The sequence below is a fragment of the Somniosus microcephalus genome, chromosome 9 (assembly GCF_052327205.1).
Source record: "Somniosus microcephalus isolate GS21.2 chromosome 9, FLI_Smic_1.0, whole genome shotgun sequence".
In the NCBI taxonomy this organism is placed as follows: domain Eukaryota; kingdom Metazoa; phylum Chordata; class Chondrichthyes; order Squaliformes; family Somniosidae; genus Somniosus; species Somniosus microcephalus.
In genome coordinates this window covers 4,358,282-4,502,460 of record NC_140995.1, presented here as the reverse complement: position 1 = coordinate 4,502,460, position 144,179 = coordinate 4,358,282, and positions in this window count along the sequence as shown.

The window sequence follows — 144,179 nt, the reverse complement described above, 5'->3', positions numbered from 1 at the left end:
GTGGGAACTTTTACTGTACATTTGAAGCTGTGAACTAATCAGCTGGAGCAATGGCCACTGAACTCCCGCCTCAGGTTGACAGTCGTGGTCACCGAACAGCGTGGTTCCCGTGGCCATGAAGCTAATGTTAAAAAGTAAGTTAAAAAAGCCTGTTAAGGGTCTGGTAAGTACATTATAATTAGTTTGATTGGGTTACCCACTGCTGCCTGTCTGGTCTGTTCAGCACTGACAGACCCGACATTGGGAAAGGTGCGTTGCGGCAGGTTGACAATGGATTCCCGACCCACTGTCAAATATAACCACTTTTCCACATGACCCGCTACTGATCCGACCCGCTGACATCCCGGAAAGTTCCGGCCATTGTATCTAACAATTTGGAGCCAAGAATTACCCTGGCCCCTATAGGTGTTGACATTGTAAATCTATTCAATAAGATTTCCTTGGTTTGTCACTTTGAATAAAATCATAACATACTTGCAATTTTACCAGAAATGTCAGAGAGAGAAAATCTGCACAAATGCACTTATGGTGTCACTGCACAAATGCATTTATAATGTCACTGCACAAATGCATTTATAATGTCACTGCACATAGTGATAGTGAAATCCTTCCCACACAGTAAGAAAACATTCCCATTGATTTTACATTTCTAATTGTTTTGCCTCTTGTTTTAAAACTGGATGACCTTGGCACCAGTTAAAATGAAAATGGGTACAGGTTGTGAATTTGAATGATGGAGTGAAGTTGTCTTTTATAGTTTTATGCGCTTATAACTTTTCTTTTACATTGCAATTGAGTGCCAGCCTGGTACTGTTGGTAGTACTCCTACTTCTGTTAGTTTTGGGTTTAAGCCTCATTTCGGGACTCGACTGCATAATCTGGAGGAATGAAACAGTGCCTCACTTGGGGCGTGCTATGCGTTTGAGGTGATATTATTATATAAATGTAATGATCAGTTGAGTTTCTTGCTGCCTTTTCTGGTGAGTCAAGGGGACACTAATGATCCCAGGGCACTATCAGCGAGGAACTCTCTCAGTGTTCAGCCTAACATTTCTCCCACCAGAAAAAAACCAAATTGACTGGAAAGTCATTTCATTGCTGCGTGCAAAATGGTCTGTCCATTTACTTACATAGGGGCAGGAGTAGGCCATTCAGCCTCTTGAGCTTGTCCACCATTCTATTAGATCTGTACCTCACCTCCATTTACCCACCTTTGCTCTATATCCCTTGATACACTTATCTAACAAAATTGATTGATCTCAGTTTTGAAAACCCCAACTGACCCCTAGCATCCACAGCTTTTTGGGGGCGAGATTTCCAGATTTTCACTCCCCTTTGTGTGAAAAATGCTTCCTGATTTCGCTCCTAAATGGCCTAGGTATAATTTTAAGATTACAGAACAAAAATCATAGCAGTTCAAAGAAACGCTTTTCTTTCAGACACTTATGAGAAGTGACACAGTGCTTTTTAAATGCAAGTCTTTCTTCAATGCTACATGTTAAAACAAATATAACTACTCATTTTGGAAATGATCTGTCAAACCTAAGCTTAAAATGCAAAGAAAAATATTAAAAATACAAGGCAAGATGAATACTATATAAACTAATCACTGAGTGGTGTCATTTTGAATTACAATATCGTGTTAACTGTACAGCAATCCTTGCATCGACTGTGAAAGAATATCTTAAAATATTTGGGCCTAGAAATTAGGTCATGTCTGAATTCGAGCGTGATGCAGCTGCAGTGGCCGCTGCTCCCGACTGAACCGGCTGGTGGCAGGACCATGGGAAATTGGTCCATCGGCTTCATTTATATATCACCGCGAGTTGTGGGTGCCGGTTGGGGCCCCAGAGCTAAATCGCAGGAGGGGCAACAAGATCAACCAGCTAGGACACCGGCCGAGGGCAGCAGGTAAGTCCGAGGGTGGGAGGGGCGTGAGGGGGCGAGTTAGGGTCAGTAACAGCCGCAGTTTTAATGTGGAGTCAGGAGGAGCACTCCTGCTCCTACTGCCTTCGTATTCAGGCAAGTATAAAAACTCTGACCTTACCTTTGCGGCGGCAGCCTCCAGCAGTTCCATTAAAGCTGCTACACACCCAAGAAAACAAATTGCAGCACGCCCGGCATGTGCTGCACTCAGTCCCGACCCAATTTGGCAAAGGGGCCTGAAACGGGCATTAGGGCACCCCCTCCCACCCACCCCTCCCCTCCATTTGCACAGGCAATGGGCTTAATGCCTGTTTCAGGCAGGCACCCTCCACAACTATAACCAATATGGCATGCGGCACACGTCCGGCACAGACTGAGTGGAATTTATTAGCAGGAGTAAAGTTGAGGATTCTCTGTATAATAATAACCTAGTAAACAGCAATCGGCAGGGCTTCGAAAGGGGAAAATTCCTGCCTGACCAAACTCCTCAACATCTGTGAGGAAGTGACAACCCAAGTGGACTGTAGTGCCTCTTGTAGAACACCAGAGGGCGATGCTTTTACCATACTGCATTGGCGGCCATGGTCAGTGGTTCATGGTCAGTGGTCCGTGGTCAGTGGTTCATAGTCAGTGGTTCATGGTCAGTGCCATGGTCAGTGGTTCATGGTCAGTGGTTCATGGTCAGTGTCCTGGTCAGTGGTCCATGGTCAGTGGTCCATGGTCAGTGGTCCATAGTCAGTGGTTCATGGTCCGTGGTTCGTGGTCAGTGGTCCATGGTCAGTGGTTCATGGTCAGTGGTTCATTGTCAGTGGTTCATGGTCAGTGGTCCATGGTCAGTGGCCCATGGTCAGTGGTTTATGGTCAGTGGTCCATGGTCAGTGGTTCATGGTCAGTGGTTCATGGTCAGTGGTTCATTGTCAGTGGTTCATTGTCAGTGGTCCATGGTCAGTGGTTCATGGTCAGTGGTTCATGGTCAGTGGTCCATGGTCAGTGGTTCATGGTCAGTGGTTCATGGTCAGTGATCCATGGTCAGTGGTCAATGGTCAGTGGTCAATGGTCAGTGGGCCATGGTCAGTGGTTCATGGTCAGTGATCCATGGTCAGTGGTTCATGGTCAGTGGTTCATGGTCAGTGGTCAATGGTCAGTGGTCAATGGTCAGTGGGCCATGGTCAGTGGTTCATGGTCAGTGATCCATGGTCAGTGGTCCATGGTCAGTGGTCAATGGTCAGTGGTCAATGGTCAGTGGGCCAAGGTCAGTGGTTCATGGTCAGTGATCCATGGTCAGTGGTCCATGGTCAGTGGCCCATGGTCAGTGGTCCATGGTCAGTGGTCCATGGTCAGTGGTCAATGGTCAGTGGTCCATGGTCAGTGGTCCGTGGCTCATGGTCAGTGGTCCATGGTCAGTGGCCCATGGTCAGTGGTCCATGGTCAGTGGACCATGGTCAGTGGTCCATGGTCAGTGATCCATGGTCAGTGGTCAATGGTCAGTGGTCATGGTCCATGTTCAGAAGTCATGTGACAATGCTTCTTAGGTGACCTTTTGAGGAGCACTTACGTTTTGTGTCCTAAATACTTTCACTGAAGTTAGTAAACACATTAAAAAGGCTTTTGCTTTCCAGAATGAAGAACATATTAATATGGTGAGACCATTCAGCCCACTCCTTCCACAGACCATTTACAATCCTGTCACGGACCCTACCCACCTCCTTTATTTTTTGAGGAATAGTTCTCAAAAGGTCTCCCTGATTTTAACGGTATCAATGACTATCTCCAACAAGCAAGAGTCTAACCACCTCCCCTTGACATTCAATGGCATTACCATCACCGAATCCCCCACTATCAATATCCTGGGGGTTACCATTGACCAGAAACTTAACTGGACCAGCCACATAAACACTGTGGCAACAAGAGCAGGTCAGAGGCTGGGTATTCTGCGGCAAGTGTCTCACCTCCTGACTCCCCAAAGCTTTTCCACCATCTACAAGGCACAAGTCAGGAGTGTGATGGAATACTCTCCACTTGCCTGGATGAGTACAGCTCCAACAACACTCAAGAAGCTTGATACAAAGCAGCCCGCGTGATTGGCACCCCATCCATCACCTTAAACATTCACTCTCTCCACCACCGGCGTACCGTGGCTGCAGTGTGTACCATCTACAAGATGCACTGCAGCAACTCGCCAAGGCTTCTTCGGCAGCACCTCCCAAACCCGCGACCTCTTCCACCTAGAAGGACAAGGGCAGCAGGCGCATGGGAACACCACCACCTCCAAGTTCCCTTCCAAGTCACACACCATCCTGACTTGGAAGTATATCGCCGATCCTTCATTGTCACTGGGTCAAAACCCTGGAACTCCCTCCCTAACAGCACTGTGGGAGTACCTTCAACACACGGACTGCAGCGGTTCAAAAAGGCAGCTCACCACCACCTTCTCAAGGGCAATTAGGGATGGGCAATAAATGCTGGGCCTTGCCAGCAACACCCACATCCCATAAGTGAATTTTAAAAAAAGCACAACTCTAGAACATCGATCCATGCATATATTATAATCGCAACTCTTAAAAACAATTGGCTGAGGGGAATGTGAGAAATGGTCACCTGACTGAGGGAGGGGCAGGTTCTGTATGTGCAGATGTGGATGCTGATGTACCGTAAGTGAAAAATAATATCAGAGTCACTAAATTTCTAATTAGCAGGTTATTTCTACATTACGAATTGGAATAAATATTTGAAGTAACATTATATGGCTCATAGTGTAAAATTCCTGAGGGTCTAGGCTTTGGGATCGTGGACTTAAGGCTCCTCCAAGCCCTGGGGAGGAGAAGGGGGAAGACTCGTAACTCCAGCTTTCCCGTGGCCTAGTCCCTCGGGGGTGTTTAAGTAGCTTGCATGCGGCTGGATGGCATAACTGCACTGTGTCCTGAACCATGTCGCTTTAAAGATAATTCTATTTAGTTCTCTCTGCTGGCTGTCGGTGATTCCAATATTCCCACAAAGAAGAAAAACCCACGTCAGGTGCAGAAGGGTTTCTGTCTTGTCAGCTTCTCTAGTGGCGATTATTGATGGGGATAACCATATTACAGAGAAACATAAATGGAGATAATCTCTAAGTAATACATTTTGTTGAATGGCCCAGTATCACGGTAAGAAAATGCTCAGCTAGTCTCCTTAAAACATGTGTTCATTGTGGTTTTCCTAATCAGTAAATGTATTTACGTGCTGTTTATTATAAATTACATATATGCCACCACATGGGACTTAAAGGTCGAGATGACACTAAGCCAGGGAGTTTACATTAATAAGATATTTCAAGAAATATAATATAATTAGATTATTTCCGTCAGATGCTTAGGGGTTTAAGATGAATTTTATTTTACTAGGATTCTATTTCCGACTGTTTTATTAGTTGCACATTAACGTTAATTGTACTGTGCAAAGAGGATGCTGGGTATCAGCTGGACGGACAGATTGACCAACATTGAAATTGAGAGGAATAGCCTGCGTGCAGTATAGTGAGAAGGTTGTGATAGCAGAGCACGTGTGGTTTGTGTATAAAGATTATTACCCTCAGAAAGTAATGGAATCCCAGCTGCGAAAAGACTGAGTGCAGGATGAAAACTGAGATAGTGGGGCTGTGTACTGAAAGACTAGAATGAACAAATGACAAAAGGTAGACAAGTTATGACAATCGGGTGAGCAGGACAGCAAAGCATGAGCGACAGCCTGCTTATGGCAGCTGACTAACCGAGTTTTAATTGAGAGACACTGGGCTGGATTTTGTCAATGGGGAGCCTTTGGAGGCGGGACTCCCACTACGGCCCAGAACTTTGGGTCCCCACGGGTGAATACGCGTTGGGTACTCACGCGTAGGCCCAACGAAAGTGCCGGTTTCGTGCATGCACTGCGCATGCGCGGGAAACCGGAACTTCCGTTCCCTTAAAGGAAAGAGTTCACAGGTGGAACGCGTGCGCTGGGGAGGCAGCGCGTACGCCTGGAACTTCCGTTTTTTTTGCAGGTTTCTCCGGGAGGGTAAGTCTCCAGGAGCTACGCTTGTAAAAAGCAGTCGCAAGGCCTGCTTTTAACAAGGTAAGTGGTGAATTAAGTAAAATTAAAACATTTTTTCCACAGGTTTATTATTTTTAAATACTTTAAAGAAAGGTAAGTTTATTTTTAGCCCCGTTAGAAACTGTAATTAATTTATTCAAAAATTAAATTATTGTTTAAAATCGTTATTTTATGTAATTTATAGTTATTTTAACAATGTGATTTTTTTAAAAAAATTATTGAAGTTTTAGTTATGTTTTGGGGCTTATAGTATTTATAGTTTTGACAGCTCTTCCTGTCAAATTTATGAATGGGCATTCCCTGCTACCATTGGCTCTCCATGGCCCACGTGATCCCAGGGGATGCTTCAAACTAACTGTGCCCCTGGGATACGCAAGCACTGCGCGCCGGCAGTTGGAGGAGACCCAGGATCGGAATCCCACGAGGGCCCACAGTACAACGGCCGGTGCACTAGGTAAGTGCAGGTCGGGGGCTTGCACCCATGGGAAGCCTCCGACCCGAATTTCTGGGCCATTGGGTTTTAGTCCCGCCTCCATCGACTTGTGGCCAATGTTAAATCCGTGAATCTTGATGTATGGTGTCCTTCAATAAATCGACAGAGGCTGCAGAGGAACAATCAACAGGTGTTTACTGGATGAGGGTTACTCTAAAACTAAAAGTACAGATCCCTACTCAGGGTTTATATACAGGTGTGGTCACTGCCGGTACTACAGTATACAGGAGCTGTAAAAAAGTAGTTCTCCCCTTAAAGGTACATACACTACAATTCCTCCCCTTTTAGATTAACAGTACCATAACATTCATTTAACAGTTAACACTTTTAACATGCAACATTAACTGAAAATAGTCCATTTATAAATTCAGTCTTTGGGGCGGCTTCCTGATCCTTTCTGGATAGCGCCTTTCCTGAGTGTCTTGCTCTTGGTGCGGAGGCGATTCTGGCCCCCTGTCGTCGGTTGGTTCATCAGCTTCCGATGCTACTGTTTCTGGGGTAGATGCTACCTGTATATCGGGTTCATCACCAGGTACGCGAGACATGGGGTTGACTCGTTCCTGTGATGCTAGGATCTGGTCGACATGGCTGTAGTGATCAATAGCATGTCATTCTATAGTGGACACTAGGTGGAGCTGTGCAGAGCTGTATATAGCTGTATGTATAAGACTACACTACCCAGCTGTATGATATTAAGACTACATTTCCCATGAGGCACTATGCTACCCACAAGGCAACAGTCAAGATGGCAGCCTACACACAGGAGCACACATGCAGCATCTCTACAGATACTGTACCTAGAGAACGTGTACTGAATAAATGACTAGCTAGAAGCTAGCTGTGTTCAATAAGAATGTCTAGTTATTAATGAACATAACATGGTACCAGGGTGGTGAAGATCTGCTGAAAATTGTGAAAAGCGACATGGAGAATTTGAAGCCACCAGAGCGTTTGAATCTCACAGAAAAAATCAACTACAATTGGCAGACTTTTAAACAGCAATTCGAACTCTACATTGCAGCCATCGGATTCGGTACGAAGCCAGACGCAAGGAAGATAGCGTTGCTGCTCACGGTTGCAGGCCCACAGGCGATAGAGGTATTTAATACATTTGTATTTAATCCAGTGGAGAACAGAGAAAAATTAGAAGATGTGCTAAAAAAATTGGATGCACATTGTTCTCCCAAAAAGAATGAGACGTATGAAAGATACATCTTCCGTTCTCGGACACAGCAACAAAATGAGACTTTTGATAGCTTTATAACTGATCTGAAACTGAAAGCACAGACATGTAATTTCTCTGAGCTCAAAGCATCCATGATTCGTGACCAGATTGTGTTTGGTATTCATGATAAAAAAAGTCAGGGAACATCTGTTGAGAGAAACCGAACTAAATTTGGAAAATGCGGTGAAAATATGCCAAGCCAGCGAGCTAGCTCGAAAGCACACGCAGACTTTCAGTGAAATCAATAATGATGCGATTGTAATGAGTGAAAATGCTGCTGTCGGTGCTGTGTCCTACAAGGGGAAGAAACGTGGGCAGAACAGAAATGAAAAGCAATCGGAGGATGAAATTTTTCATTGTAAACGCTGTGGTTACAAACACCAGTTAAGACAATGCCCAGCGTTTGGAAAAATGTGCACAAAGTGTAATGGAAAGAATCACTTTGCCAAACAATGCTTTTCAAAAGTAAAAACAACGAAAGGGCAACAAGTTAATGTGATTGAGGACACTGATTTAAGTGAGACATTTTTTGTAGGAATGGTGTCATGTGACGATATCAAAAAAGATACAGAAAATATGCAGCCCTCAGAAATAGGCAATGCTGAACATAAAGTTAATGCAGTAAAAGAGGACAAATGGATGATCCCACTGCAGATAAATGGAGTATTAGTTATATTGAAACTGGACACTGGCGCAAAAGCAAACTTAATCAGTATGAGTGACATAAAAAATATGAAAGAAAAGCCCAAAATACAGAAAAAGTCAGTACTACTGAAGAGCTATAATGGACAGAAAATAGATAGCTTAGGTGTATGCAGACTCAAAGTGACAGTCAAAGACAAAGTGCATCATCTCATGTTTTCTGTTGTGGCTGAAAGACTTGTTTTAATACTAGGTGACAAAGCTTGTGAAGACTTAGAACTGGTCAAGAGAGTCTACCGTAAAACTGTGCCATAAGCAGACCAGATGACTCAGGTGATGAAGCAGAGACCCCATCAAGGATGAAAAGGCCAAAGGGTATCCATGTCTTCAAAAAGCCTAGTTTCTCCAAGAGTAAAGAAAAAGACTTTAAGGTCAAAGAAAAGCACAAAGAGGAAAAACACAAGGAGAAAAAGTCCAAAGATATAACCGCAGCAGATGTTGTTAAGCAGTGGAAAGAGAAAAAGAAAAAGAAGAAGCCTGCACCAGAGCATAAAGCAGTTCCGGTGGATACTCCTTCTTCCCTCGGGCCAATCTTTGGTGTTCCATTAGCCGAGGCTGCTGAGAGGACTATGCTGTATGATGGGATCCAGCTGCCAGCAGTTTTTTGAGAGTGCATTGACTACATTGAGAGTTATGGCATGAAGAGTGAAGGAAACACTGAAACCCTCTCCAAGCAAAGATCGCAAGGAGACCTCGATCTATACAAGAGCAGATTGATGACAATGCCGCAACTGCATCTTGTCATTCACCGCCAGAACAATCTCATGAAGACACATCAGACATACCCGTGTTGAGAAGATCCACACGTGAAGTAAAAAACCCTGATGGACTTAATCTTTGAGTGCAATGTAAAGCTTTGAAAATGTGTTGACTGTTTTGAAAATGTTTATGTTTATAGAGCACTAACAAAAGTGTTATGATATTATCTTTATTGTTTTCTTGAAAGTTGATTGATATTGATTTTGTTAAACCTCAAAGAAAGGGGGATGTAGTGATCAATAGCATGTCATTCTATAGTGGACACTAGGTGGAGCTGTGTAGAGCTGTATATAGCTGTATGTATAAGACTACACTACCCAGCTGTATGATATTAAGACTACATTACCCATGAGGCATTGGCAACCCACAAGGCAACAGTCAAGATGGCAGCCTACACATAGGAGCACACATGCAGCATCTCTACAGGTAGTGTACCTAGAGAACGTGTACTGAATAAATGACTAGCTAGAAGCTAGCTGTGTTCATAATAAGAATGTCTAGTTATTAATGAACATAACAATGGTGTCTCACAATGTTCTCCCCAACATCCACTGTGTACATTAGTAGCCCCTGCCGTGTGCATATCATTCCTGGTTGCCATTTCTCTGTTTGGTAGTCACGGGCCAAGACTGGTTGCCCTACATTGAAGCTCCTTGTCGGCTTCTCATTGATGTGCTGGAATTCCTTATTCTCAACATTTCTTCGTACATTTGGTCTGAGCAAATCCAGACGAGATCTCAACCTTCGGTTAAAGAACATCATGGCCGGGGTCTGGTTGGTAACTGCATGTGTCGCATTTCTGTAGGCTAACAGGAAATTGTCCACCTTATGCTGCAGTGGAATGTCGTCATCGCACATGGCCCTTACTGCCTTTTTAAAGGTTTGTACGAACCTCTCAGCCAATCCATTTGTGGCTGGATGATACGGGGCGGATGTGTAATGCACTACCCCATCCCTTCTCATAAATTTCCGAAAATCTTCGGACACAAACTGTGGTCTGTTATCAGAGCAAATCTGCTCTGGCAAGCTGTTCCTGGCAAATATGGTCCGTAGGACTGCAATCGTTTTCTCCGTGGTGGTGGAGGACATTTTGATCACCTCAGGCCATTTCGAGTGCGCATCCACGGCTATTAAGAACATTGAGTCCATGAATGGACCAGCAAAATCAATATGCACCCGTTGCCATGGAGAGGAGGGCCACTCCCATGGGTGTAGAGGGGCATATGGTGGTGCATTTTGGACCTTCTGGCATCCTGAGCAGCTCTTTGTCAGGTCCTCGATTTGCTGATCGAACCCCGGCCACCACACATAAGCCCTAGCAAGGCTTTTCATTTTCACCCCTCCCAGATGGCCTTCGTGAAGCTCATTGAGCACTCTCTCCCTTAACTTGGGTGGAATTACCACTCGGGGTCCACACATCAAGGTCCCCTGGCATACTGACAGCTGTTCTCTTCTGGATGAGAATGCTGGCAACAGTGAGTCGCCATGTGTTGGCCATCCCTTCACCGTCAAATCATATACCCGAGACAGTGTCGGGTCATTTCGGGTCTCCTTCTCTATATCCGCGTTGGTTACTGGCAAGCGTTCAATTATAGTCAAATAAAATATTTCGACAGGGTCCACTGCTGGTGCTTCCTCCGCAGTAGGCAGTGGCAGGCATGATAGCCCATCAGCATTTCCATGCTGTTTCGTGCCCTTATAATCTATTTCATATTGGTTCGTCCCTAGAAAAAGGGACCATCTTTGTTGCCGTTGCGCAGTCATCACCGGAACGCCCTTCTTTGGATTAAAGATGGAGACAAGTGATTGGTGGTCAGTCAGCAAGGTGAACTTCTGCCCCTGCAGATAGTGGTTGAACTTTTTTACTCCCCACACTAGGCTGAGGGCCTCCCTGTCAATCTGGGCGTAGTTACGCTCGGCTGAGGTTAGTGACCGAGACGCAAAGGCTACTGGCCTCTCCAAGCCGTCCGGGAATTTGTGTGACAGCACCGCACCAATAGCATAGGGTGATGCATCACACGCCAACCGAATTGGTAGTGCTGGGTTGAAATGAGCCAACACCTCTTTTGATGTGATCAATTCTTTGCACTTCTGGAAAGCTCATTTACATTTGTCATTCCACTTCCATGGTACCCCCGTTTGCAGTAGGGTGTTCAGTGGGTGTAGTACTGTAGACAAATTCGGCAAGAACTTATGGTAGTAGTTCACCAGCCCGAGGAACGACCTCAGTTGTGACACATTTTCCGGTGCTGGAGCCTTGACTACTGCCTCAATCTTTTCAGGGGACTTATGTAACTCCTCTTCATCAATAACGTGGCCACAATACGAGATCTGCTTCTGGAAAAACTTGCATTTGTGGCGATTAGCTCGGAGCCCATATTCCTTCAATCTTGTGAGCACCTGCTCCAGGTTGGCGAGGTGATCACTGTCATTTTTGCCCGTGACCAGGATGTCGTCCAAATAACACTGGGTCCCTGGAATCCCTTGCAGGACTTGATCCATTGCCCTTTGCCAAATAGCCGGAGCTGATGCTACCCAGAACACCAGTCGATTGTATTGGTAGAGACCTTTGTGAGTGTTGATCGTGAGGTACTGCTGTTTCGAGGCTTCTTCTACCTGCATTTGCAGGTACGCCTGGGCCAGATCAATCTTAGTGAAGCGTTTTCCTCCAGATAGCGAGGCGAAAATATCTTCAATCCGCGGAAGTGGATATTGTACCATGTTAAGGACTGTGTTCACTGTCACCTTGAAGTCCCCACAGATGCGAACCTTCTTTGGTTCCCCAGGCGTGTTACTCAACGACCTCTTCATTACAGGAACGATGGGTGTAGCCCACTCACTCCAGTCCACTTTGGACAGTACTCCAGAACGTTCCAACCCTTCCAGCTCTGCTTCGACGGCTGGGCGGTGTAATGATATCAGCAAATAGTGATGGTATTTGCCTGTTTGATTATGATGCCTTACCAGCATGTTTGCATGTATTGATTACTTATGCCTGACCAGCAGAGGGCATGTGACAGAGACAAGCAGTTGAGTTCAGTTTCAGTTTCGCACTAGATGGATCACTAGCATGGTGTCTCCTGAAATGCTGTATAAAGAGTTGAACAGACTTTAGATTAAAAGACATTTTCTTTCATAAATGTCTCGTCATTGAACCCACAAAGAAATCAATACAGGCGGATCGCATAAGGCACCGGTCTGGCCTTAAAAAACTTTGGGCTTGCATTTTCCTCTATTTTGATCATCACTGTTATGCCTTTTATTGCTCTGAGTCCCTCCCGGAACACTTCTTGTGCATCAGTTAGCATTTTTGACAGTCGTCCAGGTGTGACGTCATCATCCTTTTTGGCATCTACAGTCAGTGCTTGTATGGAATGCCAATCTAGCTGTATCTTCCGGATCCATTCACGTCCTAGTAGTGGTGGTCCTCCAACTGGCAATACATATAGGTCCCTTTTTGGTGTTTCCTTGCCGTTATATATAACGTTCACCCTTATTTTTCCTTTGGGGTAGACTTTTTGCCCCGTGTACGTCTTCAAGACAATCTCCGTATCTCTCAAGGGTATATGTGAGAATAGCCGCTTGTAGTCCCTTCGGTTTATGACTGTTAGGGCTGATCCTGTGTCCAATTCCATTTTCACTTGGACTCCTGCTATCTTGAGCGTGACCCAGATAGTTTGGTGATCCTCTGTTTTGATCACATTATGTAGTTTCAGACAACCCAGCTCCTTGCTTCCAGAGTCTGTATCACCCTTAAGTTCGTCTGAACTACTCTCCGTCACCTTATGTACCTTCTTGTACTTCTCCTGTGGAGATTTCTTGCTGCTGGTTTTCTTTCCCGACCTGCAGACTCTTGCTATGTGTCCTACTTTTCCACACTGTCTGCACACTTTGTCCTTGAACCAGCAATCATTATGGTCGTGTGTTGTTCTGCCGCAGCGATAGCACTTCACTGTTCCGTATGACATTTCATTTGTGCCATATTCTTGCGGTCTCCATTGTATCTCTGCAGCGCCCCGTGCTGCTGCTTCATGTGATACTGCAATGCTGAAAGCCTTGTCCAGCGTAAGATCCTTTTCTGATAGAAGCCGTTTCTGGGTTCCTTCACTTTGAAGCCCACATGCAAACTTGTCCCTTAAAGTATCTGCTAGTCCCGTTCCAAACTGGCAGTGTTTTGATAGCTTGCGCAGTTCCGTTAAATACTCAGCATTACTTTCATCTTTATGCTGGTTCCTTTTGTGAAACTTAAATCTTTCTGCTATCAGCAGCGGTGTGGGGTTTAAGTGGTCCTGTAGGATTGACACTATGTTTTCAAAATCCTTTTCTACTGGCTTCTCTGGGGTTACCAGGTTTTGTAGTAAGCCATACGTTTTTGCACCCATTGAATTCAACAATACCAGCGCTTTCTTGTCACCTGGCACTTCATTCGCCTTGCAGTATACTTCTATGCGTTCGACATATGTCGTCCAATCTTCGACTTCATTGTCGAACGCTGTGATACTGCCACTCTTCGGCATTTTTGGGTGTGGTTAGACTGGCTTAAAATGGCGTTTCCCACGCTTTCCTTTCTTCCCCGCTGCGGCTTAAAATGGCGTCTCCCGCGCTTCCTTTCTTCCCCCCCCCCGGGGGCGCTGCTCAGCCCTTGAACATCGGCTGCGCTCTGCGCGTTTTCCTGTGCGCCTCTCTCATTGACGCCGCTTGGTCCTGAACCCCGGCTGCGCCCTGTGCGCTTTACCCTCTCTCGTTGACTCCGCTCGGTCTTCAACCCCGGCTGCACCCTGTGCGCTTTACCCTCTCTCTTACCCCGTCGATGCTGCTCGGCCTTTTCTGTGCCGTCGGTCAGCTCCAGCCGCCACCGTCCGGGAAGGGTCTGCGCCGTACCTGCTGCCAGCCCGCTGCGCTGGATCGTCGCGACGGGAGAACCAAGCCCAGCTCTCCACAGCCTCCTCTGCGATGCTCAAGTCCTCTCTGGATGGTCGACGCCCGCACTGGTGTAATCGGGCTTCTTCTGCAGAGTTGCAGGTAGGTTCGAATCGACTCGTCGCCAATGTTAAATCTGTGAATTTTGATGTATGGTGTCCTTTAATATATTAACAGAGACTGCAGAGGAACAATCAACAGGCGTTTACTGAATGAGGGTTACTCTAAAACTAAAAGTACAGATCTCTACTCAGGGTTTATATACAGGTGTGGTCACTGCCGGTACTACAGTATACAGGAGCTGTAAAAAAGTAGTTCTCCCCTTAAAGGTACATACACTACAGCCAACCTATGCTATTTTCCCTTGATTGACCTTGTTAAGCCTGCCCAGCGGGCTCAGCAGGCCAATTAAGGGACATCCGGTTACAGGTGACGTCAGCGAGTACCGTTTCATCTGTCAAGAGCTTTTGACAGATGAAATGTCATCGTTTGACTGCTCTGTGAAGCTGTCAAACACTGACAATCTGTCTTCTAAGTTGTGTCTTTACTCAAGACTCAATTAGAAAGCCTTCCTGACCAGAAAGCAGAAGGCTGCAGCTTTTGACAGTTCAGCGGCCATTTTGCTTTCTGTGCCGGTGAGCTGAGGGACTCCCGAGACCTGAAGGGAGGAAGCCTGCAGGAAGAAGTAAAGGTAAGTAAAACTTATTAAAACACTTTACACACACCTCACACACTTACCTCTGCACAAATGCACCCATTACACACCCGCACACCGGACATCTCGGCCCCTCCGACTCCCGCAGACTGATGGTCCGCCTCGCTGACCCTGGTGAGGTTCGGAGCCATCGGGAAGCCCACACTTCAGGGCTCAAAATAGGGATTATCCAAAAAACTGCCTGTTAACTACCAATTAACAGGCAGTTAATTGGCATTAATCCCCTTCTCACCTTGAGGAGGCGGGACCCGGCGCGGGTCGGCTACCCACCTTCTGGATGATTGTAAGGGGTTTTAGATTGCAAAGGTTTCTCTCCCTAGAGGCATCTCTCTCTTGCACAGTAAAACCGTGAGTGGTTCGACCCACTCGCCCCTTAGATTCTGTACTCTGGTCTTTGGGGCAGGAACTACAATGTAGAGAAAACTCTTATAGACCAAGTTTGATGAAACGAAATGGAATTTTATTGCATGATGTAAAACAAATCAAATGCAAGCAAATAAGAGGATACATGGGAGGGAAAACACAAACAAATCATAACGACACAGTACTAACTAAGGCAAATACAGGCATATTATACTCTACAAAGATTATCATGAAATGGGGAAAACACACGGAACATCGAGGGACAGCAACTCATGTTAATTATACCTTAAATGTCAACCCCCTTAAACCTATCTAGATCTGATTATGAAGGGCCAGAAACATGCTCACCAATCCAACTAGGAAGTGTAAGGTTTTGAAACAGGTCTGCGTTTGATCCTTTCAGGCATCCCGTCTCCACGTCATTGCTGGAGCCCCAGCGAACTGCGCTACACCTCTCTCCTGAGGTGGGGGTTGGGGACAGCTGGACACCGGCTGGTCTGGATGTCGGCGGGGTCGGGGCTCATTTGCTTGAACCCAGTCAGAGGAGCCTTGGGCTGGCCCCCATCATCTTTTCTGTAGTTTTTTAATTGTCTCTTCTCCCGAGCCGGAGTGGGTCGATGGCCTCTCGTTTCGTCAACGGCCCGGGGTTGGTCGATGATCTCCCGATGTTTTACCCCGGGGCGGGACGCCGGCTCGAACCGTCTTCTTCTCCTTCTTCTAGCGATGATGCTACCGATACGACGGCAGCACCACGATGACCGCTCCGTCTATGGCTTCCTCCCCTTTTCCACGATGAATTCTTTCTACCTCTGGGTTCCCAGTTATACTTCTCATCAGAAGCCCTTATCTCGCGCCAAATCAGGTTAGTCTTTTGTTTTAATTTTGGCTGGCTGGGAGCACAACGGGGTAGTTATTATATTTTAAACTGTTCTTGGATGGCCGGTAACGGGCCATCTCTGGTCCGGAATGACCTTCATTGTTTTTAATGTCCTGGTGATGTCCTTAATGGGTCCTTGACGCTCTTCTCATGAATATGAAACTGTTCTCTTTTGTCTGGTTAAACATTTTGATGGCCTTTATCTACAGGCCAATCTTGACTGGATCTGCATCCAATCTATATGTATATGTGGGTGTCTGGTTTCGTTCTCTCAGAAAGTGCTTCCAGAACTTATTGTGGGCTGAATCCACAAAGCTGTCTGAGGACTGCAGGAACCATTTTAAAGTGTCCCAATAAGTTGGTCACGGGGTCTGGTGGCCATTTTGAATGTCCCTTTTTCCTATGCTTCTTTTAAAACAGTCTTTAAAATCATGGCCTCTTCTGCCATTCGATCCTTTATAATATAAAGTTCAATTTTGTGAATCCTACACTCCCCCCTGATGATAATGTAACTTTCTTGAAGTATCATAATTCTGGGTGAGCAAAATTTTCTGACTTTCCATAATCAAACCATCCCCAGTATTTACCTATCTATGACCCCACGACACATGCATTTCCCATTTCAGAAAAACCTAGTGTACATTAAGCATCTATAGATGGCAATACTTCAGATGTGAAATTTGACATACTTAGTTCCAGGCATGGAGGGGGGCTTAATACCCCTACATCACCTGGTGCATACACACTATCTTTTAATAATAACAACACACCTAATAAACTTCAAGAATAAAAATAAAGTACACACACGAAAAATCAAATGCAGATGAATACATATCAAAATAATAGAGGAGGGAGGGAAAACTTTAACTTTATACAGAGCAGCAAAAATCTAAACGGGTGTCTCTTCTTTACCCGCACATAATGCTCCCTCCATTCCCCTCTGTTCTCATACTGCTGCGAATGTTTGACCCTTTTACAGTGTACAAACAGTAAATAAACTACAATGATAACCTGGCACACTACAAGAATGTGGGAGGCTATCCTAATCCAAGAAGGGACTTCTATATTAGTGAACAGGTCCCACCACGGTGGGGTCACTATATCAAATATGTCTGCCCCTATCTCCAAAGTCTTCTGCTCCAGTGTATAGAAATGTTTCTGTGAAACAACAACGGCTTTTAATATCTTGGTGAGGTGTTCAGGGAGAGGGGGAATTATATATCCAAAATGTGCAACGAATCGCTACAGATCGGTGAAATTCTCTTTAACAGTGATATGAACCGTGGAAGGTGCAGGAATGGGGACAATTCACTCTTGGGCCACTTGAACTTCTGCCCTGGGCTTGAAACAGAAGCTGCTGTCACTAACCGGACACCAACCATGCTGTCCATGTTGGTAGTGGGGCGCTGCAGTGGTGACACAGTATGTCCCACCTCCTATATATGCCACCTGCGGGGGCACATGGCCTTGTGCCATTGCTTCCATGGTGCAATTTATGGGCTCCGCGCCGGCAGTTCTGAATCCGCACTGTGGTTTTGAATGGGCATTCAAGTGCTGGGGACACAGGATGATGTGTGCTCCCCGGCTCTGGCACCCCGAGAGGTCGGTACCCATCATTGCATGCTCCCATCGAATGATGTAAGGTGGGACCCCTGTGTAGCGAATGTGCGCACCCCCCTTGAATGACTCCAATGTTCTCCACCCTGTATACCGGAGCGGGTTTAGCTGTCTTTCCCATCACCGGCATTCTTACCACTATACCCATAATGGTGTGATTAGACCGTCCAGAGTCCACTGGGACTGGGTAGGCTTCTGAAGCTAGTCTGAACTGGCATGGACTCAATGCATTCACAAAAGGGTGGAGGGCTGCGAGGTGCTTGTTGCTGATCCAGGAGGGGGCTAAACCTTGTTTCAAATCCTCCAAGTTACTTCGGCCCTCGCCCAGTAACCACGCCCCGTACAGTACACAAGCTTCGTTCTGCGCAGCCTGATCGGACGCATTCCGATCCTCCCTGATGAGAGCATTTACCATTCTGGCATGTTTTTCCAGCTCAGCTATAATTTCTTTTAGGTGTAGTGTCATGGCCTTGTCCTCATGTAACTCAGAACCCACTACCTTGTTCTCGTCAGTCAGTATCTTTCTTAACTGTGTTTTCAAACCATTGATCTGGGTTTGCAGCTCCCCGTCATCCAGTGTGTTGATGACGGAAGTTCCTGTATTAAAAGCTGTGAAAATATCATTTACTGCACCCCTTCTTTGCCTCCCTATCCTGTCCAAGACCTCATGTGGTGTGGTGTGGTGTACAATTCGGCTCTGTCGACATCGGCAAAGTCGAATTCGTAAAACTGTTCAAACCGTTTCCTTGGGGCACCACTCAGGCAAGCGCACCTCGGTGAGGTTTAAAATCACCGAAGCCACCGTGTAGTCTACCCCTTGGTACAGCACCTGACCTGTGGGTACTAATACCAATCCGTTCCCGGGTCCCTTGGTAGTGGTGGGGCACCCTTCCTTGTGGGCTTTGGCTACCGGAATCGTGGGCAAGGGCTTGCGGGGGCGGGCGATGAGCTCAGTGGCGTTTACTGGGATCTGAGAGTATGGGACTCCGCACGCCTGTGTGCTGACGTCCCACCTCATTCCTCTCCCAGCATCTTGCCACTGCCTTTGGAAAAAGATGGAGATGCCTGTGGGGCAAGCGCGTTCTGAACCCCACATACAGATGTAGATCCCCTCATCTGGTTCCCACCATTTGTCCCAACAGACACTCAACCCCCCATGAGTCCCCGTAATAGTCCGATGGGTGTTGTTACCTAATCTTTCTCACTCGACTGTGGAGTTCTTCATGGTGCTGCTCAACTTGCGCAACCGCCACCAGCGATTCAAAGGTACATGTCCCTTGCAGACCAGGCAAATCTTCTTCCCGACAGTAACGCTGACTCTGGGTGCTATGATCCGCACCCTGGGGCACATCAGAGATGTCTCTCTGTATGCAAACCCCATCTGGCTGGAGTGTTCAGTAGAGTTCAACCCCAGCCAGCCTGGCCATCTTCCTTCATGGAAGTAGGCGGCAGTTTCTTCAGCGTCCCGTGGGCCGGTTCCATCAATCGCGATGGGGCCTCTGTTGCCAGAGCACCCATACACCGTGGAGTCCTTAGTGCGGCCCCGATAGGCCACACTGTACCCGATCATCATGGCCATGACAAGGATCCTGCTCATCTTTCTCCTGGTTCCTGCAACAAAATTAAACAATGCCGCCAGGCTCCCGAGAGATTCTGGCTTAGGTGAAGGCATGATCAGGTCTTCTGACCTCGATCCAAACAAACACACGTACTGGGCAGATTCAAAACTACTTATAACTCTAATTACTTTAATATTTACACAACTTAACTTAAAACTTAAACTTATGTACAGCGCCGCCCGTCCCCGGGCGGCTTGCCTAATCCCTGATTGGACCGCAGCTTGCCGCTCCCTGTGGCAGGACTGCAGTGACCTGTGGCTTGGGTTCCTCGCAGCCTTTTGCTGTCAACTGGGGACTGCGTTCTGCCAGGGGTTTCCCAAGTCTGCGTTTACTGAAGGTGGGGGGATCAGGCCAGGGCTTCCTTGGCTGGGGCGCTCGAGGCGACCTGCGAGGGGGTGCCTTTGGTGAGGCTCCCGTAGCGAGTGGACCTTTGGGTGGGACCTTGGCTCTCACAGCCCGTGGCTCCTCCACGACTGCCGGCTTCGGCTCCCTTCCCTCAGGCTCCGCCCCTGTGGGATTTGGGTCTGTGGCGGACAACTCCTCCTCACCTGTCCCTACAGGTGGAGGATCTCCGCCCCCAATTTCTACCTCCCCCAAACTTGAGTCGAGGGCGGGATCTCCGTCCTCCGACTCCACCTCCTCCAGAATCGTATCAAAGGCGTGGCCCAGCTGTTTGGGCTCCTCGGCTCCGATAGCATTCAGATCAGGGGGAGGGCCTTGATCTTCGGGCTCCTCCTCGTCCGAGTCCCAGGCCATAGGGGAAACCTCCCAGGTGGGTGGGACAGTTTCTCCCTCCAAGCAGGCTACTGTTCCAGCTTGTGTGGTCTGTGACTCATCGCATGCCTCAGGCTGAGGATCTTTACCCTCAGACCTGGCTTCAGTTGCTGGTCCTCTTGCACCCGGCTTAAACAGTTTGCACTGATTGATGTGAAACCATTTACAAGCCCTTAGCTGACCCTCTAGACTGCCAGCCCTCGCTGCTAACCTGGCGTTCTCCTCCCTTAAAGCCTGCTCAACTAACTTAGCCTCCGCAACCTGGCACCGCAGGTATTCCTCCATTTTACAGGAGGTCTCTTCCTGTGTGTATCTTTCTAGAGGACACAGGTCAACAGGCTGCGCTGGCTCTAGTCATTGGGGCTCAGCGGTCGGGGTTTCGGGAACGACAAGACCAGTGGTGACAGCTATCTTCCCCTGCGAAATCATAAGTGACCGCATTGTCTCTAAAATTGATTCAATCGCAGCGGGGTTCATAGCTGCACCAACTCCTTGTGCTGGGGCAGGAGCTACGGCTTGGGTTTGGGCTGGTGCTGGGGCAGCGATCTGGGCTTGGGCTTGGGCTGCGGGAAACTTTCCCTTATTATCCTTCCACGGATTTCTACAGTCCTTGCGCCAATGTCCATCCTTCCCACACCCGTAGCAATTGAGCTTGGCTTGGGCAGGGCGATTCCCCTCCTGATGCCACTCCTTCTTGCTTGGGGCTGCGGGTTTTGCCTCATGCACCTTTCCCTTCTGGGGAGGTGTTTCCTGACCTCTACAATTCTTATCCGCAACGTTGAGCTGGTGGAGCACCATCTCCTCCGTGACACCGGGACCTTGGGGATCAAACCAAGATCTGGCTAGGGCCCGTATCTGCGGCAAGCTGTTGGTAACCAAGCAACGGAGCCAATGAACCCGCTGTTCGTCGTTCATTGCAGCCCGGTCAGGCATACCCGGACAGCTGCGTCGATACACTGGCCACAGCCTTTCTGCGAAAACCCGTGGGGGTTCTCCAGATAGCTACACAGTCCCTTCTACACGGTCGAACGGACTACCGTCGTCCACTCCCATTACTTCTAAAACTTCCTCCCTGAGATCCACATACCCTTTCCGTCCCCTCTTACTCTCATCTGAGAGGCACTGAAGGATTGTGCAATCCAGTGAGAAAAGCAACATTTTTGCCTGTTCCTGATCATCACAGTCATTAATGGCTGCTGTCTCCTCTATCTCCCTGAAATGAATCGAGGGATCTCCCTTTAATGTGAGTCTTGCGAGGTGGCTCACCATGGACCTTAATTGCTGGGTAGCGTAGGGCACCACGAGTTCTGGTGGGGTCCGGCATCGCCATTTGCGGCGTTGGGACCGAACCTCTGGTGCCGAGCAGGACACATCGGTGCTGGTCTCGGCTTTGCTACCAGTGGCTGTTCTTCCTCACATTCCACCTCGGCTGCCTCCTCTTTTACCACCCCCTGTTTTTCCGACCAAGCCTCACTATAGCTCAGCGGTGCTGAGGGCTCGGTGGCTGGTACCACAACTACTTCGGCTGGAATCGGCTGTTTCGATTCCTTTAAAAAGTCCATGTGACTGGCTTTCGGGCTGACGAGACACACCATGCCTTTTGCATTAACCAGGGCCGTTCTCAGGTCCTCCATGGTCTTCTGGCAGGGGCCATGGTCTGTGCTCTCAAACCCGTGCTCGAGAGCTAGCTTGTAAGCTGCCTTGACTTCCACTACTCTCTCCTCCTGCGCTCTTAGCTGTTGTGCGAGGCGGGCGTTTTTCTCCCGTATCCTCGTTTCATTGATCTTTGCCTCAGTAACCTGGCACTGCAGGTACTCTATTCTAGCCTGATGTTGACTAGCTACCACTTGGCGTTCCTGATTCAGCACGTGAAGCGCTGTGATGAGTTTTTCCCCACTCATGGCCTTTTCCTCTATTTCTGCTGCCTGGGCAGTGATCCTGGCTGCCTGTGCTGCAATGACTCGGTCCAAGATCTGGACTTGCTTCTTGTAACACATCAGCCACACTGCCTTCTCCACTGACTTCTTATGCTCTTTGCTCTCTGTCCACCTGATGGCTGCGTCCACCGGACGCCCATCCAGTAAGAGATCGGAAATCCACTGCTTAGTGAGATTTACCTTGCCAAAGACACAATCTGCTATCCTCTCATCCATTGCATTTCGGCCATTCAAACTTGGATCTACTGCATTGCAATCCTGCTGCCAGAGTCCTGCCGCGGTCGCCATTTTCTGTAAGGGGTTTTAGATCGCAGAGGTTTCACTCTCCAGAGGCCTCTCTCTCTTGCACAGTAAAACCGTAGGTGGTTATACCCACTCCCCCCCTTAGATTCAGTACTCTGGACTTTGGGGCAGGAACTACAATGTAGAGAAAACTCTTATAGACCAAGTTTGATGAAACGAAATGGAATTTTATTGCATGATGTAAAACAAATCAAATGCAAGCAAATAAGAGGATACATGGGAGGGGAAAACACAAACAAATCATAACGACACAGTAATAACTAAGGCAAATACAGGCATATTATACTCTACAAAGATTATCATGAAATGGGGAAAACACACGGAACATCGAGGGACAACAACTCATGGTAATTATACCCTTAAATGTCCACCCCCTTAAACCTACCTAGATCTGATTATGAAGGACCAGAAACACGCTCACCAATCCAACTAGGAAGTGTAAGGTTTTGAAACAGGTCTGCGTTTGATCCTTTCAGGTGTCCCGTCTCCACGTGGTTGTTGGAGCCCCAGCGAACTGTGCCACACCTCTCTCCTGAGGTGGGGGTCGGGGACGGCTGGACACCGGCTGGTTTGGATGTCGGCGGGGTCGGGGATCATTTGCTCGACCCCGGTCAGAGGAGCCTTGGGCTGGCCCCCATCATCTTTTCTGTAGTATTTTCATTGTCTCTTCTCCCGAGCCGGAGTGGGTCGATGGCCTCTCATTTCGTCAACGGCCCGGGGTTGGTCGATGATCTCCCGATGTTTTACCCCGGGGCGGGACGCCAGCTCCAACTGTCTTCTTCTCCTTCTTCTAGCGATGATGCTACCGATACGACGGCAGCACCACGATGACCGCTCCGTCTATGGTTTCCTCCCCTTTTCCACGACGAATTCTTTCTACCTCTGGGTTCCCAGATATACTTCTCATCAGAAGCCCTTATCTCGCAACAAATCAGGTTAGTCTTTTGTTTTAATTTTGGCTGGCTGGGAGCACAACGGGGTAGTTATTTTATTTTAAACTGTTCTTGGATGGCCGGTAATGGGCCATCTCTGGTCCGGAATGACCTTCATTGTTTTTAATGTCCTTAACGGGTCCTTGACGCTCTTCTCATGAATATGAAACTGTTCTCTTTTGTCTGGTTAAACATTTTGATGGCCTTTATCTACAGGCCGATCTTGACTGGATCTGCATCCAATCTATATGTATATGTGGGTGCCTGGTTTCGTTCTCTCAGAAAGGGCTTCCAGAACTTACTGTGGGCTGAATCCACAAAGCTGTCTGAGGACTGCAGGAACCATTTTAAAGTGTCCCAATAAGTTGGTCACGGGGTCTGGTGGCCATTTTGAATGCCCCTTTTTCCTATGCTTCTTTTAAAACAGTCTTTAAAATCATGTCCTCTTTTGCCATTCGACCCTTTATAATATAAAGTTCAATTTTGCGAATCCTACAAGATGGCATGGAGGTGGGTTGGGGGCGGTTTGGGCACCCGCCCCCAAATTCTGCCATGTTCCCGGCAGTCCCGCCTCCAAACCCGCCTCCCCAGGGCTGGCAAAATCCAGCCCACTGGGCGGGATCTTGCAGTAGAAATAACAGTGCGGCTAACAGCGCTCACCGTTATTTATGTGGAAATCAGGCAGCAGTCGGTGAGTATATTCAAGACAGAGATCAATAGATTTTTGAATATTAAGGGAATCAAGGGATATGGGGATTGGGCGGGAAAGTGGAGATGAGGTAGAAGATCAGCCATGATCTTATTGAATGGTGGAGCAGGCTCGAGGGGCCAAATGGCCGACTCCTGCTCCTATTTCTTAAGTTCTTATGTTAAATTGTGGACACCCACTGCATGAATACTTAGAAGAGAACAGCCAGGAGTCTATCAGCAGAGAAATGGACAGCATTAATGATAATACGGATTTACACTTGTGTCTCTAATCTCACAGAGCGACCTCAGAACCGACCAGAAACCACAGAGATTACAAAAATGTCATATTTCACTGTTAATGGGAGGGGTGACAGAAATAAACCTTGAATACATTAGAAAATGTTATGTTAAATATATCTGAATACCTCCCATGGAGTTATGCCAAATGCCAATATAGCTTTTACTTTTTATCTAATTTAAATATCATTAAATTACAAATAGATAATTTTTTACACATTAACATGAACTAATCTGTAAGATTAAGGACACCTTCTACTACTGTTCAATGTTTCCTCAAGTTATGTAATTATTTACGATAACTTTAAGCCTGCTCAATCCAAGAATAGGTTTTAATGAAAAGAGTACTTTTATCATTCATTTTGTAACCATATGTGGGGCAGGAATTTAACTTAGGAGTCGGGTGGGAGGCGGGACTACAACTTTCGGGGTTGTAGTCCCGCCTCCATCGAGGTGCGGCCAATCCACGCGGTTTTAACTTGATTGACCTTGTTGAGCCCGCCCAGCGGGCTCAGAAGGCTAATTAAGTGCCACCCGGCAACAGGTGATGTCACAGGCTGAAATTTCATCTGTCAAGAGCTTTTGACAGATGAAATATCAGTGTTTCACAGCTGTTTGAAGCTGTCAAACACTGACAGCCTTACTTCTAACCTGAGTCCTTCTCCACACACTCAGTTAGAAATCTCTCCTGCACAGAAAGTTGAATGCTGGAACATTTGACAGCTTGCAGCCATTCTGCTTTTTGCGCTGGTGAGATGAGGGACTCCCGGAACCTAAAGGAAGGAAGGCTGAAAAGGTAATAAAAGGTATGTAAAACTTATTTAATCACTTTAGACACACCAAACACAATTACCTTTGCACTCATGCACCCATCACTCACCTGAACACCGACATCTCGACCCCTCCAAGTCCTTCAGCCCGACGGCCCGCCTCCTCTAACTTGGCGTGGTTTGGAGCCATTGGGAATCCCACACTTCAACCTTAAAAATAGGGATTAGGCTAAAAACTGCCTGTTAACTACCTGTTAACAGGCAGTTAATTGTCACTAATCCCTTCCCGTCTCAGGGAGGTGGGTCCCAGTGCGGGTCGGGTACCCGCCTCCTTTGAAACTGGCATGGAGGCGGGTTTGGGTGCGGGATGGGGTCGGGACCCCTGATTTTGGGATTTTAACCCCCCCACACGCCTCCAATCCCGCCTCCATGGCCCAATGAAAATCCTGCCCGTGGTGTCAATGAACAGATTCATAATACATTATATGAAAATATTCAGTGAACAATATTAAAATGTGATTGTTCCGGACTGTTAGCTTTGGAGGGCTTAAACTAAATTATTTCAGTTTCATTGCGAGAAAATTAGAATAGTTCTTTGAATTTCCTTTACATTTCACAGAACTCAAAACATATTTTCATTAAATATGTCATGTATTGATCTAGCTGAATGTTCCAGAGAATGAGGAAATGGCTTTTGTAGAGATTTTCTTTGGATAGCTGAAGCCTGGTATCCTTTATTGTGCTAAAGTTTTAAGTAACTTTCGGTATTCATTTGTGCTCATCCAAATTGTGCTCACATTTAAAATCAGTTGATAACTGTAGTTCCCTTCTTAGCTCGGTTTCTTTCTGACACTCGCAAGAAACAGTGAAATGCCCATCATGTCCAGTCTGAGGTAACGCCTGGGAGATTAATCGGGCGAGGTGTAAAAAGGCAGCCATTCCGCAACCAGCAGTTTCTCACTCACGGCCCAAAGTGAAAATCACCCCCAGTGTTTCTGCTCTGAACACAGATTAAAATTGTTGAGGGGAAGTCTGAAAAATCACTGCAATGCAGTTTTTAGCTTGGCTTGATGGTGCTGTGTGCAATCTGCTTGAACATAATCCTATAGAATTGCTAATCAAAAATCTATCAACTTCCAATCCAATTCCAATTACGTGCAGTCGCAGCGCTAATTGAGCCCTGTAGCAGTCCGAAGAGGTTTTCATTATTCTATTATCAGCATAATGTATTTATTTTGGTATTGGTTGGTTCAAGTCAAATATAAGGGAAGTGAAAAAGTCATCAGGGGCGAATTGCCCCTCGTTTGCGCCTATGGTGGGAGGCACGAACGGGGAGCAAATGGCTTTTCGCCACCCCCACCCCGAGGCGATAACTGCGGGAGGGTAACCCTGATCTTCTGCACCCGGAGATCATGATGTCATCTCCGGGCGCTGCGCCCCGGTAACACCTCGGGAGAAAGATTCCCCCTCGCACGCCCACAGCAGCGCCGGGCAATGTTACCGACCACTGCGGGGGTCACGGACAGCGAGGCCGGCCGCACGTGGGGCGCAACTTAAAGGCGCGGTGGGCGGCCAACATGAAGAAAATCGCCAATTTAAAAAAGTAACGTTTCTGAGCACTGGACGCGAGCTGAGTGCCGCGATCGATCAGTCCAGCTCTGGGCTTGAGCGCTGGGCTGATCGCGAGGCCCTCTCACTCCTCGAGTGCTCCAGCAGATGCCAAAAAAAATGCAGAGTTTGCAGCGGGGAGCCCGCCCCTTTAATTGGGGGAAGATCCCCTGCAACGCGGCAGCGCCCGCTGACACCCCAGAAAACCCCGGCCCAGGTAAACTCCTCAGGTGAACTGGGGTTAAAGGGCAGTGGTTCATTGGACCAGGGTCTGCAGGTGCAATTCAGGCCCCTTTTGAAAATTGTACATTCTACCTTTATTTTTTATACAATTTTATACTCTGATTTAGAGTTACATACAAGGGGTTGAATTTCGTCAAAGGTTGTCCCAACATCACTAAAACAGATTATTTGGTCATTATCATATTGCTGTTTGTGGGACCTTGCTGTGCGCAATTTGGCTGCCGTGTTTCCTACATTGGCCGGAATCTTTACCTGAGAGTTGGGGCGGGTGCGTGCGGGCCATGTAGCGGGTTGCCATCCTGAAGTTTTGAACAGCGCGTTCTGCATTGCGCGTTTAACTCAATTACATCAGTTGAAACAGTTTCCCGGCCCAATTAAATGGAACGGGCCTGCTGACATCACCAATGACTCGTTTCTGGTTTTCAGCTCGCATATTTAAAGCAGCCTTGCACACATCCCAGGTGAAGGTTGTTGGAGGAGACATAAAGGTGGTTGGGAGAGGTGGCTGTTGCTGGATATCGCAGAGATTTGTGTGGGTCCAAACAGACATGGAGTCACAGCGACAGAAGGCTACGGCCAGGTTCGCTGATGCTTCCCTGGAAGTGCTGGTCCAGGGAATCCGAGCAAGCAGGGAGGTCCTGTTCCCTGGGGATGAGCGCCAAAGGGCAGCCAGAGACACCAAGAGGGCAGGGCGGGAGATCGCGGAGGAGGTCAGCACCAGGGATGTAGTAAGGTGCTGCTGGATCCAGTGCCGGAAAAGAATTAATGATCTCATGAGGTCAGGAAAGGTGAGTACAATGCCACATTTAACTACATCCTGATGTGTGTGTCACCCCAACCCCATCACTCTGCCTTCCCAAGCCTACTCCTGCATGTCAATCCTCACACAAACCTACCTTGCAGGTGCATCCATCCCTCTCTGTCTATGCACCTACTCACATCCACATCTGACTAACCACCACTGACACTCACCCTCATCCTAATGCAATCTTAGGAAGTAACACCACAGAAGGAGGCCATTTGGCAATGTCACGCCGCTCCCTCATAGTCACCCTCTACAGATGTAGCCCTTACATTCCTTATACTCATTCCATCACACTCACTCAAAGTTCTCTTCATTCTCTCCTTGCTGGAGGAGCGAGCCCAGAACAACAGGGAGAGGTGACGAACTGGAGGTGGCCCTCCAATGTTCACCAATTTAACTCCAGCAGAGGAGGAGGCACTGGAACTCTGGAGCTGCTGGCGGTGGGAGACAGAGGGAGGGGTGACCCTCCCAGCAACCTGGTGACAGAATTAAATATCATACAGCCACATGGCCTACAACAGTCACTCATATGGTGACTGATGTCAGCAGCCTGTGAAATATCATCATGTGCATAATGGTAATGTTACCCATTCTTGTTATAAGCCTTGTCTTTGCACTCACGTGCTGGGCTCCACCATCATTGAGGGTGGGGATATTCATGGAGCCTCCTCCTCCCGTTAGTTGTTTAATGGTCCACCACCATTCAGGGCTGGATGTGGCAGGACTGCAGAGCTTTGATCTGATCCGTTGATTGTGGAATCCTCCACCATCAACATCCTGGGGGTCACCATTGACCAGAAGCTTAACTGGACCAGCCACATAAATACAGTGGCAACAAGAGCAGGTCAGAGGCTGGGTATTCTGCGGCGAGTGTCTCTCCTCCTGACTCCCCAAAGCCCTGCCACCATCTACAGGGCACAAGTAAGGAGTGTGATGGAATACTCTCCACTGGCCTGGATGAGTGCAGCTCCAACAACACTCAAGAAGCTCAACACCATCCAAGACAAAGCAGCCCGCTTGATTGGCAACCCATCCACCACCGTAAACATTCCCTCCCTCCACCACCGGCGTACCGTGGCTGCAGTGTGTACCATCTAAAAGATGCACTGCAGCAACTCGTCAAGGCTTCTTCAGCAGCACCTCCCAAACCCACGACCTCTTCCACCTAGAAGGACAAGGGCAGCAGGCACACGTGAACATCATCACCTCCAAGTTCCCCTCCAAGTCACACACCATCCTGACTTAGAAGTATATCGCCGATCCTTCATCATCGCTGGGTCAAAATCCTGGACCTCCCTCCCTAACAGCACTGTGGGAGTACCTTCACCACATGGACTGCAGCAGTTCAAGAAGGCGGTTCACCACCACCTTCTCAAGGGCAACTAGGGATGGGCAATAAATGCTGGCCTTGACAGCGAAACCCACATCCCATAAACAGATTAAAAAACAAATTAATCTCTTTACTCTCCCAGAGGTCCATCAAGTGCCCCCCCACCACTGTCCAGCCGGAGGAGGAAGACAACTCCTCAGAGGAAGCTCCAGCCTCTGAGGGTGCAGAGTCAGCAGACCCATGCTCACCCAGCACCAGCGCAGATACACACACCTCGGTGGGTCCAGTGAGACAGCCTTCTCTTAGGCAGTCCCTTGGAACCGAGGATGACTTGCTTCCACATTAAACATGAGTTCTCAGGTGACTGATGAGTCCAATGCGAGACCTACAGTCTCTGTCACAGGTGGGGCAGACAGTGGTTGAAGGGGCGGGTGGGTGGGGTGCTTGGGTTGACGTGCGCTCCTTGCGCTGCCTGCGTTTGGCTTCCGCTTGCCCCCAACAAAGAGACTCGAGTTGTTCGGCGCCTTCCCGGATGCTTCTCCTCCATTTTGTGCATTCTTGGGCCAGGGATTCCCAGGTGTCAGTGGGGATGTTGCAATTTTTCAAGGAGGCTTTGAGGGTGTCCTTGAAGTGTTTCCTCTGCCCACCTGGGGCTCTCTTGCCGTGTCGGAGCTCCGAGTAGAGCGTTTGGTTTGGGAGTCTCGTATCAGGCATGCGGACAATGTGACCCGTCCATCGGAGCTGATTGAGCGTGATCAAAGCTTCGATGCTGGGGATGTTGGCCTGAGCAAGAACACTGACGTTGGTGCGCCTATCCTGCCAATGTATTTGCAGGATCTTGCGGAGGCAGCGTTGGTGGTACCTCTCCAGTGCTTTGAGGTGCCTGCTGTACATGGTCCATGTCTCTGAGGCATACAGCAGGGTGGGTATCACTGCTGCTCTGTAGACCATGAGCTTAGTGCCGGGTTTGAGGTCCTGGTCTTCAAACACTCTCTTCCTCAGGCGACCGAAGGCTGCACTGGCACACTGAAGGCGGTGTTGGACTTCGTCATCGATGTCTGCTCTTGTTGACAGTAGGCTCCCAAGGTATGGAAAGTGGTCCACGTTGTCCAAGGCCTTGTCGTGGATTTTGATAATCAGGGGGCAGTACTGTGTGGTGGGGGCAGGTTGGTAGAGGGCCTTTGTCTTACGGATGTTTAGTGTAAGGCCCATGCTCTCGTACACTTCGGTGAAGGTTTTGACGATGGTTTGGAGTTCGACCTCTGAGTGAGCGCAGGCGCAAGTGTCGTCTGCATACTGTAATTCAATGACAGAGGATGGGACGATCTTGGATCTGGACTGGAGGCGATGGAGGTTGAATAGTTTCCCGTTTGTTCTGTAAATTAGCTCCACTCCAGTGGGGAGCTTACTGAGGGTGAGATGGAGCATTGCAGCAAGGAAGATTGAGAAGAGCGTTGGTGCGATGACACAGCCTTGCTTGACCCCGGTCCGTCCGTGAATTGGGTCTGTGGTGGAACCGTTGGTCAGGATCACGGCTTGCATGTTGTCGTGAAGCAGGCAGAGGATGGTGACAAACTTTTGAGAGCAGCCGAATTTGAGGAGGACACTCCACAATCCCTCACGGTTGACAGTGTCGAAGGCCTTTGTGAGGTCAAAGAAGGCCATGTACAGCGGTTGGTGCTGTTCCCTGCATTTCCCTTGTAATTGAAACGCGGGGATCCATAAAGTAGTGTTGTCACCTGGTATCTCACACATCACAAGTGAGCAAGAGCAGATGCTGTTGACAGGGACAGTAGTGGAGACTCCTCGCCGGAGGGTGCAGGACACTCCCAGCTCAGCTCAGCTGCCTCCAGACACTGAACCTCGGGGGCCATCAAGAAAGAGGGTAATCTTGGAGGAGCAGCAACAAATGCACGAGGCTCTGGCAGCTTTTCCAGCCACGATGTGTGCGAGTGCGCAGAGAATGGAGGAGTCCATCTGCAACATGAGCATCACCATCTCGCAGGCGATGGCGATGATGTGCTGTTCCATGGAAAGGATGGCCACCTGCACGGAGCAACAAATGCGCCAGTCCAACAAGAACATGCTAGCTGTGGACAACAGATTGCAGACATTCATTGACCTCACCTCGAGGAGAGATATAAATGTAGACTTGGGCCTGCATCGCCCCACTGCTGTGCAGCAAGGTGCTCTCCAGCTCCTTGCCAGCAGGGACGTGCGGGTGGCCCATGAGAGGGATGATGGTGAGAGGGGACATGGGAGTAGGGGCTCTGCTCAAAGCACTATCACTTCTCCCCCGTTGCCTCCCCCTCAGTCAGAGCCCCACATGCTGCCTCAGGTCCCGATGGCCGAGTCTGCCCCTGCACAGTTGCAGGGGGAGCAATCGTTGTTGACTCCCCTCTCCTGTGGAGCATCAGGTCCTTGAGGAGAAGGTTGCTGTTGTGGTTGCTGCTGCTGCTGGTGTGGCTGGTGTTGGTGCTGGGGCTCATCTTGGTCCAATTCTGAGAGCTAAGGTGAGACAGTATAAGCGGCACCCATGCTGATCTAATACAGGAAACTCTCGTTTAAACGGCACCTAAATATCCGGAATTCTCTAGTAACCGGCAAAATCCTCACTCCGAAAACAACACCTCAATAACCGGCAATGTTGCCGAGTCCGAGTCCGAGTCTCCCGCGGTGGCCGAGTTAGTCAGTGGGGGTAGTTCTCCAAACTGCCACTACTCGGCTTCTTGGCGCTGTCAGAAGTCCGAACACCTCAATCCCCCTGTAACAGGAGTCTGACTCTCCCGCGCTGCCGGTAGTCTCTTCTGATCCACCATTTTACAGGGGTACTGTGTGTCTCCCACGCTGCTGGTAGTCATTGCATTGCATTACCCTCACCTGGCAGTACTGTACTTAATCAAGCATCTTCCACCATCCATTTAACACAACATTCTGTAGGTGAGTACCCAATTACTGTATACTGCACATTTCTTGATTTTTTTATTTATCTTTGTTAAAAATAGCATCGGTAGATAAGCCTCTCCGTCATCCGGAATTTTTGATCAACCGGCAACACGGCAGTCCCGTCGGTGCCGGATACCAAAGAGTTTCCTGTAGATAGCAGGTAAAGTGGAGATCAGAGGTCCAGTCCTTCAATGTACTGAGAGTGACTGGCAATGTGGTGAGAGTGATTTCCGAGGTTGCAGAAATGACCTGCAAACTCCTGAAAGCTAAAATTGGTGCACAAATTGGTGTCAGCCAGAGCCTTTCCCTTCGGCAAGGCAGCAGGTGAAAGGTGGGAGTATTTGTCTGTTTTTTTCAGCTGTCAATTAATGAACTCGCTCAATGGCCACTGAGCTCCCGCCTCCCCTTCACCGGCGAGGTTCCCAAGGTATGTGAATCCCGTCATTTTCTGTGCTTTTAATCGCCAGCCCGCCCCCAAACCCACACGCTCTCCAATGTGAAAATTCCAACCGTTACAGCAATGACTTCACTTCAAAAGTATTAATTGGCTGTAAAGCACTTTTGGATGTCCTTAGGTCATGAAAGGGGCTGTAGAAATGCAATTAGGCAACACGACCCCCGGCACTCCCCACCACCAAGAGCCGTGTAATCTCCTGGGAGAGGCAACAATAAAATTAAAATAACTTCAGGCCAATTCTGGGAAATTCCTCTCCAACACCTGAATGTGTTCCAAGCAATGTTCCCTTAAAGCTGCTCAGCTGATCATTGCTCCAGGGAACCTGCGGAGCCGATTTGCCAGCTTTTCAATGTAAAAACTGCGTACGCGCGGTATTGTGAATGGCACCGCGCAGCCCGTTAAAGGGGCCGCGCGGCGCCAAAAAAAATTAGAGGGAAGATTGGTTCCAAGTGACACCTTTTGTATGCAGCGATATTACCTGTTCCAATAGGCAGAGTCTCCCGAATAGTCACTGCATGCTGCAGACATAAGAGACTGTATTGGCAAGGGTATTAAGGGTTACTGAACCAAGGCGGGTAGATGGAGTTAAGATACAGATCAGCCATGATCTATTTTAATGATGGAACAGGCTTGAGCGGCTGAATGGCTTCCTATATTCCTACTTCACAACCTTGCATTACAAGGAGGACTGCCTTTGGAGGACCCAGACTAGTGGCAGCAGTCCTTGTCTGACGAGGATGACGAGGGGGCAGAGCAGGAAGTCGTAGAAGAAGGAGGGCCACCTCAATGCCTCGCAGCAAGAGTTGAGAAGGACCAGCTCACAGATCAGTGATCCCGGTGACTTGCTCATTCTCCATGCTCCTCTGCTCAGCGAACTTTGATAATTCCTTCAGCACTCCCTTAATCCTGCATTAAAGGACATTATACTGAGAATGTGGACTCAGAAACTGCTAGGAAACCACACTGTAGACCAGAGAGCCAAATATAACAAGGCGATGAATTTAATGCCAAGCATTGCAATTGCCTTGATTTAATCTCTCACCCAAGTTCTTAACCCACGTTGCTTTTCTTACAAGAAAGTTTACTAATTCTACCACCCCTACAAGGTGCTCCACGACTGGCCTCCGCAAAGCTGGTGGAAGACTGCTGTTGCTCATGTTGGGACCCTTGAGCTGCTCATGGCTGGTGATTTCTGGGTGTTCGAGCCTGTGAGGGCCCGTCTGCAGACTGCTGCACCCCCAACTGCTGCCGTGCCAGTCTGCCTGATCAGCAACACATATCCTGTTAATGGCACTTCCATGCTTCAGCTGAAACAGATCCAGACATCAGATTTACTGGCCTTCTCATGGATTGCAGTGTTGAGTGCAGGCCGAGCAATTGAGTGTACACACAAGAGCTACTGTTCCGTTCAACAGCAAACCGGTGCAATGTTTCCTAGAACAAATTATAAATCACCATTGAATATTTTTGTGCAAGCATAATTATTGTTACATTTCTGGGAAATTGATGTACAAACTGTTTGAGAATCCCTATCACAGGTATACTGGTATTGAAACCAATTTATGGTCAGACATCACAAAATATCACTGAATGACAATGCAAGGGAAGAGAAATATGACAATATAAAACTGTATGTAGTATTATAAGGCATCTTGAAATAACAAATTGAAGAGCAGATTGATTGCTGTCAATGACACTTCATGATAAAATTTGCAGAACACAAACTGGGGGTAATTCTGACTGCGCGATGATATAAAACAGGCGATCATTTATCAGCCGCCCATTATACATCTCTCCTGATTTTCATTTCCATCGAAGGCAATAGAAATAAAAATCGGGAGAAACATGTGATGATCCAATATCGCCCGTTTTACACAATCGCCCAAAGTCAAAATGACCTCCATTGACCATAGTTTGCTGGAATACTTTTTCTTTGCTTTGCAATTAAATATATTGGTTCCACATATGGTCCATCCAGCAGCTTGACTGAGATGTAGCTAAAGTTACTCAATGAAGGGAAGTGAGTTGGCATGGACTTGAACTCATGGCCCACGGAGTAAAGTGATCAAAAACACAGCCATTCTGTGACCTTCAGAAATGTTGATACCGCAGCAACTCCACAACACATCCAGGTCCTACACACTTGGTAGATTAGCATCATTTGAAGGTTGATGAACTGAAGAACAGCAATGGCATCCAGATTGCATGACAGTGGCCCAATTTGATGTATTACATTTTTGTTAATATTTGCCTGATGTAGTGGTGGTACAGTGGAAGTTATTTTTTATTCGTTCCTGGGATGTGGGCGTCGTTGGCGAGGCCAGCATTTATTGCCCATCCCTAATTGCATTTGAGAAGGTGGTGGTGAGTGGAAGGGGAACTATCAGAGGCATTGAACACTGCTCTACGTAAAGCTGAACATTAAAGGGGAAAAATTGGGTGGCGCCCATTTTGGGGTGCTACTGGAAAACACTCCACCTCCTGCTTGGGGCGTTACTACTGAATTTCGTGGCGCTATGTGCAGCCGCGCCACGTAGCACCGCGTCATTGCAGACCTCGTCCCCTGATTAAAGGGGAGGGGCCTAGAGCTGCGCGCACCGGGGCCCTGCTGGACCACTGGGGAGCGGGGTGCCATGAAAACAGGCCCGCACTCAAGAGGAAGGCCGGGCTGTCTGATCGCATTTGGCACCCCGCATACAAAAGCGAAAGGGGGCAGGTGCTGGCAGTCGGCCAAAATAAAAATGGCTGCTCGACACCTGCCCCTTTAACTTGCGCCGCCGCAGCTGCCAAACCGCCCCTGACCCTGTCGCACACATCGTCCGTTGATTGGTCAGGGAAGGGAAGTTTGCGGCTGGGGCGCGAGCGGGGCGCGACGCATGGCGATGACATAATTGCCGGCAGCACAGCGTTGTGGGGCACAACCGACTACCGCCGCCGCTATCCTCCCACTGAATTTCACGCGAGGCGTTAGCGGCGCTGCGCCCGGGCACTAGGGGCTTTGCGCTAACGGGAGGCACAAACCAACCCAGTTTTTTCCCCCTAAGAGACAAAGCTGATCGTGCACTTTTGGATTTAAATTCCATCATGTTGCTCCCATTGTTCTCTCACTGATTATTTGAAGCTGCACTTTCATGAACTTGTTAGCGAAGGATTAATCACATGGGACAGCTATTGATTTCTCTTTATATTAATTTAACTGTGTTCAGTAACTTTTCAATTGAAACTGACCTCACGAGCAGTTTGGTTATCTCTTTGATATGGACAGATCCTGTAATAAGACCTTGGGAGGCTTGGAGGTGCGAGTGGGTACGGAGACAGAACACCACTTGTAGATGATTTGTCCTTGGACTTCTCAGGGACATAAGAGAGATGTGACAACTTTATAATGGTTAGGTGGCTGTAAAATTGAGGCTGGATGTATTGATTTAGAAGTGGATGTATTTGAAAGACACCCCAGAAGACAGCATCTGTTGAAAGGGAACATGGGCCAGGGTGATGGAACAGTAACACGCACACAGGAGTGTAAGAGTGTCTTTGATCATTTCAGTAACTGGCTTCATCCTAAGAATTTGATTGACAGATCAATCAGGATGTGTAAAACTGAAGTAATTGACAGGGGACATGAAAAGAACATTAGGTAATACTAAAGCCTAACAGGATTGGGAAAAAATGATTTAAAAAGTAGTTGATGGAAGAAAGACCTCAAGAATTCGATGCGGCCTGTTCAACCGACAGCTTTGCTGTCAACAGGTGAATTCTATGGTTAAAAACTAACATGCTTTTTTCTCATAAGTGTTGCTGTTAAGTGTATGTTTAGTTATTGTCAATAATAGTTATTATTTAGATTCCTTCATGTTGCTATCATTATTCTATCAAAGGTTAGTTGAAACTGCACTCATGTGAACTGATCAGTTCAGCTCAAAGTCTGAAGTGAGCAGATTATGAAATATCAAAATGAATTTGAATTTACTCAGTTTGAACTTGAGGGGTTAAAAATGCGACAGCCCCTGAAAACCGGCGCGGGGATCACAATGCATGATTGGCCCGTGCCCATTGAATGGAATGAAGGCGGCACGGGGACCCTCGTGCTGCCTGCTGATTACAATGAGTGCAACATTCAGCCCAGCACTGTGCACGCTGCTGAGTGTCTGAACGCTCAGTGGGGGACTCAAGTTCATGCGAGGCCAGCCCCAATTAAAGCTAGCCTCCACTTCTTAAAGGCAGTCTGCACCTCTGAAAGGGGAGGTGTGTTCTGCCTGCAGCAGCTCATGCAACTGGTTGTGGAGGCAAAGCTCGGAAAGAAGAAGAGTGAATAATGGCTCAACAGGCCAGAGAAAGGGCACAAAGGTTCTTGGCCGCAGCACTAGCGGCCTTAGTGCAGGGGGTAGAAAGGAGGAGGCTGGGCCTCTATACGCAGGGGGCCAGGATTCTAGGAGGTCCTCCAAATATACACTGTGAAGGCAGTGGGAGCAAATAGCCGACGAGGTCACTGCCAGCAATCTTGCCCCAAGGACATGGATGCAGTGCCGAAAGAAATTCAATGACCTCACAGGAGTGGTCAAGGTCAGTGAATGCATCTTCAAAAGCCATCTCGCACCAACTGCACCAGTAGCCTCACACACTGCTCAATGGACCACACCCCCATCGCTCGCCTAAAACAAGCTCTATCAATCACAACTAAAACCTCAGATTCATGGCTTCACCTCATCCTCGCGCACTTACCACTGCTGCAACACCCACATCTCACACATTGCACACACTACCAGCTATTCAACCATGACGGGAAATTCAATCACACACATTGCACCACACTCACCGACACACATCACCCAAACACATTGCACCACACTCACTGACACACACATCACCCAAACACATTGCACCACAGTCACTGACACACACATCACCCAAACACATTGCACCACACTCACTGACACACTTCACCCAAACTCATTGCACCACACTCACTGACACGCTTCACCCTAACACATTGCACCACACTCACTGACACACTTCACCCAAACACATTGCACCACACTCACTGACACACTTCAGCCAAACACTTTGCACCACACTCACTGACACACTTCACCCAAACACATTGCACCACACTCACTGACACACATCACCCAAACACATTGCACCACACTCACTGACACACTTCATCCAAACACATTGCACCACACTCGCTGACACACATCACCCAAACACATTGCACCACACTCACTGAAAAACATCACCCAAACACATTGCACCACACTCACTGACACACACATCACCCAAACACATTGCACCACACTCACTGACACACTTCACCCAAACACATTGCACCACACTCACTGACACAGTTCCCTCTCTCTTGCAGGGTATGGTGGCCTCACAACATCAAAATCCTGGAACTCTCTCCCTAACAGCACTGTCGGAGTACCTTCACCACACCGACTGCAATGGTTCAAGATGGAGGCTCACCACCACCTTCTCATGGGCAATTAGGGATGGGCAATAAATGCTGGCCTTGCCAGCAACACCCACATCCCAGGAACAAAATTTAAAAACTAAGGAAATGCACTGGTGATTAGTTGACTTTGTTATGTAATGTTGTATTGATTGATTTATAAATTTGGTTTGGAATATTTGTTTTGTGGTGGCTTTGATATCAGCATTGTTGCCAAGGAGATGCTGTGATATTGCATGGCAGAGAAAGGTTGTGTTGGGGAAGTGTTGAGCAACAGGGATCTAGAGTTAATTCACCCGGTGGGCTAGAAATTCATTCTAGCCAAGGAATGGGCAGTGTTTAGAATAAAAATGGTGAATTAGCGCCAGGTGAAGATCGTCTAGACTGCACGCAAAATTCGTCCTCACTCCTCATTAAAATGATTGGAGCCATAAATCTAGTCTAAAAACCCAAGCTCACTGGCGTTACACTGAAAAGATGGACCAATATCAGATGTAGTCTAAATGCAAGTATTGATTGCCACAGGCTTTTTTCATTGCTTAAAGGGGAGGTCCATTGATGCTGCAGCTCCTCATTCTCAGCATTGTTGGGTGTGCAGCTGCCTCAACAACCATAAGAAGAAGGACAAGGAGAAGGCGCACTTAATTATAAATGCTGACGGCAGATCACTGCCCCAGGGAGAAAGCCCGGAGGTTTTCTGAGGAAGCTTTGGAGGCATTGGTTTAAGCGGTGGAGAGAAGGCTGGTGGTCCTGCACCAACTGGCAGGAGGCCCTCGCCACAAGTCTTCCAGAATATGTGGAGTGAGATGGCACACCACGTCACGGGCAGCCCTGTAGTCCCCAGGTACCACATTCAGTGCAGGTGGAAGTTTACCAAGTGGTCAGGGTGAGTGAAGGCTTCAACAAATAACACCATCTGTACAACAAGCTTCACACACTGCTCAATGTACCACAGCCCCAACACTCACCCACCAACAATCTCTGCCTAGCAACACTCACACCCACATCTCACACCTTTACACAATGACAGCTATTCAACTATGGCAGGCACAAGGGTCATTAGTTATTAGAATTCATGTGATATGTGTGATATGTTTATAAATAAATTTATTACTGGTGTTTGGAATATTTTGTGGTCCCTCTCATTTCACCTTTGCTCCAAGGACGGTGCTGTGATATGCCATGGGATTGTATGATGAGGTCATGGTGAGCTACGGGGACCTGGGGTTTCATTCATGTGAATCAGAGTCTGATGAGCCGGTCACGGACAGCCAGTCCAGAAGGCCAATTGTCTCGTTACTTCCGCCCTCCCTCCTGTTCCCCCTCATCCTCCACTGCCTCATCCTCCTTGTGCTCCTCCTTGTCCTCTTCCTCCTTGTCCTCCTCCTCATCCTCTTCCTCCTTACCCTCCTCCTCATCCTCTTCCTCCTTACCCTCCTCCTCATCCTCTTCCTCCTTGTCCTCCTCCTCCTCGTCCTCTTCCTCCTTACCCTCCTCCTTGTCCTCTTCCTCCTTGTCCTCCTTCTCCTCATCCTCTTCCTCCTTGTCCTCCTCTGCCTTGTCCTCCTCCTGAGGTAATGCTGCAATCCCGCAGCCCCATGACTGTGAGGAAGTGTTGTGAGCCGAAGCCTTCAACAAAAAATGAGTGACTTCTGCATTTGAATGAGCACTCCCGGTCACCAAAAAAACTTGAAATAAGTAAAGTGAGCTGTTTCAGTTGCAGGAAGTAGCAAACAGGCACTGAAACTGCAGAACCCTGTCAGGTACAGCTGATTGGGGATGGTGCCTTTAAACATCGCTGCTGCAGCCTGCTTCCTGCTGGTAGACGCCAGCTCTCCCTGTCGTTGTTCTGCTGCCGTTAAGGTAAGTGGCTAAATCCAATTTTGGAGATCGGGCATCCAGTGAGCATTGCACATTCACTGACGTCACGATCTCCATGATGGCGAGCTCCCTGGTGCTAGGGTTTACCGGCACCACTGATATGTTGTGCAGCGCTGGAACCAGCATCAGCTGTCGTTACAGCTGTCTACGGCATTTCAGCGCCATCTTGTGGCGCTAATGTGTGGCAAAATTTTCCTCCCAGGAAGTCTTGCTACAATTGTACAGGGCTTTGGTGAGACCACACCTGGAGTACTGAGCACAGTTTTGGTCTCCTTATCTAAGGAACGATATACTTGCCTTAGAGACAGTGGAAGAAAGGTTCACTAGATTGATTCCTGGGATGAGATGTCCTATGATGAGAGATTGTGTAGAATGGGCCGATACTCTCTGGAGTTTAGAAGAATGAGAGGTGATCTCATTGAAACATGTAAGATTCTGAGGAGTATTGACAGGGTAGATGCTGAGAGGTTGTTTCCCCTGGCTGGAGTTTCCAGAACTAGGGGTCACAGTCTCAGGATAAGTGGTTGGCCTTGTAAGAATGAGATGAGGAGGAATTTCTTCACTCAGCGGACTGGCACACGGTGAAAACATCATGACTGTTGCCAGGATAGCGGGGATTCACCAGCATAATGTGCTGGGCATCGTCGCACACCAACTATACATTAAGTGAGTGGTACCCTTTGTGGTTAATGTACATCTCAGCTTTGAGATAGGGTGCCCGCAAATCCTCGTGTGTGTAGTCAATGGCTCCCTGCAGCATGAGCAAGCCTGATATCCTGGCAAAGCCATGTGCGACCTCCTCCTGCTTCTCTCTGTTTAGAGAGAAGACCATGACGTCCCCCCTCCTAGCATAGAGTCTCTGTGACCTCCCGCATGGACGGCCAACTGTGAGATGTTTGCTAAGTCGCCTGTTCCAGCCTGGAGGGATCTGCTGTGACCACCTCCTTGGTGAAGCAGAGCCTACTAATACATTGCTCCTGGCTTAGGTTCAGGTAGGAGAAGTGCTCGCTGAAGACTGTAGGTGGGTAAGTGCTCCTTCTGAGAATCCTCCACCTCCTCCCTCCTCTGCGAGCAGCTCGTCTTCTTCGCTGCCTCTGCTCCATCTCCCTGTCATGCAGCAGCGCAAGGGGGACTGCAACTAGAGTCCCCATGACTGGGAGCAAGTGGTGTACTCAGAGCCCTTCCAGTAGCAGCCAATGCCTCCCTAATGTCCAGCAGAACTCCCTGCACACTTTACCAAATGTTCAAATCTGTTCCAGCAACCCAGCACTCCCACAAACTCCCGCAAGAGACAGTAGATAGTAATAAGCAACTAACCTGCAAGTTGGGTGTATCCCTTTAAGTAGCGTGGGTGGGGGTCCCTGGTGCAGCTGAACGCACGCTCAGCTCTGCGTGTTTAGGGCAGGACGTCGAATGGAGCGCTGAGGTTGAAAATGGCAGGTCGTGCATCAAATCAGCGTTACCGGCTGACTAACGTCACAGCCTGCCTGCTCTACACACTGCCGGCACACACAGGTACCGCCCACGCTATCGCCCTTACGAAGTTGGCGTTCAGCGCGGACCGCGCTGGAAGTGGGCGGAAGCGAGGCGGGTGCCATTTTTCCTTCAAAACTGGACAAAACTACCGCCGTTACAGAGCCAAATATCACGACCGAGGAGTCAACTTACTTTTAAGCCACTTTAGTAATACAACCGATGGGCTCCACGTATCTGGTCATGAGAATTAATAACAGTGTTGTTCAGGTTTTATTATTTTCTTAGAGTGGAGGCGAGAAATTATTGTTACATGGAATTTCTATACAGACTTTTATTATTTAAAGGGACTCTATGCCATAATTAAAATCACAAACTGTCAGATCATCCTGTATGAGATAATATTCCTGCAACATTTCATTAATTATGATACTATACCACCAGATACAATAACACTTTCACAAGTTATTGCTACTGAATTCTGCGGTGTTCATGTAATATTGAATGCAATTTAAATTGAACAGTTCATCTTGTGAGAGGTGTGTATGTTTTTTTAATTCGTATATGGGATGTGGGCGTCGCTGGCGAGACCAGCATTTATTGCCCATCCCTAGTTGCCCTTAAGAAGGTGGTGGTGAGCCGCTTTCTTGAACTGCTGCAGTCCGTGTGGTGAAGGTGCTCCCACAGTGCTGTTAGGGAGGGAGTTCCTGGATTTTAACCCAGCGACGATGAAGGAACGGCGATATACTTCCAAGTCAGGATGGTGTGTGACTTGGAGGGGAACTTGGAGGTGGTGGTGTTCCCATGCACCTGCTGCCCTTGTCCTTCTAGGTGGAAGAGGTCGCGGGTTTGGGAGGTGCTGCCGAAGAAGCCTTGGTGAGTTGCTGCAGTGCATCTTGTAGATGGTACACACTGCAGCCATGGTATGCCGGTGGTGGAGGGAGTGAATGTTTAAGGTGGTGGATGGGGTGCCAATCAAACGAGCTGCTTTGTCCTGGATGGTGTCGAGCTTCTTGAGTGTTGTTGGAGCTGCACTCATCCAGGCAAGAGGAGAATATTCCATTACTTTCTTGTGCCTTGTAGATGGTGGAAAGGCTTTGCGGAGTCAGGAGGTGAGACACTCACCACAGAATACCTAGCCTCTGACCTGCTCTTGTTGCCACAGTATTTATGTGGCTGGTCCACTGAAGTTTCTGGTCAATAGTGGGGGATTCAGCAATGGTAATGCTGTTGAATGTCAAGGGGCAGTGGTTAGAGTCTTTCTTGTTGAAGATAGTCATTGCCTGGCACTTGTGTGGCACGAATGTTACTTGCCACTTATCAGCCCAAGCCTGAATGTTGTCCAGGTCTTGCTGCATGCGGGCACGGACTTCTTCATTACCTGATGAGTTGCGAATGGAACTGAACACTGTGCAATCATCAGTGAACACCCCCACTTCCAGCCCGATCTTTATATTTAAAGAAGGACCCTGCTAGCTTTGGGTGGCCAGCTTAGCTCATCCACCCAGTTCCCGTTAGGCAGGCGGGGTTAAAATTGCCCCCAGTATTTTCATCCTGTCCACTGTGAGGAAGTTCCACGTGCTTAGTCCCAGACACAGTGGCACTTCAGCCACAATGACACTTCAGACTATTTGGAGACTTCATGAAGGTAATGCCCAAGTGTAATCAGCCACACAACCAAACAATTTAGTTAACTTAAGCCAGCTTTGTTGTATAGTGTGCTCCACACTGACAGTGTGCAGCTGGTACAATGTAGCTTGCACAGTGATTGGATAACATTCAGGACATAATCCTTGTCTCTAACTGTTTCTGAATATGGAATGAGGAGCAACCCTTTTAGATTTAAGCTCATCGAGGTTCCCATTCCTGAAGTATCTTCCACCCAATGGTGAGCTGCTAACTATTTATAAAGGATTAACTGTGATTAATTTATTTGTCAGCGGGTGGCTTAGTGGCAGTGATCTTGCCTCTTGAGTCAGAAGGTCATGACTTCAAGTCTCACTCCAGTCGTCGTCGTACGTGTCTTCACTCTGTTCCCTTTGGGGAACTGTATGAAGTGGTGGAAGGATTTCTGGCCGCGATTAACGCTCCTTCCGTGACCGTAACCATCTTCGTACCAGCCATTAGGGTGGTTAGTCCTATGGCGGGAGGGTTTTACGGGCTCCCACAACCCATACGACGGGGGGGGGGGCCACCCACACCCACGGACGCAAGTACCCCGCTGGATGTCAACCCAGAATTTAGAGCCGGAGCTCCGACTCCACTTGCCGGGACTGTCTGGAGCGGGGTTCGAAACCCTATGCCTTCTGGCCCAGCGGCGGGGATGCTACCGCTACGCCAAAGGCCCACTCTCTCACTCCAGTGACTTGAGCACATAAAGCTAGACTGACACTTCAGTGCAGCACTGAGGGAGTGCTGCACTGTCGGAGGTGCCATCTATTGGATGAGACATTAAAATGAGGCCCTGTCTTCCCCTCCAGGTGAATGCAAAAGATCTCATGGTACTATTTGAAGAAGAGCAAGGGAGTTTTCCTGATGTCCTGCCAATATTTATCCCTAAATCGACATCTGTAAAACAGATTATCCTATTTTTTGGTAATGATTCTGCTATTCTCATTTACACCTCCTCTAGACCCATCTTTTGTTTCTTTACTTGTCCCATTACCATCTCCCTTTTGCCTTCCACCATCACCCCTTTTGTCATTTAATCTCTCCTGCCTTCCACCCTATCGCAGACCTTCCCTTTTGTTCTTTCCTCCCCTCTTTCCCTCCCCTTGCACTTGCTTAAAACCTGTTCCATCTCTAACGTTTTCCAGTTCTGATGAAAGGTCATCGACCTGAAACGTTAACTCAGTTTCTCTCTTCACAGCTGCTGCCTGACCTGCTGAGTATTTCCAGCATTTTCTGTTTTTATTTCAGATTTCCAGCATCCGCAGTATTTTCCTTTTGTTATCTGGTCATGTTGTTTGTGGGACCTTACTGTGTGCAATTTGGATGCTGGGTTTCTCTACATTGCAACAGTGGCTGCAGTTCAAAAGTACTTCATTGGCTGCAATGCGCTTTGGGACGTTGTGAAAAGCGCGATATAAATGCAAGATCTTTCCTTTCCTTTGTGACTATTTTTTGAACTACCTAGTTTCCCAAACCTCAGAGTATAACCTTCCTCGTTAAAAAACACTTCCTGACCAGAAGCAGTTTGGTTATGCGGGTGTTTTTATGACCTAGTAGAGGTCACCACGTGAACCTAGGTTTTTTAAAGGTGTGGGAGTCATTCTCACCATCACCGTTTGGATGGTAAAAAAGCTGAGGGGGTAACCTGCCCATTATAGAACCTGCCCGATTTTCATGTCCATTGAAATGTGCTCCGCCAATTCATCACCCAAGCAGTGAGATGAAATTACTCCCAATGGGAACTCCATCAGTTTACTGTCCAAGGTGACAATCACCCCATATATTGTGAATGCTGTTTTCCATTCCAATTTTACAAATGCTAATACGAGTACATACAGTATCAACACAAAACCATAACTCATTCAACATGACTGCTGGCAGATATCCAGATCCAGATGCGTAGGACTACACAATCTGAAAATGTTGCCATCAGCTCCATTTTCTTGTGAGAATTTGTACAAGTTGCCATTCATATAACTCACCACTAAATCTCCCGACCCCACCACAGAAACTGCCGACCTCACCACAGAAACTCACAGCATCCAATCTGCAGATTCAGCCCAACATTCCACCAAGTTAAGGTTTGATATTTCTGACTCAAAATCTGGCCAGTCCCTCTTGAACCTAGCAGGAAGTGATTTCTCTAACCTATCATTTGCGAGGTAGGAAACTTTAAAACAAGCCAGTCTGATACATCAGAGGATGGTTCTCAAAAGCAGGGCTGTAAACCCAAACAGGGAATTTCAAGTAGACCGTCAGTAATCGAATCTGTACACCTAAATTGGTATAGCTATTACCATTAAAAATGGTAGAAATGTAATGTAGCCATTTGTTTAGGTACATAAAAAGCAACAGCTTATCTAAAAACTTTTTGGGAAAAATAAATGATGTTATATCGTGCCCAGACCCACAGTGAAAGGGTTCTGTTGTGTGGTGCTCCAGTTATTTGCCCACTTCACCATGTGGATCTGAAGGCGGGGTAGCTCAAATAACTGGAGCTCCAAAAATTGATTGACCAACATTTACTCTCTGTATCTTTCAGATTTACAGTCAAGTAGGGTTTAAAAAAAAAATCAAGATCTACTTTCGGAGTATAACCAAATTTGTTCATTTTAGCCACTAATGTTGGGAGAACTCTTGTTATACAAATATAAAGTATATACTAGCGCCATTAAAACTTGTGGTGCAAAGCTGTTCTTCAGCATCAACATCATTACTCATTCGTTAGATAATAAGTGTGAGCAGCTCACTCAATTTAGTCATTTATTAAGCTTTGAATTTTTCAATGAACCGTATCATAATTCAGGTGTGAGACAGCTGAATATTTTTAGTTACGCTTCATTGTATAACATGAGAATAATTTAACAATTAACTTAAGATGATAGCTGCTGCGGCAGACATGGGATGAGAGCAGTTTATATAATATATGATGCCTTGAGGATCGTAAACCAAATGCCAATATGTTCCAAACTAGCTTAATGGTTTCCTTTTAAAATTTGCAGTGCAAGTTAAACAGTGCAAAGAGAGAATGTGAAACAGAATTATGATCGGGGCAGAAGTGCTTTACCCCCCGCCCCCCAAGTGTACCTTCTTCCCTTGGATCGGAGCCCCCCCCCATCAGAACCCACCTCCTCCCATACAAAGACCCCGGGAGTCGGGGATCAGAGCCCCCCCTCCATCAGAACCCACCCCCTCCCATACAAAGACCCCGGGAGCCGGGGATCGGAGCCCCCCCTCATCAGAACCCACCCCCTCCCATACAAAGACCCCGGGAGTCGGGGATCAGAGCCCCCCCTCCATCAGAACCCACCCCCTCCCATACAAAGACCCCGGGAGCCGGGGATCGGAGCCCCCCCCCCATCAGAACCCACCTCCTCCCATACAAAGACCCCAGGAGTCGGGGATCGGAGCCCCCCCCATCAGAACCCACCTCCTCCCATACAAAGACCCCGGGAGTCGGGGATCAGAGCCACCCCCCATCAGAACTCACCTCCTCCCATACAAAGACCCCAGGAGTCGGGGATCGGAGCCCCCCCCATCAGAACCCACCCCCTCCCATACAAAGACCCCGGGAGTCGGGGATCGGAGCCCCCCCCATCAGAACCCACCCCCTCCCATACAAAGACCCCGGGAGTCGGGGATCAGAGCCCCCCTCCATCAGAACCCACCCCCTCCCATACAAAGACCCCGGGAGTCGGGGATCGGAGCCCCCCCTCATCAGAACCCACCCCCTCCCATACAAAGACCCCAGGAGTCGGAGATCAGAGCCCCCCCTCCATCAGAACCCACCCCCTCCCATACAAAGACCCCGGGAGTCGGGGATCGGAGCCCCCCTCCATCAGAACCCACCCCCTCCCATACAAAGACCCCGGGAGTCGGGGATCAGAGCCCCCCTCCATCAGAACCCACACCCTCCCATACAAAGACCCCGGGAGTCGGGGATCAGAGCCCCCCCTCCATCAGAACTCACCTCCTCCCATACAAAGACCCCAGGAGTCGGGGATCAGAGCACCCCCCCATCAGAACCCACCCCCTCCCATACAAAGACCCCGGGAGTCGGGGATCAGAGCCCCCGCTCCATCAGAACTGACCTCCTCCCATACAAAGACCCCGGGAGTCGGGGATCAGAGCCCCCGCTCCATCAGAACTGACCTCCTCCCATACAAAGCCCCCAGGAGTCGGGGATCAGAGCCCCCCTCCATCAGAACCCACCCCCTCCCATACAAAGACCCCGGGAGTCGGGGATCGTAGCCCCCCTCCATCAGAACCCACCCCCTCCCATACAAAGACCCCGGGAGTCGGGGATCAGAGCACCCCCCGATCAGAACCCATCCCCTCCCATACAAAGACCCCAGGAGTCGAGGATCGGAGGCCTCCCTCCATCAGAACCCACCCCCTCCCATACAAAGACCCCGGGAGTCAGGGATCAGAGCCACCCCCCCCATCAGAACCCACCCCCTCCCATACAAAGACCCCAGGAGTCGGGGATCAGAGCCCCCCCCATCAGAACCCACCCACCCCCCCCATACAAAGACCCCGGGAGTCGGGGATCGGACGCCACCCCCACCCCCACCGGCCCAGTAGAAGCTGCAGGCTCCCTGCACTGGTGTGCACCCTGCCCGACTGCGAGCCAAGCCTCTCAATCAGGCTGGCTTCTGGGCGGGGATCCTGTCAAAGAAAATAGTCGCACGCTAAAACTCCACAGCAGGCGGGGTTACCCGAAACTCCGCCCCCCACACTATACAACCCGCCCCTGTCAATATCGAGGCCTTAATGCTTTGTCAACTACCACCCCCCCCCCAGGTCCCTCTCCTGATCAGCTGCTTTAAGTGAGTAACCCTACACAGTGTACACCTGCCAGGAATTGCCCATCTCAAATACATCACCCTGCATTTATCCACAATGAAGGACATCTACCACACAGGGGGCCAATCTCCCTGTGTCTCTAGATCACCTTGCATTCTATTTATTTCATCTAAATTCCTAATGGTATCTATGGGAGTAACTTTAACCGCCAAAAATGGGTGGGTTTGAGTTAAAATTTTAAGGGCTAGAAATTTGTTATAGCCAATGAATGGGCAGTGTCAGTAGAAAAGTTGGAGAATTAACGCTAGGTGCAAATGCTTTAGACTGCACGCAAAATTCATTCTCACTGCTCAATAAAATGATTGGAGTCCTAAATCACATCTTAAAACCCAAGCTGATTGGCATTAGACTTAAAGGGTGGACCAATATCAATGCAGTCTAATCGCAACTCATCATTGCCACAAGCTTTGTTCACTACTTAAAGGGGAGGTTCATTGATGCTGCAGCACCTCATTCTCAGCACTACTGGTTGTGCAGCTGCCTCAGCAAGCAGCAGCAGCAGCAGCAGAACAAGGAGAAGAAGCTGGAGGACTGAACCAGGTGTGCTCATGGCAGGTCCACACCCCAGGGAGAGAGCCCGCAGATTCTCCGATGAAGCATTGGACGCATTGGTGTTCGCTGTGAAGTGACGGAGGTCGGTGCTCTACCCAGCAAGTGGCAGGAGGTCCTCGCCACAAGTCTTCCACACCATGTGGAGAGAGGTAGTTCAACACATCTTAGGCAGCACTGTGGTCCCCAGGACCCACAAACAGTGCAGGAAGAAATGTAACAACCTCACTTGGGTGGTCAGGGTGAGTGAATGCTTCAACAAATGCTACATACCACCATCTGAACCACAATCTGCACACACTGCCCAAAGCACCACACACCCATCACTCACCCACCAGCAATCTCTACCTACCATCACTCACACCCACATCTCACACCTTGCACATAATGACAGCTATTCAACTATGGCAGACACAAGGGTCATTAGTTGTTAGAATTCATCTGATATATGGGTTATGTTTATAGATAAATGTATTAATGGTCTTTGGAATATTTTGTGATCTCTCTCATTTCACCTTTGCACCCAGGAGGACGCTATGATATACCATGAGACAGGGATTATATGCTGGGGATATGATGAGCTATGGGGATCTGGGGTTTCATTCATGTGAATCGAAGTCTGATGAGCCAGTCAACAACAGCCCGTCCAGAAGACCGATTGTCTCGCTGCGTCCTCCTCCTCCTCGTTCTCTTCCTCCTCATTCTCATCCTCCTCTGCCTTGTCCTCCTCCTGCGGTGGCCCCGCAATCCCTGCTGGCAAGGGCTGGGCCCTCATGATGGCCAAGTTGTGGAGCATGCAGCAGACCACCATGAAATGGGACACCCGCTCTGGCAAGTACTGGAGGCTCCTCCCGAGTGGTCAAAGCAGCGGAGCCGTTGCTTCAATAAGCCGATGGTCTGCTCAATGATGTTCCTGGTGGCAGAATGGCTCTCATTATATGAGTGCTGGGCAGGAGTGGTGCAGTTGCGGAGGGGAGTCATGAGCCAGGTGGAGAGCGGATAGCCCTTGTCTCCGACCAGCCAGCCGTGAGCTTGATGTGGTGGCTGGAAGAGTGCTGGCACACCAGTATGACGCAGGATGAAGGCATCGTGGCTGCTGCCAGGATAACGGGCATTCACATTGAGGATTTGCTGTCTGTGGTCGCACACCAACTGCGCATTAAGCGAGTGGTAGCCTTTGCGGTTACGGAAGACCTCAGGATTGTTATGCGGTGCCAGCAAAGCCATGTGGGTGCAGTCAATGGCGCCCTGTACCATGGGAAATCCCGTTATCCTGGCAAAGCCACATGCGGACCCGTCCTGCTTCTCTCTGGTGATTGGGAAGCCAATGTAGTCCCTTCTCCTGGTGTAGAGAGCCTCAGTGACCTCCCGGATGCAGCGATGGATGGCGAACTGCGAGATATTACCTATATCTCCTGTTGCGGACTAGAAGGATCCGCTGGTGAAGAAATTGAGGGCCTCAGTGACCTTGACTGCCACTGAGAGAGCCGTGGTCGCCCTGAACTGAGGCTGGAGGTCTGGTTGCAGGAGGTGGCAGAGTTCTGTGACCACCTCCTTGATGAAGTGAAGCTTTCTAATACACTGCTCCTCATTTTTTGAAGGTAGGAGAATTGCTGTCGGAATACCCTTGGAGGATAAGGCCTCCTGGTGAGAGCCCTGATGGCCCTCCTCTTCCCTCTGCGCACATGTTCCCGTATTTCTCACTGCCTCCACTCCCTCCGCCGTAGATCCTGGAGGGTGAGGTCGACCCCATTAATGTAACCAACTGTAGAAGTTTGAATCTTTGAAGAATAATTGTCGTTATTTTTGTTGCCAGAAGACTCCCGATACAAAAGAACCTTGAAAATACTGAATGAAACTGTGGCAGTGGGTGAAAATAACAAAAAACCATTGAAACTGAACTAACCTGACAGCTGACCCCTTTAAATAACATCCCTGGAGCCGGCTTCCTGGTGCTGCACGTCAGCTCTCCCTGTTAGTGTTTACTCCAGGCGGTGAGGTAATTGGCGAGAATCAATTTAGCAATTTGGGCAGTTAGTGAGTGCTGTACAATCACTGATGTCACGATTTACCTGCCGTTGATGTTCCCGGCAATACCTCTTACCGGTGGTGCTACGGGGGGGAGGGGTGGCAGGATTTGACACTGGATTTTGTTCCCCCCAGTGATACTGGTCTAGTGCCCCTTTCGGGAGGCACTAAGGGGATGAATTTTTCCCCTAAAAATTTCAAGCCCAAGCCCAATCTGCTGTGAACCCACCTACTTCCAGTTTTATATAGAATTACATAGGATATACGGCACAAAAACAGGCCATTCGGCCCAACCAGTCCATGCCGGTGTTTATGCGCCACTTGAGCCTCCTACCGTCTTTCCTCATCTAACTCTATCAGCGCAACCCTCTATTCCCTTCTCCCTCATATGTTTGTCTAGCCTCCCCTTAAATGCATCTATACTATTTGCTTCAACCACTCCCTGTGGTAGCGAGTTCCACATTCTCACCACTCTCTGGGTAAAGAAGTTTCTTCTGAATTCCCTATTGGATTTCTTGGTGACTATCTTATATTGAGGGGATTTGAGGGGAAATGTCTTCACCCAGAGGGTTGTGGGGGTCTGTAACTCATTGCCTGAAAGGGTGGTAGAGGCAGGAACCCTCACCACATTTAGAAAGTACTTGGATGTGCAGTTGGGATGCTCTAACCTGCAGGGCTATGGACCAAGAGCTGGGAAGTCGAATTAGGCTGGATAGCTCTTTGTTGGCCAGAGCGGCCACGATGGGCTGAAATGGCCTCCTTCCGTGCTATAACTTTCTATGATTCTATGATACGGCCTAAGCACCCAAGGTCCTACCCCACTGCGGGTCAAGAATGGAGAGGTACTCATCAAGGACAGAGAGTCAGTAAGTGCCCACTGGAAGGAGCACTTAGAAGATCCCCTTAACCGAGACTCTGTCTTCGGCGCGAGTGTCCTCAACTCCATCCCGCAGCATGTTACCCGCCACCACCTCAGCACAACCCCAGCCCGGCATAAGGTTGAAAAGACCATCCGACAACTGAAGAACAACAAGGCCTCAGGAGCAGATGTAATCCCCGCTGAGGCGCTAAAACATGGTGGCAAAGCACTATTGGCGCGAATACATGAACTAATTTCTTGGAAGGAGGAGAGCATGCCAGGGGATCTCAGAGACGCCATAATCATGACCATCTTCAAGAAAGGTGACAAGTCCGATTGCGGTAATTACAGATGAGTCTCCCTGCTGTCTGCCACAGGGAAAGCCATCGCAAGAATCCTCCTCAATCACCTTCTCCCAGTGGCTGAAGAGCTCCTCCCAGAGTCGCGATGCAGATTCTGCCCACTAAGGGGCACAATCGACATGATCTTCACCGTGCGCCAACTACAAGAGAAATGCAGGGAACAGCACTAACTGCTGTACATGGCCTTCTTTGACCTCACAAAGGCCTTCGACACCGTCAACTGTGAGGGATTATGGAGTGTCCTCAAATTCGGCTCCTCTCAAAAGTTTGTCACCATTCTCCGATGGTTCACGACAACATGCAAGCCATGATGCCGACCAATGGATCCACCACAGACTTAATTCACGTACGGACCGGGGTCAAGCAAGGCTGAGTCATCGCACCAATGCTCTTCTCGATCTTCCTGGCTGCAATGCTCCATCTCACCCTCAATAAGCTCCCCACTGGAACAAACGGGAAACTGTTCAACCTCAGTCGCCTCCAGTCCAGATCCAAGGTCGTCCCTTCCTCTGTCATCGAATTGCAGTATGCAGATGATGCTTGTGTCTGCACACACTCTGAAGCCAAACTCCAAACTATCGTCAACACCTTCACCGAAGCGTACGAGAGCATAGGCCTTACACTAAACATCCATAAGACAAAGGTCCTCTACCAACCTGCCCCCGCCACACAGTACTGCCCCCCGATTGTCCAAGGCCTTGTCGTGGATTTTGATAATGTGGACCACTTTCCATACCTCGGGAGCCTACTGTCAACAAGGGCAGACGTCGATGACGAAGTCCAACACTGCCTTCAGTGTGCCAGTGCAGCCTTCGGTCACCTGAGGAAGAGAATGTTTGAAGACCAGGACCTCAAACCCAGCACCAAGCTCATGGTATACAGAGCAGTAGTGATACCCGCCCTCCTGTATGCTTCAGAGACATGGACCATGTACAGCAGGCACCTCAAAGCACTGGAGAGGTACCACAAATGCTGCCTCTGCAAGGTCCTACAAATCCATTGGCAGGATAGGCGCACCAACGTCAGTGTTCTCGCTCAGGCCAACATCCCCAGCATCGAAGCTTTGACCACGCTCGATCAGCTCCGATGGATGGGCCACTTCGTCCACATGCCCGATAACGAGACTCCCAAAACATGCGCTCTACTCAGAGCTCCGACACGGCAAGAGAGCCCCAGGTGGGCAGAGGAAACACTTCAAGGACACCCTCAAAAGCTTCCTTGAAAAAGTGTAGCATCCCCACCGACACCTGGGAATCCCTGGCCCAAGGCCACACAAAGTGGAGGAGAAGCATCCGGGAAGGCGCCGAACACCTCGAGTCTCTTCGCCAGGAGCAAGCGGAAGCCAAGCGCAAACAGCGGAAGGAGCGCACGTCCACCCAAGCACCCCACCCACCTGCCCCTTCAACCACCATCTGCCCCACCTGTAACAGAGACTGTAGGTCCTGCATTGGACTCATCAGTCACCTGAGAACTCATTTTTAGTGTGGAAGCAAGTCATCCTCAGTTCCGAGGGACTGCCTAAGAAGAAGAAGACCTTATCGAAGGCCTTTTGAAAATCCAGATAAATGACATCTACTGCATTACCCTTGTCTACTCTCTCTGTTACCTCTTCAAAAAATTCAATAATGTTGGTCAAGCAAGACTTTCCCATTTGAAATCCATGTTGACTATTCATTATTATATTTTTGGCTTCTAGATGTTCCTCTATTTTCTCCTTTAGTAGGGATTCCATTATATTTCCTACCACCGATGTTTTAATGAAGGAAGGATGAGGGGTGGGTGACCAATCCACTCTCAGGAGGTTGGTCAGTCGTTGAAAGCATTTAAGGAGGTTTCCTATCTCCATTTTAACATGGCTTCTATTTTTAACTCTTGTCGGCTGTGTTTCCCGGGCCTCCGGAAACCTGGCAGGTAAAAGTCGACGAGAAGGGCCGAATCAGTCCGGTCTTTACAGCATGGCTTGTGGTCCAGGAGGAGCAGGAGTGTTTTCTCCGGACCAACAAGCTAACCTGTAAAACCCCCGCGATCTATCGGACCCCCCACCCCAGCGATCTCCCCCTCCCGCGACCTCCATCTCGGCCCCTCAATCACGCTCTCCCTCCCCCCACCGCGATGTCCCCTTCACTGCCACCACTCGACCTACCTGCTCCTCCACTGTGTCCTTGTGCTGTGGGTTTTCCTACCTGACTGGCTGTCGGGTGGGAAACCTGGAGAAAGAAATGTAAAAGTTGCCACAGTAAAAACCTGCAGGACACTCGGCAAACCCATACTTTGGCAATTTCTGTCCATCAATCCACCCCGCGGCTCTGAACACGTGGCCCCATAAATACCGGGGCTATGGCCTGGATATTTACTGGAGCAGGTGACATAGGCGGGGAGGCAGAGTTTCAACTCCACAGTGAGCATCTTTTAGCCCTGACAGGTTCCCCGCTTGGAAGTGATAGGCTTGGCTTCCAGTTGGGTGGGGAGCACTCCGGAGAAGGCCTTGGGGGGGGGGGGATCCTTCCTGGGTGGGGGGGAATCCAATCCCCGGCCTTGGGGGCCTTTGTATCGGGGGGAGTGTCTGATGGTGGGGGAGCTTAGGGGTTGGGGAAGCACTCCTGCTCCTCCTGACCCACAAGCACTGCTGTAATGGCACTTATCTCCCCAAGCTGTCCGCGCCTTGATTTAGCTGTCGGGTTTCCCTCAGCCTGGGAGATCTGGTCGCCTACAGAAAAACCAGCAAAGCCGGTTAAATCAGAGGCTTCCAGCCTCCTTAATATATTTTAAATGCCACACCCCGACTGTCCCCCCACACCCCGACTCCCCCCCCACGCCCCGACTCCCCCCCCACACCCCCGACTCTCCCCCACACCCCGACTGTCCCCCACACCCCGACTGTCCCCCCCACCCCCGACTGTCCCCCACACCCCCCGACTCCCCCCCAACCCCCGACTGTCCCCCCCCAACCCCCGACTGTCCCCCCCCCCCACCCCCCCCGACTGTCCCCCACACCCCGACTGTCCCCCCCCACACCCCGACTGTCCCCCACACCCACCCCCGACTCCCCCCCAACCCCCGACTGTCCCCCCCCCAACCCCCGACTGTCCCCCCCAACCCCCGACACTGTCCCCCCCCACCCCCCCGACTGTCCCCCCACACCCCGACTGTCCCCCACACCCCGACTGTCCCCCACACCCCGGCTCCCCCCTCACACCCCGACTCCCCCCCACACCCCCGACTCCCCCCTCACACCCCGACTCCCCCCTCACACCCCGACTCCCCCCTCACACCCCGACTCCCCCCTCACACCCCGACTCCCCCCTCACACCCCGACTCCCCCCACACACCCCGCTCCCCCCCCCACACCCCGACTCCCCCCCACACCCCGACTCCCCCTCACACACCCCGACTCCCCCCCACACCCCGACTCCCCCCCCACACCCCGACTGTCCCCCCACACCCGACTGTCCCCCCACACCCCCGACTCCCCCCTCACACCCCGACTCCCCCCCACACCCCGACTCCCCCCTCACACCCCGACTCCCCCCTCACACCCCGACTCCCCCCTCACACCCCGACTCCCCCCTCACACCCCGACTCTCCCCCACACACCCCGACTCCCCCCCACACCCGCCCGCACCAATCCCAGCCGCTCACCCATGTTAAAATTGGGCTGGGCGGAAATACTCCTGCTCCCCTGGTCCTCAGGCACTTATTTCATGGATCCGGCACATCTTGCCTCCTTTAGCCTGCCGGTTTTCCAGAGGCCCAGGAATCATGGCCTCCCTGAGTTAACAACAAAGATTCTGTTACAATGGAGGCACGCACCTCCTTAAATGATTTGTCACCAGCTGGGCTCCTGGAGCTGATTGGTCGCGCCCACCCCTCCTCCACTAAAACCGGAAGTGGGCCGGATGGGGTCGTGTTTTGGGTTTTTAAATCTTTTAGCTTTCCCCCCGCCCCCAAGCCACCTGACCTTGAGGGTTTGAATTTCCCCCAATGCTTTACTTTTTATCTGACGACTGCTGTGCTTGACCTTGCAAGTGCTTGCTGACACAGGACGGTCCAATTCCCAGCACTGCTCTCCTGCACGTCAGTGAGCTAAATCAGAGAGTTAGTCAGCGAATTATCAAGGTTTTTGTAAGGAGTGGATTGACACAAAAGGTAGGGATAAATGTCATATTTCTGACATGAAACTGTAAATCACAGAGGGTCGACAAGTATTAACCCACATTAGGTAAGTATCAATTCTGGTCAAGCTGCTTAATAATAAATCTACTAATCTACATTAATTCACTGCTACATATTATTCTACACTTATTCACGCTAAACAGTAAACCTATTAATCTACACTTATTCTTCAGCAATGTTTTAATTTCACAGTCATACTGCATCACTTAAATCTCACAAGTGCATTAAATTTTGCTTTTTGTTTTTCATTTTTGTGTGCTGATATTTGCAATTTGTATTTAAAATTTAAATTTCAACATACCATCTCCACGGAGCCAGAATTAAATCACTTTTTTGGTGTTTCTGAGAGTTCGTGCCTCATTTCCATGGGTTCCTGCGGTAACTAGCAGTTTGGAATTGTTGAGGAAACCAGTAGGTCAATGCACATTAATCTCGCTGTATAGAATTTCACAGATGATACCCGAAATGTGAGGGTACACCTCTCAGGAAAGGATGAACAGACTGGGTCTCTTTTCTCTTGAAAAGTGAAGGCTGAGGGGTGACCTAATAGTGGTCTTTAAAATTGCGAAAGGTTTTGATAGAGTGGATACAGAGGCTGGAATTTTCTGGGGTCCGTGTGGGTGGGAATGGAGGCGGATCGCGATGGAAATTTGAAAAAAGTGGGAGCGGGTCGGGATCCCACCGTCATCCCGCCCCCACGCGCCTTTCCCTCCCAGAGGCGGGCGACCTAATTGAAATCATTATAACCTTGTTTACAGACACTTAAGCGGCTTTTTTCCCTACATTTCAAATTTCCCTGGATGGTCATGGAACCACGCTGCTCAGGAAGCACGTCTGTCAACCTGAGGCGGGAGTTCAGTAGCCATTGCTCCAGCTGATTACTCGACAGCATGAAATGTACAGTAAAAGCTCCCACCTGACAGATGATCACTTTCCTCAGGCAGAAGCTGTTGCTCAGTCCATTTCCAGCACAGATTCTGCAGGCTGCAAGTCTTTCCAGCAAAGTCTCCATCCAGTGTCACCTCATTGGAAAACCTCTCTGACCATTGAAGATTGCTTCTGACATCTGTACTTCACCTGCCATCTATTCCATCAACATGGATGCAGTTTATACTCCCTCACCTTGGCCCTCAGAATCGGACCACAATCAGCCCCAATACCAGCAGCACCAACAACACCACCACCAACCTTCTCCACAATCACCTGATGCTGCACAGGACAGAGGGCATCAGCACCCGACCACATTGCTGCCCGGGAGGCCAGGGATGGCCTCACCATGGCCAGATTTAGTTAACTTGATGCTGTACACCCTGGCTGCCACATGATGCGCCAGGTTGGCACCACCCCACACCAACACCATAAAGCATCCCTACAATGTCCAAGCCATTCTTTTCACACTCACTACCATTGCTGGAGGTACTGTTATGTCTCACCATTCACTGCACTCACTAAGCCACTTCCAAAGGTGCAAACAATTCTGTCCAAGACCGGAAAGTGTTGAAAATAAAAAAAAATTATGTTTGACAGCACATTAACAGAAACTTTACATAAACATTGGTAAAACACCCAAGTGGCTACGCTTGTGAATCTACTTCTGTGTCATCTTTCTCTTCCGCATGCTTCTACCAGATACTAGCCCTGTGGCTTCAGCAGAGGTAGAGACAGCCTGCTCACTTCCCTGCTGCCAAGGAGCTGGACAGCACCTTGCTTGCACATCAGTGGGGCCATGAGGACCCATGTCTACGCTGACATCCCTCCTATAGAGGAAGTCTATGAGCCTCTGTCATCTATTCTCCATAGATAACCACCTGTCCTCCATAGAGACAATGTACTCCTGTGAGTGGCGCATTATCTGCTCCATGTAGGTGGCCATCCTATCCATAGAGAAGCCTACAGTTGCCATCGCCTGCGACACGGTGCCCGCTCATGTTGGAGATGGACTCCTCCATCGCGCTCGCAAAACCTGTCAGAGGCCCCTGCACTTCTTCCTGCGCCTCCAGGATCGCCCTCTTTCTGGATGGCCCCCGAGGTTCAGCATCTGCAGGCAGCTGAGCAGAGCTGGGAGTGTCCTGCACCCTCCGGTGAGGTGTCTCCACTGTTGTCCCTGTCTCCACCATCAGCTCTTGCTCACTTGTGAGTTGTGAGACACCAGGTGACAACACTACTCTATCTCGTGTGGGACCCACCCAGGTGTGCGTATCTGCGCTGGTGCTGGGTGTGCTCATGCCTGGTTGACAGTGCGCCCTCAGAGGCTGGAAGCTCCTCTGAGGAGTCGTCTTCCTCTCCTTCCTGGACAGTTGGGTGTGGGGGGGGTGCTCTTGATGGACCTGTGGGAGAGTAAAGAGATGAGTTAGATATGTCACGAAGAATGGGTACAGATACCAATATGCACATGATGACCATTCACTGGCTGCTGACATCAGTTCCCATATGAGTGACTGCTGTATGCCATGTAGCTGTATGATATGTAATTCTGTCACCAGGTTGCTGCGCTGTCCTCCTCTCTCCGTCTCCCACCTCCAGCTGCTCGTGACTCCAGATATTTCTAATGCAGCCTCCTCTGCTGTTGTAAGGTTTGTAAATGATGGAGGGCTGCTGCCGGTTCAACCCCTCTCCCCTCTTATTTTGGGCTCTCTTTTCCTGCAAGGAGGGAAAGAAGAGAAGGTTGAGTGAGGGTGATGGAATGAGTGTAAGGAATGGATGGGTTAGATCTGTAAAGAGAGAATATGATGGGGTGGGCTGGCAATTCCAAGTGGCCTCCTTGTGTGTTAGTTGGTATGATTGCACTAGGATGAGGGTGAGTGTGAGGGGTGGCTAGTGAGATGGGGATGTGATAATGTAGATAGAGAGAGAGGGATGGTTGGAGGTGCAAGTAAGTTGGTGTGAGTAAGGATGTGCAGGAGTAGGGTAGGGAAGGCAGAGTGATGGGGATGTGATGAGAGGCACAGCAGGATGTGGTTGAGTGTGGCTTTGTACTCACATTTTCTGAACTAATGAGATCATTGAAGCGTTTTGCGACACTGCACCCAGGTCCTCCTGACCACATCTGTGCTTGTGACCTCCTCTGCAATCTCCAATCAGGCTGTTTTGCTCTCCTGGAGAGGTCTCTTCTGCCCATTGGAAGGGAAGAGAACCTCCCTGCGTGCTCTGACTCCCTCGATAAGCATATGGAGGGAGTCATCAGAGAACCTGGTGCAGCCCTCTGCCTCTGTGCAGTCATTGTCAGTGTTTGCAGCACTCCAATGCTGTGGTGCACTGACAGCACTGTGTTAGATTAAACTTCAAATGTAATGTGGCCATGGCCCCTTGAATGATGTCACCAGACTCGTACCATTTCATTGGGCCAGGTAACGCGCAGGGCGAGCTTAATTGGCCCTCTTAACGTAAAGTCGTTCTGTGGAGCGGGATGGACCCAGCAACGGGGTCGCGACCTGCCATGGCCACCGTCAGCACCGGACCCACCCAGGTGGGAAAATTCCGGCCAGAGAGAATGTTTCCACTTGTGGGGAAGAGTATAACTAGAGGCCATCAATATAAGATAGTCACCAAGAAATCAAATAGAGAATTCAGCAGAAACTTATTTTCCTGAGTGTGGTGAGAATGTGGAACTTGCTACCACAGGGAGTGGTTGAGGCGAATAGTATCGATGCATTTAAGGGGAAGCTAAATAAACACATGAGGGTGAAAGGAATAGAGGGTTACACTGTTAGAGTTAGATGAGGAAAGATGGGCGGAGGCTCGAGTGGAGCAATAACGTTGGCTTGGACTGGTTGGGTAAATGGCTTGTTTTGTGCCGTATCTTATTTATATATATATACTAGCTGAAGTGCCCGGCGGTGCCGAGGGTCTTTTGAGGGCATGTTGTTGTTGGGAGAGAGAGAGAGAGAGAGCGACTGTGGGGGGGGGGGGGGAAGAGAGAGAGCAACTGGGGGGGGTGAAGAGATGAGAGAGCGACTGGGGGGGAAGATGAGAGCGCGACTGGGGGGAAGAAGAGAGCGCGTACTGGGGGGGGAAGAGAGAGAGCGACTGGGGGGAAGAGAGAGAGCGACTGGGGGGGAAGAGAGAGAGCGACGGGGGAAGAGAGAGAGCGACGGGGGGAATAGAGAGAGCGACGGTGGGGGAAGAGAGAGAGCGACGGGGGGGAATAGGGAGAGCGACGGGGGGGAAGACGTGAGCGCGACGGGGGGGAAGAGTGAGAGCAACGGGGGGGGAAGAGAGAGAGCGACTGGGGGGAAGAGAGAGCGACTGGGGGGGAAGAGAGAGAGAGCGACTGGGGGGGAAGAGAGAGAGCGACTGGGGGGGAAGAGAGAGAGCGACTGGGGGAAGAGAGAGAGCGACGGGGGGGAAGAGAGGGAGCGACTGGGGGGGAAGAGAGAGAGTGACTGGGGGGGGAAGAGAGAGAGCGACTGGGGGGAAGAGAGAGAGCGACTGGGGGGGAAGAGAGAGAGCGACTGGGGGGAAGAGAGAGAGCGACTGGGGGGGGAAGAGATGAGGCGCGACTGGGGGGGAAGAGAGAGCGCGACTGGGGGGAAGAGAGAGAGCGACTGGGGGGAAGAGAGAGAGCGACTGGGGGGGAAGAGAGAGAGCGACTGGGGGGGAAGAGAGAGAGCAACTGGGGGGGAAGAGAGAGCGACTGGGGGGAAGAGAGAGAGCGACTGGGGGGGAAGAGAGAGAGCGACTGGGGGGGAAGAGAGAGAGCGACTGGTTGGGGAAGAGAGAGAGCGACTGGGGGGGAAGAGAGAGAGCGACTGGGGGGAAGAGAGAGAGCAACTGGGGGGGAAGAGAGAGAGTGACTGGGGGGAAGAGAGAGAGCGACTGGGGGGGGAAGAGAGAGAGTGACTGGGGGGGAAGAGAGAGAGCAACTGTGGGGGAAGAGAGAGAGCGACTGGGGGGGAAGAGAGAGAGCGGACTGGGGGGGAAGAGAGAGAGTGACTTGGGGGGGGAAGAGAGAGAGTGACTGGGGGGAAGAGAGAGAGAGAGAGAGAGGGGATGGGGAAGGGGAGGGGGGAGGGTGGGAGGGGGGGAAGTGGAAAGGGGTGGGGGGGAAGTGGTGTGTGTGGGGGGGGTGGGGGGGGAGGGGGGAGTTGGGGGGGGGGAGGGTGTGTGTGTGGGGGGTGGGGGTGTGGGGGAGGAAGGGGGGGGGTGGGGGTGTGTGTGGAGGGGGGTGGGGGGAGGTGGGGTGTGGGGGGGGAAGGGGGGGTGGGGGCTTGTGGAGGGGGTGTTGGGGGGGTGGAAAAGGGAGGGGGGGAGATATACTTAAAGTACAGGAAACTTTGTGCTATCCGGCACCCACGGGACCGAGCTTTGCCTTGCCTTAAAACTGCCCTACTCTCCAGAGTTAATGTTGAGAGATACAGAGATTCTTATCTCCATATTTGACAACAAATACTGTTGCTTAGCAACAGCTTCTAAACACTGGGTGTGGCCCTAAAGCTCTGCAGCTAAAGCTGTTGCTATAGCTACAGACCTTGCACAGCTTGATTGTTCAAAACAAAGCAAAATAAAATAAAAAACGGCTGCTGATTTTTGTGGTGGCTCCAGATTGCCGGATAGCTCACCTCCGGATCGTACAAAGTTTCCTGTACTCATAAAACATTTTTGGTAAATCTTTCTATAACATACACTTTACAACACCTCACCAATCTTTTTATAAAAACAGGGTCCTCACCTCTCAGTGTTGTACCACAAACAATGGCCGCCGCTTGTTTTTCAGTTGGAAAGATTAGGCCCCGCCCACACAGCCGATTGTCTGTCTCGGTCACCAGGACCCGATTTGGAGCACAGAAGCCCCACCCACTCTATGTTCCTGTCCTAAGATGGCCGCGCAGGCACTCTGTTACACACTGAATCAAAATGGCGTCGCACTGAAACTTTTCGCCCTCCTTGACAAAGATGGCTGTCGTTAACCTGGGGCTGTCTGCAGAAGAAATTTCCTCAGCTGCAAACACAGGATCTTCAGATTATTATTCGGGGCTTGCGACCTACCCCAGTTGCTTATGAAGCCTCCCCACCTACTGACTCTGGGAATGGAGCTGAGGCAGCACACCCTCTCTCCTCTGCCAGTGTTTGTCTCTGCCTAGGCCGGGAGCCTGGGTCTAGAGTTGCACTGCTGGCAGTTGGAGAAGCCAAGGCCCCGGGCCTGGAAAAAACGGTGAAAGGTAGGGAGAATTATAGAGGTTAGAGAAAAGATTTACAATTAATTAACTTTTTTTAAAACAATTTGTGTTTTAAAAGCAACTTATTTTTTTGCTGGAAATGTAGATTTGAAAAGAAACACGCAGAAAGCGGGAAAAAGAAATGAAAAGTTTAGAATCAAGATGCGGCGACTCACCTCGGTTCAGAACGATAAGGCCCGCCCCCACACACGCACCGATTGGTCGACCGTCAGGTCACCAAAGCGTAGGATTGGTCAATCGTCCCGTCACTCGACCGTAGGAGGGCCCGGCCGCATGCGCCAGCAACCCGGCGTACGATTGGTCGACCTCGAGGTCACTCTGTCGCTAATTGAGCGGATAATGAGATGCTAATGAGCGGAATGTTGAACGTTTTTCGGATATGCGGGCGCGATTTTTGTCCAGCCGAAACGTAAATACGCTTACCACCGTTTCGGAAAGGTAAGCTTTCTTTCGACGTAACGCACGCGTAGGTACGCTCTATAACTTTCGAGTGCATAGCCGGACAGATGCACACGTGAGGACAGGACAGAAGGACAGACAGACAGAAGGACAGACAGACAGACAGACAGAAAGAAGTATCCATTTATTATATAACTAGCTGGAGTGCCCCGGCGCGAGGCTTTTTCGAGGACATGTTGTTGGAAGAGAGAGAGAGAGCGACTGGGGGGGGGGAAAGAGAGCGAGCGACTGTGGAGGGGGAAGAGAGCGAGCGACTGTGGGGGGGAAGAGAGCGAGCGGGAAGAGAGCGAGCGACTGTGGGGGGGAAGAGAGCGAGCGACTGTGGGGGGGGAAGAGAGCGAGCGACTGTGGGGGGGAAGAGAGCGAGGGAGAGAGGGGGGGAAGAGAGCGAGGGAGAGAGGGGGGGAAGAGAGCGAGGGAGAGAGGGGGGGAGCGAGGGAGAGAGGGGGGGCGAGGGAGAGAGAGGGGGCGAGGGAGAGGGGGGGGCGAGGGAGAGAGGGGGGCACGGGAGAGGGGGGCCGAGGGAAAGAGGGGGGGCAAGGGAGGGGGGGGGCGAGGGAGAGGGGGGGCGAGGGAGAGAGGGGGGGCGAGGGAGAGAGGGGGGGCAAGGGAGAGAGGGGGGCGAGGGAGAGAGGGGGGGGCGAGGGAGAGGGGGGGCGAGGGAGAGGGGGGGGCGAGGGAGAGGGGGGCGCCGGGGAGGGAGGGGGGCGCCGGGGGGAGGGAGGGAGAGAGAGAGAGAGAGAGAGAGAGAAGGGGGGAGAGAGTGAGAAGGGGGGGAGAGAGTGAGAAGGGGGGGAGGAGGAGGAGCAAGTGTTTTGAAGGGGTCAGCGAAAGAGCAAAAAAAATTTTTTTCAAAAACGGGTGTTAAGATGGGAGGCCATCTTGAAAGTTTTTTAATGTTTTTAAAAAGCTGCCACGGAGAAGGAACGCGCAGTCTGTGAAACCAACAGAAATTTTTTTTTTTTTTTTTTAAAAGCTGCCACGGAGAAGGAAAACAACAGAATTTTTTGAATTATTTTTTAAAAAGCTGCCACGGAGAATGAACGCGCAGTCTGTGAAACCAACAGAAAATTTAAAAATTTTTTTTTTTAGAAACGGGCGTTAAGAAGATGGGAGGCCATCTTGAAAGTTTTTTAATGTTTTTAAAAGCTGCCACGGAGAAGGAACGCGCATTCTTGCTGAAAACACCAAAAGTTATTTTTTTTTAAACGACTGTTAAGAAGATGGGACACCATCTTCATTGTGTTTTAGCGTTTTAGACATTGTGTTTTTACGTTTTACACATTAAAAAAAAAAAAATCGCTCCTAACAAAACAACAGAAATTTCACTCACTTCTTAATCCTCCAAGTGACTCACGTGTACTCAGGCCAGTGTCTGTCTCTTTGTTGATGAAAGAAGGCTAAGCTAATGTATTTATAGTCTCTGAAGGATTCGGCCCCACCCAGAAAATAAACACACAGAAGGTGAGAATAAAGATGGCGGCCACTCACCTCAGTTCAGAACGATAAGGCCCGCCCACACACGCACTGATTGGTCGATCGTCATGTCACCGAAGCATAGGATTGGTCAATTGTCCTGTCACTCGACTCTAGGAGGGCCCGGCTGCACATGCGGCGAACCCGCCCCCGCCACGCATTGATTGGTCGACCATCGGGTTGGTCGACCGTACGATTGGTCGACCTCAATGTCACTCTATGGTAATGAGTGGATAATGAGCGGAATGTTGAAGGTTTTTCGGGTACCGCGGGCGCGATTTTCGTCTGGCCGAAACGTAAATACCCTTACCAGCGTTTCGGAAAGGTGAGCTTTCTTTCGACGTAACGCACGCATAGGTACGCTCTGTAACTTTCGAGCACATAGCCGGACAGACCCACACCCGAGGACAGACAGAAGGACAGACAGAAGGGCAGACAGATCGACTCCTTTATTATTATACTAGCTGAAGTGCCCGGCGGTGCCGAGGCTTTTTCGAGGGACTGTTGTTGTTGGAAGAGAGAGAGAGAGCAACTGGGGGGAAGAGAGAGAGCGACTGGGGGGAAGAGAGAGAGCGACTGGGGGGAAGAGAGAGAGCGACTGGGGGGAAGAGAGAGAGTGACTGGGGGAAGAGAGAGAGCGACTGGGGGAAGAGAGAGCGACTGGGGGGAAGAGAGGGCGGGGAGGGGGGGAGGGCGGGGGCGGGGAGTGGGGGGGCGGGGAGGGGGGGAAGGGAGGGTGGGGGAAAAAGGGAGGGCGGGGGGGAAGGGAGGGCGGGCGGGGGAAGGGAGGGGGGGAAGGGAGGGCTGGCGGGGGGTGGGGAAGGGAGGGCGGGCGGGGGGGAAGGGAGGAGGGAGGGCAGGGGGAGGGAGGAGGGGGGAGGGCAGGGAGGGGGAGGGCAGGGAGGGGGAGGAGGGGGAGTGGGGGGAGGGAGAGAAGGGGGAGCGGGGGAGAGAAGGGGGTGAGAAGGGGAGAGAAGGGGGGAGCGTGGGAGAGAAGGGGGGAGAGGGGGAGAGAGACAGAGGGAAGGAGAGAGAGAGGGCGAGTGGCTCGCGGCCGCAAATGGAGCCAAGCCCCGAGAACAGACGTGAGCCGGCTTGAGGCTGAGAGATGGCCACTTGTCGGGGTAACCCTGCCACGCCGCCCCGCCCCGCACTCCCGAGAGCTCCGCTCTCCAAGCCCCAGCCGCCCCGCCCCGCAGTCCCGAGAGCCCCGCCCCGCAGTCCCGAGAGCCCGGCCAAGCCGGCTTGTAGTCCACCGATTGCGGCTGAGAGAGACGGCCGGTGGGCTCGGTTGCCGGGGTAACCCGCGCAGTCTGTGAAACCAAGAGAAATATATATATATTTTTTTTAAAAGCTGCCACGGAGAAGGAACGCGCAGTCTGTGAAAGCAACAGAAATTAAAAAAAAATGTTTTTTAATAAACGGGTGTTAAGAAGATGGGAGGCCATCTTGAAAGTTTTTTAATGTTTTTAGAAAGCTGCCACGGAGAAGGAACGTGCATTCTTGCTGAAAACACTAAAAGTTATTTTTTTTTAAACAGCTGTTAAGAAGATGGGACACCACCTTCATTGTGTTTTAATGTTTTAGGCATTGTGTTTTGACGTTTTACACATTAAAAAAAAATCGCTCTTAACAAATAAACACACAGAAGGTAAGAATAAAGATGGCGGCCACTCACCTCGGTTCAGAACGATAAGGCCCGCCCACACACGCACCGATTGGTCGACCGTCAGGTGACCAAAGCGTAGGATTGGTCAATCGTCCCGTCACTCGACCGTAGGAGACCCGGCCGCACGCGGCAGCAACCCGGCGTACGATTGGTCGACCTCGAGGTCACTCTGTCGCTAATGAGCAGATAATGAGATGTTAATGAGCGGAATGTTGAAGGTTTTTCGGATACCGCGGGCGCGATTTTTGCCCGGCCGAAACGTAAATACGCTTAAGACCGTTTTGGAAAGGTAAGCTTTCTTTCGACGTAACGCACGCGTAGGTACACTCTATACCTTTCGAGCGCATACCAGACAGACGCACACGTGATGACAGACAGACCAGACAGACAGACAGAAGGACAGACAGAAGGACAGACAGACAGAAGGACAGACAGATCGACCGATTTATATATATAGACTAGATATAGACTAGCTGGAGTGCCCGGCGGTGCCGAGGCTTTTTCGAGGGCATGTTGTTGTTGGAAGAGAGAGAGCGACTGGGGGAAGAGAGAGAGCAACTGGGGGGAAGAGAGAGAGCGACTGGGGGGGAATAGAGGATGGGGAGGGGGAGGATGGGGAGGCGGAGGGGGAGGGCTGGAAGGGGGAGGGGGAGGGCGGGGAGGAGGAGGGGAGGGCGGGGGGGCGGGGAGGGGGGGAAGGGATGGCGGGGGGAAGGGAGGGCGGGGGGGAAGGGAGGGCAGGGGGGAAGATAGGGCGGGCGGGGGAGGTGGAGGGCGGGGCCGGGAGGGGGGAGGGCGGGGCCGGGAGGGGGGTGCGGGGGGGGAAGGGAGGGGTGGAAGGGAGGGCGGGGGGTGAAGGGAGGGCGGGGGGGAAGGGAGGTCAGGCGGAGGGTGGGGGGGAAGGGAGGAGGGAGGGCGGGCAGGGGGAGGGAGGGCAGGGAGGGGAGGAGGGGGGAGGGAGGGCAGGGAGGGGGAGGAGGGGGAGGGAGGGCAGGGAGGGGGAGGAGGGTGGAGGGGGAGGGAGAGAAGGGGGAGCGGGGGTGAGAAGGGGAGAGAATGGGGGAGCGTGGGAGAGAAGGGGGGGAAGAGGGGGAGAGAGACAGAGGGAAGGAGAGAGAGAGAGGGCGAGTGGCCCGCGGCCGCAAATGGAGCCAAGCCCCGAGAACAGGCGTGAGCCGGCTTGAGGCTGAGAGTCGGCCACGGCCACGGCCACGCCCGGTTGCCGGGGTAACCCTGCCGCACCGGCCCGCCCCGCACTCCGAGAGCCCGCTCTCCAAGCCCAGCCGCCCCGCCCCGCCTCGCACTCCCGAGCCGAGAACAGGCGTGAGCCGTCTTGAGGCTGAGAGACGGCCGGCGGGCCCGGTTGCCGGGGTAACCCTTCACGCTCAGCAAGCCCCGGCCGAGATCCGCACTCCCGAAAGCCCCGCCCCGCCCCGCAGTCCCGAGAGCCCCGCACCCCCCGCCCCGCAGTCCCGAGAGCCCCGCCCCCCCCCAGCCGAGCCGGCTTGAAGTCCACCGATTGCGGCTGAGAGAGATGGCCGGCGGGCCCGGTTGCCGGGGTAACCGTGCAGTCTGTGAAACCAAGAGAAATTTCTTTTTTTTTAAAAAGCTGCCACAGAGAAGGAACGTGCAGTCTGTGAAAGCAACAGAAATTTTTTTTAAATTTTTTTAATAAACGGGTGTTAAGAAGATGGGAGGCCATCTTGAAGTTTTTTAATGTTTTTAAAAAGCTGCCACGGAGAAGGAACGCGCATTCTTGCTGAAAACACCAAAAGTTATTTTTTTTTAAACGGCTGTTAAGAAGATGGGACACCATCTTCATTGTGTTTTAACGTTTTAGACATTGTGTTTTGACGTTTTACACATTAAAAAAAAATCGCTCCTAACAAATAAACACACAGAAGGTGAGAATAAAGATGGCGGCCACTCACCTCGGTTCAGAACGATAAGGCCCGCCCACACACGCACCGATTGGTCGACCGTCAGGTGACCAAAGCGTAGGATTGGTCAATCGTCCCGTCACTCGACCGTAGGAGGGCCCGGCCGCACGCGGCAGCAACCCGGCGTACGATTGGTCGACCTCGAGGTCACTCTGTCGCTAATGAGCGGATAATGAGATGCTAATGAGCGGAATGTTGACGGTTTTTCGGATACCGCGGGCGCGATTTTAGCCCGGCCGAAACGTAAATACGCTTAAGACCGTTTTGGAAAGGTGAGCTTTCTTTCGACGTAACGCACGCGTAGGTACGCTCTGTAACTTTCGAGCGCATAGCCCGACAGACGCACACGTGAGGACAGACAGACAGACAGAAGGACAGACAGAAGGACAGACAGACAGACAGAAGGACAGACAGATCGACCGATTTATATATATAGATATTATTATTATATATATAGATATATATATTATAGATAGATATAAAAGGATCGTGGTGTCTGCCTGTCTGTCTGTCTGTCCGTGGCATCACTCAAAGTTATAGAGCGTAACTACACATATGTTATATCAAAAGAAAGCTTATGATTAGGGGAGTCTCATAGGAGTACTTACTTTTTGGTCAGACAAAAATTATTCGGACAGTATACAAAAAACGGACAAAATCCGCTCATTAGCGGTTGACCAATCCTACCGCTCATTAGCATTGAGTGACGTGATGGTTGACCAATTGGGGGACGTTTCATGGCATTTGTGGGCGGGGCCTATCCTTCAAACTGCCGAGCGGGAGCTGAGCTGAGGTGAGTGGCGGCCATTAAAGACCGGCCGGGCCTGAAGCTAAAAAAATGGTAATGGAGGTGAGGAAATTGTTGATTCATTAGTATTGATTCAGGGATTTCTCTCTCGCTCTCTTTCCTTCCCCCTCTCTCGCTCTCTCCTTCCCCCCCTCTCTCTCTCTCTCCCAAAGTGGGAGCTCAGCTGAGGTGAGTCACGGCCCGAGAGCCCGGCCGGGCCTGAAGCGCTAGGCCGTGCACGGTCACCGCAGCCTGCCTCTAAGTCCTTCCCCCCCTCTCTCTCTCACTCTCTCTCCTTCCCCCCCTCTCTCTCTCTCTCTCTCCTCTTCCCTCTCTCTCTCTCTCCTCTTCCCTCTCTCTCTCTCTCTCCTTCCCCCTCTCTCTCTTGCCATTAGTGCAGGACCGGGAAAACCGGGGCTTTCCAACGAGCCGTCCCCGACCTAAATCGGACATGGAGTCCGGAGCGAAAGGCCTTCCACTGCCGCCTGGCCAACCGGGTCCAAAGGCCGCCTGGTTAAACATGAGGAACCCCGGGCTCGCTTCTGAGCGATGGGCACCCGGCCTCCCGGTGTCGGATATATTCCGTTCTGGTACTGAGGTGAGTCGGAGGGAGAGGAGAGGGGAAGAGGGAGAGGGAGGGAGAGGGGAGCGAGGGAGAGAGAGGGAGGGAGAGAGAGCGGGGAGGGAGGGGGAGAGAGAGAGAGCGGGTAGGGAGCGGGAGAGAGAGAGAGAGCGATGAGGGAGGGGGAGAGAGAGAGAGCGGGGAGGGAGGGAGAGAGAGAGGGGCAGGGAGAGAGAGGGGCAGGGAGAGAGAGGGGGGAGAGAGAGAGGGGAGAGAGAGAGCGGCAGGGAGAGAGAGAGGGAGGGAGGGAAAGAGTGAAGGGGTGGGAGAGGGAGGGAGAGCTCGCCTTCTTCCTTCCTTCGGCCGCCGCAATTCAAACTTCCTGCGGACCTCACAAAATGGCAGCCGCCCTTCTTCACCCGCCGGGCTCTGAGTCCAGCCCCTTCCCTGGGGTGTCTTCCTCTCTTCTCTATCTCCTTCCCTCACTCTCTCCTTCCCTCTCTCTCTCTCTCTCTCCTTCCCTCTCTCTCTCTCTGCTTCCCTCTCTCTCTCCTTCCCTCTCTCTCTTTCTCTCCTTCTCTCTCTCTCTCCCTCCTTCCCTCTCTCTCTCTCCTTTCCTCTCTCTCTCTCAATTTTCAATTTATTTTCAATTCAAATTGCCTTATTGGCATGACAAGGTACATCTTATGTTACCAAAGCACCGAAAAAACATTTATGGTTGAACACATAAACGCAGATCTATCCATACAGTGTATAAACAGATATACCCCGTGTGTATAAATATACACTCATATAATTTGCATAGAATCTTTTCTTAGGTTTAATGGTTGTCCCTCTGCTTATGGCAAGCTGTAACATAGTTTGCCGCTAAAGTTACGCAATTTCTCTGTTCCCCTAATAGGTATGGGAGTTTTTGGTCTTCATTCAAATTTTTGAATTCAGGGCATATTTTTATGAATTTTGGGTACAAATTCCCCCTTATGTCCTGATAGTTTCCACAAGCTGTGAAGAAGTGCATCTCTGTCTCCACCACTCCCTGACTGCAGTGAGAGCATATCCTGTCCTCTCTTGGCAGACAGGTCTGTCTGTGTCTGCCTTTTTCGATGGCCAGGCTATGCTCACTAAGTCTGTACTTAGTCAAGGTTTTTCTTAATTTGCTATCTTTTACCGTGGTCAGGTATTCGGCCATGGTGTATTGTCTGTTTAGGGCCAAGTAGCAATCGAGTTTGTTTTGGGTTTTTGTTGTTTCTGTCCAATAGGTCAGATATTTTTCCTTTTGTTTAGTGACAATTGTGTTGGGTCGAATTCTCTGTGCTACGATGTCACTGTCCTGGAGCTGGTTATTATTAGTAGTGTTAGTAGTTACTTCACTGAGTCCCAGGACTAGTTGACTGAGGGGACTCTTCTTTATGATGCTCTCTTGGCATTTCAGGGCTTCGTAATGATAGCAGTGGGGTGGGGGTTGCTCATTTTTAGGTGTTTCCAAAATTTGATGGCTCTTTTTTGGATATTAATTAGTAGTGGATATTGGCCTAGTTCTGCCCTGCATGCATTGTTTGCGGTTTTCCTCTGAGTCCAGAGGATACTTTTACAGAATTCTGCATGTAGGATCTCAATTGGGTGTTTGTCCCATTTTGCAAATTCTTGTTGTGTTAGCGGACCCCACACCTCACTGCCATAAAGTGCAATTGGTTCAATTACTGATTTAAAAATTTTGAGCCAAATGCCAATTGGGATTTCTATTTGGGTTGACTTTTTAATGGCATAGAAAGCCCTTCTTGCTTTCTCTTTCAGTTCATTCACAGCCAGATGAAAATTTCCCGTAGAACTGATTTTTAAGCCTAAGTATGTGTAATTTGTAGTTTGTTCAATTTTAGTTGTTCCTAGTGTGAAATTTGTTCTGTGTCCCTGATGTCTGGATCTTTGCTGGAACACCAGAACTTTGGTTTTTTGGGGGTTTATTGTTAGGGCCCAGGTCTGACAGAACGACTCTAACAGATCCAGGTTCTGCTGTAGACCCTCCTCAGTTGGTGATAGCAGAACCAGGTCATCTGCATAGAGGAGGAATTTAGCCTTGGAGTCATATAGGGCGAGGCCAGGTGCTGTAGATTGTTCCAGTAGTTTTGCCAATTCATTTATGTAAATATTAAAGAGTGTCAGTGAGATGGGCGAGCCCTGCGCCACGCCACGCCCCTGTGTGAAGTATTTTGTTTGTTTGTCTCCAATTTTAACTGCACATTTATTGTTTGTATACATTGATTTAATTACATCATATGTTTTTCCCCCTACACCACTTTCAATAAGTTTCAAGAATAGGCCGTTGTGCCAAATAGAGTCGAAAGCCTTCTGGAAATCTATAAAGCAGGCAAAAATTTTGCTTTTGTTTTGGTGAACATGTTTGTCAATTAGGGTGTGTAGGGTGAAGATATGATCCGATGTTCTATAATTTGGTAAGAATCCAATTTGGCTTTTACTCAAGACATTGTGCTCCTCAAGGACGTTTATAAGTCTTTGGTTTATGATACTACAGAATACCTTCCCCAGGTTACTGTTCATACAGATGCCTCGATAGTTATTTGGGTCAACTTTGTCTCCACTTTTGTATATGGGCATTATGAGTCCTTTGTTCCAGATATCAGGGAAGTAACCGACACTCAGAACCAAGTTGAAGAGTTTTAGGATAGCCAATTTCATTTTATCGTCCGTGTGTTTAATCATCTCGTTTAGGATGCCATCTGCACCGCAAACTTTTCTTGGTCGCAGGTCCTTGAGTTTTTCAAATAGTTCTTTTTCAGTTATTAGGGAGTCTAACGGGTTTTGGTTATCTTTTATGGCCAGTTCGAGCTTTTCCAGTTTTTTACATATTTGATCTTGCTCTGGGCTTAGTGTGTTTTTCTGGTATAATTTTTCAAAATGGTTTTCCCATGTGTCTCCGTTTTGAATGGGCAATTTGTCGTGTTGCTTTTTGTGTAATGTATTCCAGTTGTCCCAGAAACAATTAGAATCAATAGATTCCTCAATGGTGCTGAGTGTATTCTTAATATACTGTTCTTTCTTGGTTCTGATTGTGTTTTTGTATTGTGTTATATGCTAAAGTGCCGGCTCTGGCCAACTCTTCCTTGAGTGCACTGAATGACTGTCTCTGTTGTGATCCAAATTTAAATTGTGTGTCTTTTCTCGTCAGGCGTCGCAGTGGCTCTGATAGCGTTGCAAACTGCGGGATGAATCTGCTACTGTACCCAACGAGTCCCAAGAAACTCCTCACCCCTGTAGCATTCTCTGGTTCCCGAGCTTTTGCCACCGCTCGCACTCTCTCTGCTGTTGGTCCGATGCCCTTTTCAGACAACAGGATTCCCATGAAAATCAATCGGTCCATGTTGAATTGACACTTCACTGAGTTTAGTGTCAGTCCACTTTCCATTAGTCTGGTCATGACAGCGTGCAGGCATCTGCCGTGCGTTTCCTGGTCATGTGCATGCACGATAATGTCGTCTGAGATGTTTTCAACACCTCTATTCCAGCTAAGGCATTAGCTATCTCATGCTGATATTGCTCACTAGCTGAAGATACACCGAATATCAGCCTCTTGTACCAGTATATTCCGTTATGTACTGCAAACGTTGTGATTTCTCGTGACTCAGGGGTCAGTTCTAGCTGGTGATAACCCCATTTTAGGTCTAGCTTACTAAACACCATCGAGCCATTCATACCTTGGAGTATCTCATCAACGGTGGGGATTGGATATCGTTCCCTCACTATTGCCTGGTTTGCTCGTCTCATGTCTAGGCATAACCTTACATCCTTATCCGCTTTTGGTACAATAACCACAGGATTTACCCATGGGGTGGGACCAGTTACAGGTTTGATAATGTCCATGTCCCTCAATTGTTTTATTTTGGCCTCTACTGCCCCCCTTAAGTTGAATGGTATACGCCTGAGTGGCTGGGCCACAGGCTTCACTTGTGGGTCGATATACAAACTGATCTGTTTTGTGTTCAGCCTTCCTACTCCCTGGAACACCTTTGGATACCGCTGTTCTAGTAGCTGTCTTACATCTACCACAGCTGAGACATCTGCGCCTATTTTTAAAACTCCCAGTTTCATGGCTGTCTCCCTTCCTTGCAATGGCTCTCCATGGCCTTTAACCACAATGAACTCCGCCTGCTCAGTTCTCTTACCTATTGTAATCCCACATGTGAATACACCTTTAACTGACAGTGGTCAGCTAGAAGCATGAGAGAATAACTTTCTCTCTGTCTTAGGGACATGTGACTAACACTTAATGTGTTCTGACTTTAATCCTTCCCATGTATTCTCATCTATCACATTATTAGTTGCACCTGAATCAATTAACATTCTCAGGTTTACTCCCCCCACACAAAAGGTAAGTCTCTCTGTCACGTTATTTCTAGTAACAGCAAATGCAAAGTCATTTTGTTCCTCTACATTGTTCACACTGTGTTTCTTTGTACCCTTTGTGCAGCATATTTTGGAGAAATGATCCTTTCCCTTGCACTTATGACATGTTTGTCCGCGTGCTAGGTGTTAAGTCTGTGGGTTGTATTATAAATAATCACAGACTCCACTGTTAACAAAATAAAACACGTCTTTACTATTCAGAGGCTCGGGCGATTCTGCCCTAGTTAACGTATCACAACCCTTATATACTGGTGTGGTCACTATCGGTATTACAGTATACATGAGCCAATAGATAGTGCCACCCTAAAGTAGTGCTCTTAAAGGCGAACGGTTACATTCTATAGTTCCCTTAAAGGTAAACGGTTACATACACAACACTCCTCCCTTCCTAGCTTATTACTTACAGAATCCCGTTAAACATACAATCTTCAACTTCATATAAACAGTTTGCAGATATACTCTCGATGGAGTCAACGTCATATAACAATTTACAGATATACTCTCAATGGAGTCAACGTCATATAACAGTTTACAAACATACTCTCAGTGGAATCAGTTTACAGGTTCAGTCTCTGTGGGAACAGTTCATAAATTCAGTCTCTGGTATTAATTCGTTCCAGACAGCATCCTCCATAGCTTTTTTTTTTAACAGCTTGTACTTTCGTCCTGTTGAACCAGCAGTGCGGACTTATACAACCCACTGGCTGTCTTGATAATGTCCCTGGATTTTCTTTTACAAATTTAGCACCTTTCGTAGTGTTCGGACTGAGGTAGTAGAAGTAATAATATTTTAAACAGTTATTATTTTCTGCTTCTTCTTTTTCTTTTCTGCCTTTTTGAAACTCTCCGAGCTCTTTTCCCGGCTGCCATCTGTAGCGCCACCAACTCTCTATGTTCCTTAGACCTTAAGTGCTTCCTCAGGATTTCAGCACTTTGGGAGTTCCCATCACAATTTGGGCAGACCACATCCTCATAACATTCGGTGTCACTCAACAGGTCAAAACCCTTCTTCAAGCAATCATATTCATCCTGCTCTTCCTCGGATGTCTGCCCTTCCTTCCCTCCTGGCCTCATTTGTGCGTTCAATCCTTTCCCTTCCTTCAGGGATTTCGTTATCAGGCTATTTAATCCTTCTACTGAAGTAGCTGTTTCCCCATTCTCCTGTTCCCCTGGACGTAATTCAGCGTACTCCTCCATTTCATCCATCATTTTCTCCAATGCTTTCATCTTCTCTTCCTCTTGTACTTTGGCTTCCAGTGCTTGGAGAAGTTGCGCCTCGATGCTCTCTAGCTCATGTTCAGGGCCCATTCCCAGTTGAAACTGTTCTTCAAGTCGGTCAACCTCGGTAATTGCCGCCTCATATTTGTCTTGGGCTTCCTTCCATATTTTTATGAGTTCTGCCATGTCTTTCACCTCTACATCCTCATCTATGTATGGAACTTCTACCGATGAGTCTGTCTTGGCCCTGAGCTCCTCAAGAATTTCCTGCAGCCTTTGGACTTCTTGCTCATGTTCAACCTTTAGTTGCTCATATACTTCCAACGAAACTAGCTTTTCGGAGGTTGCTGAGTTAACCCCCTCCAGAATTGTAGTCTGGGCCTGTTCATACTGTTTTTTCAACTTCTCGCACTCTGCTTGTAAGGAGTCGTAGAGAAGAACTGGAATAAAATACTGGCTTCCTGAAGATTCCTCTTCATTTGTTTCTTTCGCAATTTCCTGTTGGAGTTCAGCCAAGGCTGCTATGCTATCTGCCTCTCGAAGTCTCACTGCCATCAACTCTTCTTTATTCTTGCAGTCCATCTCAGCCATTTCCCGTTTACTTTCATTTAACTGAGTGAGTAGTCCCTTATTTTGGGCTGAGAGATATTGCACCTTCTCATGTAGACCCTTGCACTCCTTCTCTGCTTGACATAGCTGATTACCGCTGATTTGGTTCTGCGTTTCAAGTTCCAACATCCTTTGCTTAGCTTCTTTCAGTTTCGCCCCTATAAGCTCCTCTTGCAACATGGCCACATTATTCTCATCAGGTAAAGAAGCGTTTCTCTTTTCCATGTCCAAGATTTGTTTCTGCATCTCCTTAAGAGCACCCTGTGATTCAACTTCTCTTAACTTTGCCTGCACTAGCTCCGTCTCTAATTGCAGAACAAAATCCTCAGTGCAGCGTGATTTGCCCTTCTGCTGTATCTCTAGATCATGCAAATATTCTAACCCCTGAACATCATCAGGGAGATGTGATCGGTAATTGGTCACGATGGCTCTATGGTCGCTCTCTGCTTGAGCCAGTAGGTTCTGTTGTCTTTCCAGACTCTCCCATTCGGTGTCATAGAACTTTTTCATTGTTTTCATCTCTTGTACGAGGCGGTAACTTAATTGTTCTAATTGTTGTTGTACTTTGAAATAGCGTTGAGTTCGAGCCCGGTGTTCCTCCGTAATGCATATGTCTGTAGCTTGAACAGACTCAGAATTCTCTGTCTTTATGCACGCCATCGATTTTCCAACCTTAGTCTGTGAGTTAATGTTAACCTTGTTTTTCATACATAAGCTAGACTTATCGTCTTCCGGCTCAGAGTCTGAGCTGCTTGTCTGCACCGAGTCCTCACTCGTCATTGCTTGTCGGTAGTGCCATTCCATGTCTATTTTCTTGATCCACTGCCGTCCTAGAAGTGGTGGTCCTCCCTCAGGTAGTACGTACAAATTCATTCTTGGGTGTACTTTACCCCTATCTCTCACCTTGACTCTTATTTTCCCCATGGGGTATACGCGATGCCCCGTGTATGTCTGTAATACGAACTTGGTATTTCTTAAGGGTATGTGAGAGAATAGTCGGTGGTAGTCCTTTTGGTTGATGACTGATACAGCTGATCCCGTGTCCAGCTCCATTCGTACTTGGACTCCAGCTATTTTTAGTGTGACCCAGATCGTCTGTAGATCAGTTACTTTACCCACATTGTGGATTCTCAGACCATCCAACTCCTGGCTGTTTGGGTCTGAGTCTGAATTTTGTTCGTCTGAACTCTTTTCAGCCACCTGATGCACCTTGTTGTACTTTTCTTGTGGTGGTGGCTTCCTTTGTTTGTTGGTCTTCTTTCTGGACCTGCATACCTTCGCGATGTGACCCAGTTTGCCACATTTCCTGCACTCTTGATTCTTAAACCAGCACTGATTCTGGTCGTGCGTTGTCTTTCCACAACGGTAGCATTTGGAAATGCTTGCAGTCATTTGGTCCACCCCGAGTGCCGCCGCCTTTAGCTGCATTTCCGCCGTTCCTTTCACTGCGGCTTCGTGCGATGAAGCTATGAGGACAGCCCTGTCCAGTGTGAGGTCGTTTTCCTCCAGGAGTCGCTTCTGCGTTCCTTCTTTGGCCAAGCCGCATACGAACTTGTCCCGCAGCGCCTCTGTCAAATTCCCTCCAAACTGGCAGTATTTCGCTAGCTTACGCAGTTCGACTAAGTATTCCGCATTGCTTTCATCTTGCCTCTGGGTTCTGGCGTAAAATTTAAATCGTTCAGCCAGCATCAACGGTGTGGGGTTCAAGTGATCCTTCAGCACTGCTACGATCTCTTCGAAGGTCTGGTCCACTGGTTTAACTGGTGCTATTAGATGTTTCAAGAGCCCGTATGTTTTTGCTCCCATCGAATTTAACAAAGTTATTGCCTTGTCGTCATCCTCAATGTCGTTGGCTACGCAATATATTTCTATGCGTTCCACATACGTGGCCCAGTCTTCTATTTCAGCATTAAAGTCATTAATATTTCCTCGCTTAGGCATCTTCTTCTCTTTTCGAGTACAGTACAAGTATTACTTTACTTATTATTAATTTTCTTCTCTCTTCTTGAGAACACCACAAGTATTGCTGTACTTATACTTATTTTCCCTCTCTTCTTGAGAACACACCAGCCTTTCTGAAAAATCTTATTACTTTCCTGAAATTCTTAATAATTTCCAAGATGGCGGTTTCCCGCTTCTTCCTTCTTCTTCAGCGGTTTCCCCGCGAAAAATGGCGGCTTTCCCGCGCTTCTCGCTCTCCCCGCCCACTTCGATGGCGGTTTTCCCGCGCTTCTTGGCGCTCTCCGCCCACTTCAATGGCGGTTATCACCCGTTCCCCGACGCTGACTTTCAGCCCGAGTGCGGCTCTTATCAGCGGATGCGATCGATGGCCCGGCTGCGCCTCGCACTTGAAAGCGGGCCCCGGCCTCTGGCTCACCCGCTCGCGCGGATCTTGCTCGCTCCCTCCCGGGCTCTGGCTTACCCGCTCGCGCGTTTCACCGCGGCTCTTATCAGGGATTGCGATCGCCCTTATCTCCCGATCGGTGGCACTGTCTTTGCAGCCAACGCTGCGGCTTACCCACGAGGTTATGGAGGCTTCAGGGTCCTAATGCCTGTCGCTTCCAGCCTGTCGGTTCCAGACTGGTGAGGATTGAAACCTCTCTTCAACGTCCTGTCTTCGGACGAAGCCGCCGTGGAACAACTGCTGCAGGGTTCGAATCCTGACTCGTCGCCAATGTTAAGTCTGTGGGTTGTATTATAAATAATCACAGACTCCACTGTTAACAAAATAAAACACGTCTTTACTATTCAGAGGCTCGGGCGATTCTGCCCTAGTTAACGTATCACAACCCTTATATACTGGTGTGGTCACTATCGGTATTACAGTATACATGAGCCAATAGATAGTGCCACCCTAAAGTAGTGCTCTTAAAGGCGAACGGTTACATTCTATAGTTCCCTTAAAGGTAAACGGTTACATACACAACACTAGGCATTTCGGATCTCTGCCCATGTGGTCTGTGTGTCCACATCTGTAACATTTCCTTTCCTTCCTATCGCCATTTCCCTTTGGTTTCTCTGTTGAGCTTTTCACATAATACCCTCTTTTCTGCGTAACACGACGAACAGTATCTGTCTCCGCCTTCTCTGTACATGACATGGCTGACATCTGCTCCTCGACGTTTTCACATTGTGAGGCCAATTGTAACGTGCGGGCGAGCGTTAGACCATGCTCTTCCTGTAGCAATTTCCTCCGCACATAGGTTGACGTGCACCTACTCAGGATAGCGTCTCTTATTTGATTATCCGCATCCCCCCCAAAAGCACAGTCTTTAGCAACCTGCCGCAAGCGAGTAGCAAATTGTTGCACAGTCTCACCTGCCTTCTAGGACAACTTATGAAAAGTCTGTCTAGCAAATGCTGCATTGACCTGGGGCACGAAGTAGTGATTCAAAGCACTAACTGCCGCCGTGTAGTCTGCTGGCTCTCCTGTGTCCGGTAGAGTCAAAAAGATATCCTGGACATCTGGTCCTGCTGGGTGTAGAAGTAGAGCTCTTCTCCTCTGCTTTGTGGCAGCTGTAGAGGTATCATCGATAATGAGTCCTTCGCCATCGGCATAAAGCTCAAAAGACGTTAACCACCTCATCCATCTTGGACCCAATGTGGCTGGCTTGGCGAAACATGCAAAATTTTGAATGCCGGTCTTCTCCATCCTATCTAACTAAAACTTGGGCATCTACCTATTTAAAATGATTCCTGTTCGTTATCCTCATTGCCAATGTTGTATCTATGCTTTAATGTGTTCAATCAAGCATGTAGATACGTCGAATTAAATCAGAGTCAGGCAGACAGGCTTCTAACTGTGATCTTTACTTTATTCCTAAAATGGCCGACTGCAGCTTTCCCGGGTAATTCCCATAATGCAATGCACATTACATTACCATATAAACTGGTGTTAAACTCATACATTACATTACCGTATTGACTGGTGTCAAACTCGCAATCAATACACGACAGCGATGTCTCTGGCTTTATTTTCGTAGCTATACATCTTAGATGCTGGCTTTCTAAAGCTGGCAAATGTTGACCTCCATATCATGTTACACTGCAGTGTCAGCTGTGACTCAGTGGGTATCACACTTGCCTCTGAGTCAGAAGGTTGTGGGTTCAAGTCCCACTCCAGAGACTTGAGCACATAAAGCTAGGCTGACACTCCAGTGCAGTGCTGAGGGAGTGCTGCACTGTCAGAGGTGCTGTCTTTTGGATGAGACATTAAACTGAGGCCCCGTCTGCCCTCTCAGGTGGACGTAAAAGATCCCATGACACTATTTCGAAGAAGAGCAGGGGAGTTATCCCCGGTGTCCTGGCCAATATTTATCCCTCAACCAACATAACAAAAAAAACAGATTCTCTGGCCATTATCATGCTGTTGTTTGTGGGAGCTTGCTGTGCGCAAATTGGCTGCCACGTTACAACAGTGACTCCCCTTCAAAAATACTTAATTGGCTGTAAAGTGCTTTGAGACAACCATCTGATTCAACCCCACGATGGAAATGAAATTTCGGGGTTTCTATAACAGGAAGTCAAGCTGTAATGCCAGTTTTATGTCCGGCTGATGAGTTGAAACTCTAGCCCACAGTCCCTGTCTGAAAGGCCACTTGTAAAGCACTCCATGGGTGAATAACCCTCTGTGTGAAAACCTTTCATCTCACCCCTTTATTTTGAATGCGCCTCGATTTCAAAATTCTCATCCTTGTTTTCAAATCCCTCCATGGCCTCGCCCCTCCCTATCTCTGTAATCTCCTTCAGCCCCACAACCCCCGAGATATCTGCGCTCCTCTAATTCTGCCCTTTTGAGCATCCCTGATTATAATCGCTCAACCTTTGGTGGCCGTGCCTTCTGTTGCCTGGGCCCTAAGCTCTGGAATTCCCTGCCTAAACCTCTCCGCCTCGCTACCTCTCTTTCCTCCTTTAAGACGCTCCTTGAAACCTACCTTTTTGACCAAGCTTTTGGTCACCTGTCCTAATTTCTCCTTATGTGGCTCGGTGTCAAAGTTTTTGTCTTAAAATACTCCTGTGAAGCACCTTGGGACGTTTTACTACGTTAAAGGCGCTATACAAATACAAGTTGTTGTTGTTGTTGTTGATTGTATGCTTCCTTATTACTGATTTGCCAATCAGTGGAAGCAATCTTTCACCATTTTGCCTCTCAAAATCATTCATAATCCTGAAAACTCTTAGATCCCCACTTACTCTTCTCTGTTCCAGTGAAAGAAGTCCCAATTTTCCAAGCCTATCTTCATAACTATAACCTCTCATTCCTGGCATCATTCAAATATATATATATGTATATAAGCCATAAAAAGACCAACAATATTTGAGGATTTATACATAGGGTATAGATTACAAGAATACAAGAGTAGAGAAGGCATGATAAATTTGACAAAACATTGGTTAGGCCACAATTAGAATACTGTGTGCACCCCATTATGGAAAGGACATTAAAGCTATAGAATGGAGGTTCTCCCAATCTTCCACTGTAGCTTTGGCAGAAGATCTGCAGAAACCCCAGAGAAATTGCGTACTTGACCATGTTTCAGGATTTCTGCAGATCTTCCGCCGAAGTTATGTCGGACGATCGGGGGAACCCCCGTGGAAATGTAATCACATAGAGAACGTACACTGTGATTTTTTTATTCATTCACAGGATGTGGGTGAGACTGGCAAGGCCAGCATTTATTGCCCATCCCTAGTTGCCCTTGGGAAGGTGGTGGTGAGCCGCCTTCTTGAACCGCTGCAGTCCGTGTGGTGAAGGTACTCCCACAGTGCTGTTAGGGAGGGAGTTCCAGGATTTTGACTCAGCGACGATGAAGGATCGACAATATATTTCCAAGTCAGGATGGTGTGTGACTTGGAGGGGAACTTGGAGGTGGTGGTGTTCCCATGCGCCTGCTGCCCTTCAAATCAATCAAATCAAATCAAATCAAATCAACTTTTATTGTCATTGTTAGTGCACAAGTGCAGTACAACGAAATGTAGGCTTGCGGCTCCCAAGAGTGTACAATTTGGATTAGGACACTTAAACATTTCAACATACATTTGTACATATATATTGGCATAAATATGACCATAATAAAGTGCATCGGCAGATGTGCAGGCTTTAGTGTTTATTTGTGGAGTTCAGTAGGATGACAGCCCTGGGAAAGAAGCTGTTCCTAAATCTGGTCGTACGGGTGCGAATGCATCTGTAGCGTCTTCCAGATGGTAGGAGGGCGAACAGACTGTGGCTGGGGTGGGTAGGGTCTTTGATGATGGACCGTGCCCTCCATAGGCAGCGTTTCTGATATATATGTTCTATGGTCGGTAGCCGGATGCCGGTAATGCGTTGGGCAGTTTTGACTACCCGCTGCAGGGCTTTCCGGTCATGGGAGCTACAGCTGCCGTACCATACCGTGATACAGTTTGTCAGGATGCTCTCTATAGTGCAGCGGTAGAAGTTAGAGAGGATCGGGGGTGGCAGATTACATCCCTTCAGCCTCCTCAAGAAATATAGGCGCTGCTGGGCCTTCTTCACCAGAGAGGAGGTGTTGAGGGACCAGGAGAGGTCTTCCGTGATGTGGACTCCGAGGAACTTAAAGCTGGCCACCCTTTCCACCTCCGCCCCATTGATGTGGATGGGGGTGTGACTTCCGCCTTTGGACTTCCTGAAGTCCACGATTATTTCCTTTGTTTTCTTGGTGTTAAGGGCCAGGTGGCTTCTAGGTGGTAGTGGTCGCGGGTTTGGGAGGTGCTGTCGAAAAAGCCTTGGCGAGTTGCTGCAATGCATCTTGTAGATGGTACACACTGCAGCCATGGTGCGCCAGTGGTGGAGGGAGTGAATGTTTAAGGTGGTGGATGGGGTGCCAATCAAGCGGGCTGCTTTGTCCTGGATGGTGTCAAGCTTCTTGAGTGTTGTTGGAGCTGCACTCATCCAGGCAAGTGGAGAGTATTCCATCACACTCCTTACTTGTGCCTTGTAGATGGGGGAAAGGCTTTGGGGAGTCAGGAGGTGAGACACTCGTCGCAGAATACCCAGCCTCTGACCTGCTCTTGTTGCCACAGCATTTGTGTGGCTGGTCCAAGACAAAGGCAGGAATAGCAAACTACATTTACGAGGGAAGGCATGAGATACCATGACAATTTCTACTGGAGCGGAGGAGGCTAAGATGAGATTTAATTGAGGTTTTATGAAAGAATTTGATACAGTATAGTGAATGGGGAAAGACTATTCCCTCTCATTAGGGAGTCAGCAATGAGTGATGATCAATTAAAATTGTCACTAAGAGACTGAGGAGGAAGGTTAGGAGAAATGTATTTACTCAGAAGTTCACTGGGACTTAAAATGCTTTGCCATATGGAGTGGTTGAGGCAGAGACCATTGCACACTTTAAGGGAAAGTTGAATAAATATTGAAGGCACAGGAAGACCCAGTACAGACTCAATGGACAAAATGACCTCCTGCTATGCTATAAACTTCTATGGTTTTAGTGAATTTTTGCTATACCCTTTCCATGGGTCTAATATCCTTCCTACAATGGGGTGCCCAGAACCGCACACAATACTCCAGCTGTGGTCTAACCAATGTCTTTTACAAATTCAGCATCACTTCCTTGCTGTTATATTCAATACCCCTGCGTATAAAATGCAGAATCCCACTTGACTATTTTATGGCCTTTTCTACCTGCACTCCCATCTTTTAAAGTTTCATTTATTTTCACCCTAACTTCTCGATTCCTCCACTCTGTTAAGAACCTTGTAGTTTAGGGGACACTTCCTTGCAAAATTCCTTTTCTCCAAATGTACGACGTCACATTTGTTCGTATTGTACTTCACCTGCCGCCTGTCTGGCAGATAGAGCGCACTTTGAGGTCATTCCATTAGCCGAGCACCCAGGTACAGAAGCCACAGGAAAATATCGCAGTTCCCTTCTTCTCAAGTACAAGATTCTGCCTTTTGGCCCAGAAATTCCACTCTTTTATGGCAGGATTCAAGCATTGGGGCAATGGAGGGGCTGGGAAATTGGACAGCACCTGCCTGCGCTGGGTTTCTGCCCTGTCGGATAGACTGTAATACAATAAGCTTGAAATAGTTAAAGTAAATCATGGTTAGTTATATATAGGGAGCTACAGTGTGTGTAGAGAGAGAGAGACAAACTGAATTCTGCTGAATGTACAGAACAGGCTGATTGATCAAGAGTAGACATGAAAACAGAATTGAAAGCAATAGGCAGTCATGTAACTAATCACAGCACGGTCTAAAACTAATTATAGATAAGTAGAATGCTTAGCTTAGATGGAATGGGTATCACACAATTATAATAGAGTAAGGGTCAATGTGCTGCCATGGGCAAACAGACCCAGGCCAGCAGAAGCACTGAAATGTACTTAGAGTAATATAACAGAAACAGGAAACAAAGATCTGAAGGTAAGGGGACTGGACAGAACCAGTGTAGGTCAGCTTAAAAAACATGAGTAGCACACAGGGCTCAGCTTGCACCATATCCTGTGGGCAATGTAGTTGTGATATAGTCAAGGTATAAATGTGGAGTGCAACATACTGTAAGATTCTAAAAACCATAATAAAACCGCTGCTACCGTGTGGTGATCAAAGTTCAGAACGAATTGTGAAATGGTTACGGATGGATTCAAAATGGAGGAAGTCAGCAGGTGGTCCTTTGTTTGTGAAGAGACAAAATGGAGGAAGTCAGCAGGTGGTCCTTTGTTTGTGAAGGGACAACATGGAGGAAGTCAGCATGTGGTCCCTTGTTTGTGAAGAGACATAATGGAGGAAGTCAGCAGGTGGTCCTTTGTTTGTGAAGACACAAAATGGCTGAAGTCAGCAGGGGGTCCTTTGTCTGACGGTCCTTTGTTTGTGAGACCACATGGACAGAAAGGAGAGACACCGAGTGAAGAGGAAGTCCCGCCCCCACACACATCACAGCAACATGAACGTGTCATGCAGAAGGAACTCCAAAGGGGAGGTTTGGAGTGAAACTGACCTATCAGAGGTAGGCAGATGGTGATATACGAGGGAGGCCGGCAGAAAGGCCCTATAAAAGAAATGACCCAGAGGCGGGAAGTCCAGAAAGAAGGAAGAACAGAAGAACAAAAGAACAAAAGAACAAAGAAGCTTGCCAGTCTATGTTTGCAACCTACGACTTTTTTGGACCGATCACCCAGAGATAAAGGAGTATGTATGAAAGTCGGACATAGAGCTTAGATATTGTTAAAGGGTACTTTTTTGTATGGTTGACTTGGGATAAGTTGCTGAGGAGGTACTTTTATAGACGGTAAATTGTACGCACATTGATTGCGAGAGAATGCTTCTATGTACACTTGAATTTTGAACTGTAGTGTGAATAAAGACCAATTTTATTGATCACATACTTAGCTGTCATTGTTACGCTTATTCGTAATTCTCGAGGTCTGAATAGTAGTAAGAGAAATGCTTACAATACCCTTGGTGCGACTCAAGACTATGAACTGCCTGGTGCAATTTAAGTGAGTATTTACCCGATTGATATCCTATTTGTGAGTATAGAAACTTTTGCTTGCAAATACTACTCAGCGTGCTGTCTTTATTTAATAAACGTCTGCCAGATATATCACTGTCTCATGGATGCTCAACCTGTTAATTAAATAAAGGATAAGAAGCAGAGATGCGGGAGCTAGCATACTAGTTCATGTCCAATATCAAATCCAACATGACACCTGCAACAGCAAATTTGAGACAGGCATGTCTTCTGCCTGCCCTCTTCATCCCATCATCAATTTGAGGATGTGTTGATGTGTCTTGGCAGAGTTGGGGGGAGGGAGTGAAGGCTTCCCAGGATCCCCCAGAGTTTATGCCAAATATGCCATTAATGCGGCCAGCAGGACATATGCCTGTAGAAAGCAGGCATCTGATCTGTTATGGCAACACGTGGGTCCCACAATGCCAGATTCAAATGACAATTGGCCTTAGGAGAAATTGATTGCTGCTGGATTTGGAGGTCCACTATCAAGGGAGATGCACAGATTTAATCAAGGAACCTGCTGTCATCTCGCTCCCACGCACCTTTCCCACAGGTGCCTCTGTCAGCATGGAGCTGACCCAATCTGCAGCGACCGACAACCCAATTGAAATAATTATCAGGTACATTACAGGCACTTAAGAGCCTTTTTCACTTACTTTTTAAATATCCCTGCATGGCCCCGGGATTCACACAACCCAGGAACCACGTCTGAGGCATGAGTTCAGTGGCCATTGCTCCAGCTGATGACTTGACAGCATGGAAAACAAACCAAAATAAAAACATGTGGATTATATCAGCTAACAGATTGATGGAGATTCTGTTCTACTAGAAAAACTACTGGTAAATGTTAATTTTTCACTGGCTATTCTTGGCTGTTGCCTTCCAACTCAACAGTAATTGCAGTGAATTGATCTGCACTATAAAAAATGTCATATACCATTTCAATAAATGTTTGTGTTGTTTCTGATCAGGTTTTTCTCACAGTATACTGTGATTGTCCAGTTACACATTCAATCAAGTCATCAACCATAACAATTTCATTCTCATCACTGGTTCCATTGGTTCAATTCGCTTTCAGTCCCTGAATACGACTAATTTAATTTTTCAGTCTGAGACTTTCGGGTGAATTTCTGCGAAGGTTCTCAAACTTGTCCATTGCTAACTTCAGTGGAAGAGCTGCAGAAATCCTAGAAACACATTGTAAGCACCACTTACACTGTTTGTCAGGGATTCCGCAGCTCTTCCACTGAACTTGCATAAGATTGCAAATCCACCCCTTTACAATTACATTTAAAATCTGCTTAATTTGATGTATTACCTATACACACACATCTTTTATTGGTACCAGTTACTGATACAAAAGATAGATTTGTGACTAAAGCACCAATAACTTCCCAATTAATGTACTTTTTCAGTGGTGTTCTTGATCGTATTTGTAGATGGAGTCATATTACTTAATGATAATATTATTTAAATATTTCTTTGTCACTCATATATAACTTTTATTATATGATTGTACAATAAAGATTCAACACCCACTATGTTAGGTTAAACTTAAAATTTAATGTGGCCAGGGTCCCTTTAAAGATCCCGGTTTAAAACGCATCATGAGTGATGTCACCAGACCCGCTCCATCTCATTGGGCCGGGTAACGTGCTGGGCGGGGTTTAATAGGCTCCATTAAGGTAAGTTCATTCTGTACAGCGGGATGGAGCCAGCGGCGGGGTCGCGACCTGTTCAGACACCGCCAAGGTAAGGAAAATTCCAGCCCAGGGGTCAAATGGCCTCCCTTTGTGCTGTAAATCTCTGATTCTATGATTTATTTTGATAAATTGTTGGGCCATAAGCAGATCTTTTTTTCATAGAATGTGGAGTCCCCTAACTTTGGGTTTTGTCATTTATTTTCTGCACTTTAACTTCTGCAAATGTCAAGTGGCTTATTTACGTTAAGCGAACACAGTTGCATAACCTCATTTAATTTAATGTATTCATGTTCAGAAAATTAACACACAAGAATATGGAAAGTGCCATTCTTCTGGCTCGTCTCCCGCATATTTACTGCCCAAAGTGGCTCTGTTCCTGCAAGCAGGACAATTTCTCTTTACCATCCCTGCCCTGCCCAACGTGACTCTACTTTCAGACTTGAATCATGGATTCTTATTAAAAAAAAATCACTTATTTAATTTCCAGATTAGCCTCAAGAACCCTTCCCTTTGGACATATTAGTATTAAACTATAAATTGTGGAAACCAATTTTCTGGTTGTGCCACTTGTTTTATTATAAATTGTTGAGTAATGAGAAGAGTTTATTGTGACAATTACTGACCTCTTGTCGGTTTGTAAAGTATCTCAGATGCATGTGGTGATAGGACCATTTGGAGTCAATCCTAAATGACTCTGCTATGTGTCGAAATAAACGTAATTTGTGCCTGAAATAGGAATGTAACATTTTAATTCTTTAACTGCAGCTTGCGCAGTCCCAAGTGACTGCAGAAGATCAAAATTTGCCCATAATCGTGTCATTTATGAAAATGAGCACATTTGAAATAGTACTTGATATACTTTCAGCTGCTTGGGGGGGTGGAAGGAGAAGCAATTTCATAGAGGTAATGAGTGTTTCTTAACAATATTTGAAGCAATTGCTCAGCTCGATGTTATATTGGATTTTGTACTCAGCAGTCCGCTAGAAAGTATGAGTACCCTGGAATGTGTTGCATACTTGGCTGGTAGCAATTACTGTACGTTAGATTTGATTTTGCAATAAGAACTAAAGTCAAAAATAATACACAAGCACAGAGTGCAAAAATATGAAATTCCATCTTGTGAGAGGTGTGTATGTTTTTTAAATTCGTATATGGGATGTGGGCGTCGCTAGCAAGGCCAGCATTTATTGCCCATCCCTAGTTGCCCTTGAGCAGGTGGTGGTGAGCCGCTTTCTTGAACCGCTGCAGTCCGTGTGGTGAAGGTACTCCCACAGTGCTGTTAGGGAGGGAGTTCCAGGATTTTGACCCAGCGACGATGACGGATCGGCCGATATATTTCTAAGTCAGGATGGTGTGTGACTTGCAGGGGAACTTGCAGGTGGTGAGGTTCCCATGCGTCTGCTGCCCTTGTCCTTCTAGGTGGTAGAGGTCACGGGTTTGGGAGGTGCTGCCGAAGAAGCCTTGGCGAGTTGCTGCAGTGCATCTTGTAGATGGTACACACTGCAGCCACGGTGCGCCAGTGGTGGAGGGAGTGAATGTTTAAGGTGGTGGATGGGGTGCCAATCAAATGGCTGCTTTGTCTTGGATGGTGTCGAGCTTCTTGAGTGTTGTTGGAGCTGCACTCATCCAGGCAAGTGGAGAGTATTCCATCACACTCCTGACTTGTGCCTTGTAGATGGTGGAAAGGCTTTGGGGAGTCAGGAGGTGAGACACTCTCCACAGAATACCCAGCCTCTGACCTGCTCTTGTTGCCACAGTATTTATATATGTATATAAAGCCATGTCAGCCCTAAGGTGGACACCAAACGGTGTATTAAACAAAACCGGGAATCATTATTTGACTCACAGCTAGAGAACTAATGGGATCTGTTACTTGCAGCCCTCCTGGTGTGATGAGACAGGCAGAATTGCAGCTTTTGAATATGGACAAATGTAAAACTGCCAAAGTGAAAAATTGTTGCTGTTGCCAGCCATTCCCCTTCTGTTGCGGAACTGTTAAAACTATTAACATTTTCATTGCCTAACTACCTTAAAATAATAGTATGAACTTCGAGAGGAAAAGCTATGTTTAAACACAGGGACGTGATCTTCAGCCTTCTAATTTCAGAGTCTCTGTTGGCGAATGGGGAATTGGATCTCCATAAGAGTTAGGATAATGGCCCTGAAATTGTGGTTTCCCTGACGACACCGTCGTAATCCCTTTCAAAGGCCCCGCGACTTTCGGGTTTCCACATACACGAAATCCGGAAACTGCGATCTGTCAAAGTATGCCCTGACAGATCATCTGAACCACACGGAAACTCCGTATTGGTGGCGCAGAATTAGACTGTTTGCCCAACAACTGCCCCGCAATTGCCCACAAAACTCTTATGGCTGGTAAAAGAAGGCATAGGGCCTGCTTTCATCAGCGTAATGGTGTATATAAGCCCCAAATTAAACATTTAAAAATCAAAAATGAGTTTATGCAAATATTGGCCCAGATTACAGTGTTTAAAATTATTTATCAGGAATTTACATTATTATTGAGTTTGGTGAAATGAAGGGTCTTATGAATAAAATTGAAATTCAATTCATTTATATTTATTAGAAATGTGTAAATTGTATAATGATTTGGGGATTCTATTGCATATCATTAGGGGATTCCCTTCGTAAATGATTGCGATTGAAACCTCCTTTTTGATTGGAGGACCGGGCTCACGTGATCCCAGGGTCCCTGCCGAACCGCCTGCACCCCTGGGATCCATGGGCCTTTACGCTGCCATCCGCGTGGAGGCCCGAGACCATAACCCTCCGCAGCCTAGGCACCTGGAGGTAGGTTGGTAAAGGTTACGTGGGTCAGGGGCGTAGTCCGGAGGTACGCCTCCGACCGTAATTTCTAGCCCAGTGTTTTCTGAGGGGGCGGTTTTGCCAAGGGGGCTGCGTTGGAGGCGGGACTGCTGCTTGTCAGATCGATGTCCCGCCTCCATCGAATTGTGGCCAACCCACGCTATTTTCCCTTGCTTGACCTTGTTAAGCCCACCCAGCGGGCTTAGCAGGCCAATTAAGGGAAAGCCAGTTGCAGAGAACATCAACGTATGATGTTTCATCTGTCAAAAACTTTTGACAGATGAATTGTCATCATTTGACAGCTCTGTGAAGCTGTCAAACACTGACATTCTCTGTAGTTTGATGAGGTCTTGAATTCAAGACCTCATCAAACTTCTTTCTTTTACAGAAATGAGATGGTTGTTGCATCTGAGAATACAATGGCCATCTCTCATTTGCAACACGGAGGTCCGAGAGTTTCCGCATACACACGGACTGAAGCCTGCAGGAAGAAACAAAGGTAAGTACACTTTTTCTAACACTTACCTCAGATACTCACATCTACACTCTTGCACCCATCACTTACCTTCACACCACACTTTTGCACCCCCCTGACCCCCGACTCCCACAGACCTGTAGGGGGTGGTGTGGGGTGGCGCGTACGCCTAGTCAGTTATGCCCCTGACTGTTTATGAGTGGTTCGAATCGCTCCCACGCCCCTGGGTTCTAGACACCGGACTTAGGTACAAGGCGGCAATACAGAAAAGACTCGAGTAGACAGGTGGTTGGATGTAAGCAAAACCAAGATTTTTATTGAAGAGGAAATTAATACAATCTTATGAAAAAGTTACTAGTATAAACTTTTACAGGCAAAATACAAAATAACTATACTTATACAGGGAATGGGGAACAGACGGCACATCGAGGGAAAACAAACTATCTTAACAATCCCCGTATCCTTATCCCACCCCCTATGCCTAACTAGATTAAGCTATGAGGGGTCAGAACTTCATGCTCACCAATCAAGAAGATCTGCTGAATTCAAAACAGCGGTGGGGTTCGGGGTTCACTCTTGGTGCTCTCTGGAGCCTGCCATCGTCACGTGGTCTCCGGGTGCTGCAAGGGTGTTGTCCAGGTACAAGTACCCCAAAGTTAAAGTCTCTGCTTGGGTACTTTACCTTGCAGGGATGGCGGTTCCTCTTCCTCGGCCGACAGTTTGAGTTTGTATGAAGATAGTCGCAGGTCAGCTGAGACTGAAGGCCCAATGATTCGAAGCCTGTCTTCAGTCGTCTTCCTCAGTTCGCCTCCTCCATTGTCTTCCTCAGTTCATCTTGCCTCCTCGCCTCATCGCGTCCCGCCTCGCCTGGCCTGAATTGTCCGTGTCCGCCCGATGCAGTGCCTGGGCGATTCCAGATGGAGTGGGGAAAAGGCACGGGCAAAGGCCAGGGGGTAAGCGCGGGACGGGGGAAGAGCAGCAGCCACGAGGGCGAGGGGCTGGAGCCGGAGCAAAGGCTGAGAGCAGAGAGAGAAGGTTGCCGGTGGGCCTACAATTATACTCCTTTGGATGGCCCTTATCTGCGCGCCAAATCAGGTTAGTTCTTTGTCTTAATCTTGGCGGGCTATTTTAAATAACGGTGGCAATCTACTCTAACTGTCTTTTTAGATGGCCGGTAATCGCATCTACTGGCCCGATAATTGACTTGTTTTGTTTAGAATGCACCTTGATGGGCCTGTCCAGCCTCGATGGCTTCCTTAATCTGTTGCCGATTATTTATGCAAACTGCTTGATGGCCTTAACTATAGGCCTAACTGGGTTTAGATTTGTCTCCAATTTGATCTAATACATAATGCAAAGTCCTGTTTGGTTTTAAAATGCAAAATCTCTCTTCACAGAAACTGCTGCTTTGGTTTCGATTTCTCCATGAGCTGCCTGTGCCGCAGAGTCCAAGTTTTAAAATCTCACAGGCTTTCTGCCACGAGGCGCGGACGCCATTTTGGGTACCCTTTTTTTCATTAAAATGTCCATGCAGGGTCCCTTTTCTTATTATTAACCTTGGGGAAATGTAGAAATTTTGCGAATCTTACAGACCCAGTACTCGCCTTGCTGAGCTGGTGGGTTTCAGAGCCTTCGGGAAGCCCACACTTGTGAGGGCAAAAAGGGGATAATCCTATTTTCTGCCTAACTACCTGTTAATCCCTTCCCGCCTCCAAGGAGACGGGACCTGGCGCAGGACAGTTACCCGCCTCCTGGGAAGATGGCATGGAGGTGGGTTGGGGGCAGGTTGGGCACCCGCCCCCAAATTCTGTCATTCTCCTGGCAGACCCGCCTCCATACCCGCCTCCCCAGGGCTGGCAAAATCACCCCCACAGACTCTGTGCTGCCGGCAGAAAACCACATACATGGGCAACTTATTGACAAATGATGGTAGTGCAGCTTATGAGCTGTAGGCAGACAAACCTCGGCAATGACCGAATCACTGGCCCATGGCAAACCTGTGAGCAGCAGCCTGCTACTGTCTTGGAATGAACCCGACAGTGCAGGCAATTCGATGTCGACCAGGCTTTACCTGCAAACCCTGCCACCCAATACATCGGACTTAGAAGTATTTAGAGGTAGTGGATCAGAGGTGCCAGTTGCCAGCACACCTTTAAGGTAGGTTTCCATGTAGCCTGGGATTGTGTGGCCCAGAATGATCAGCGGCCGTGATGGTGTGCTTTGTGCTGACTCCAAAATCCTTGTAAGTGAGTTCTTGGGCTTGCATGTGAGGGACCTCTTCCAGAGAGAGAAGTAATGTAACATTTTAGGACTTTTACCTGTGTGGCCAGGTAAGGATTTTGTCTTAATTTATGATATGGGGGGTAACTTTTACTTTGGGCAATAATATAAAACAGGTGATATCAGTTCGGTCGCTCTGTTATTCACCTCTCCCAATTTTCCTTTCCATTGCCATCTTCCCCTTTCAAATAAAGAATGTAAGGATTAGGAGCAGGGGTCGGCCATTCGGCCCTTCGAGCCTGCTCCGCCATTCAATGAGATCATGGCTGATCTTCTGCCTCAACTCCAGTCACCAGCCCTATCGCCATATCCCTTGATACCCTTACTAGTCAGAAATCTATCGATCTCTGTCTTGAATATACTCAATGACTGAGCCTCCACAGCCCTCTGAGGTAGAGAATTCCAAAAATTCACAATCCTCTGTGTGAAGAAATTTCTTCTCATCTGGTTTATTTAACCTCAATGACTTTTGTAGTCCTCAATGCTTTTTTGATTGCTCATATATATTTTAAATACATTTATATAAATTCTCTTTAGCTATGTTATTTGACCTCTTTGTTCAACCATTGTAGTTTCACTCTCGCTATTTGGCGTTCTGCTTTTCTTATGTGTCCGAGAGGTTACTCGCAGTTATATATTTCTCCAGTGTCACAGAACACTGATTGCATGGAGCTGCAGAGGGTGCATTGGGACATTGTGCATGCCTCTAGGCAGAAGATATTGAGCAGTTGGAGCAATTTTTTCACTCTTGATCTCCAAGGTTCAGCTGTGTGAGTGAGGACATACATGTCAACCGTCAGCATTTTGTGTTGAATTTCCAGTCGTGTTGGCGGATCAGCATTTTACTAATAAAAATCAGCTTGGGATTTAAAACTTCTTCTTATGCTTTCTTGAGGTGGCCTCCCTCTCCCCCCGTCCTTCCACCCCCCCCAAGAATGCTGCTGGGTGACGATATTCTGCGTGTGCGCAGTCGGATGATCCTGCGCTCTTGAACATTCGGCTGTGTGTAAGTGCAGTGGTAGTGATAGAAGAGAATTATTTGTGACCATGAGTGTCTCTCTCCCGCTTGTTCTATTCCGAAAGCTACACTAATAATATTTTCAGAAGTTTAACCAATAGATGCAGCAGGAAAGGATGAACAGGCTGGGTCTCCTGAGGGGTGACCTAATAGAGGTCTTTAAAATGTTGAAAAGTTTTGATTGAGTGGATTCAGAGAGAATGTTTCCACTTGTGGGGAAGAGCATAACTAGAGGCCATCAATATAAGATAGTCACCAAGAAATCCAATGGGGAATTCAGAAGAAACTTCTTTACCCAGAGAATGGTGAGAATGTGGAACTCGTTACCACAGGGAGTGGTTGAAGCGAATAGTATAGATGCATTTAAGGGGAGGCTGGACAAGCATCTGAGGGAGAAGGGAAAAGAGGGTTACGCTGATAGAGTTAGATGAGGAAAGACGGGAGGAGGCTCATGTGGAGCATAAACGCCGGCATGGACTGGTTGGGCCGAATGGCCTGTTTCTGTGCCGTATATCCGATGTAATCCGATGAAATCGATATTAGAATGCAAGCATTAAGGCAGTGTGTGGTCTCATTTCTGTATTATTAAGGCAGCACTCGGCCTTGTACAAGGCAACTCTTTGCACGTACATAGACAATCAGCATGTTTGACCCCGAGCCCACTTTTCGCCATTTGCCAATAAAAGTCAACTTCCTGCTTCTTGAGGTCACGCCATGCAAGTTTACACCACACAGCCTACTACCTGACGTTACACCTCAGGGGTCAGCTAGCCACACTGGGCTGCGTGTTTCTCATCCCCCTCACATATGCCTGTCTGAGAACCCTATTCTACACCACCAGTGTCCTACAAACAGCCATGAAATTAATAACCAGTTAATCTGTTTTTTGATGGTGTTGGTTGAGGGAGGAATGTTGGCCGGGACACCGGGAGAAATCTCTGGTCAAATCGCTTCATATAGTGCCAGGAGATGTCCACTAGACCCACTGGAAAAGACAAAAAAAGTGGCCCTAATATAAACCCCCATGCAAAATGTTAGATTTTGAGGAAGATGTAAAGCGGTGTTTCCACTGTTTTAATCTATTAATGTGCCTAAAACCCTACTGCCGATCAGCATTGTCCTTTCTGAGGTAAATGCTACAACATGCATTTTTTTTTTACAATTTCTAAATTAACTTAACTTTGGTACTTTTGAGTGAGCTTGTCAAATTTTGCCCAATTGCGCCTGTGTCAAAGGCAGTCTTTTAAAAGCCGTAAAGTTGTTCACATTGGGAACTGTTTTGAGATTGCCTGGGTCCATTTTTTAAATTTGTTTATGCGATGTGGGCATCGCTGGCAAGGCCAGCATTTATTGCCCATCTCTAATTGCCCTCGAGAAGGTGGTGGTGAGCCGCCTTCTTGAACCGCTGCAGTCCGTGTGGTGAAGGTACTCCCACAGTGCTGTTAGGGAGGGAGTTCCAGGATTTTGACCCAGCGACGATGAAGGAACGGCCATATATTTCCAAGTCAGGATGGTGTGTGACTTGGAGGGGAACTTGGAGGTGGTGGTGTTCCCATGCGCCTGCTGCCCTTGTCCTTCTAGGTGGAAAAGGTCATGGGTTTGGGAGGTGCTGCCGAAGAAACCTTGGCAAGTTGCTGCAGTGCATCTTGTAGATGGTACACACTGCAGCCATGGTACGCCAGTGGTGGAGGAAGTGAATGTTTAAGGTGGTGGATGGGGTGCCAATCAAGCAAGCTGCTTTGTCTTGGATGGTGTCGAGCTTCTTGAGTTTTGTTGGAGCTGCACTCATCCAGGCAAGTGGAGGGTATTCTGTAGTGTATGTATCCGTCTACCTTTAAGAAAACCATTGTATGTAACCGTTCACCTTTAAGAGAACTATTTTAGGTGTGGCACTACTTTGTTGGCTTCTGTATACTGTAATACCGACGGTATATAAGTGCTGTGTCAGGATTTATTTGGCAGATTCGCCCTGACCTTCGAATAGTAAAGTCCTGTTTTAAGTTACTCTGGTAGTCTGTGTATTAATTAACTGAACAACTCACAGACTTTACAGTGGCGACGAGTCCGATCGTACCCTGCGGCAACAATACTTCCGAAGCAGTTAACGAGCGTCGAGAAGAGGCAACCGCCCTCGTCATTCTGCTGGGAGAAAACTCGAGTCTGCAGAGCTGGAAAGGAGGAAGAATTCAGAGACAAAGACTTCCATCAGCAACAGGCACTGACTGTCCCTTCTGCCACGGTGAGGAGTGAGCCGATCAGCACGAGAAGCAAGCCGGCCACGGTGACTGTGAGTAAGGGAAAAGTAAAAAGAATAACCGGAGGATAAGGGCGCTGCACTCGACCACGGTCGAGGGGGAAAGGAGCCGGACAGAAGTCGGGCCCAGAGGCGCTGAGACTGGGGCAGCGTGGAGCAAGGAAGCCGCGGTACAGACAGGCTGGGGACGCAATGGCGTCGTGAGACAGCTAGACCGCGACCAGCGAAAAAGGCCGGGCAGCGACCGAAGCCATGAAGCGCTGCGACCGGGAGCGTAGGCGCGGGAAGATATAAAAACTCAGCCGCAGCCGGGGAGGGAAGCACCGGACTGCGAGAGGGCTGGGAGGCGCGATTGGGAGCCAAGCGAGCGGGAGAGGCAGAGCCGACCAAGGGAGACTGAGCGAGAGCCAGTCCAGCGGCTGAAACTGTTCGCCGTCAACGGGGTGTACCCAGCGCCGGTTGCCCTGCCGAGAAAAGGGAAAGCACTGAAGCCGACGCGCAGGCTGTGAACCTGAAAGCCAGCGGCCGTCGCCCGTGGGGAAAGTGTACCCCTCCCGCTAGGGAAGAAACGCGGGAAGCCGCCATTAGGCGAGGAAGAAGACAGAAGCGGGAAACCGCCATTGAAGTGGGCGGGGAGAGAAGATAAGCGCGGGAAACCGCCATTTTCGCGGGAGCCGCCATCTTGGAAAAAAAGAAAGAAAAGAAAATTTAAAGAAATAATTCGTGGTGTTATCAGGAAGAGAGGAAGATGCCTAAGCATGGTAACATCAACGATTTTAATTCCGAGGTAGAAGACTGGGCCACGTATGTGGAACGCATTGAGATCTATTGTGAGGCCAATAAAATAGAAGAAGATGACAAAGCTATAACCTTGCTAAACTCGATGGGCGCGAAGACATACGGGCTCTTGAAGCATCTACTAGCACCAGCTAAACCGGCGGATCAGACTTTCGATGATATTGTGACTGTTCTGAAGGATCACTTGAACCCTACACCGTTGATGTTGACGGAACGATTCAAATTCTATGCGAGAACGCAAAGGAAAGACGAAAGCAACGCAGAATACTTGGTCGAACTGCGTAGACTAGCGAAACACTGCCAGTTTGGAGGGAATCTGACAGAGGCATTGCGAGACAAGTTCGTGTGCGGGTTGTCAAAGGAAGGAACGCAAAAGCGACTACTCGAAGAGAACGACCTTACACTTGACAGGGCTGTCCTTATAGCAGCATCGCACGAAGCCGCAGCGAAAGGAACTGCGGAAATGCAGCTAAAGGCAGCAGCACTCGGTGTGGACCAAATTACCTCGAGTATAACAAAATGCTATTGCTGTGGGAAGACAACACATGATCAGAACCAATGCTGGTTTAAGAACCAGGAATGTAGGAAATGTGGCAAGCTGGGTCACATAGCTAAGGTATGCCGGTCAGGGAAGAAGACCAACAACCAAAGGAAGCCATCACAGGAAAAGTACAACAAGGTACACAAGGTGGCTGAGAAGAGTTCAGACGAACAGAATTCGGACTCAGACCCAAACGGCCAGGAGCTGGGTAGTCTGAGAATTCACAATGTGAGTAAGGAAGCTGACCTACAAACTATCTGGGTCATGCTAAAAATAGCTGGAGTCCAAGTGAAAATGGAGTTGGACACTGGATCAGCTCTATCAGTCATAAATCGAAGGGATTACCACCGGCTATTCTCACATATACCCTTAAGAGATACCAAGTTCGTATTGCAGACATACACGGGGCATAAAGTATACCCCATGGGGAAGATAAGAGTCAAGGTGAGAGATGGGGGTAAAGAACACCCAAGAATGAACTTATACGTACTACCTGAGGGAGGACCACCACTTCTGGGACGGGAGTGGATCAAGAAAATAGACATGGACTGGCACTATCTAAAAGCCATAACGAGTGAGGACTCGGTGCAGACAATCAGCTCAGATTCTGAAACGGATGACGATAAGACCAACCCAAATATGAAAGACAAGGCTAAAATGGACTTGCCGACTAAGGTTGGAAGAACGAAGGCATGCATAAAGGCTTATGCTCCAGAGAAGAACAAAGTTTCAGAACAGAACTCCACCGAACAATGACAACATAGTTTGACAGAGAATTCTGAGTCTGTTCAGTTTACGGACATATCCATGACTGACGAACACCGAGCTCGGACTCAACTTTATTTCAAATTACGACAGCAAGTAGAACAAGTGAGTTACCATCTCGAACAAGAGATGAAAACAATGAAAAAGTTCTATGACACCGAATGGGAGAATCTGGAAAGACAACAGAAGCAGCTAGCTCAAGCAGAGAGCGACCATAGAGCCATTGTGACCAATTGTCGATCACATCTCCCTTATGCTGTTCAGGAGTTAGAATATTTGCAGGAAGGAGCAAATGAAGAGGAATCTTCAGGAAGCCAGGATTTTATTCCCGTTCTTCTCTACGACTCCTTACAAGCAGAGTTTGAGAAGTTGAAGGAACAGTATGAACAGGCCCAGGCTACAATCCTGGAGGGGATTAACTAGGCAACCTCTGAAAAGCTAGTTTCAGTAGAAGCATATGAGCAACTAAAGGTTGAACATGAGCAAGAAGTCCAAAGGCTGCAGGAAATTCTTGATGAGCTCAAGGCCAAGACAGACTCATCGGTAGAAGTTCCATCCATAGATGAGAAATTAGAGGTGAAAGACATGGCAGAACATGAAAGACAAGATGTCCAAGAACTCATAAAAATATTGAAGGAAACCCAAGACAAATATGAGGCAGCAATGACCGAGGTTCAACAACTTGAAGAACAGATTCAGCTGGGAATCCTTTCAGTGGAAGAAAAGGAAACTGTAAGAAACACAGAGACTGTAAGAATGGCCCCTGAACATGAGCTAGAGAGCATCAAGGCGCAACTTCTCCGAGCGCTGAAAGCCAAAGTACAAGAGGAAAAGAAGGTGAAAGCATTGGAGGAAAAGGTGGATGAAATGGAGAAGACTCTGATCCACAGTGTTCCCGTGGAAGAGTTAACGGTCAGCCAACTCCTTCATATGCTGAGGGACAAGACTCTGCAATGGGAACAATCTGAACACGAGCTTCAATCTTCAAAGGGAAGGAGTTCGGAGCTCTCAAAAGTTATGGAAATAGCTGAGGTTGCAACACCGATTTTACTGGGATGCCAAAAGTACGCTGAATCATGTCTATGTGAACAACAGAATGTTGAAACAGCTGCTCCAGTAGAAGGATTGAATAGCCCGATCAATCAATCCCCGATGGAAGGGGAAGTGTTGAAATCACAAATGAGGTCATTAGTGAAGGATTTGCAGGAAACCCAGGAAGAGCGGGATGAATATGAATGCATGAAGAAGTCTCTTCAGGAAAGATGTCTAGGGAGGGAACAACAGTCGGCTAACACCCAGTTGGGTAAGGAAGAAGTAGCAGGCCCTCTCGCTAGACTAGTTCAGGACGACACCGAATATTACCATGACCTGTTGAGTGACACGGAATATTACGAGGACTTGGTCTGCCCAGCTTGTGATGAAAACTCCCAAAGTGCAGAAATCAGGATGAAGCACTTAAAGTCTAAGGAACATAGGGAGATGGTGGCGCTACAGCTGGCAGCTGATAAGGGAGCCCCAAGAGTCTCCAAGAAGCAGAAAAGAAAAAGACGAAGCAGAAGGTGATAACCATCTAAATCATTATCACTTCTACCAGATCATGTACGTGGGCCCTACGAAGGGAGTCAAATCAGTTGGCAAGTAGGAAAAATTACCTAGGCAGTCCAGCTGTTTGTAAAAGTCAGCACTGCTGGTTCAGCAGGACGGAAGTTCAAGCTGTTAAGTCAAGGGAAAGACTATTGGATGAGTCACGCTAGCAATGTGAACCGGCTACACCACAGAGATGTTGTTCGGACCGAGTCAAGACCAGAGACTGAATCTGTGAACTGTTCCTGCAGAGACTGAATCTGTAAACTGTTTCCCGCATAGATTATACCTGTGAATTGTTTTACATGAAGTTGAATATATGTTATGTTTAATGGGGGACTAAGTATGTTGTAAGCTAAAAAGGGAGGATTGTAGTGTATGTATCCGTCTACCTTTAAGAAAACCATTGTATGTAACCGTTCACCTTTAAGAGAACTATTTTAGGTGTGGCACTACTTTGTTGGCTTCTGTATACTGTAATACCGATGATGACCACACCGGTATATAAGTGCTGTGTCAGGATTTATTTGGCAGATTCGCCCTGACCTTCGAATAGTAAAGTCCTGTTTTAAGTTACTCTGGTAGTCTGTGTATTAATTAACTAAACAACTCACAGACTTTACATATTCCATCACACTCCTTACTTGTGTCTTGTAGATGGTGGAAAGGCTTTGGGGATTCAGGAGTTGAGATACTCGCCGCAGAATACCTAGCTTGTGAAATTATTTATGTGGCTGGTCCAGTTAAGTTTCTGGTCAATGTTAACCCCGGGATGTTGATGGTGGGAGATTCGGCAATGGTAATGCCATTGAATGTCAAGGGGCGGTGGTTAGACTCTTGCTTGTTGGAGATAATCATTGCCTGGCACTTCTGTGGCACAAATGTTACCTGCCACTTATCAACCCAAGCCTGAACGTCGTCCAGGTCTTGTTGCATGTGGGCATGAACTGCTTCATTATCTGAGGAGTTGTGAATGGCGCTGAACACTGTGCAGTCATCAGCGAACATCCCCATTTCTGACCTTATGTTGGAGGGAAGGTCATTGATGAAGCAGCTGAAGATGGTTGGGCCTAGGACACTGCCCTGAGGAACTCCTGCCGCGATGACCTTCAACCACCATAACCATCTTCCTTTGTGCTAGGTATGACTCCAGCCAGTGGAGTGTTTCCCCCCGATTCCCATTGACTTCAGTTTTACTAGGGCTCCTTGATGCCACAGTCGGTCAAATGTTGCCTTGATGTCAAGGGCAGTCATGCTTACCTCACCTCTGGAATTCAGCTCCTTTGTCCATGTTTGGACCAAGGCTGTAATGAGGTCGGGAGCCGAGTGGTCTTGGTGGAATCGAAACTGGGCATCAGTGAGCAGGTTATTGGTGAGTAAGTGCTGCTTGATAGCACTGTTGATGACACCTTCCATCACTTTACTGATGGTTGAGAGTAGACTGATTGGGCAGTAATTGGCCAGATTGGATTTGTCCTGCTTTTTGTGGACAGGACATACCTGGGCAGTTTTCCACATTGTCGGATAGATGCCAGTGTTGTAGCTGTACTGGAACAGCTTGGCTCGAGGTGCAACTAGTTCTGGAGCACAGGTCTTCAGCACGACAGCCGGGATGTTGTCAGGGCCCGTAACCTTTGCTGTATCCAGTGCACTCAGCCATTTCTTGATATCACGTGGAGTGAATTGAATTGGCTGAAGACTGGCTTCTGTGGTGGTGGGGACCTCAGGAGGAGGCCGATATGGATCATCCACTCGGCACTTCTGGCTGAAGATGGTTGCAAACGCTTCAGCCTTGTCTTTTGCACTTGCGTGCTGGGTATTTCTCTTTGCTACCAGGTTTAACCTGGCCTGAGTCATGCAACAAACACCGCTAAATATAATAATACATTTCATAGATGAAAACTGATAGAAACAAATGTGTTCTGTTACATGTATTTTCAATGCATGTAGATGGTTCCCAATCTCTGAAAAATTTACTAAGAGGGAAGCACAATGGAAGTTTCTTTAGTCAATAAAGTTCAATAACTAGACCAGCAGTAGGTTCTAAAAATGAATGGCTTTCTCTTTCTGTTTTGACAGTAACCCTGCATTAAATAACAAACCATCTACTGCAATGTTGGACTAAATATCTAAACACTTACGCAGAACGATCTAAATAGGAATACTACATCTCTGGAGCAAGTAAGCCCCTGCCCCTTCACTTAGAAACTGTCACCTTAGGCTTGGCAGTTCAAATGACATTCAATTATTTTACTCCAATATGTCTGTGATTAAAGAATAATCCAAACTGTCAAGCAAATACACTAAATCATAGGTTTGTCAGGGTTTGCAGAAGTCAGGATGGAAATTTTCAATGTTAATCTTTTCTCTGACTCTAAATTTATATTAATGATGGTCATTCCTTAGTCTTGCTTATGAGAGAGTGCCATAAATTATGCTTGAAGGAGAAATAAACTACACAGTGCCTGAGGCAGTACTGAGCCAGCTGTTTAACTCCCCGAGTACTAAATGAAGTATTTGAATCCAGCAGCTCCACTTGAAGGAGCTGAAACTGTTTCGAAGTTTTGTGGAGGTCATTTTGACTTTGGGTGATCGTACAAAAATGGGTGATATCGATTCAGCTGTCCTTTATACATCTCTTCCAATTTTCATTTCCACAACTAATGAATTATCTTTGAACTGCAGTTACCTGTTATGTGGGCAAATGCAACAGCCAATCTGCACACAGCGAGAACCTACAACCAGCAAATGAAACGAATGAACAGTAAACTTGTTTACTTAGTCGCATGGGTGGAGGAAAAATTGTTAGCTAGGACATCATAACCACTGGCCATTCTTCCTCACATAGTGCCGTGGGACGTCGTAGGCAGATGGAACCTTCATTTAACACCTGATTTGAATGACAGTGGCTATGATGAGGCCCCACTCCCTCAGTACTGCACTGAAGTGTCATATTATTGAACCAAAAACTTTCTAATTCAGAGATGTGTTACCAACTCAGCCAAACCGACACCTGTGCTGCTAATTCATGCTGCACTATGCTTTTCTTTAGTTCCGTGCAGTCCACCATTGTGCAATGTTTTGATACAATGGCCTGAATATTCCAGTGAGCATGTGGTCTGGATATATCATCAGTAGTTTCCACTGTCAGTGGCTGGACCTTTTTAAAAAAAATGGGGATGAGAGACACATACAGACCATTTATCAAAATGTTAAATAAAATCAACTTCCGTTTGCCACGGTGCTCCGTGAGATGGAAAAATTGAGCAACATCAGCCTTCACATTCCTGAAGACTTAAAAAATAACACCACAAAGGTGCTTAAAATCGTGCCGGCCATTCTGGGAAACAGCAGTCAATATTTGGCTAGCTGGTATCGACCCACTGTCCAGATGGACAGAATCGTGGGACGCACGCAACATAAAGAGCCAGCACCTCATCACTGACCCAGCAGCAGAGGTCCCTGGCTCCGACCTCCCTCAGAGCGAGTGGACGGCGCTCAACACAATCCGCATGGGACACGGACGATGCGACCACCTGTTTCACCAGTGGACGATGAGGGGACGACCCAAAGTGCGACTGTGGCCACGAGTCCCAGACCATGGAACACATCACATCAACCTGCCCACTGAGATCTGTGGCGGGAGGCACCTCATTTCTCCACTCAGCATCTCAGGAGGCCATCGAATGGAGAGCCAAACTAGACATCCCAACATAAGCTTTTCCTGTTATATGAAAATCCAAGATGCTTCTATGATGGGCTTTTTGGAAATCAGATGCATGAGTAAAACCTTGCCTCACTGAGGATGCACTCCAGCCAGATATCTGAGGACAGACGTTTATTTCATTAAAAAAACTGTGCAGGACGAAGAACTTCTGTGGACCCATATCAACATAACTTGGAAATGCTGCATTAGCATCCAAGTAAGCTCGGGGGGAAACTCTATCTGTTAAATGACAAGAAAGGGCGTTGCAAAGTGAATGGTTACATTACCACTCACTGGAAAATCTAGGCTTATATTATTAGCGTCTATGGGCCTTGAGGCCAACTACCATCTTTTTATTAAACTGTCACCTTTTGATTAAAATTGTACTGTGTGATATTAGTTAAAAATCTGCCAACATGGAAATTAATTTGCTCACCATTTTAAGTCGAGCCTGAAACCTGTTCAAAAAATGGGCTAACAGCTGCTTTAAAATAGCAAAGTGATTTCATATAAACACATTGGCCAGGAATTTGCGGTAGGTCGTAACACCGAACGTTATTACCCCATTAAAACTGACCGCAACTTTGGAATGTAGCGCATGTGCATCCTACAACAACAACTTGTATTTATATAGTGCCTTTAACGTAGTAAAACGTCCCAAGGTGCTTCACAGGAGTATTTTAAGACTAGAAATTTGACACCGAGCCACATAAGGAGAAATTAGGGCAGGTGACCAAAAGCTTGGTCAAAGAGGTAGGTTTTAAGGAGCGTCTTAAAGGAGGAAAGAGAGGTAGCGAGGCGGAGAGGTTTAGGCAGGGAATTCCAGAGCTTAGGGCCCAGGCAGCTGAAGGCACGGCCACCAATGGTTGAGCGATTATAATCAGGGATGCTCAAGAGGGCAGAATTAGAGGAGCGCAGATATCACGGGGGGTTGTGGGGCTGAAGGAGATTACAGAGATAATGGGCAAATCCTGAAGTTGTGGTCAGTCATCTACTGCTCTGACACTGGCTGCACTGTCCCCTCACCCCCCTACACACAGCCGGCGATCAGTGTAATCTGTCAAATCACGGAAACTGACGAAAACCTTGGCTCTTCCGCGGTGATATCGCTGTTAAAAAGCCCATTAAAAAGCTAGACCCTTTCGGATCAGGTGTAACTGGGGTTTTAGCAGCGTATTGACTGCTGAACAAATGTCATGGCCCTGAAAAACTAATGTTAATTTTGTGGAGTGTCAAATTTATCCATTATAATAAAAATCCCAATTAAGAATTTTTTTTTTTTAAGTTTGTTTATCTTTATTTCAGGTTTGCCTTTTCCCCATGTGAGAGCCCCAATCTTTGTTTTGCTCTCCCTAACATTTTAAAAAACTTAGAATCAAAGGAGTTTACCCACTTCTGGGTTCGCTGGCTGTGAGAATTCTGCATTTTGATTGGCTGCTTAGACAGCTTGTTGACGTCACAACGGCTCTTTGTTGGGAATCCCCATTAACCTACATTGATTTCAATTATGTGTCGCAGTTTAGAAGAACGAGAGGTGATCTTATTGAAACATATAAGATACTATGGGGGCTCAACAAGGTAGATGCAGAGAGGATGTTTCCCCTCGTGGGGAAATCTAGAACTCGGGGGCACAGTTTTAGAATAAAGGGTCGCCCTTTTCGAACTGAGATGAGGAGGAATTTCTTCTCTCAGAGGGTCGTAAATCTGTGGAATTCTCTGCCGCAGAGAGCTGTGGAGGCTGGGTCATTAAATACAGTTAAGGTGGAGATTGACAAATTTTTGCAAGATAAGGGAGTGAAGGGTTATGGGGAGCGGGCGGGGAAGTGGCTTTGAGCCCGAGATCAGCCATGATCTTATTGAATGGCAGAGCAGGCTCGAGGGGCCAAGTGGCCTATTCCTGCTCCTATTTCTTATGTTCTTATGCATCAAAAAAGCCGAACTTCTCGCCACAGAAGTCGCGAGATCGTTGTGCGAAACTTACTTCGGGGCCAGCAACAACTGCCTTTGCTTCACCGCTGACCACAAATTACGGCCCAATTATATTCATTATTAATTTTACATTGTGAGATTACAGCAAACCCAACAACTTGTCCTTGTACAGCGCCTTTAATGAGGTAAAAGAGCCCAATGTTGAGGTGAACAATCTTGGTAATAGATAGGACATGGGGTTTGAACCTCAGGTCCTGATCAAACAGGCCCTTTAGAGAAGTAAACCTTCCGTCCTTACCCGGTCTGGCCGGTGTATGACTCCAGTCCCACACCAACGTGCTTGACTCTTGCTACCCTCTGAAGTGGCCGAGCCAGCTGTATAAAATCACTGCAACCTGCAGCATTTTTAGAAGGCCCACCACCAACGTTCCCGCTAAGCTCTGCGATATCGCAGCTCTCTGCCGGTCCCGCGCAGCCCAAGACCGGCTTTTCCCGTGTTTAATTTCGTGCATGTGAATGGATCGCCCAGCACCATAAAGGTGCCGCACACCCAAAAATAATATTAGGGGCATCATTGCTCACCCCCGTCTTCTCAGGACATCTAGGGATAGACAATAAATGCCAGCCTTGCCCCCATCCCAAGAATGAATAATACAAAAAAGACGTTGCACACCAATTGTTTCAGTCTGAATGAGCAACTTGGAAGGGGACGGTGTCAGATGCTACTTGGAGAAGAGCCACAAGTCTGATGCCTTGTATCAGAGGACAAAGGTGTGAAGTGAGATTTGAGTGACCTTATCCAGGTAGACAAGTTAATAAATGATATAGAAAAGGCAGTCCTAGAAAATTACTTCAAACTAAACTGCGTCGGCGGGAATCCTGAGCGGCAGAGCGGGGTATAAAAGTCCCCAGAGACCAGGTAAGGCCTCACAGCGTCGGCGGGAAACCTGAGCGGCAGAGCGGGGCTATAAAAGTCCCCAGAGACCAGGTAAGGTCTCACAGCGTCGGCGGGAAACCTGAGCGGCAGAGCGGGGCTATAAAAGTCCCCAGAGACCAGGTAAGGCCTCACAGCGTCGGCGGGAATCCTGAGCGGCAGAGCGGGGTATAAAAGTCCCCAGAGACCAGGTAAGGCCTCACAGTGTCGGCGGGAATCCTGAGCGGCAGAGCGGGGTATAAAAGTCCCCAGAGACCAGGTAAGGCCTCACAGCGTCGGCGGGAAACCTGAGCGGCAGAGCGGGGCTATAAAAGTCCCCAGAGACCAGGTAAGGCCTCACAGCGTCGGCGGGAATCCTGAGCGGCAGAGCGGGGTATAAAAGTCCCCAGAGACCAGGTAAGGCCAACCAGTCTCCAGTCTGGAAGGAGAGAGGTAAAAAGAAATCCAAGTGTGACGTCACCAGGAAGCGGGTAAGTGATTGGTTGGTGAGTATTTCTCCCTTTTAAGCTTAAATCTCTTTGGTTTATAGTTCTAAGGTGTGATATTCACCATCTAGAATCGGGGCAGAGGATATTTAAGAATAATATTAATAAATTTAATTAATTACATAGAATGGGAGATCAGGTGATGTGTTGCTGCTGCAATATGTGGGAGCTGGTGAACACCATTGATGCTCACGGTGATCACATTTGCAGTAAGTGTTGGCTGCTCGAGGAACTCCGGCTCCGTGTTGAAGAGCTGGAGTCCGAGCTTCAAACACTGAGACACATCAGGGAGGGGGAGAGTTACCTGGACTCTGTGTATCACGAGGTAGTCACACCAATTAGATTAATTAATTCAGATGTAGTCCGTGGCCAGGGTCAGGATGGTGTGACTAGAAATGAGGCAGGTACGGGGATCCAGGAGGTAGTGTTGGGGGAGCCGCAGCCCTTGCACTTGTCCAACAGGTTCGAGGCTCTTACTCCCTGTGGGGACAGGAGCAGGGACTGCAGGGAGGATGAGCAACCTGGCCACAGCACCGTGGAGCAGGGGGCCATTCAAGTGGGGGGAGTTGAAAGAAATGTTGTAGTGGTAGGGTATAGTATCATTAGGGGGATAGATAGAGTTCTTTGCAGCCGAGAGCGAGAGTCCCGAAGGCTGTGTTGCCTGCCCGGTGCCAGGGTTAAGGACATCTCCTCTGGACTGGAGAGAAACTTGGAGTGGGAGGGGGAGGATCCAGTTGTCGTGGTCCATGTTGGTACCAACGACATAGATAGGACAAGGAAGGAGGTTCTGCTGAGGGAGTTTGAGCAGCTAGGGGCCAAATTAAAAAGCAGAACCACAAGGGTAATAATCTCTGGATTATTACTTGAGCCATGAGCGAATTTGGCTAGGACAAATAAAATTAGAGAGTTAAATGCGTGGCTCAAAGATTGGTGTGGGAGAAATGGGTTTTGCTTCCTGGGACACTGGCACCAGTACTGGGGCAGGAGGGAGCTGTTCCGTTGGGACGGGCTTCACTTGGCCAGTGCTGGGACTAGAGTCCTGACGGATCATATAACTAGGGCTGTAGAGAGGGCTTTAAACTAACTAGTGGGGGGGAGGTTCCTAGAGAGATAATAATAAAAATGACAACAGAGAAGGTCATAGACTTAGGTAGCAGTGGGGAAATTAAAAACCAGAGCGTGTCAGGAAGGGGCAGAAGGTATGGAGTAAAAGGTAAAGTAATAAAAAGGGCAAAAGCAGGAACTAAGTGTCACAAAACATCTTTGAAAGTTCTCTATCTGAATGCACGTAGCATTCATAACAAAATAGACGAGTTAATGGCACAAATAACTACATATGGGTATGATCTTGTGGCCATTACAGAAACATGGCTGCAGGGTGACAATGCCTGGGAATTAAACATACCAGGTTATTTAACGATCAGGAAGGACAGGCAGGAAGGAAGGGGAGGTGGGGTGGCTATGTTAATAAAGGAAGGAATCACTGTAATACAGAGAAATGATATTGGGTCAAAAGATCAGGATAATGAAACAGTTTGGGTGGAGGTAAGGAATAATAAGGGAAAAAAACACTAGTGGGTGTAGTCTATAGGCCTCCGAACAGTGGCAACTCTGTTGGACGGAGTATCAATCAGGAAATAGTTGAGGCTTGTAATAAGGGAACATCTATAATTATGGGGGATTTTAACTATCATATTAATTAGACAAATCAAATTGGGCAGGGCAGCCTTGAGGATGAGTTCATTGAGTGTATTAGGGATGGGTTTCTTGAGCAGTATGTAACTGAACCGACCAGGGGGCAAGCAACCTTAGATCTGGTCCTGTGTAACGAGACGGGATTAATTAAAAATGTCCTAGTAAAGGATCCCCTTGGAATGAGTGACCATAACATGGTTGAATTCCATATTCAATTAGAGGGTGAGAAGGTTGGATCTCAAACAAGCGTGCTAAGCTTGAATAAAGGAGACTATGAAGGTATGAGAGCGGAATTGAGTAGAGTGGATTGGGAAAATAGATTAAAGGGTAAGACGATACATGATCAGTGGTGTACATTTAAGGAGTTATTTTGCAACTTCCAAAAAAAAAATATTCCACTGAGAAGAAAAGGGTGTAAAAGAAAAGACAGCCATCCGTGGCTAAGTAAAGAAATTAAGGATAGTATTCGACTAAAAACAAGGGCATATAAGGTAGCCAAATCTAGTGGGAGGATAGAGGATTGGGAAAACTTTAAAAGACAGCAAAAAATAACAAAAAGATTGATTAAGAAAGGGAAGATAGATTATGAAAGTAAATTAGCAAAAAATATAAAAACAGATAGTAAGAGTTTTTATAGTTATATAAAAAGAAAAAGGGTGGCTAAAGTAAATGTTGGTCCCTTAGAGGATGAGACTGGGAAATTAATGGTGGGAAATATGGAGATGGCAAAAACACTGAATGAATATTTTACATCAGTCTTTACAGTAGAAGACACTAAGGCCTAGAAATTCAGTTGGGCGCGCCAGCCGCTAGCGCCTTAGGAGGAGTAGATCTCGAGCGCTAGGCGCTTAGCGCCCGGGCGCAGCGCAATTTGCACCTCGCCCCAACTTCAGTACACATTTAGCGCCGGCGCAAAGTCTTCGCGCGCGCCCTGCTGCGCGCGCAGATCATGACGTCATTTCGTCGTGCAACGCCCTTTGTGCGCCCCGAACTGGAACTTCACTCGCGCCGGCCCATTGTGCGCCGGGCGGCCCTAACGACTGTGAAGTGGAACGGTACACAGCCGATGCGGGCCGCGGGGAGCACAAATTAAAGGGCCCTCCTGTACTAGAAATGGTACGGCTGGCTGGCTGGCTGGCTGGCTGGCTGGCTGGCTGGAGGAGGAGGAGGAGGAGGAGGAGGAGACGAGGACGACTGGTGTGCCGGGAACACATAACAAACTGATGGAGAGAAACCCTCCCCAAAACCACAAATGCACCAGTGTCGGCCTTTCAAAAAAACAAATCCACCCTCCCCCTTTAAGAGCTCACCGGAGCCAGAGTGTCTGCCGTCAATCAGCAGCTCGCCGCACCTGCCCTGCGCCCAACTTCCGGTTTAGCGCCCCGGCCTGCCGGCTTAGCGCCTAAAGAGAGGCGTGCAGCGCCAGTTTTAGCGCTCGAGCAAACTCTTAGGGCGAAGCTAATGAATATCGGAGAAGTGGCCTCGATTTTGCGCCGGGCGCAAACTTTAGCGGCCGCCCGACTTTACCGCCCCAAAAGTGGCTACAATGAATTTCTAGGCCTAAGAATATCCCAACACTGGACAAACAGGGGGCTAAAGCGGGGGAGGAGCTAAACATGATCAAAATCACTAAGGAAGTGGTACTCGGTAAAATAATGGGACTCAAGGCGGATAAATCACCTGGACCTGATGGCTTACATCCTAGGGTCTTGAGGGAAGTGGCGGTAGGGATTGTGGATGCATTCGTAATAATTTTCCAAAACTCCCTGGACTCGGCAAAGGTCCCGGCAGACTGGAAAACTGCTAATGTAACACCCTTATTTGAAAAGGGCAGTAGACAAAAGGCTGGAAACTATAGACCGGTTAGCCTAACATCTGTGGTAGGTAAAATTTTGGAGTCCATTATTAAGGAGACAGTAACAGGACATTTGGATAATCATAATTTAATAGGACAAAGTCAGCATGGTTTTATGAAGGGGAAGTCATGTTTGACAAATTTGCTGGAGTTCTTTGAGGAAGTAACGTATAGGGTAGATAAAGGGGAACCAGTGGACGTAGTGTATTTAGACTTCCAAAAGGCATTTGACAAGGTGCCACACAAAAGATTATTGCTTAAGATAAAAAATCACGGGATTGGGGGTAATATTCTGGCATGGATAGAGGATTGGCTATCTAACAGAAGGCAGAGAGTTGGGATAAATGGTTCATTCTCAGACTGGCAATCAGTAACTAGTGGTGTTCTGCAGGGGTCAGTGCTGGGTCCCCAACTCTTTACAATCTATATTAACGATTTGGAAGAGGGGACCGAGTGTAACATATCAAAGTTTGCAGATGATACTAAGATGGGAGGGAAAGTAATGAGTGAGGAGGACATAAAAAACCTGCAAGGGGACATCGACAGGCTAAGTAAGTGGGCAGAGATTTGGCAGATGGAATACAATACTGGAAAGTGTGAGGTTATGCACTTTGGCAGGAAAAATCGTAGAGCAAGTTATTATCTTAATGGCAAGAAACTGGAAAGTACTGAAGTACAAAGGGATCTGGGGGTCCTGGTGCACGAAACTCAAAAGGTTAGTATGCAGGTGCAGCAAGTGATTAAGAAGGCCAATGGAATGTTGGCTTTCATTGCTAGGGGGATAGAATATAAAAATAGGGAGGTATTGCTTCAGTTGTACAAGGTATTGGTGAGACCGCACCTGGAATACTGCATACAGTTTTGGTGTCCATACTTAAGAAAGGACATACTTGCTCTCGAGTCAGTACAAAGAAGGTTCACTCGGTTAATCCCGGGGATGAATGGATGGACATATGAGGAGAGGTTGAGTAGATTGGGATTCTACTCATTGGAGCTCAGAAGAATGAGAGGCGATCTTATTGAAACATATAAGATTGTGAAGGGGTTGGATCGGGTGGATGCGGGGAGGATGTTCCCGATGATGGGTGAAACTAGAACTAGGGGGCATAGTCTTAGAATAAGGGGCTGCTCTTTCAAAACTGAGATGAGGAGGAACTACTTCACTCAGAGGGTGGTAGGTCCATGGAATATGCTGCCCCAAAAAGCTGTAGAAGCTACATCATTACATAAATTTAAAACAGAAATAGACAGTTTCCTAGAAGTAAAGGGAATTAAGGGTTACGGGGAGCGGGCAGGAATTTGGACATGAGTCTAGGTTCGGATCGGTCATGGCCCTGTGGGTAGCAGAGCGGGCCCAGGGGCCATGTAGCCTGATCCTGCTCCTATTTCATGTGTCTAATTCTGTTAGATTCAGGAGATGGTTCTGTGATAGTGGATTGGCGGTTAGGATCAGATCAGCCATGATCTTATTGAATGGCGGAGCAGGCTCGAGGGGCCGATTGGCCTACTCCTGCTCCTATTTCTTATGTTCTTATGTTCTTATGTAGGACGAAGAGACCAAGGGGTGATTGTAATCCAACCCAGCCAGCATGGAGGGAAGCTTCTACAGCTTAGTGTGACAGGTGGTGCCAGCTGAAGATTGGAATTGTTTTTGTAAACTTGAAATTTAAACTAAATCAGTCGATTAATTGCACTAGACAAAGTGGCTATTGAAAATGTAACCCCCTCCCCCACTCCTGCACAGCCCATAGCAACGCTGGATGATGGGAATACATGTGTGTCCTTTGCACACAACATTGCTAAGGCACAAATGACGGGAAATACTTTGTCATCCTGTCATTTGTGCCTCATTATATTTACCCACCTGTATTTGGCCAGATGTATTATACACCTGACAGCAATATCAGCAGGAAATGTTGGAAGTAGCATTGGGTGGTGGAGAACCAGGAGAATGGGCTGTGGGGAACCAGCAGAGAGGGTGGTGGAGAAGCAGCAGAAAGGGCGGTGGGGAACCAGCAGAATGGGCGGTGGGGAACCAGCAGAACAGGCAGTGGGGAATCAGCAGAATGGGTGGTGGGGAACCAGCAGAATGGGCGGTGGGGAACCAGCAGAACAGGCAGTGGGGAATCAGCAGAACAGGCAGTGGGGAATCAGCAGAATGAGCAGTGGGGAACTAGGAGAATGGGTGGTGGAGAACCAGCAGAATGGGCAGTGGGGAACCAGCAGAATGAGCAGTGGGGATCTAGGAGAATGGGTGGTGGAGAACCAGCAGAATGGGCAGTGGGGAACCAGCAGAACGGGCAATGGAGAACAAGCAGAACGGGCAGTGGGGAACCAGCAGAACGAGTAGTGGGGAACCAGGAGAATGGGCTGTGGGGGGCGAGGAGAATGGGCAGTGGGGAACCAGCAGAATGGCCAATGGGGAACCAGCAGAGCGGGCAGTGGGGAACCAGCAGAATGAGTAGTGGGGAACCAGGAGAATGGGCTGTGGGGGGCGAGGAGAATGGGCAGTGGGGAACCAGCAGAATGAGCAGTAGGGAACCAGCAGAATGAGCAGTGGGGAACTAGGAGAATGGGTGGTGGAGAACCAGCAGAATGGGCAGTGGGGAACCAGCAGAACGGGCAATGGGGAACCAGCAGAATGGGCAATGGGGAACCAGCAGAACGAGTAGTGGGGAACCAGGAGAATGGGCTGTGGGGGGCGAGGAGAATGGGCAGTGGGGAACCAGCAGAATGGGCAATGGGGAACCAGCAGAGCGGGCAGTGGGGAACCAGCAGAACGAGTAGTGGGGAACCAGGAGAATGGGCAGTGGGGAACCAGCAGAATGAGCAGTAGGGAACCAGCAGAACGGGCAGTGGGGAACCAGCAGAACAGGCAGTGGGGAACCAGCAGGAGGAGTGGTGGGGAACCAGCAGAATGGGCGGCAGGGAACCAGCAGAACGAGCGGTGGGGAACCAGCAGAACAGCCCCCTGTCCAAATTTCCTCTCCTGTGCACGGTGGTTGCTTGTTCACTGGTGGATCAGACCAGAAAGTTTGGCTCCTACACCTTTAACCGTTCAGTTACCTTCTCAAATCCAGCTGTTCCCATTCTGATGAGTACATGGCACTGAGATTATTACCTTTCAGGTCATGTTTCTTAATCTTTACTAGATTTTAAATTAATACAGCCTTTAAACAAGAATTACATGTTGCAAAAGAAAAAAATAATCCGATCAGGGACTGGGTTTTCATTTATAATTAAAATACATTCAATAAATAGATTGGGAAAGTAGTTGGAAACAACAAGTCGATGTAACCCCTGTATTAATTAACGATACACAAGTGCCTGCACTTCTTTTGTCCCATAATTATAGATCCACCGACAAAATTGCATTCTCAGATACGATCTCGGAGGTGCGTTTGGTGCGAGGGGCTGGGCGGGGGGGAGGGGGGGAGCTATGGACGGGAAACCTGGAAGTAAAGGTTCCCTGAACCTCCCGCCGTTTCTTTTACATTTTTTCTGTAGGCTTCCCGCCCGACAGTCAGCCTGATTGACAGGCTGCCTGCCTGCGACTCAAGGACACAGTGCAGCAGCAGATCGGGAGAGATCACTGTCGGGGGTCTAGTGGCGGGGGGCGGGATGGGAGATATCACTGTCGGGGGTCTAGAGGTGGGGGGCGGGATGGGAGTGATCGCTGTCGGGGGTCTAGAGGTGGGGGACGGGATGGGAGTGATCGCTGTCGGGGGTCTAGTGGTGGGGGGCGGGATGGGAGTGATCGCTGTCGGGGGTCTAGTGGTGGGGGCGCGGGATGGGAGTGATCGCTGTCGGGGGTCTAGTGGTGGGGGCGCGGGATGGGAGTGATCGCTGTCGGGGGTCTAGTGGTGGGGGCGCGGGATGGGAGTGATCGCTGTCGGGGGTCTAGTGGTGGGGGGCGGGATGGGAGTGATCGCTGTCGGGGGTCTAGTGGTGGGGGGCGGGATGGGAGTGATCGCTGTCGGGGGTCTAGTGGTGGGGGGTGGGATGGGAGTGATCGCTGTCGGGGGTCTACTGGTGGGGGGCGGGATGGGAGTGATCACTGTCGGGGGTCTAGAGGTGGGGGGCGGGATGGGAGTGATCACTGTCGGGGGTCTAGAGGTGGGGGGCGGGATGGGAGTGATCACTGTCGGGGGTCTAGAGGTGGGGGGCGGGATGGGAGTGATCACTGTCGGGGGTCTAGTGGTGGGGGCGCGGGATGGGAGTGATCACTGTCGGGGGTCTAGTGGTGGGGGCGCGGGATGGGAGTGATCGCTGTCGGGGGTCTAGTGGTGGGGGGCGGGATGGGAGTGATCGCTGTCGGGGGTCTAGTGGTGGGGGGCGGGATGGGAGTGATCACTGTCGGGGGTCTAGTGGCGGGGGGGCAGGATGGGAGTGATCGCTGTCGGGGGTCTAGTGGTGGGGGGGGCGGGATGGGAGTGATCACTGTCGGGGGTTGTAGTGTATGTACCCGTCTACCTTTAAGAGAACTATTGTATGTAACCGTTCACCTTTAAGAGAACTACTTTAGGTGTGGCACTACTTGTTTGGTTTCTGTATACTGTAATACCGACGGTGACCACACTGGTATATAAGTGTTGTGGCATGATTCCTTGGGCAGATTCGCCCTGACCTTCGAATAGTAAAGACCTGTTTGTTTGTTACTCCTGAAGTCTGTGTCGTTATTAACTGTACAACCCACAGACTTTACAGTGGCAACGAGTCCGATCGTACCCTGCGGCAAGACTACCAAAGCAACTAAAGAGCGTCGAAGAGAGGCAACCGCCCTCGTCGTTCTGCTGGAAGAAAACACGAGGCTGCAGCAATAGAAAGGAGGAAGACTTTAGCAACAAAAGCTTCCATCAGCAACAGGCACTGACTACCCTTCTACCACGGTGCGGAGTGAGCCGATCAGCAGGAAACAAGGCGGCCGCGGAGACTGTGAGTAGGGGAAAGTGTAACGAAATCCGGAGGATAAGGGCTGTGCACTCGACCACGGTCAAGGGGGAGCAGAGCTGGTCAGGAAGGCGGGTCCAACGGCGTCGTGAGATAGCCGGACCGCGATCGGCGGGAAAAGCCGGGCAGCAACCGAAGCCACGAAGCGCTGAGACCGGGAGCAGGCGCGGGAAGAGAGAAACTCAGCCGCAGCCGGGGAGGGAAATACCGGTCTGCGTGAGGGCTGGGAGGCGAACGGGAGCCGGGCGTGTGGGAGAGGCAGAGCCGACCAAAGGAGGCTGCGCGAGAGCCAGTCCAGCGGCTGAACTGTTCTCCACCAACGGGGTACCCAGCGCCGGTAGAGCCGAACGTGGGGGAGAGAGAGACAGAGCTGAGCAAGGGGAGAGAGACTGCGCGAGAGCCAGTCCAGCGGCTGAACTGTTCTCCGTGAACGGGGTACCCAGCGCCGGTAGAGCCGAATGTGGGGGAGAGAGAGACAGAGCCGAGCAAGGGGAGAGAGACTGCGCGAGAGCCAGTCCAGCGGCTGAACTGTTCTCCGTGAACGGGGTACCCAGCGCCGGTAGAGCCGTGCGAGCGGGAGAGAAAGACAGAGCCGAGTAAGGGGAGCTGTGCGGAAGCCAGCCCAGCGGCTGAACCTGTCCGCTGTGGGGAAAGCGTACCCCTCCCACCAGGGAAGAAATGCGGGAAGCCGCCATTAGGCGGAGAAGACGACAGACGCGGGAGACTGCCATTGAAGGGGCGGGGAGAGAAGGAAAGAGCGGGAAACCGCCATTTTCGCGGGAAAAACCGCCATCTTAGAAATAAATAAATAATAAATAAGAATTTAAAGAAATACTTGTGCTGCTCCCAAGGAAAGGAAGATGCCTAAGCGAGGGAATATTAACGATTTTAATTCTGAGATAGAAGACTGGGCCACGTACGTGGAACGCATCGAGATCTATTGTGAAGCCAACAAAATAGAGGAAGACGACAAAGCGATAACATTGCTAAACTCGATGGGCGCAAAGACATACGGGCTCTTGAAGCATCTACTAGCACCAGCTAAACCGACGGATCAGACTTTCGAAGGGATTGTGGCTGTTCTGAAGGACCACTTGAACCCCACACCGTTGATGTTGGCTGAACGATTCAAATTCTATGCAAGAACGCAACGGAAAGACGAAAGCAACGCGGAATATTTGGTCGAACTGCGTAGGCTAGCGAAATGCTGCCAGTTCGGAGGGAATCTGACAGAGGCACTGCGAGACAAGTTCGTATGTGGATTGTCCAAGGAAGGGACACAAAAGCGACTACTCGAAGAGAACGACCTCATACTTGACAGGGCTGTCCTTATAGCCGCATCGCACGAAGCCGCAGCGAAAGGAACGGCGGAAATGCAGCTAAAGGCGGCGGCACTCGGGGTGGACCAAATTACCTCAAGTACAACAAAATGCTATCGTTGTGGGAAGACAACACACGACCAGAATCAATGCTGGTTTAAGAACCAAGAATGTAGGAAATGTGGCAAACTGGGTCACATCGCTAAGGTATGCCGGTCAGGGAAGAAGACCAACAACCAAAGGAAGCCACCACAAGAAAAGTACAACAAGGTACACAAGGTGGCTGAGAAGAGTTCAGACGAACAGAATTCAGACTCAGACCCAAACAGCCAGGAGCTGGGTAGTCTGAGAATTCACAATGTGAGTAAGGAAGCTGACCTACAAACTATCTGGGTCATACTAAAAATAGCTGGAGTCCAAGTAAGAATGGAGTTGGACACTGGATCAGCTCTATCAGTCATAAATCGAAGGGACTACCACTGGCTATTCTCTCACATACCCTTAAGAAATACCAAGTTCGTATTGCAGACATACACGGGGCATAAGGTATACCCCATGGGGAAGATAGGAGTCAAGGTGAGAGATAGGGGTAAAGAACACCCAAGAATGAACTTGTACGTATTATCTGAGGGAGGACCACCACTTCTAGGACGAGAGTGGATCAAGAAAATAGACATGGAATGGCACTATCTAAAAGCCATAATGAGTGAGGACTCGGTGCAAGCTATCAGCTCAGATTCTGAAACGGATGACGATAAGACCAACTCAAATATGGAAGACAAAGCTAAAATGAACTTGCCGACTATGGTGGAGAAAACGAAGACATGCATAAAGGCTTATGCTACCGAGAAGAATAAAGCTTCAGAGCAGAACTCCAGTTTGACAGAGAATTCTGAGCCTGTTCAAGTTAAGGACTTATCCACGACGGAAGAACACCGAACTCGGACTCAAACTTATTTCAAAGTACGACAACAATTAGAACAGTTGAGCTACCGTCTCGTACAAGAGATGAAAACAATGGAAAAGTTCTGGGACACCGAATGGGAGAACCTGGAAAGACAGCAGAGGCAGCTAGCTCAAGCAAAGAGCGACCATAGAGCCATCGTGACCAATTACCGATCACATCTCCCTTATGATGTTCAGGAGTTAGAATATTTGCATGATCTAGAGATACAGCATAAAGGCAAACCACGCTACACTGAGGATTTTGTTCTGCAATTGGAGATGGAGCTAGTGCAAGCAAGGTTAAGGGAAGCTGAATCGCAGTGTGCACTTAAAGATATGCAGAAAAAAATCTTGGACATGGAAAAGAGAAACGCTTCTTTAACTGATGTGAATAATGTGGCCATGTTGCAAGAGGAGCTTATAGGGGCGAAACTGAAAAAAGCTAAGCAAAGGATGTTGGAACTTGAAACACAAAACCAAATCAGCAGTAACCAGCTATGTCGAGCAGAGAAGGAGTGCTATGGTCTACATGAGAAGGTGCAATATCTCTCAGCCCAGAATAAGGGACTACTCACTCAGTTAAATGAAAGTAATTAGAAAATGGCTGAGATAGACTGCCAGAATAAAGAAGATTTGATGGCAGTGAGACTTCGAGAGGCAGATAGCATAGCAGCCTTGGCTGAACTCCAACAGGAAATTGCGAAAGAAGCAAATGAAGAGGAATCTTCAGGAAGCCAGGATGTTATTCCAGTTCTTCTCTACGACTCCTTACAAGCAGAGTGTGAGAAGTTGAAAGAACAGTATGAACAGGCCCAGGCTACAATTCTGGAGGGGGTTAACTCGGCAACCTCCGAAAAGCTAGTTTCAGTAGAAGCATATGAACAACTACAGGTTGAACATGAGCAAGAAGTCCAAAGGCTGCAGGAAATTCTTGATGAGCTCAAGGCCAAGACAGACTCATCGGTAGAAGTTCCATCCATAGATGAGAAATTAGAGGTGAAAGACATGGCAGAACATGAAAGACAAGATGTCCAAGAACTCATAAAAATATTGAAGGAAACCCAAGACAAATATGAGGCGGCAATGTCCAAGGTTCAACAACTTGAAGAACAGATTCAACTGGGAATCCTTTCAGTGGAAGAAAAGGAAACTGTAAGAAACACAGAGACTGTAAGAATGGTCCCTGAACATGAGCTAGAGAGCATCAGGGCGCAACTTTTCCGAGCGCTGAAAGCCAAAGTACAAGAGGAACAGAAGGTGGAAGCATTGCAGGAAAAGTTGGATGAAATGGAGAAGACTCTGATCCACAGTGTTCCCGTGGAAGAGTTAACGGTCAGCCAACTCCTTCATATGCTGAGGGAAAAGACTCTGCAATGGGAACAATCTGAACACGAGCTTCAATCTTCAACGGGAAGGAGTTCGGAGCTCTCAAAAGTTTGGGAAATAGCTGAGGTTGCAAAACAGACTTTACTGGGATGCCAAAAGTACGCTGAATCGCGTCTATGAGAACAACAGAATGTTGAAACAGCTGCTCCAGTAGAAGGATTGAATAGCCCGATCAATCAATCCCCGAGGGAAGGGGAAGTATTGAAATCACAAATGAGGTCATTAGTGAAGGATTTGCAGGAAACCCAGGAAGAGCGGGATGAAGATGAATGCATGAAGAAGTCTTTTCAAGAAAGATGTCTAGGGAAGGAACCACAGTCAGCTAACGTCCAGATGGGTAAGGAGGAAGTAGAAGGCCCTCTCGCTGGCCTAACTCAGGACGAACCTGAATATTACCATGACCGGTTGAGTGACACTGAATATTACGAGGATGTGGTCTGCCCAGTTGTGATGAAAACTCCCAAAGTGCCGAAATCAGGATGAAGCACTTAAAGTCGAAGGAACATAGAGAGTTGGTGGCGCTACAGCTGGCAGCTGATAAGGGAGCCCCGAGAGTCTCCAAAAAGCAGAAAAGAAAAAGAAGAAGCAGAAGATGATAACTATCGCAAATATTATCACTTCTACCAGATCATGCGTGGACCCTACGAAAGGAGTTAAATCAGTTGGGAAGTAGGAAAATATCAAGGCAACCCAGTTGTTGTAAAAGTCAGCACTGCTGGTTCAGCAGGACGAAAGTTCAAGCTGTTACGTCAAGAAAAGGATATGGAGGAGTCACGCTAGCAATGTGAACCATCTACACCAAAGAGATGTTGTTCGGACCGAGTCAAGATCAGAGACTGAATCTGTGAACTGTTCCCGCAGAGACTGAACCTGTGAACTGTTTCCCACCGAGACTATGTCTGTAAATTGTTTTATATGAAGTTGAAGATATGTTATGTTTAATGGGGACTCTGTATGTAATAAGCTAAAAAGGGAGGATTGTAGTGTATGTACCCATCTACCTTTAAGAGAACTATTGTATGTAACCGTTCACCTTTAAGAGAACTACTTTAGGTGTGGCACTACTTGTTTGGCTTCTGTATACTGTAATACCGACGGTGACCACACCGGTATATAAGTGTTGTGGCATGATTCCTTGGGCAGATTCGCCCTGACCTTCGAATAGTAAAGACCTGTTTGTTTGTTATTCCTGAAGTCTGTGTCGTTATTAACTGTACAACCCACAGACTTTACAGGGGTCTAGTGGTGGGGGGCGGGATGGGAGTGATCGCTGTCGGGGGTCTAGTGGCAGGGGGGCGGGATGGGAGTGATCGCTGTCGGGGGTCTGGTGGTGGGGGGCGGGATGGGAGTGATCGCTGTCAGGGGTCTAGTGGTGGGGGGCGGGATGGGAGTGATCGCTGTCGGTGGTCTGGTGGTGGGGGGTGGGATGGGAGTGATCACTGTTGGGGGTCTGGTGGTGGGGGGTGGGATGGGAGTGATCGCTGTCGGGGGTCTGGTGGTGGGGGGCGGGATGGGAGTGATCACTGTTGGGGGTCTGGTGGCGGGGGGCGGGATGCGAGTGATCGCTGTCGGGGGTCTAGAGGTGGGGGCGGGATGGGAGTGATCGCTGTCGGGGGTCTGGTGGCGGGGGGCGGGATGGCAGTGATCACTGTCGGGGGTCTAGAGGTGGGGGGCGGGATGGGAGTGATCGCTGTCGGGGGTCTAGAGGTGGGGGCAGGATGGGAGTGATCACTGTCGGGGGTCTGGTGGCAGGGGGCGGGATGGGAGTGATCACTGTCGGGGGTCTAGAAGAGGGGGGCGGGATGGGAGTGATCGCTGTCGGGGGTCTAGAGGTGGGGCCGGGATGGGAGTGATCGCTGTCGGGGGTCTAGTGGTGGGGGGCGGGATGGGAGTGATCGCTGTCGGGGGTCTAGTGCTGGGGGGCGGGATGGGAGTGATCGCTGTCGGGGGTCTGGTGGCGGGGGGTGGGATGGCAGTGATCGCTGTCGGGGGTCTGGTGGCGGGGGGGCGGGATGGGAGTGATCGCTGTCGGGGGTCTAGTGGTGGGGGGGCGGGATGGGAGAGATGGCAGGGGTTGTGTGGTGGTGGGGGGTTTCCGAGCTTCGGGGGTGGGGGGAGGAGAGATGGTAGTCGGGAGGTCCAATCTCGGGGGTGCAGGGAGCAGATGGTATGCTGGGGGGGAGCAGATGGTGGGCTGGGGTGGACAGATCACGGGGTAGGGGGGTAGTAGACAGATCGTGGGGTGGGGTGGTTTACAGGTAAGCATGTAGGGCCTGGAGGAAACAATCCTGCTCCTCCTGGCCCACAAACAGTGCAATAAAGGCACTTACCTATTGGATTCAGACCTTAGAATCATAGGCCTAGAAATTCAGTATAGCCACGTTCGGGGCGCTAATGTCGGGCGTCCGCTAAAGTTTGCGCCTGGCGCAAGGTCGCGCCACCTTCGCCGATATTCAGTCGCATCGCCCCAAGAGGTTGCTGCTGTGCTAAAACAGGCAATGCACGACTATCTTTAGGCGCTAAGCCGGCGGTGCTGAGCGATACCCCCGAGGCCGGGCGCAGCGCAGGTGCGGCGAGTTGTTGATTGACGGCAGACACTCTGGCGCCGGTCAGCTCTTAAAGGGGGAGGGTGGATTTGTTTGCCTGCCACGCCCTACACACTGCAGCCCTCAACCTAGGCCTGACCACTTCTGCTTCATCTGCACAACGCCCAGGGCTATGGAGAAGGCCAGGGAGAGAGCGCAGCGCTTCAGCGACGGTGACCTGAGGGTGCTGGTTGGCGGATTGGAGCGCAGGTGCCATGTTGTGTTCCCAGAAGGTGGCAGGAGGCCGCTGCCCAGCGCCTACCGGAAAGCCTGGAAGGAGGTCTCAAACAGGGTGACTTCCAACAGCGTGGTTGCCAGGGCTCCTGTGCAATGCCGGAAAAAGTTCAACGACCTCACTCGGGTTGTCAGGGTGAGTACCCTTTCCAGTGTCCTCCTCATTCCTGCATGTGCACCTCACTTTATGGGCAAAGGGACCTGAAAGCCCTAATGGCCAGCCCTCATCCAGCAGCTATGGGACTGGCATGAAAATCACTTGCACATTCAGCACTTTACACACTGTACAAGCTATTCGACCATGGGAGGCATTGCAGACAAGATCAGGGCTTCACACTGTACAAGCTATTTGACCATGGGAGGCAGTGCAGACAAGATCAGGGCTTCACACTGTACAAGCTATTCGACCATGGGAGGCATTGCAGACAAGATCAGGGCTTCACACTGTACTTAGAGGCCGTCCTTTCTCTTGCAGGCCAAGGTGGCGCACAACCGGAGGAAGCTACGTGAGACCGGGGGAGGCCGTCCTGACGTCAAAGAGCTCTCCGATCTCGACCAGCGTGTGGAGCGCATTATGGCAGGCCGGCTGATTGGCCCCGTCGCCAGTGGAGATGCCGACCCTGTTCTGGGCACCAATGGTAAGGGCATCACCTTTTTGACCTCTCTCGTTCCACTTGCGCCTCAGATCAGCATCCTTTGCCACTGTCCGACCAATGCAGTGCATGGCAGCACTCATGCCTCCCTCGCTGCCGCCCTGTCCTCACTCTAAAGCTACTCTTGTGCCTCCCTGCTTTCAGATGGTGATTCGCCAGGTGAGGAGGCGGGCCCTCAAGCTGACACTGTCAGCGATTCGAAATTCGAGGAGGAGGAAGAGGAAGCCGGCCGATCAGTGCCACCCTCAGCCGCGCCAGCCCATGGCGATGAAGGGGACACGTCTTCCCTGGAGGGGAGTCGGGGGGGAAGGGTCGGAGGAGAGTGAAGCTCCGGGGCCCAGCGGCCTGCAGCAATGCGGGAGGGGTGGGGAAGCTCGGCGGACTTCTCCCCAGAGGGTGAGTGCGGCCTCCAGTCCTGCGATGGTGAGCGCAGAGGAGGTGCGGCTCCTGGAGGAAATGGCCGTCCAGGCTGAGCGCAGGCACAATGAGCTCATGGCTGCAGTGGCAAGGATGCCTGACTCCATTGAGTCTCTGTCAAGGAGTGTGCAGCAATTTGGAGCAGCACAGGCCAGGAGTCTGCAACAATTCAGTGCAGCACAGGCCAGGAGTCTGCAGGACTTCGCGGCAGCACAGGCGGCTTCGAGCCAAGTGCTCAGTCATGCCGTTCATTCACTGGCTGTTGTCATGCGGACACAGACCAGGGCCACACGGGCACTAACTGCTGCCACCCTCGCTGGATCAGCCAGGCATCGCCAGGGCACTCGCCGCACAGCAGCAGCCCAGCAGTCTGTTCTTCAGCTGTTTGCTGCGCATGCTGCAGTGCTGGCCCGTGCGAGTGCCAATGTATCAGGCGACCAGGGAGCACCTGCGATCTGTCAGGTTGGCACCATTCCTGCAGCCGACACTGCCACTCCGCCATTGCAGCTGCGATGAGCCGCTGGACAGACTGCTGCCGCCCAAGCAGAGTTGGAGCAGTCAGCAGCCGGACCCTCCAGGGCCAGAGCTGGTGCAGGCCGACCCCCAAGGGCATCTGCCGTCTCGCCATCTGACCCTCAGCAGCCTTCCCCCAGTCTTGCTGCAGCCACTGGGGTCCCATTGAGGAGGAGCTGCAGGGCGGGCAGGGGCCAGTCACGGATGCGAAAGGCATCGCCCTCGCAGGGGAAAAAGTAGAAGGTCTGCACAAATGCTTTGTGTTTGTTGTAAGGCCGAGACTGGTGTCTTTCTTTGTTTTTGTAAGGCCGAGACTGGTGTCTTTCTTTGTTTTGTAAGGCCGAGACTGGTGTCTTTCTTTGTTTTTGTAAGGCCGAGACTGGTGTCTTTCTTTTTTTTGTAAGGCCGAGACTGTTAGTTTTGTGTTTTTGGAGGGGCCTTCTCAACATGAGGTTGTAATGTGGGAAGGGCAGAGGTTTGCAATAAATTAATGTTCTTAAATCGCACTGTGCATGGTTTTTTTTGCAAGTCCTGGTTGCCCTGCTCGGCTGAGGGCTTGTGGAGCGGCTACATTCATCTGGTGACATTGGCACAAGCCATTCCCTGAGAGGGGGCCTAGAACCGACGTTCAATAAGCCAGCGACGGGCGGCCCTTGCACTTTCTGCCTCCCTCCTGTGCTGGTCCTCCTCCTCCTCCTCCTCCTCAGGTGGTCCGCCAATCTCTGGTGGCAGTGGCTGAGTCCTGCGAATAGCCAGGTTGTGCAGCATGCAGCACACGACCACGAAATGGGAGACTCGCTCCGGCGAATATTGTAGGGCTCCACCGGAACGATCCAGACAGCGGAACCGTTGCTTCAGGACGCCGATTGTTTGCTCAATGATGTTCCTGGTCGCTTGATGGCTGTCGTTGTATCCCTCTTCAGCAGGGGTGCTGGGCGCACGGAGCGGGGTCATCAGCCAGGTACACAAAGGATAGCCTTTGTCCCCGATAAGACATCCTCGTGGGTAAGGCTGGGCCTGGAACATGTCTGCCACAGAAGTCTGGCGCAGGATGAAGGCATCGTGGCTCCTGCCTGGAAAGCGGGCATTGACAGCTAGGATGAGCTGCCTGTGGTCACACACCAGCTGAACGTTGAGCGAATGGTAGCCCTTCCGGTTGCGGTAATCCTCGGCATTCTCCAGAGATGCCCGCAAAGCCACATGCGTGCAGTCAATGGCGCCCTGCACCATGGGGAAGCCCGTGAATGCTGCAAAGCCCATTGCACGCTGTTGCTGTTTGACAAGGGCCATGGAGAAGGAGGTGAACTGACGTCTCCTTTTGAAAAGGGCATTGGTCACCTGGCGGATGCAGCAATGCACGGCGAACTGGGAGATGTTGGAAATGTCCCCAGTAGTGGATTGGAAGGAGCCGGTGGCATAGAAGTTGAGAGCCACCGTCACCTTCATGGCCACCGACAGAGACGTCCTGCTCCTCAGATGTGGCTGCAGATCACCGCCAAGCAGGTGGCAGATCTCAGTGACCACCTCCCTTCGGAATCGTAGCCTCCGAACACACTGCTCGTCAGACATGTTCAGATAGGAGAACTGCTGGCGGTATACCCTGGGTGGGTAAGGCCTCCGCTCCCGACGCCTGTTGCCCCCTCTCCGTCTAGCCAGGACTGCCACTCTCTCACGGCGTCTGTGAGCCCTTTGGATGCAATGGAGAAGGCCAGCGTTTGCACCCATTGCAGCCCTCATTATATGTTAGCAAACAATGATATGTCACTGAAGGCAAAGACAAGTGGAAAGCTGTGGCCTGAAGCCACAAGTACCTGTCCGAGTGTTGAGCCAAAGCAGAAAGCTGTCTACCTTGGTCTCTCTGCAAAGATCCGTCTCTCAAAAAGGAGTGCTGCGAAATGGCAGCCTTTTCTACTGCAGGAGGTGTGCCCTTTAATTTGCGCCCCCCGCATCGACTGAGAACCGTTCCCCTCTACCAGTCGCTAGGGGCGCCAGGCGCACAATAGGGCGTAGCGACTGAATTTCCAGTTTGGGGCACACAAAGGGCGTTGCACGAGGAAATGACGTCAGGATCTGCGCACGCAGCTGAGCACGCGCAAAGACTTTGCGCCGCCGCTAAATCGTGAGTGAAGTTGGGGAGAGGCGCAGATCGCGCTGCGCCCGGCCGCTAGCCGCCTAGCGCCCAACATCTCCTCCTCCTAAGGCGCTACCGGCTGGCGCAATCAACTGAATTTCTAGGCCATAGAGTCATAGGGCAGGATTTTCATTGGGCCGTGGAGGCGGGATTGGAGGCATGCGGGGGGTTAAAATCCCGAAATCGGGGGTCACGAACCCATCCCGCCCCCAACCTGCCTCCATGCCAGTTTCAAAGGAGGCGGGTACCCGCCCCGCACTGGGACCCGCCTCCCCGAGGCGGGAAGGGGATTAGTGCCAATTAACTGCCTGTTAACAGGTAGTTAACAGGCAGTTTTTAGCCTAATCCCTATTTTCATTCTTGAAGTGTGGGATTCCCGATGGCTCCGAACCACGCCAAGTTAGCGAGGTGGGCCGTCGGGCTGAAGGGCTTGGAGGGCTCGAGATATCCGGTGTTCAGGTGAGTGATTGGTGCATGAGTGCAGAGGTAAGTGTGTTTGGTGTGGTTAAAGTGTTTAAAGAAGTTTTACTTACCTTTACTTACCTTTACAGCCTTCCTTCAGTTCTCGGGAGTCCCTCATCTCACCGGCACAGAAAGCAGAATGGCCGCGATCTGTCAAAAATTGCAGCATTTAGCTTTCTGTTCCGGAGAGATCTCTAAATCATCCTGAGAGGAAGGAATTAACTTGGAGTACAGAATATCAGTGTTTGACAGCTTCAAACAGCTGTGAAACGCTGATATTTCATCTGTCAAAAGGTCTTGACAGATGAAATATCAATCTGTGATGTCACCTGTTGCCGGGTGGCTCTTAATTGGCTCGCTGGGCGGGCTCAACAAGGTCAATCAGGTCAAAATCATGTGGGTTGGCTAGAACTCGATGGAGGCGGGACTACAACCCCGAAAGTTGTAGTCCCGCCTCCTACCCGCCTCCTCAATGAAAATCCAGCCCATAGAGTCATACGGCACAGAAGGAGGCCATTCGGCCCATCGAGTCCATGCCAGCTCTCTGTTCTTGCCTCCTGTTACCTGTCGGGTGTCCCGAGGCATGGGAAACCTGGCCGGCATGAGTTAGAAATAGAATCACTGTTAAACTGAAAGCACGCTGCCTCCTTAAAAGGTTTCAACGACTGACCCGCCTCCTGCGAGCGGATTGGTCACCCACCCCTCATCCCGCCTCCATTAAAAACCAGAAGTGGGCGGGTTCAATTCCAGTTTCAGATTTTTTACTTTTTAACCTCCCACCTGAACCAAACCCATCCATTTTGGGGTGTTAAAATTACCCCCTACATATTTCAAAGTCTCACTTTCCCACAGTTTTGTTCGTGGGTTGTTAATTATCAAGAATAACAGGCATTCTGCTGTTTTACATTAAGAGGAATTTCATGTTGTACGGGATAAGTACCAAACTAACAACTATCGCAATTATAAATAAATTCAAATTCAAAACCTGTATAATTTTGGCAGCTTTTATCACCTTTATTTAAGAAAGGTGAGAGAGAGAAACCAGGAAAATATAAACCTGTTAGTCTAACATCTGTTGTGGGAAGTTATTTGAATCTGTAATTAAGGACAGAGTGACTGAGCACTTGGAGAAATTTGAGCTGATCAGAGAGCGCCAACATGGACTTGTAATGGGTAGGTCATAGAGTCATAGAGTCATAGAGTTTTACAGCACAGAAAGAGGCCCTTCGGCCCATCGTGTCTGCGCCGCCCATCCATCCCTGTCCAGTCTAATCCCATTTTCCAGCATTTGGTCCATAGCCTTGTATGCAATGGCATTTCAAGTGCTCATCCAAATGCTTCTTGAATGTTGTGAGGGTTCCTGCCTCTACCACCCTTTCAGGCATTGAGTTCCACATTCCAACCACCCTCTGGGTGAAAAAGTTCCTCCTCAAATCCCCTCTAAATCTCCTGCCCCTTACCCTGAATCTATGCCCCCTTGTTATTGACCCCCCTACTAAGGGGAAAAGTTCCTCTTTGTCTACCCTATCTATGCCCCTCATCATTTTGTACACCTCAATCAGGTCCCCCCTCAGCCTTCTTTGCTCCAAGGAAAACAACCCCAGCCTGTCCAGCCTCTCTTCATAGCTGAGGCGCTCCATCCCAGGTAACATCCTGGTGAATCTTCTCTGCACCCTCTCCAAAGCAATCACATCCTTCCTATAGTGAGGCGACCAGAACTGCACACAGTACTCCAGCTGTGGCCTCACCAGCGTTTTGTACAGTTCCATCATAACCTCCCTGCTCTTATATTCTATGCCTCGGCTAATGAAGGCAAGTATCCCATATGCCTTTTTAACCACCTTATCTACCTGTTCCGCTGCCTTCAGGGATCTATGTACATGTACACCAAGGTCCCTCTGACCCTCTGTACTTCCTAGGGTCCTACCACTCATTGTGTATTCCCTTGCCTTATTTGTCCGTCCAAAATGCATCACCTCGCACTTTTCAGGGTTAAATTCCATTTGCCACTTTTCCGCCCATCTGACCAACCCGTTTATATCGTCCTGTAGCCTGAGGCTTTCCTCCTCACAATTTACCACCCCACCAATTTTCGTGTCATCTGCGAACTTACTGATCATACCTTTTACATTCTCATCCAAATCATTTATGTAGATCACAAACAACAAGGGACCCAGCACCGATCCCTGAGGTACCCCACTGGACACAGGCTTCCAGTCACAAAAGCAACCTTCGACCATCACCCTCTGCCTCCTGCCACTCAGCCAGTTTAGGATCCAACGCGCCAAGGCACCCTGGATCCCATGGGCTCTTACCTTCTTGACCAGTCTCCTATGCGGGACTTTGTCAAAAGCTTTACTGAAGTCCATGTAAACCACATCCACAGCATTTCCCTCATCCACCCCCCTAGTCACCCCCTCGAAAAATTCAATCAGATTTGTCAGACATGATTTACCCTTGACAAAGCCATGCTGACTATCCCCGATTAATCCTTGCCTCTCCAAGTGGAGACTAATTTTGTCCCTCAGAATTTTTTCCAATAATTTCCCTACCACAGATGTTAGGCTCACTGGCCTGTAATTCCCTGGTTTATCCCTGCTACCCTTCTTGAATAATGGTACTACGTTAGCTGTTCTCCAGTCCTCTGGTACATCCCCTGTGGCCAGAGAGGTTCTGAAAATTTGTGTCAGAGCCCCTGCAATCTCCTCCTTTGCCTCCCACAGCAGCCTGGGATACATCTCGTCTGGGCCTGGGGATTTATCCACTTTTTGGCCTGCTAAAACCGCTAGCACCTCCTCCCTCTCGATGCTAATATGTTCAAGTATGTCACAGCCCCCTTGCCCGATTTCTATGTCTGCATCGTCTTTCTCCATAGTGAACACAGATGCAAAAAATTCATTTAAAACCCCGCCTACATCATCTGGCTCTACACACAGATTGCCACTTTGGTCCCTAATGGGCCCTACCCTTTCCCTGGTTATCCTCTTGCCCTTAATATACTTATAAAACATCTTAGGATTTTCCTTTATTTTGCTCGCCAGTGTTATTTCATGGCCCCTCCTCGCCCTCCTAATTTCTTTTTTAAGTATGCCCCTGCATTTTTTATACTCCTCTAGGGCTTCTTCCGTCTTTAGTCTTTTGTAACTGCCAAAAGCCCCCCTTTTATTTCTAATGCATTTTTGTATATCCCTTGTCATCCAAGGTTCCCTTTGCTTGTTGGTCCCACCCTTGACCTTTACAGGAACATGTTGGCGTTGTACTCTCTCTATTTCCCTTCTGAAAGTCTCCCACTGTTTTGATGCGGATTTTCCTATAAGTAGCTGCTCCCAGTCCAATTTGGCCAGATCCTGCCTTATCATATTAAAATCGGCCTTCCCCCAATTTAGAACCCTTATTTCCGGGCCGTCTTTGTCTTTTTCCATGACCACCTTAAATCTCACCGAATTGTGGTCACTGTCGCCAAAATGCTCTCCTACTGACACTTCCACCACTTGCCCGGCTACATTCCCCAGAATTAGGTCCAGTACCGCCCCCTCTCTTGTAGGACTTTCTACATGTTGGCTCAAAAAGCTCTCCTGGATGCACTTTAAGAATTCTGCACCCTCTAAGCCTTTCACACTCTGACTATCCCAATTTATATTGGGGAAGTTGAAATCCCCCACTATTATTACCCTATTATTTTCGCACTTTTCTGAGATTTGCCTACATATCTGTTCCTCTATCTCCCCCTGACTGTTTGGGGGCCTATAGTACACTCCCAGCAAAGTGCTTGCCCCCTTTTTGTTTTTAAGTTCTACCCATATGGCCTCATTAGAGGAACCCGCTAATATATCATCCCTCCTTACAGCAGTAATTGACTCCTTAATTAATATTGCAACACCCCCTCCCCTTTTACACCCCCCTCTGTCTCGCCTGAAGATTCTATACCCCGGAATATTGAGCTGCCAGTCCTGACCTTCCCTCAACCATGTCTCCGTGATAGCAACAATATCGTACTCCCATGTGTTCAACAACAACTTCAGTTCATCCACCTTATTTGCAAGACTCCTTGCATTAAAATAAATGCCTTCCAGCCCTGCCATATTCTCTTTTGCCTTCACATATTTGCTTTGCCTTCCCAGCTGACTTGTTTTTCCCTCTGTATTTGGCTGTAAATCACCCCCTACTATAGCTCCACTCTGTACCCCATCCCCCTGCCAAGTTAGTTTAAACCCCCCCCAGCAGTGCTAGCAAACCTCCCCGCAAGGATATTGGTTCCCCTCTGGTTCAGGTGTAAACCGTCCGACTTGTACAAGTCCCACCTTTCCCAGAAGCAGACCCAGTGATCCAGGAAACTAAAGCCCTCCCCCCTGCACCATCCCTTTAGCCACGCATTCATCTGTTCTATCTTCCTATTCCTATACTTACTAGCACGTGGCACCGGGAGTAATCCAGAGATTACAACCCTTGAGGTCCTGCTCTTTAATCCTTCACCTAGCTCCCTAAATTCTTGCTGCAGGACCTCATCCCTCTTTTTACCTATGTCGTTGGTACCAATGTGGACCACGACCACTGGCTGTTCACCCTCCCCCTCCAGAATGCCCTGCAGCCGCTCAGTGACATCCTTGACCCTGGCACCAGGGAGGCAACAAACCATCCTGGATTCACGTCTACGGCCACAGAAACGCCTATCTGTTCCCCTTACTATAGAATCCCCTACCACTATTGCTCTCCCACTCTTTTTCCCCCCTTCCTGGGCAGCAGGAGCACCGCCAGTGCCAGGAAGTTGGCTGCTGCTGCCTTCCCCTGGTGAGTCATCCCCCTCAACAGTATCCAAAGCGGTATACTTGTTTGAAAGGGGGATGTCCGCAGGGGTTCCCTGCACTACCTGCCTGCCTTTGTTGCTCCGCCTGATGGTCACCCCCTGTGCTGCCCTACCCTGAGGCATGAACAACTCGCTAAACGTGCTATCCACGAGCCTCTCAGCATCGCGTATGCTCCAAAATTCATCCACCCGCAGCTCGAGCGCCACAATGCGGTCTACAAGTAGCTGCAGCTGGATGCATTTCCCGCACACATGGTCGCCAGGGAAACTGGCAGCATCCCTGATTTCCCACATAGAGCAGGAGGAGCAGAACACGGGTCTGAGCTCTCCTGCCATGACTTACTCCTTTAATTAATCTAAAAATTTATTCAATACCCCAGTTACAGGTATACTCTAGGGCGCTTTATTTACCAACTGTCCTCACCACAACAGAGCCCCTAGAAATTTAACACCACAGAATTCAAGCTTGTAATGAAAAGAGAGAAATACTCACCAACCAATCACTTACCTGCTCCCTGGTGACGTCACACCCCGATTACTTTTTACCTCCCTGCAACTACCGAGCTCGCAGACTGGAGTTTGGTAGGTCTCTCCTGGCCTCGCTGCCGCTTTTATTGCCGCCGCCGCCGAGTCTCCCACAGGTCCCGCCTCTCGCTGCCTGCCGCCGCTGCTCTGAGGTCTCTCCTGGCCTTGCTGCCGCTTTTATTGCCGCCGCCGCCGAGTCTCCCACAGGTCCCGCCTCTCGCTGCCTGCCGCCGCTGCTCTGAGGCCTCTCCTGGCCTCGCTGCCGCTTTTATACCTCGCCGCCGAGTCTCCCACAGGTCCCGCCTCTCGCTGCCTGCCGCCGCTGCTCTGAGGCCTCTCCTGGCCTCGCTGCCGCTTTTATACCTCGCCGCCGAGTCTCCCACAGGTCCCGCCTCTCGCTGCCTGCCGCCGCTGCTCTGAGGCCTCTCCTGGCCTCGCTGCCGCTTTTATACCTCGCCGCCGAGTCTCCCACAGGTCCCGCCTCTCGCTGCCTGCCGCCGCTGCTCTGAGGTCTCTCCTGGCCTCGCTGCCGCTTTTATTGCCGCCGCCGCCGAGTCTCCCACAGGTCCCGCCTCTCGCTGCCTGCCGCCGCTGCTCTGAGGTCTCTCCTGGCCTTGCTGCCGCTTTTATTGCCGCCGCCGCCGAGTCTCCCACAGGTCCCGCCTCTCGCTGCCTGCCGCCGCTGCTCTGAGGCCTCTCCTGGCCTCGCTGCCGCTTTTATACCTCGCCGCCGAGTCTCCCACAGGTCCCGCCTCTCGCTGCCTGCCGCCGCTGCTCTGAGGCCTCTCCTGGCCTCGCTGCCGCTTTTATACCTCGCCGCCGAGTCTCCCACAGGTCCCGCCTCTCGCTGCCTGCCGCCGCTGCTCTGAGGTCTCTCCTGGCCTCGCTGCCGCTTTTATTGCCGCCGCCGCCGAGTCTCCCACAGGTCCCGCCTCTCGCTGCCTGCCGCCGCTGCTCTGAGGTCTCTCCTGGCCTCGCTGCCGCTTTTATTGCCGCCGCCGAGTCTCCCGCAGGTCCCGCCTCTCGCTGCCTGCCGCCGCTGCTCTGAGGTCTCTCCTGGCCTCGCTGCCGCTTTTATTGCCGCCGCCGCCGAGTCTCCCACAGGTCCCGCCTCTCGCTGCCTGCCGCCGCTGCTCTGAGGTCTCTCCTGGCCTCGCTGCCGCTTTTATTGCCGCCGCCGAGTCTCCCACAGGTCCCGCCTCTCGCTGCCTGCCGCCGCTGCTCTGAGGCCTCTCCTGGCCTCGCTGCCGCTTTTATACCTCGCCGCCGAGTCTCCCACAGGTCCCGCCTCTCGCTGCCTGCCGCCGCTGCTCTGAGGCCTCTCCTGGCCTCGCTGCCGCTTTTATACCTCGCCGCCGAGTCTCCCACAGGTCCCGCCTCTTGCTGCCTGCCGCCGCTGCTCTGAGGCCTCTCCTGGCCTCGCTGCCGCTTTTATACCTCGCCGCCGAGTCTCCCACAGGTCCCGCCTCTCGCTGCCTGCCGCCGCTGCTCTGAGGCCTCTCCTGGCCTCGCTGCCGCTTTTATACCTCGCCGCCGAGTCTCCCACAGGTCCCGCCTCTCGCTGCCTGCCGCCGCTGCTCTGAGGCCTCTCCTGGCCTCGCTGCCGCTTTTATACCTCGCCGCCGAGTCTCCCACAGGTCCCGCCTCTCGCTGCCTGCCGCCGCTGCTCTGAGGCCTCTCCTGGCCTCGCTGCCGCTTTTATACCTCGCCGCCGAGTCTCCCACAGGTCCCGCCTCTCGCTGCCTGCCGCCGCTGCTCTGAGGCCTCTCCTGGCCTCGCTGCCGCTTTTATACCTCGCCGCCGAGTCTCCCACAGGTCCCGCCTCTCGCTGCCTGCCGCCGCTGCTCTGAGGCCTCTCCTGGCCTCGCTGCCGCTTTTATACCTCGCCGCCGAGTCTCCCACAGGTCCCGCCTCTCGCTGCCTGCCGCCGCTGCTCTGAGGCCTCTCCTGGCCTCGCTGCCGCTTTTATTGCCGCCGAGTCTCCCACAGGTCCCGCCTCTCGCTGCCTGCGCCTCCCGCCTCTTGTCATGTCTAACAAACCTCATTGAATTTTTTGGGGAAGTAACTAAGTAGTGGACAGCGGAATGTCTATGGATGTAGTTTATATGAATTCCAGAAGGCATTCGATAAGGTTTCACATAAGAGACTGTTAGCTAAAATTAAAGTTCATGGAATTGAAGGCAAATTATTGACCTGGTTAGGAGATTGTTTAGGTGGTAGAAGACAGAGAGTAGGATTAATGGGTATGTACCCAAATTGGAAGGAAGTGACTAGTGGTGTCCCACAAGTATCTGTCCTGGAGCCATATATCCAAGTTTACCAATGACCAAAGATTGGTGGGAATAATAAGTAGTATGGACGGGAGCATAACATTACAGAGAAATTAATAGATTAGGTGAGTGGGCAAAACTGTGGCAGATGGATTTCAACCTAGGAAAGTGTGAGGTCATCCATTTTAGACCAAACCAGCTTACCTGTGAATACCCTCCTCGCCTCCACGATCTCCCCCCGAACACCCCATCACCAAGCCCCCCGCAATCATCGACCCCTCCCCGTGATCACCAAACCCCCCAATCTCCGACTGCCCTCTGATCTCTTCCCAATTCCCTTCATCTCTGTCCCCAATCTCTAATCACCCTCTGATCTCTCCCCAATCCCCCACTGATCCTCCACTCCCTCCCCCACCACGATCTCCCCTGACTCTCCCAACCGTACTCTACTCACCCCCGCGATCTCTAACCCCAACATGCACTAAACATACCTGCTCATTGGCTACGGCCTTTCCTGGAGCGTTCCCTGCCCGACAGGCAGCCAAGACAGTCAAACAGGTTGGCTTCCAGCTGGGGAACCTATTCAAGAAAAGTACACACGCCATGGAGCTAAAACTCCATGGCATTCAGGGACCATAAGTCCTCCCCCACTGTAACCCTCCCCCCCCCCACTCCACTCTGAACCCCAGCCCAGCAAATATTGGGACTATAGCTTGCCTGGAGTGAATGTATTGTCTAACTATCATCTTCGAGCTCTGTGTTGACCTCATAGCGTAGCATCAGTTTATTTTAAAAGCCATCCTGCAGTTTACCAATCTAAGACTTGTGTGTATGCTGAACCTAGTAAGGTTATAATCATTTAATTAACAAATTACATTTGCAGTCAATAACATAAATCCAAAATGTTGCATCCCTTCTATTTATTCAATTAACTGCATCAAATTAATCTTCAACAACTGAAAGTTGTAATGCCCGATTGTAGGCCAGCATCTTTTGTGATAAGAATTGCAATTCACCCTTCTCGCTCACAGGGTTAAGATTAAAAATCTTTTCAATTGCCCATTACAGTAATGGTGAATTCCAGTAAGTGGCCTGTCAGCTATGATAAAAATCATACCTAAATCATCCCTCATGCACCCCGTTGTGCTAACTGCACGATACACATTAAATTAGTTTTCCAAAGCTTTCACCTGCATTTTCTTTCATTACTCTCCTCCTCGTGAGAAAACCTTATATTGCTTCATTTAAAGCCTCAGGTTGTTCACACCTGTTATTGCAATTCAGTTCTCCGAGAATCTCACTCGTGCATGAATCTTATTCCTTCAGAGTCTCAGTAATGTGACACTGTGCAGGCAAGTGGTCCTTTTTCAGAACACAGAAATGATTATGCTTCACTACACTACAGAGTGCTTGTCAGAACACCAGCAATTGGTGTAAAGAGGCAGTTTACGGCCCATTGTTTGACTGTCAGCATTTCAATAAATGCACTCTTCATGTAATACATACCTGCTGGAAAATCTGGTTGAAATACATTGAATGGTTTCAAGTCTCCTGGCTACTTTCAAATGTATTCTCAGTATATTGTAATAGGAGTGAATAAATCATCTGGGCTTCAAGATTCAGTTCAATATAGTTTCAACTGACCAAAACCCTTCAAACTCGATGAATATACCGCCTTTCCCTTATTTCCAATACTGCTGCTAAAAATGTCACTAAATGGCATCACTGGCACAAACCATAATGGAGGCTGACACTTCAGTGCAGTACTGAGGTAGTGCTGCACTGTCAGAGGTGCCGTCTTTTGCTTTGGTCTGCCCTCCCAGGTGGCGTAAAAGATCCCATGGCATTTTTTTTGAAGGGCAGCGGAGTCCTCCCCAATGTCCTGGCCAATATTTATCCCTCAACCAAACATGACTAAAACAGATTATCACATTGCTGTTTGTGGGATCTTGCTGTGCGCCAATTGGCTGGTGCGTTTCCTACATTACAACAGTGACTACACTTCAAAAGCACTTCATTGGCTGTAAAGTGCTTTGAGAACGTTCTACGGTCATGAAAGCTGCTCGATAAATGCAAGACTTTCTTTTCTTTCTTTAATATATCAAGGCAATTAACCTTATCCTGTGGGCCCAGCAATGCTCCCCAGATTCAATGTCTCCCATTATTGGCCCAGAAATTCGGGTCGGGGGCTTCCTGCGGGTGCAAGCCTCTGACCTGCACTTACCTAGCGCGCTGGCCGTTGAGCTTTGGGCCCGCGTGGGATTCTGACCCTGGGCCTGCTCCAACTGCCGGCGCGCAGTGCTTGCGTATCCCAGGGGCGCAGTTAGTTCGAAGCATCCCCTGGGATCATGTGGGCCATGGGGAGCCAATGGTAGCAGGGAATCTGTATTCATAGATTTGACAGGAAGAGCTGTCAAACCTATAAATACTATAAGCCCCAAAACATCACTAAATCTTCAAATAAATTTTTAAAAATCACATTTTTAAAAGAAACTATAAATTACATGAAATAACTTTTAAACAATAATTTAAATTTTTGAAAAAATTAATTACATTTTCTAAAAGGGCTAAAAATAAACTTACCTTTCTTTAAAGTATTAAAAAATAATAAACCTGTGGAAAAAATGTTTTAATTTTAATTAATTCACCACTTACCCTGTTAAAAGCAGGCCTTGCGCCTGCTTTTTAGAAGTATAACTCCTGGAGACTTACCCTCCCGGAGAAACCTGGAAAAAAAACGTAAGTTCCAGGCGCACGCGCTGCCTCTCCGGCGCACGCGTTCCATCTCTTAACCCCTTCTTTCAGGGGAACGGAAGTGCCGGTTTCCCGCGCATGCGCAGTGCATTCAGGAAACCGGCACTTCCATTGGGCTTACGGGTGAGTACCCCGTGCGTACTCACCCGTGGAGACCCGAATTTCTGGGCCAAATGAAGAGGCCTTTTATCTTGAATCCATGATCCACTCACTTTGGTTTTCTAGTGCAAGCTCCCCAGATAACATGACCACTTATGACAGGTTGTAGACTGTGGCAATGGCGGAGGCAAGATCAATATTCCAGCAAAATTTGGATGAATGGGATCAATAATCTAACTTTAGTCCAGTGCTTGCTCCAACCTTCTAAAATTGCCATAATGATCACGCTAGTAACCCCCGCCCCTCCTTCACATTTGTGTTGATAGGAAACACTAGCATCACAAATTGCTACCTGCAGCTGGGTCACAACACAAGAAAACATAGCCATTCTGGTAATGCTTTGTGTATGATCTCACCATGATATTGCTTTCCCAGCGCAATCAGGTGAATTCAATAAAAACAAAATACCGATGATGAAAATGGGACATGATTATCGCCGCCTGCAGTTATACTGGGGGGGAAATTCATTACAGCCCCGTTGCGCTAAATTTTAAAAGTTGAGAAAATTAGCACCAGGTGCTAATGATTCTAAACTTTAAAAATATTCGGTTTTGCGCTCCAGGAAGGAAGTGGAACGCTAAATCAAACGCTCCACTTCCCCGTGGAGCGCAATCGGCAGCAGGCAGGGCGGGGACTTCAGCAGCGCTGTACACAGGGCCGTGCCGTGCCGCGTCGCCACGTTCAAAGACTCCTCCCTCCCTTAAAGGGGAGTGCAATCGCTGCAGGCGCTGCAATATATAAAGTACCTACCTGGAGCACCAAGGTAGGCGCGATCCCACGCGATCAGCCCGGCGCTCACGCAGGGAGCCGGGCTGATCGATCGTGGGCAGGAACCCATGAAAAAAACTGGAACAAGAAAGGTAGTTTTTTTTCACTTACCGCGGCCACCTCGCCTTTAATCATCGCCTCCGAAGTGGCCGCCCGCCCGATGCACGCCTCCTGCAGCTGCCGGTGTTTTTTTGCCTGGTGCTGCTGCAGGGGGCGGAAGTTAATTTTGGGTCCGGGGCGCTACCGGGGCGATGCGCACGGCAATGATGTCATGATCTCTGGGCGAAGGAGATCAGAGCGCAACGCCGTAGCGACACCACAAAATTCCCGCCGACTATAGCGGGAGTCGATGTCAGCGCCGCGCCCGGTGGCAAAGCCATTTACGCCCCGTTAGCGCCCCCGGGGGGCAAAGGCACCCAATTTTGCCCCCATTGCGTCTCCCATTAGGACTGAACATACCAGACATCGGAGAAAGTTGAGCTGATCTGGGTTTCTGCAGTTTGAAAACTGAACACTTGAAAGAAAATCTGGGTAGATTTTTAATTAAATAATAAACTTAATTCAGGGGCATTGGATAAAATTAAAAATATTGCCCATAAAGTAGGCCCAGAACTTCCTCAGCGGCAGCTATGCAGACAGAGCCTGGGCGATGGACTCTTATTACAGTGTGCACTCCACACCGCCTGATCCTCCTCTCGGCACTCTGCCCAGCTGATGCTTTGTTCCCATTGATAAAGAGGAAAATCTATCTCAACATCTTTGAAAAAAAAAGGAAAGACTTGCATTTCTATAGCGCCTTTCACGACCACTGGACGTCCCAAAGCGCTTAACAGCCAATGAAGTACTTTTTGAAGTGTTGTCACTGTTGTAATGTGGGAAACGCGTGGCGTTGGAGGCACTGGTGGCTGGAGTGGAGCGAAGGAGGGCAGTGCTGTTCCCGGACACTGGAAGGAGGCCATCGCCTCAGGTGTTCAGGGCAATGTGGAGGGAAGTGGCCCAGGAGGTCTCGGCCAGTAGTGTGATGGAACGCTGCCTGACACACTGCCGCAAGAAATTCATCGACCTCAGTCTGGTGGTCAAGGTGAGTACATGCTTCAACAGGTCCTACATACCAGCATCTGAACCTCAGCCTGTGCACACACCGCAAATCACCACACCGCCACCACTCACCCACCCAACATCTCCAACCTCACATTCACATCTCACACCTTGCCTACAATCACAGCTATTCAACAACGGCAGGCATATCTCCCAAACACACAGCTGGACTCTGACTCACACACATTCGTTTCTCTTGCAGGCCAAGATGGCCCAGAACAGGAGGGAGCAGCAGAGAACAGGCGGGGCTGATGTGCAGCTCCAGCAGCTCTTAGACCTGGAGGAGCGAGTGCTGCGACTCATTGAGCAGCAGGTGGGGGGCGGCGTGGCCGTCGGCGACGTCGACCCCGTTGGGGGCAAAAGCGGTATCTTCAGCCCCTCTCCTTCTCTCATCCCATTTCCCCCTCACACCACAAACCTTTCTCACTTTCCAGCCCCTGAGAATGTCTGCATTCCTTGCTCCATTCCTGCCCCCCTGCCCTCACCTTAACGCGAGTCTTGTGCCTTTATGCTTTCAGGTAATCAGCAACCAGGTGACCAGCCTGTCCCTGAGCCTCCCACTGAGAGTGAGGAAGGAGAAGAGGAGGAGGAGCAAAGCACCGCGTCACTGCATCTCTCACCCGCAGGCACCACCTCAGATACTGGCATATGCAATCTTTAGAGGCAACTTTAGTAGAGGGATCTGCACTGGGTGATGCACCGGGGACGAGCGGGCTGCAGCAAGGCCAGGGGGAAAGGGTAGCTCGGGAGCCAGCTCCCCGGAGGGTGAGTTCACGTACGAGTTCTGCTGCACAGGACTCAGGTGGGGACCTCGATGGGGAGGCGTTTAGAAGAAGGGTGATGGTCATGCACTCCGAGATGATAGGTGCAACGGCGAGGGTGCCCGAGAGCCTCTCGGCAATGTTAAGGAGCGTGGAGGAGTCCACCTCCAACATTGCACAGAGCTTTGCGCACACCATGGAGCCCATCATTTCCACTGTGCAGAGGATAGTGGACTCCCAGAGAGACCGTGGGGATCCAGACCTCATGACCTGTGTGATGGGCGATGTGGCTGCTTCCATTGCAGCACAGGCGGAAGCGACACAACGTCTTAGTGCTGTAATGCAGTCAGTGGTTGCTGCCATCGAGTCTCAGCCTGCTCTCATGCAGTCTCAGCTTGATGCCACGAAAGCTCTGACTGCTGCCATCGTCGCTGGGTCCACTACAGTCCAGCGGGGATCTCATGGTGTCGCAGCAGGCCAGCAATCTGTGCTCCAGCAGATTGGTAGGGATGCTGAGGTGCTGCCCCGGGGGAGTGGCAGTGGGTCAGTGGAGCAGGAACCTGCTGTCCTCTCTCAGTATGACAGCATTCCTGATCCCAGCGCTACCACTCCGCCATTGCCCTTGTCGCTGCCTGTCATTCAGGCAGCCCAGACTGCTGCCGCCCATGCTGAGGTGGTGCAGTCTACAGCTGGGCCTTCCTGGCCCAGAGCTGGTCGAGGGCGTCCTGCAAGGCCATCTGGAGTCTCGCCGCAGCCTTCCACCAGCCCTGCTGCAGCCACTGGGGAGACACTACTTAGGAGCAGTAGATTAGGAAGAGGCACTGTAAAGAGGGGAGGCAAGGGTTTGCACAAGGGTGATTAGTCAATATTGTTGTATATATGTGGTTAATGGTTTTTGATCAATTTATTACTGGAATGTTGCAGATTTGGTGCTGCGTCTGATGTCAGTTCTGGGGTTTGATGGAATCACAAAGTGACGGAATGATGGCAACGTTCTCAACAACCGGAACGAGGACTCGAAGTCACTGGATACAAAGTTTGATGAGGTCACGGACCGACCTTGCAGAACGCCAACTGAGTGGCTGCCTCCTCCATCGCTGGTGTTTGACCTCCTGTTCCTCCTCCTCCTCCTCCTCCTGAAGTGGTGCGGCTATGCCTGGTGGCAATGGCTGGGCCCTCATGATGGCCAAGTTGTGCAGCATGCAGCAGACGATGGCGAAAAGTGACACCCGCTCTGGCGAGTACTGGAGGGCTCCTCCCGAGCGGTCAAGGCAGCAGAACCATTGCTTGAGCACTCCGATGGTCTGCTCAGTGATGCTCTTGCTGGCAGCATGGCTCTCATTATATGAGTGCTGGGCAGTAGTGCTGGGGTTGCGGGGGGGAGTCATGAGCCAGGTGGGGAGCGGATAGCCCTTGTCTCCGACCAGCCAGCCGCGAGCTTGATATGATGGCTGGAAAAGAGCTGGCACACTGGTCTGGTACAGGATGAAGACATTGTGGCTGCTGTCAGGATAGTGGGCATTGACGGTGAGGATTCGCTGTGTGTGGTCGCACACCAACTGCACATTATGTGAGTGGTAGCCTTTGCAGTTATGGAATACCTCAGGATTGTTATGAGGTGCCCGCAAAGCGATGTGGGTGCAGTCAATGGCGACCTGCACCATGGGGAATCCCGCTATCCTGGCAAAGCCACAAGCATGCTTCTGCTGCTTCTCTCTGGTGATGGGGGAGGAAATGTAGTCCCTTCTCCTTCCGTACAGAGCATCTGTGACCTGGCGGATGGAGGAATGAATGGCAAACTGGGAGATGTTGGAAATGTCACCTGCCATACACTGGAATGATCAGCTGGCTTAGAAATTGAGGGCGACGGTGACCTTGACTGCCACTGAGAGAGCCGTGGTGGTCCTGGTCTGAGGCTCGAGGTCTGGCTGCAGGAGGTGGCAGAGTTCTGTGACCACATCCTTGGTGAAGTGGAGCCTTCTAACACACTGGTCCTCAGTGAAATTCCTGTAGGAGAAATGGTGCCGGAATACCCTGGGTAGGTAAGGCCTCCTGTTGAGAGCCCTGTTGGCACTCCTACCCCTGGCCACATTTTGCACTCTTTCTCTGTGCCTCAGTTGCCTCCGACGTTGACCCTGGAGGGCGAGGTCCAGAGCCACTACAGCCCCCAATGAAAGGATACAAATATCGCACTTTCAAATCTCCCCTCAATTAAACTGAAGAATCTTTATGTGCCAGAAAACTTGTTAAAATGCAAAATGCTGAAATCAGTCAAAAGGCCTCTTTGCCGATGTGAAACTAACAACGCAGCATTGTTGGCCACGAAAACTAGACCGGATGTGGATGTAAAGTCTGTGGGTTGTGCAGTTAATTACGACACAGACTTCAGGAGTAACATACAACAGGACTTTACTATTCGAAGGTCAGGGCGAATCTGCCCTATAAATCATGCCACAGCACTTATATACCGGTGTGGTCACCGTCGGTATTACCGTATACAGAAGCCAAACAAGTAGTGCCACACCTAAAATAGTTCTCTTAAAGGTGAACGGTTACATACAATAGTCTCTTAAAGGTAGACGGTTACATACACTACAATCCTCCCTTTTTAGCTTACAACATACGTATTCCCCATTAAACATAACATATATTCAACTTCATGTAAAACAATTTACAGATATAGTCTCTGTGTTTCTTACAGTTTCCTTTTCTTCCACCGAAAGTGTTGTGTATGTAACCTGTTCCACCTTAAGAGAGCTTAAGCCTGTTCCACCTTAAGAGATGTACTACTTTCTCAGGCTGCTGTAGACGTAATACCGGGGGTGAACACACCGGTATATAAGCACTGTGCAGTAATCTTGTATTCAGTATAGTCCCTACCTCCAACCAGTAAAGACCTGTTTTTATTGTTACTCATTAGTCTGTGTCTTAATTAACTAAATAATTCACAGACTTAACACTGGCGACGAGTCAGGTTCTTACCCTGCGGCAGTTATTCCACGGCGGTTGAAGAGAGGTTTCAAACCACACCACCCCACTGGAAGCGACAGGCATTAGGACCCTGAAGCCTCCATCAGCTTGTGAACCGGAGTAGAAGACAGGGCTGGGGAAGACAGAGGTACAGGGCGATAGCGATCGGCAGATAAGGGCCGGGCCGCTTTGAAGTGAGGGGCGCAGCCGGGCCATCGATCGCAACCACCGATAAGGGCCGCACTCGGGCTGAAAGGGCAGCGGCTGCAGAAATTGAAGGCGCGAGAGCCGCGGTGCACAGCGCGGGCCATCGATCGCGATCGGGAGATAAGGGCTTTGGAGTGCGAGGCGCAGCCGGGCCATCGATCGCAAGCACTGATAAGGGCCGGGCCGCTTTCAAGTGCGAGGCGCAGCCGGGCCATCGATCGCATCCGCTGATAAGGGCCGCACTCGGGCGATCGCGGCGAAGATAAGGGCCGCACTCGGGGGCTGAAGGGAGACGGCGTCGGGGGACGGGTGAAGACCGCCAAGCGCGGGAAAACCGCCATTTTGTGGGCGGAGGACGACGGCAAGAGCGGGAAGCCGCCATCTTTGATAACAAGTAAAGAAAAGAAAATCTGAGAAATTGCAAATCTACAATGCCTAAACACGGGAATATTAGCACCTTTGATAGTGACCTCGAAGATTGGGCCATATATGTTGAAAGAGTAAAAAATTATTGTAAGGCCAATAAAATTTGTGACCAAGATAAAGCTCTAACATTATTAAATTTAATGGGTGCGAAGACATACGGGCAATTGAAACACCTGTTATCACCAGATGAACCGGTGGATAAGACGTTCGATGAGATTGTTACTGTCCTGAAAGATCATCTAAACCCCACGCCGCTGATGCTAGCGGAACGATTTAAATTTTACGACAGAAGGCAGCTACAGCATGAAAGCAATGCTGAATATTTGCTGGAATTGCGTAAATTAGTGAAATATTGCCAGTTTGGAACGGGACTGACAGATGCACTACGAGACAAATTTGTGTGTGGTTTATTTAAACAGGATACACAAAAGCGACTGCTCGAGGAGAATGAGCTGACGCTTGAGAAGGCGATCACTATGGCAGCAGCACACGAAGCTGCAGCGAGAGGCACGGCAGTAATGCAGCTACGGTCACCGGAGCTCAGTGCACACAAATTGGGTGTGAGTTCTGGCAAATGTTATCGTTGTGGAAAGACAACGCATGATCAGAACCAGTGTTGGTTTAAAAACCAAGAATGTAGAACTTGTGGTAGGCTTGGACACATAGCTAGAGTATGCAGGTCAGGGAAGAAGACCAGCAACAAGAAGTCACCGCAAGGAAAATACGCAAAAGTACACAAGGTGGCCGAACAGGAGTCCGATTCAGACGCTAGCAGTAATGAACTGGCTGGCTTAAGCAGTATTGAACTGGCTAGCTTAAGGGTACTCAACGTTGGTAAGGGTGCAGACCTCCAGACAATTTGGGTTACTCTTCAGATAGAAGGAGTCCAAGTAAAAATGGAATTGGACACTGGATCGGCATTGTCGGTCATGAATAAGAAAGATTACAGAAGGTTATTCCAACATATTCCCCTACAGGATACGGAGATTATATTGACAACCTACACGGGGCAGAGAGTGTACCCCATCGGGACAATAAAGGTTGCAGTGGCCAACAAGGGCGAAGGAAGTCAAATAATGGACTTATATGTGCTACCGGAGGGAGGTCCACCACTACTAGGCCGGGAGTGGTTTAGAAACATAAATATGGACTGGCATTCGCTAAAAGCCATAAAGAGTGAGAACTCGGTGCAGATAATCAGCCCAGACTCTAGAACTGATGATGGTAAGACCAACCCATGTGCAAAAGACAAAGTTTCAGCACAGAATTCCACTGAGCAACAACAGCATAGTTTAACAGAGAATTCTGAGTCTGTCAAGTCTACTGATATGCACATTTTTGAGGGACACTGGGCTCGAACTCAACTCCATTTCAAACTACAACAGCAATTAGAACAAATGATTCGCCGTTTTGAGCAAGAGATGAATGAAATAAAAAAGTTCTTTGTTACAGAGTGGGAGAATCTGGAAAGGCAACAGAAGCAACTGATGGAGAAAATGGAGCAGGAGCACACCAACCATCTGCGCGAGGAGGCCGAACGAATCAAAGCTGATTCAGGTTCTGAAGGTGCGTGCCATAATCTGGTGTCAGAAGAGTTAACGGTCAGCCAACTCCTTCATATGCTGAGGGACAAGACTCTGAAATGGGAAAAACTTGAACACGAGCTGCGATCTTCAAAGGAAAAGGGTTCGGAGCTCTCAAAAGTCATTGAGATGGCTGATGTGACGACACAGACTGAAACGACTGCAACAGAGCAGCCATTGGATGCCAAAAGTACGCTGACTCACGTCAATGTAGAACAACAGACCGCTGAAACAGCTGCTCCGGTAGAGGGATTGCATAGTCCGATCAATCAATCTCCAAAGGAAGTTGAAGTATTAAAATCACAAATGAGGTCACTAGTAAACGACTTGCTGAAAGCCCAGAAAAAGCTGGATGCAGAGGTACACATGAAGAAGTCTCTTCAGGAAAGATGTCTGGATTTGGAACAAGAGCTGGCTAACGTCCAGCTGGGTATGGAGGAAATAGACGACCCTCTCACTGGTCTAGCTCAGGACGACACCGAATATTACCATGACCTGGTGGACGACACCGAATATTACGATGTCCTGTCCTGCCCAGCTTGTAACTTCGACTCCCAAAGTGCAGAAATCATGGAGGAGCACCAAAAGTCTACGGAACATCGGGAGAAGCTGGCTCTACGACGGAAACAGGAGGAAGAGAAGGAGGAACTGCGCATGCAGCTGGCAGCTGTGGCAGCTGACAATGGAGCCCAGAGAGTCTCCAAGAAGCAGAAAAGGAAAAGTAAAAACAGAAGATGACCCATCTGAACCATTATCACCTCTACCAGATCACACATGTGGTCCCTCCGAACGGAGCCAAATCAGTTCGGAAGTTCAAGCTGTTAAATCCATGAAAGGACTATTGAATGAGTAACGTGAACCGACTACACCACAGAGATTGAATCTGTGAACTGTTTTCCGCAGAGACTGAATC